The 144,179-nt window shown below is 37.0% G+C and overlaps 6 protein-coding genes and 1 long non-coding RNA gene across 15 annotated transcripts in view; 4 read left to right on the forward strand and 3 right to left on the reverse strand.

The window, feature by feature from the left end:
• Positions 1-4,883: 4,883 nt before the first annotated feature.
• Positions 4,884-19,371, forward strand: hpo (serine/threonine-protein kinase hippo). Its single transcript, XM_090179164.1, has 13 exons — positions 4,884-5,058; positions 6,055-6,316; positions 6,837-6,899; positions 8,669-8,833; positions 9,278-9,445; positions 12,994-13,131; positions 14,191-14,304; positions 15,001-15,202; positions 15,958-16,253; positions 16,313-16,466; positions 18,149-18,217; positions 18,845-18,924; positions 18,984-19,371. The coding sequence occupies exons 1-13, from the start codon at positions 5,045-5,047 to the stop codon at positions 19,140-19,142; spliced, it is 1,884 nt and encodes a 627-aa protein (XP_090035290.1). The 5' UTR covers positions 4,884-5,044; the 3' UTR covers positions 19,143-19,371.
• Positions 19,372-21,735: 2,364 nt separating this feature from the next.
• Tango11 (transport and golgi organization 11) lies at positions 21,736-29,048 on the reverse strand. 2 transcript variants are annotated; one of them, XM_090178658.1, is made up of 4 exons: positions 28,939-29,048; positions 23,972-24,198; positions 22,788-23,001; positions 21,736-22,236 (listed from the first exon to the last, which is right to left on the reverse strand). In XM_090178658.1, exons 2-4 carry the CDS (start codon positions 24,180-24,182, stop codon positions 22,032-22,034), a joined length of 630 nt encoding a protein of 209 aa, XP_090034784.1. In that variant the 5' UTR covers positions 24,183-24,198; positions 28,939-29,048; the 3' UTR covers positions 21,736-22,031. The 2 variants fall into 2 exon arrangements, with proteins under 2 accessions (XP_090034784.1, XP_090034783.1); XM_090178657.1 differs by having other exon boundaries at positions 23,966-24,198.
• Positions 29,049-39,204: 10,156 nt separating this feature from the next.
• LOC149939626 (THAP domain-containing protein 1-like) lies at positions 39,205-40,450 on the forward strand. The gene is made up of 2 exons (XM_090178481.1): positions 39,205-39,327; positions 39,524-40,450. Exons 1-2 carry the CDS (start codon positions 39,256-39,258, stop codon positions 40,022-40,024), a joined length of 573 nt encoding a protein of 190 aa, XP_090034607.1. The 5' UTR covers positions 39,205-39,255; the 3' UTR covers positions 40,025-40,450.
• A 7,150-nt stretch (positions 40,451-47,600) lies between these two features.
• LOC149939627 (ATPase inhibitor mai-2, mitochondrial-like) lies at positions 47,601-53,574 on the reverse strand. Its single transcript, XM_090178826.1, has 5 exons — positions 53,403-53,574; positions 52,314-52,359; positions 52,186-52,211; positions 50,534-50,597; positions 47,601-47,854 (listed from the first exon to the last, which is right to left on the reverse strand). Exons 1-5 carry the CDS (start codon positions 53,477-53,479, stop codon positions 47,717-47,719), a joined length of 351 nt encoding a protein of 116 aa, XP_090034952.1. The 5' UTR covers positions 53,480-53,574; the 3' UTR covers positions 47,601-47,716.
• A 28,014-nt stretch (positions 53,575-81,588) lies between these two features.
• On the forward strand, positions 81,589-113,148 carry Syn2 (Syntrophin-like 2). 6 transcript variants are annotated; one of them, XR_016481225.1, is made up of 17 exons: positions 81,589-81,738; positions 99,340-99,448; positions 100,744-100,896; positions 104,238-104,294; positions 105,283-105,340; positions 105,508-105,551; positions 107,319-107,445; positions 108,259-108,454; positions 108,850-108,979; positions 109,250-109,288; positions 109,375-109,503; positions 109,941-110,012; positions 111,126-111,278; positions 111,767-111,859; positions 112,325-112,435; positions 112,742-112,954; positions 113,008-113,148. XR_016481225.1 is itself a non-coding variant. In XM_090178047.1 (16 exons), the coding sequence occupies exons 2-16, from the start codon at positions 99,440-99,442 to the stop codon at positions 112,844-112,846; spliced, it is 1,476 nt and encodes a 491-aa protein (XP_090034173.1). In that variant the 5' UTR covers positions 81,589-81,738; positions 99,340-99,439; the 3' UTR covers positions 112,847-113,148. The 6 variants fall into 6 exon arrangements, 5 of the variants coding, with proteins under 5 accessions (XP_090034173.1, XP_090034176.1, XP_090034174.1 ...); XM_090178047.1 differs by having other exon boundaries at positions 112,742-113,148; XM_090178050.1 differs by having other exon boundaries at positions 109,387-109,503; positions 112,742-113,148.
• A 2,372-nt stretch (positions 113,149-115,520) lies between these two features.
• LOC149939629 (uncharacterized) lies at positions 115,521-116,138 on the forward strand. Its single transcript, XR_016481387.1, has 3 exons — positions 115,521-115,635; positions 115,699-115,835; positions 115,892-116,138. It is a non-coding gene; the product is annotated as an uncharacterized LOC149939629 (long non-coding RNA).
• Positions 116,139-142,924: 26,786 nt separating this feature from the next.
• LOC149939630 (uncharacterized) overlaps positions 142,925-144,179 on the reverse strand; it is a 1,745-nt gene continuing 490 nt past the window's right edge. The window contains exons 2-3 of one of the 3 annotated variants that reach the window (XM_090178405.1): positions 144,161-144,179; positions 142,925-143,824 (exon numbers count right to left, since the gene is read on the reverse strand). The exon at positions 144,161-144,179 is cut by the window's right edge and continues 14 nt beyond it. In XM_090178405.1, the coding sequence (XP_090034531.1) occupies positions 142,943-143,731 (789 nt within the window). In that variant the 5' untranslated portion in view covers positions 143,732-143,824; positions 144,161-144,179 and the 3' untranslated portion in view covers positions 142,925-142,942. Of the gene's footprint in view, positions 143,825-143,928; positions 144,067-144,160 lie in introns of those variants that run through there. The other 2 variants (XR_016481271.1, XM_090178406.1) reach the window with 2 other exon arrangements.

A 144,179-nucleotide genomic window follows, 5' to 3' on the forward strand; every position in this document is an offset into this window, starting at 1 on the left:
AAAAACATTCTAAATATTTTTTTTTATTTAATGTAAAGAAATTACATCCACTTGAAAGTGAAATAGAAAAAACCGGTGATGCTAACCTCTTACCTTTAAATTTTGACCACGGATCATTTCGTGTAGGTTTAATTAATAATTATGTTATTATAATTTGAGCGGGATCTCCTTTTCTTTTTAGCCAATTTGGTTAAGTTGTTATGAAGAGATATTCCTCTCGCTATAAAAGAAATGTAGTCTAAGAACTAGAAATTTTACCATACCTACAGTTGAAACATCTTTATTACAGAAATGTTATGGTGAAAATGATAATGATGAACGGTTTCAAGTTATCGAGTCCATTCAGGAACCCTCCAAAATAACGGTTTTTCCTGGTAATAGCGGAATTCCTACTTCAGTTGAGCAAAGCTCTACCAATTTAGATGATCCTTTGAAGGTTACTTTTTCGGGTTGTGTGGACTCATCAATAGCTACGGTTCTACATTCGGTTGAACAGAATTCAGTTTCGGTATATATTGTTTAATGTTTTCCAACCAAACAGTCAGAGAAAAAATTGTCACTTCCATTAGGTCACTGTTGAAGATGAATATACTTCAGATATTTCAAATACAGTAGGCGAAATAGAAGATTTTTTAGTAAGTTATTGCCCCTGAAAAAAAAAATGTTTTGTTAGATTCAGTAATTTAAATATTACTTCTTTAGTTGGATCATACATACCACAGTGGTGATCCAGAAATTCTAGTTCAAACATTAAAAAGAAAAGTCCAATGTTTAAAAGAGAAAAACAATAATTTAAAGAAGAAATTCAGGAATGCTACTGAAAAACTGGATAGAAAAGATAAGCAAATTACCAATTTGAAAGACCTACTTAAAGAATTAAAAGACAGAAACTTACTATTGAACGAACACTTAGTAATGCTAAATGAAAACTTTTCTGCAACATCAAAAGCATTGTTCAAAGACCTTGGTGAACTTGGCTACAATAACAAGAAAAAGAAGCCTTATTCAGATGAAATTAAACAATTTTCACTAACTCTACATTTTTACTCACCAAAAGCGTATGAATTTTTGAGGAAACATTTTTGTTTGCCTCATGAGAACACCATAAGGGAGTGGTCAGATAAGATTGGTGGAGAACCTGGATTCACAGGGCAAAGCTTTGAATTTTTGAAACAAGAAGCTCAAAAACAGAACTATCAAATCTTAGCAGCCCTTAACATCGACGAAATGTCAATAAGAAAACATGTGGCATGGTGCGGAGATAAGTTTACAGGATTCGTGAATTATGGGAAGGTTTCTGATAATGCTCAAGAAGAACAAACCGTAGCGTCTTCGGTTCTTGTTTTTATGTTGGTAGCAGTGAACGGTAGCTGGAAAATTCCTTTAGGATATTTTTTTTTGCATGGTACTCCTGGATGGCTGCTGACAAACCTAGTTAAGGAATGTTTTTGTCGCATTCATTTAACTGGAATAAAATGTATCGCATTAATATGCGATGGTTTAAACAGCAATATTACCATGGCAAAAATGCTAGGAGTAAATGTGGATCCAGAAGTACTTAACACAAGCTTCCCCAATCCTGGTAATCCATCAGATCCCAATGACCAAATATTTCTCATTCTGGATGTGTGCCACATGATAAAACTCATGCGCAACCTTTGGTCAGATTTCAAAAGGATAATCAACGGCTTGACAGATGAGGTAAGGGAAATCTCCTTATTTCTTAAACAAATCAATTTATAATTTTAATTCTGTATTACTAACGTAGGAAATTGACTTTGAGTTTGTCAAATCTCTTCAAAATTTTCAATCTAAGGAAGGGTTAACTTTAGGCAACAAACTCACCAAATTCCATATCAATTGGAAAACACAGAAGATGAAAGTCAAGTTGGCTGTTCAAGTTTTAAGTAATTCTGTGGCTAAGTCATTGACATTTTTGGAGGAGACTGGAGCTCCAGCTTTCAAAGGTTGCCTACCAACCGTAGAATTCATCGAGTCAATTGACAGGTACTCCATTAACCAAATATTATGTCTTTAAACCTACAAAGCATTTACTACCTTCAGGTGTTTCGATATTCTTAATTCTCGGTCACCTTTCGCAAAAGGCTACAAATCTCCTATAAGGAAAGAAAATTTTTAAATTAAACAAATGCAGTTGCAAGAAACTAAAGAACTACTCGTAAACCTCAGAGATGTAGAAGGTAACCTTCTTGTTAAGGGGAAACGAAAGACCGGTCCATTGGGTTTGGCAATTTCTATAACCAGTATGTTGGAGATTGCAAAGACATACCTTATGCCAACAAACCCTCAATTAAAGTAATATAATTTTGGCTAATGGAAAAAAAAAACAATTAAAACATAATTCCAGTCTAAGAATATTTATTTCATAGTTACATACTCACCTACAAGTTTTCCCAAGACCACTTGGAATTATTTTTCAATACAATCCGTGGAAAAGGTGGCTGGAATAACAACCCCACCACCAAACAGTTTGAAGGGGCCTACAAAAGATCTCTGGCAACCCGTCTGACTCCAACTTTAACCGGAAATGTTACGCCTCTTGATGAAACTGAAATTCCAAGACTTTGCAGTTTTCAGCGTTATACTGAGTATGATAACAACGAACCTTTAATGACACCAGACCTCCAAGACCAAGAAGATGATGAGATACAGGAATTTTATATTCATCAAGAGAAGTCCTCAATTTTTCGCGAAAATGCAGTTTTCTATATTGCCGGCTTTGTGATTTCCCGTCTAAACAAAGTCATAAAATGTGAAACTTGCCTGCAAGCGCTTGATGAACATCCAAGCGAACACGATTATTTTTTTAATAGGCATTCAAGGTTCACCCAACTTAAAGACAATGGTGGCTTGCATAAACCCTCAAAAAGCGTTCACGATTTATGTCGCATGACGGAGTCATGCATTCGCCAAAACGTTACAATTACCATGAAATGCAAAAACATATCTTTGGCCATTGAACTTGCTGTATTACGAAATATTGTTGGCATGGACATCTTCCCAGATCTCCACGAACATATGTTTGATGCTGAAGTGGGAATCGAACACCATCGCATTAGTTTGATTAAGAAGGTTATTAACTTATATTGCAAGGTCAGACTCCACAAATTAGCGAAGGATAAAAACCTAGAAATTAAGGGTCAAGCCATCAGACATAAATTGTCAAAGCTCATTTTATTTCAAGGACAATAACCTCATACCTTTTCAAGAAACATCCATTTCATCAATATTCGATTTAATTTTATTTACAATTTAGAAACTCATAATTATATAGTCAGAATATTCCCATAACAATTAGCCATAACCACAACACCTGTAAATGAAAGTACATTAAGCCTTTGACAAAATATGACTAGAATTTTTTTATTTTTTATTAAAAGATCATCTGCTGCTTTTTATTTGGGTTTCGAAACAATGAAATGACTTATTTACAAATTATAATGAAAATTTACCTTATTTTAAATTATCACAGCCGAAATATTCGAGAACCACGTCAGATTACCTAAAAGATTACAAACACTATTCTCTATTCCGGAAAACACGTGACAATTTTTTATTTTCTCACTAATCGACAGGTGTCGCTTAAAAGTAGTACCACAGGAATACGGAACAAATACCGGCTGTCTGCTTGGCGTCGCCTCCGTATTAACCGCCCGTAGAATCTTGGGTCTATTTCTTTATTATGTCTATGGACGCTACCGCCTTATTTCCAAAACTGGTTCCTTCTCACCTAAATCGAATTCTTTCTTCTGCTAAAATAATGCCCACCACTGTTGAGGGCATAGAAATAGATTTCGTTGGCGAATAATAAATTCAAATATAATTAAAAACTGTTAATTTTAAAAATAATAATGCTTTTAAAATTTAAAGGGGCTCCAAAGTTCGGTGGCAAAATGTGTGAAGTCAGTTAAGTGCGAAATTTACGGTTGACTCTGCCCGCCTCTGAGTGAGGGCAAAGATAATTTAAACTCGTACCTTAGATTCGAAATCACTCTCTAGCGCGTTGCCGATAACGTTTACCCCATTCCCGCCGGAACTCAGAAAAAATTCGCTCCATGGTTTGCGCCTTACCGTAGCCAATGGAGCCCGATTTTTCTGAGGTCACGTGCCGGAAAAGGGTAAACGCTTCGTAACAAAACCGTCAATGGGAAAGCTCTCAGTATTCGAATCTAGGGTACGAGTTTAAATTATCTTTGGTGAGGGGTTGGGGGTGATGAAAGCATGCTCAATTTTCTAATTTTTGCCACCGAACTTTGGAGCCCCTTTAATTTGTAGTGCCATCTTCACATATTGACTACCGCCTATGATCTAGCGCAGTGGTTCCCCAACTTTTTGAATGGCGGAACCCTTTTTTATCTGAAAAAATCAGCGAAAAACCCTTGGATTTAATTTTTAAAATAGAGTTTAACCATTTAAAAGCGCAATTTAAATTGTGGTTTTATTTATTAAAATAAAACCTTACTAAACAACATACGTTTTACGTGCTACAAATTAAAGACCAATAATTTCCGCGGAACCCCTGCTGCAGACAAATTAAAAAGTCATAACTCATAAGAACGTTTTTTCTCAAATTAACTTATCAAAATATAAGCAAACGATACCAAAATTATATTAAAACTAAAGTATCATTATTTATAAAGTTAAATTTACCAATAACGATGAGGAAAAACTAATAGCGTCTGCTTTAGCCGCTACTTATCTAGGTTTCAATGGCGAACCAAAGGGGGCGTAGCGATAGTTGTCGGTCGCGTATATAGTAAGTTCAGAGTTGCCTATCCTTTTGACTAGATTGGCTTTCAGGCATATTCATCATCCATGGCCCTACAGTAAAATGAATGGGTATGATGCGAGGCTTATAATCTACGTAGAGTTTTACGTTCCTAAATTGTGCCAATGGTTTATGATTATTTGCTAATTATAGCCCTTTTAATTATAAAATTATCATTATAAATATTATTAAAATGAAAAACCGGTGACATAAGTTTTACTTATCAATGTCAAAATTTTTGTAAATTTATCGGTGATGTCTTCTAAAAGGTAAGAAAATGTTTGCCGGTTTACAATTTGTACCCGTCGTTATAAACGTTTTGTTTAATTGAACACCGTAGTTTCACACATAGCATTTGGAATATTGTACACCTTATTTTATTTAACATTAGCAATGTTGTTTTGCGCATTACTTCAAATTTTCTCTCTATGTAAAGCTAATAGCGATTAGTATTAAAGTCACCATTGGACTGTCTGAGGGCATTGTAGGGTGAATAGTGCTGTTGAACATCATAGTACCAGCTTTTGGTATTGCCTGATTGAATATCTGAAAGCAACAGCTCTTGGACAATTATTCAAGCTCTCTTTGTTACTATCAAGGGTTGTCTTCCTATTCTTTGGTTTCTCAATAATTTCATTATAAGATGTATCTTGCTCTAATATTATTGATTAGCTTGAGCGCGGAATATATATTTTTATGCTTAGGGAAAATGAAAATGTTGAGACGAGATTTTGGAATTGAAAACGTCAATTGAATTGGAATGCATCCAATGAGATAGCAGGCTAATTTGATTTTTTTCAAGGGAATGAGCTTACTCTTAAGAGCATGAGGGGGATTGGGAGCCACATTAAAACTTGACCTAACCTAGTCCTTCACCCGAAATAGAAATAAACTCTTACTAAGGCATTATAACAATCAGCTCCAAGGTTTTCATTCATATGTAACAACAGAGTAGTGTAGGAGCTCTATATGTTAGTTTTCGGGCGGACTCAGCTGACTCAACTGTAGGATGTAACAGTGTAAAAGTAGACAAATGCCTGAAATAATTACTTAACCGCAAAATTAAATTCGAATGAAGTATGATTGAATTGTTTAAATACTTTTTCAGTACTTTAAATTATTATTATTGCAATGTATGTATACCGAGGAAATTGAGGGTTTTGTTAAAGCATACTATTATCTGTCTCATATTCTAGCAGAGGGTGTGTGATTGGCCAACAATGTATGTTACATGTTACTTAATATTTTAATATTCTCTTTATTAGTGAACTTAAAAAATTGAGTGAGGAAAGCTTAACAAGGCAACCTGAGGAGGTATTTGATATAATTTGTAAGCTTGGAGAAGGAAGCTATGGAAGCGTTTTCAAATCCCTACATAAAGAGTCTGGACAAGTTCTGGCTATCAAACAAGTGCCTGTTGATACTGACCTTCAAGAAATAATTAAAGAGATTTCCATCATGCAACAGTGTGACAGTCCATACGTTGTTAAATACTATGGCAGTTATTTTAAAGGAACAGACCTATGGGTAAGATATTTATTTTGCATTTAAAAACAATATAGTCATAGTGTTTCTAAAGGGTTGCAATATTCTTTACTCCCTCTTCTGGCTCTCCACATTTTAGGTATCATTCGTAAAGGTTGGGGGTTATATTCCTTTTCCTAATTCTTATTTTTTGGCAAACCTTTATGATCTGTTATAGATCGTATTACATTTTTTATCAGATTAAGACTTAGAATGAGGTGCAAATTAATCGTTACATATTAAGTGTAATTAAAATTTAAGACCATAATAACATTTGCTATAGCTATAGCTTAAATCTTGAACAACTTTGGTCACAATGCCACATTTTATCAATAAAATTAAAACAGCAAATGTATTTGAAAGCATTATAATCCTGTTTGAGTATTACTTTTAATGTAAAAGAAAGAGTTAGCAGCAACCATTAAATAAAGGTATTGTGCACTTAAAATTTAATTTAACTGTGATATTTTTATTAAGGAATATTACAAAATTATTGTATTCTATTTTTTCTATTCCTGCGCAGATTGTTATGGAATATTGTGGTGGTGGCTCGGTTTCTGATATCATGAGGTTACGAAAGAAAACTGTAAGTAATCATGTTGTTCGTGGTTTTGGTAAATGATATGTAAAAGTTTAATAGAATTGGGTCCATAAACTTAAAAATAAATTCAAATTTCAAATGAATTGAATACCAACAGCAAATGTACATTATAACATCATTATTTAATTACAATCAATATAACTTAAAGACATTGGCCACAGTGGCGTAGCTAAGACCCGCGAGGCCCCCCCGCAAAACAATATTCGGAATTTTATCCGGTATCTAGTATATACTTTGATATGAAATTAGGGGGCCCCTAAAGCTCCGCCCCCCCCCCCCGCACTGCGGGGGCCTTATCTACGCCACTGATTGGCCATGCCATAGGCTAGATAAAAAGCCTATGTTGAGTGCCTCTAAAACATAACCCACAAGCAAAGGTCGAACAAATGTGCAAAAACTCCCACTGGGCAAGGCTGAAGGTTTAAAAATGTTTGACTCGTCACTGAGGATGAGGGTCTTCTAAAAGGGCAAACCTTGCCATCAAGGAACAACTACATGGTCAGCTGTGGTGGATGCTGCAGAGGTCACAAATTCCATGGTACACAGAATTTTACTGTGAGAAAGATATTTAAAATATGCCAAGTTTAAAGGAAAATACTTTATGGAAATCCAGAATTATATAAAGTATTGAAATATTCATTTCGTTCAATATGAATGTTGCAGTAATAAAACCTGAAAATATGCTTCGATAGAATCTTCAATCCTTTGGGAGACCACTGTACAAAATATTTTTGCTGTGGTAGATTACAAGATCTTCAAAATAGTGGACTTAATTTATGCAGGTTTTCGCTTAATTTTCAATTTCACACTTTGCCATAATTGTTAAATTAAGCCCGCAAGTGGAAATTAATGTGTTAATCCTAAATTAATTTAACACAAGGATATTTGGCACTTAGATACATTCTTAGAGGGATGGTGGCCTCAAACAGCAATGTTATTATAAGGAGCATATACATGTGCACTCCTGAGTGAAGGTAGGGTAGGCTATTGCAGGTTATATGACATACTTTTGGTTTCACATTGCGGCCACAATTTGAATAAGAGGCTCTTTAAGTCCTTCCGAGGAGCCAAATGAAAAGACATTTTCCAAAATTACTAAAGGCGTAGAATATTCGATGTTGAAGGGATTTCGTTCAAAATTTATCCTTGAGAGAATGTCTATCAAGATGATCCCCTGGCTTTGTAGTAAAATTTTCCCTCTGTGTGAGGGGGATAGGAAAAACGTCACAGGAATTTGCTTCTATTGCGTCGGAAGATGTAGGTTTAAGGAAACCAATGATATATTTGGATGATTGGTTTGAATTTTTATAATTCTAATATTAATAGTTAACGAGATATAAGGTCCTGACTAAAGGGTGGTTTGGGCGCTTACCCAACTTGTTTAGCTCCGGGGGTCCGAATTAAAACGTAATAATTTAATTACTTTTAAATTTAAAATTGTCAAAATTATTTTAAGCACTAAACAAGAGGCTGTTCTACACTTAAATATTAATTTTATAAGTTAAAATACAAAATTAAAAGAGTTCAGCTTGAAATAGCGCGAAAGTAGACAATGGCCACTGTAGTCTTCCCCCTTAAGGAATAGGCATGCAGCTTATAAGATCTTTGGCATGAGGGGATTGGGAGTAATACTAAAACTTGTCTCAGCGTAGTCATTCTATGAAGAAATAAAGACATTTGTGGTACTAACTCCAATGTGTAACACAACTTAAGTAATTTGTTGTAGAACTAATTATTTTACTTTTATTCTTTAGTTAACAGAAGATGAAATTGCTACAATACTTAGTGACACATTAAAGGGTTTGGAGTATTTACATATGAGACGAAAGATACATCGTGATATAAAAGCTGGAAACATTCTTCTTAACACGGAAGGTCATGCCAAATTAGCAGATTTTGGAGTCGCTGGACAATTAACGGTAATAGTTATCAAATAAACATTTCCTTGAAACTGTTTAGATTAAAAGTGGAGGATTTTTTTCTATGAAATGAAAAGTAAAAGTTTCTGATATTAAATGCTATACTAGTAACTGTTATTTGATGTTTACAAATACTTTTCTACTACTAAATATTGAATAAATAGCTTAAAGTTATCAGGTCTTACAAAAACAACAATGACCCATACTCTAATTTTATTTACAATCAATTACACCTTCTGAGAGGATTTTTGGTGCAGTCATAAATTTTTAATAAAATGAAACTTCAATGTCTTCATAAATAATTGACACTTATATTTTCTAATTTAATTTCAATTTCAAATAATTTTTAAATTTTTTGATAAATTGACATTTAATATATAATTTTGGCCTTAACAATGGCCACCTAGGCTGGCTAATATCAAATATTTTTGTCAATGTTTTTAGGATACCATGGCTAAAAGGAACACGGTCATTGGAACTCCGTTTTGGATGGCACCCGAAGTTATTCAAGAAATTGGATACGACTGTGTTGCAGATATTTGGAGTCTAGGTATAACTGCATTAGAAATGGCAGAAGGAAAACCACCATATGGGGATATTCACCCTATGAGGGTAAAAATGTCTTTCATCAATATTGGGTCTTGCAAGCTATCCATACTTATTGAATATTATTGCAGTTATCGTGTATTTTTGCAGTGCAATAGGTCCTACTATTTATTTTATCAATCGCCATTGACCTTAAGTAATATAATTAATATAAGTATGACACTTGTAGCCATGACCATTAATGTTTTCATCTGCCTCCTTTCTTCACTAGTGATGTAAGTCGGGTAAATACCCAGTGGGTAGGGTATTTTTAAATAGGTATTTACCCCATGCCCGGGTTAATACCCAAAACTAGGGTTTTTATGATTGGGGTGTCAGTTAGTATAGGGTCGAGTGGTACTATCTGTTATCCTCCTTGTCTACATCTTTTGCTTTGTTTGGGCTTATTAGGTAGGGCAATTTGGGCATACTACATTTTTTAAATGCAGTTTTATTTTAGTCTATTTTATTTCTAGATAAAATTAAGGTGTTGTATTCAAATATTACTGTTAGGAGTACAAACATTCTAATGTCAACAAAATGACAAAGCATATCAGGAAATGTTTTAATGGCCCAAATGAAATGAATAAAATCCTTATTTGCTCACGTTACTGTTAGTGTTAGGCCTGCTAATAAAAATAGTCATGATGAGGAGTCTGAGGAGACCCAGGGGCAGCAGAGACTGAACTTTCAAGTGACCGTCCAGAAAAGGAATAAATGATATTTAATAGTTATCTCATATGTTATTGTTACTATGTAAAACTTGCAAAAAAAAAGTAAGAAACAATAATTCAATTTTAATATGAGAATAACTTGATGTGTTTGTGGGTTTTTCAATTACCGTACTCTTAATTGAATAAATTAAAAAAAAATAACAAAGAAATTAATGGTGTTTATAAACACCTGGATATTTATGTATTTTGGGTATTTACCCGGGTAAGTACCTAAGGTATTTACCCTGCGTTTTAAATACCCGGGTATTTTACATCACTATTCTTCACCATTGACAAATTTGAATAATTGATAATCCAGAAAGTTAACTTTTTGAGTTTATTGACGATTAATCAGCCAAATTCAAAATCTGAATTATTCAGATACTACTATAAGTCTATTATAAGACTACTACTCTTATGTCTTGCTGCCTGACTCGGAACCATATTACCTGCATTGGATTCTTTGTTTTAAAAGTTTTGGCAGCTATAATTTGAGCATCGTCTTCTGGGATTAGAAGGGCTTTCTGCATTTTTGGTAATGATGGTCACTTTGCAAGATTATTAAGCTTTCTTGTGTTATTAATATTTAGAACCACTTAATCTTTTACAACTGTGCTATATTTAACTTTAAATCAATTGTGACACTTAAATCTTTTCCAAGAAGTTTCTATGAGAGTCTCTGCCTGGTCTCTTTAGTTTGGAAATCGTGGTACCAAAGGGAAGCTGCCAGTGTACGTGACTTGACAAAATGCATTTAGTGTACGTGACTTGACAAAATGCATTTAGTGTACGTGACTTGACAAAATGCATTTAGTGTACGTGACTTGACAAAATGCATTTAGTGTACGTGACTTGACAAAATGCATTTAGTGTACGTGACTTGACAAAATGCATTTAGTGTACGTGACTTGACAAAATGCATTTAGTGTACGTGACTTGACCAAATGCATTTAGTGTACGTGACTTGACCAAATGCATTTAGTGTACGTGACTTGACCAAATGCATTTAGTGTACGTGACTTGACCAAATGCATTTAGTCTTCGTGACTTGACCAAATGCATTTAGTGTACGTGACTTGACAAAATGCATTTAGTGTATGTGACTTGACAAAATGCATTTAGTGTAAGTGACTTGACAAAATGCATTTAGTGTAAGTGACTTGACCAAATGCATTTAGTGTACGTGACTTGACCAAATGCATTTAGTGTGACTTGACAAAATGCATTTAGTGTAAGTGACTTGACAAAATGCATTTAGTGTACGCGACTTGACAACGCATTTAGTGTACGCGACTTGACAACGCATTTAGTGTACGCGACTTGACAACGCATTTAGTGTACACGACTTGACAAAACGAATTTAGTGTACACGACTTGACAAAATGCATTTAGACATCAAATACACTATGTAATACATTTTTATTGTTCTGAAAAGCCACTTTCAGATATTGCTGTATTGATATTTTTTAACGTCACTGTAAAAATTAACCAAAAGTGTTATACCAGAAATACATGAACCGAAATTATCGGCCACCTCCTTTTTATTGGGGGGCATTTTCCCATAGTAAGAGGAGAGGGAGGCAATAAAAACCGAACTGATTTCAGCCCGCCCGCGGGAGAGGAAAAATTCTAGTGCATCATGGGTAGATTACTTCGACATCTAGTGAGAGGAAAGATCAATAGCCAGGTGGCGTACTAGAGTAGCCTTGGTGAAATCGGGAGAGGCGGAATTTCGAGGGGGTTTTTCTCCTCCTTACTAAATAGAGGGGGGAATGGGAACTTGCCTCCCATGTTAGAGGAATAGGACATTGATAATTTCGGTTCATGTATTTCTGGTTATACTTATATTCAATATGTTACTTAACAATTTTTATCCTTCAAGTCACACAATACTAAAACCGTGAACTAGAAAATTTTAAATAGGCAGTGGCGTTTTAAGACCTTCATAGGCCTGGGCAGTAAGACCTTTGTAGGCCTTATTTCTGATAAGAATTTTTTTACTTGAGTTTTTTCATAATCATAAACTTTCATAGGCCTTGGGCTCAGTGCCCATTGTATAAAACGGCCCTGTAAATAGGTAAATTATACTCAGTTATAAATACAAGTAAAATGCATGTAATTTTTTAATTATTTTAAAATGAAATGGTCTAATTCAATCCAAGTTGATTATCATTGGTAGACCCAATATTATTTCTATTCTTTGTGCTATGTAAAAATTCTCCAAAAACCAATTTCAATTTTAAATGTGTATGCAAATTACACAAATTAATAGAAACCTTTAATTTTGTGATAATTTTAATTAAACCTCTAAAGCAAATATTGATAAATAACAATCGTTTCGTGGTGATATCATTAAATAGTTTTAATTTAAAAAAAAATTTCATTGCACTCCAAGTTGCTATAAATTCCTTGCATAAAACAGCTTTCTCCAAATTTACCTTTGAACAAAATGTGATAAAAAAATTAGTTTTCACACACATTTGGTAATATAACACAAAAATAGCATTGATAATAATGTGAGGCATAAACCATAATTCTCAACAATACACTTTAGAACAATGAACTTGATAATGATATGAAGTACTCAATTACGATAGAAAAATCGATATGCTTTGAAAAATTACAAGATAGTGATTCCATCTTTAAGCATTTTATAAAAGCCAGTAGTTAAATTTAATTTAAGGTGTATCGTCTAACACTATCCTGGCTTACAATTAAAAACACATTTTTAAAATATTTGTATATTAGTTAATAACTTTACCCCAAACAAATTGATAATTTTTATTTGTAGGATTGAATGCCCAGAGCAACGCTTTTTGGAATCAATATTGTAATTTTATTTTCATCAATTTCTGTTTCTAGGCAATATTCATGATTCCAACAAAACCTCCACCATCATTTAGAGATCCAAACAGGTGGACATCAGAGTTTATTGATTTTGTGTCAAGGTGCCTTGTAAAAAATCCTGAAGAAAGAGCAACTGCAACAGAACTCTTACAGGTAAAATTATCATTATCTTCTATGTGTAGTAAAAGTCATTCATCAATAAAATAAGGTTCTATTAAAAAGGTGGTGTTTTAATATAGTAGTTAATTTTATTTTAATTACAAGAAATTAAAGAAATAAATACTTTTATAGCTACAACCAAAAATTAGCAGCTTTCTTTCCAATCAATATTTTTACAGCTCTAACAAAAAAATAACAGCTTCCTTTCCAATTAATACTTTTACAGCTCTAACTAAAACTAGTTCAGCTCTATCAATTTCAAATATAAACAAAAATTTGCTTTACCTGAAACCACCACCAAAGGCTAACCTACTATAAGTCTCAGATAGAATTGATTTATAGGTTATTATCATCTCTAAGCCAATCAGAGCATAGTTAATGTGGTTTGTCCATCACTGTGCATAAACTTAGGAGTGGTTGGGATCAGATTTTTGTTTAATAACTTCTGGTATAAGAATGCCTGATAATTTTTTTGAAGGAATATGATTTGTGGTTTTCTAAAATAGCCTTTCTAGTTAGCTTTATATTAATTGAGGAAGTGTGTCATGGTCTTTTAAGATCAAACCCGTTAGATCATTGATAATTTTATAAATATCTAACACAAGTTAAACGCAAAATTTAAGACTAATGATCAAACAATTTGAAAAGTTAAAACGTTCAAATAAAAGCGCCAGACACGACAAAGAGGCTATAAAATACTAGAACAGGAAGTTTGCAATAAGTTTGACTAAAAATTAGGGAGTAAAAGAAACATAAAATGCATGCAAACCAAAAAACCACCTACACTTGAAAGAGACGGAAATAGGACTTATATTCTTGTGAACCATTACATTATGTTGTTTTTAATGATTTCAATATTCAATTGAAATAAACTTAATCCGATATTTAACAGGGTTGTCCATTATAAAACATTTTACTGGGAGATAACCTTTCTACATATTTCTTCGAATTCTTCTAGTATTAATTTTTAAATTCGCAGTGGAGAAATTATAATAGGATTGTTGGCTTAAATGTTGGAACATTTGGAAGTAATGAAAATTTCTATGTGCACAGCATGATTTCATCAGGAATGCCAAACCTGTTTCAATTTTACAACAAATGATCGCTGATGCCAGGGAAATTCAAGACAGTGAAGTGTTTCGGAGGGATAGAAGTAACTTAGATTCTGTAAGTGCTCATTAAACTCCTTTTTTTAATTGTAATTTAGACACCGACAACAAAGGTGAGCCTACCTTGGTTTTCAATCCGAGGGATAAAGAGTAAAAAATGTATGAAACGTTGTTAATGTCAGTAAAGGAATATTCCATCAGTCAATTCCATGAGTTTCTTTATCCCAATGGTGATTGAAAATGTAGAAGATTTTACCAGTATTTAAAATTTTTAGCACTTTTGCCTTGCAGCAAAAGCAGCGTAGTTCAATCTCAGCTTGTGAAATTAAACACGCTGTACATATGTGATAGTGTTAGTTAAGTTCCAGCAGCATAACTAAGGTGTTTAAAAAAATTTTACATTTTGGAAAAGCTTGGAAAATATCAAAGTGAAATGCAAAAGGCAAATTAGTTGATGATTTTTTATTCTTGTATAATTTGTAAATTGTAATAATACCTTAAATTTACTCAAATTTAGGACGTTTTGAAGTGGTTTTAGTTTGAAAAAACTTACTCTTAGTTGTATTGAAATTATTTTTAGGTTAGGTCATGCAAGTGGAAAATTTATTGAAAAATTGGTTTACTTTAAAAAAATATATTTGGGAAATTTTTTAATTTTCACTTGAAGTATGTTTATATACCGATAGAGTTGACCTACTTGGTGTCATAGTGATAACAGAATCCAATTTTTACGTTAATATATCTTATTTTGTAGGATGATGATGAAGTAGATTCTCGCACTATGGTCCAATTCGTCACCGATTCGGGAACTCTAGTACCTGAGAAAATTAACGATGGAACGTTAATTGGTCCTTGTGATACTGGAACTCTAGTTGGACATAGCGATGTAGAATCTGATTTAGGAACTTTAGTTATTAATAGTGATGGAGAAGAAGAGGAAGAATCTACTATGAAACGTGCGTAAGGTTAAGACTAGGTTTAGTTACAAACATGTTATGGATGGGTGGTAAATTGGTTTAGCCTTAATTCTGAGTTATCTGGTGAAAGTAGGTCAAATGCCAATTCTAAAACAAGTCATTATTTTTGGTTTGTGAAGAATCAGTTCCTAGTGGGCAGTGTTCCCTCTAAGCTAAACTCGCACACATAACGTAGAAGGTGTGTGCTCTTAATAAATTTCTTAGGTGTAGCATCTGTTGTTAGTTGCACTTACCCAAAAGGGAATTACTTTGCTACAGCTGGAACATTGCTAGTGGGGTGGATAATAAACAACTATCAAAAATTAGCCAACTTGTAACCCTTATAACTAATGAATCATGCATATTCTCATTTATGGGGAAATGGTAATATGGCTTTGGACTTCTTTAGGTCTAGTAACTTATTAAAGAAAGCACACTTCCAATGTTTTTATCTTGCGAATTAAATTCAATCGACGAAAAACTTAATTAATTCTAGTAGTATTATTTTTAGCTTTGTCCTGTGTAGAGTTGTATTGTAAGCTACTTAAAAGATGGTCCTACTAAATCTATTTATTATTATTTTCTTTGTGGTGGGGGGGGGGGGGTTGAACATTTATTAGTGTAGCTTTATGGTGCACAAACTATTTTAACTTACATGATTTCCAGCAAAGGCATAAACCGACTATCCATACTTTTATAAAGGAGAAATTTTATCATACATTCAACTATGAATTGTATCGTACTTATATTTATAGGACACGATACAGCCCAGGGAGATAAGAAAGAAAACTACCGTCCATACTTTTTGGATCACTTTGATAAGAAAGAACGTGAACAAGCGCAGCAGTATCAAAGCACAAATGGGACTGTTTCAAATACTGGTACACCTCACCCATTTCAAATTCAACAAGCCAGAGGAGCCCTCCAGGAAAAAAAATTATCTAATCAGTTACAAAGACAATTAAATCAAATTAGTAGTGCAGGTCCTGGATTAGCGCTCCTAGAACCTGTTAAATTTCAGCGGTCATTTGCTGATGGAGATTTTGAATTTGTAAGTTTTGAGTTGATTTTTTGGTTCCAGATTTTAAATAAAAATAATTTTTTGTTTAGCTCAAGTACCTAAGCTACGAAGAGCTTAACCAAAGAATGGCTAGTCTAGATTCAGAAATGGAAAGGGAAATTGAAGAGTTACGACGGAGGTACCAAACTAAGCGTCAACCTATTTTAGATGCCATGGATGCCAAAAAGAAAAGACAGCAGAATTTTTAGAAATATATGGGCCGTTAAATGAGGCTAGTTTTTTATTGCAAAGTTTGGCCAAATCCAGAGAACACATCCTGCGAATGCAGAGAATATAGATCTGTTTTGGAAATCTGAGGGCCTTATTTGTGACCCTGACAAATCATATCCTGTAATGTGCCTGGGAGATTCAAAGAAAATGAAGTCTTTATATAATTTGTGATAATAAATTCTTATTTTATCTACAGTTAAAAGAGAATTATTTGGGACATGAGTGCATATTAGTTTATCAATTTCTATATAGTTAAGTAATTTCATTTAAGTACTCTTCGTTTTAATTTTCGTGTATTAAAATTTTAAACCTTTTTAATGTTTGATTGTTCAAATTTGTTTTCCCATTTACCATCTTGCATTTACATTATACTAAAAATATAGAAGTTGAGAGCAATAAAGTATTTAATTCCAAACTTTAGTACCACTGAAGACATGTCCATTTACCAACCTTTATATTTTGTGAGAAGGGTAATTGAAAAAAAGGTGTTGTATAACAAAGACTGTGCCATATGCTAGTACGCCTATTCTCCTCCCTACTAGCCAAAGAATACTAATTATTTTAAACATGTTCCAAATTGGAATTTGATAAAAACAATGTATTTATGATTTAAGAAAGTGAACTTCAAATGGATCTTAAAATAATTTGAAATAAAAAAAATGTATTTGACAACTGGATAACTGAAATGTAACAAATAAATGCAGAAGCATTAAGAATTTTAGAATCGTTTTACCAGAAGTAATGTGTAAGGCTATTTTTAGATTGAACTTGAATTTTATGCTATACCCAGGTTTACTTTCTTACAAATATATGTGGTCTGATGATAAAGTAAATGGGTTAAACACCGGATTTAGGTCACTATCATAGTTAAAAGGTATATAAACTGATTTATCTATAACTTCTAATGTGGTGATAAATGATGGCATCTACAGTAAGGAATTAATTGGTTATGATATGGCAATAGATCTATGGTAATTACTAATCTGGAATTATTAAAAAAAATCATTAATTCAAACTTACAGCACATGGGAAAGAGATTTAACTGACCATCTTACTTAGGATTGAGACTTCTAGTGGTGGGTTTTGTAAGCTTCAAGCGGGCAGGAATTTTGCTGCAATGGTATTGGTTTCCAATCACATTATGGCCTTTTCAAGCAATTTTAAAAATGAACTTAAGGTTATTAAATATAGTTAATAAATTCAAATTAATAGCAGTATGCTTCAAAAAGGTTTGGAAAATAGTTTATCATTTTGGGGTGATGTGAACTACAAATGTTTTGGGAAAATGATGGTAAAAATATTACAGTATTTTAAGGCTCTAGAGGTGGAAAAGCTGCCAGTAACTAAATTCGCTCCCCCTGACATTTTTCAAGCCACCTGGTGCCATGCCTTTTAAAGTAAAAGTACTTCTTGAGAAAACGTTATATTAGTTAAAAAGGTCATTTAAAATTAATTGGAATTTTGTTTTATCTATGTAATAAGAACAAAGTTAAGCATTTATGTTTGAGGATAATTGAGACTAGGCACAACTTTATTACAAATAACTTTTTATCAGGATGTAATTTTCCTCCTTTTACTCTGGTATGGTAGTTCCAATATAGTTTTGACTAAGAGTTTGTTACCAGAATATTAAATTAAATTTATCGGTACAATAGCTGAAAGTTCCAGGCTAGAAACTAAATCCAAAAGTATTTCCTCAGACATTCAGCTAACAGGAATCTCAAGTTTGGTTTATTGACCTGGAAAGAGGCTAAAATTGCCCATCTTCGCAGCAGTATACATGTTGTTAGAAATTTATATACTGGTGCTCCAAGTGATCAAACAGCCTACTACACCGGTGGTCTCTGCAGAATGCCCTACCCCAGCATCCATAAGCCCAGACAGGTGACAAATCCAGCATGGGTAGTAGTACCCTACTATTGATGGTCTCACCCTCGATGCAAACCACTCATCCCAATAAAAGGCACAGCAATGGGGCGACGAGTTTCCACTTCGCGCACAGCAGTGGGATAGAGTGTCTTTGGCTCTTGCATCTTCGCTTAACCAGATAGTGCCATTTTTCTTAGCTTTAAGCCTACAGAGGTGGAAAAATATGCTCCTAAATTCTATTTCTGCATAAATATTTACAACTCTAGCTTTGGGATGATGATGCCCATGAAGTCCTAGAAACGAGGTGCAGCGTAATTGTACTAAACACAATATCCTTGAAACCTATAATTTGAATTATTTTCCTATAATTTCAACAGGTATTCTACACCATTCATGTGGTCACCCTGAAGATGTCATACATGTAAGCTATAATTTAGCAAAGAGAGTATAGATAAGCATTTTTCAAGCAATGTTTAAATAAGGAAACCTTGTTATATCTCATGGTTCAAGGTCATCAACTGTTAAATTTCAGCGGTCATTTGCTGATGGAGATTTTGAATTTGTAAGTTTTGAGTTGATTTTTTGGTTCCAGATTTTAAATAAAAATAATTTTTTGTTTAGCTCAAGTACCTAAGCTACGAAGAGCTTAACCAAAGAATGGCTAGTCTAGATTCAGAAATGGAAAGGGAAATTGAAGAGTTACGACGGAGGTACCAAACTAAGCGTCAACCTATTTTAGATGCCATGGATGCCAAAAAGAAAAGACAGCAGAATTTTTAGAAATATATGGGCCGTTAAATGAGGCTAGTTTTTTATTGCAAAGTTTGGCCAAATCCAGAGAACACATCCTGCGAATGCAGAGAATATAGATCTGTTTTGGAAATCTGAGGGCCTTATTTGTGACCCTGACAAATCATATCCTGTAATGTGCCTGGGAGATTCAAAGAAAATGAAGTCTTTATATAATTTGTGATAATAAATTCTTATTTTATCTACAGTTAAAAGAGAATTATTTGGGACATGAGTGCATATTAGTTTATCAATTTCTATATAGTTAAGTAATTTCATTTAAGTACTCTTCGTTTTAATTTTCGTGTATTAAAATTTTAAACCTTTTTAATGTTTGATTGTTCAAATTTGTTTTCCCATTTACCATCTTGCATTTACATTATACTAAAAATATAGAAGTTGAGAGCAATAAAGTATTTAATTCCAAACTTTAGTACCACTGAAGACATGTCCATTTACCAACCTTTATATTTTGTGAGAAGGGTAATTGAAAAAAAGGTGTTGTATAACAAAGACTGTGCCATATGCTAGTACGCCTATTCTCCTCCCTACTAGCCAAAGAATACTAATTATTTTAAACATGTTCCAAATTGGAATTTGATAAAAACAATGTATTTATGATTTAAGAAAGTGAACTTCAAATGGATCTTAAAATAATTTGAAATAAAAAAAATGTATTTGACAACTGGATAACTGAAATGTAACAAATAAATGCAGAAGCATTAAGAATTTTAGAATCGTTTTACCAGAAGTAATGTGTAAGGCTATTTTTAGATTGAACTTGAATTTTATGCTATACCCAGGTTTACTTTCTTACAAATATATGTGGTCTGATGATAAAGTAAATGGGTTAAACACCGGATTTAGGTCACTATCATAGTTAAAAGGTATATAAACTGATTTATCTATAACTTCTAATGTGGTGATAAATGATGGCATCTACAGTAAGGAATTAATTGGTTATGATATGGCAATAGATCTATGGTAATTACTAATCTGGAATTATTAAAAAAAATCATTAATTCAAACTTACAGCACATGGGAAAGAGATTTAACTGACCATCTTACTTAGGATTGAGACTTCTAGTGGTGGGTTTTGTAAGCTTCAAGCGGGCAGGAATTTTGCTGCAATGGTATTGGTTTCCAATCACATTATGGCCTTTTCAAGCAATTTTAAAAATGAACTTAAGGTTATTAAATATAGTTAATAAATTCAAATTAATAGCAGTATGCTTCAAAAAGGTTTGGAAAATAGTTTATCATTTTGGGGTGATGTGAACTACAAATGTTTTGGGAAAATGATGGTAAAAATATTACAGTATTTTAAGGCTCTAGAGGTGGAAAAGCTGCCAGTAACTAAATTCGCTCCCCCTGACATTTTTCAAGCCACCTGGTGCCATGCCTTTTAAAGTAAAAGTACTTCTTGAGAAAACGTTATATTAGTTAAAAAGGTCATTTAAAATTAATTGGAATTTTGTTTTATCTATGTAATAAGAACAAAGTTAAGCATTTATGTTTGAGGATAATTGAGACTAGGCACAACTTTATTACAAATAACTTTTTATCAGGATGTAATTTTCCTCCTTTTACTCTGGTATGGTAGTTCCAATATAGTTTTGACTAAGAGTTTGTTACCAGAATATTAAATTAAATTTATCGGTACAATAGCTGAAAGTTCCAGGCTAGAAACTAAATCCAAAAGTATTTCCTCAGACATTCAGCTAACAGGAATCTCAAGTTTGGTTTATTGACCTGGAAAGAGGCTAAAATTGCCCATCTTCGCAGCAGTATACATGTTGTTAGAAATTTATATACTGGTGCTCCAAGTGATCAAACAGCCTACTACACCGGTGGTCTCTGCAGAATGCCCTACCCCAGCATCCATAAGCCCAGACAGGTGACAAATCCAGCATGGGTAGTAGTACCCTACTATTGATGGTCTCACCCTCGATGCAAACCACTCATCCCAATAAAAGGCACAGCAATGGGGCGACGAGTTTCCACTTCGCGCACAGCAGTGGGATAGAGTGTCTTTGGCTCTTGCATCTTCGCTTAACCAGATAGTGCCATTTTTCTTAGCTTTAAGCCTACAGAGGTGGAAAAATATGCTCCTAAATTCTATTTCTGCATAAATATTTACAACTCTAGCTTTGGGATGATGATGCCCATGAAGTCCTAGAAACGAGGTGCAGCGTAATTGTACTAAACACAATATCCTTGAAACCTATAATTTGAATTATTTTCCTATAATTTCAACAGGTATTCTACACCATTCATGTGGTCACCCTGAAGATGTCGTACATGTAAGCTATAATTTAGCAAAGAGAGTATAGATAAGCATTTTTCAAGCAATGTTTAAATAAGGAAACCTTGTTATATCTCATGGTTCAAGGTCATCAACTTTTCATAGGTCTTCCCCTACATACTCTATGCTATTTGAAAATTTCAAACTCGTACCTAAAATAAATTGAGATATTCGCTCTGGTTCATTTTTTAGTAGTAAAAGTGTTATAGTTTTCGATGACAAGGAGGGCAATAAAAACTTACATGTGTTTGTTGTTCCCCGATGAAGATTAAGACTAAGTTAACCAAAACATATGTACAATTTTATTTAACTTCTCTTACACAATGAAATTATGTGCACAATGTTAGCACCCCAATATAATTTACTAACATCTAAACAGCAAAACGGTTGGAATGGCTATATATAATTCCTAAATTAACAAATTCAAATGAATTGAAAGGTTGGGATGACAAGAAGCATTTAGTGCGAGTGATATTTACAATTCAAAATATTCTAAAACCATTTTTTAGACACTTGCATTTCAGGAAAGACTTTTAAATCTAATCCTAATGCTATTCATTACTAATAAAGTTACACTACCAATGCCTATGTAACCACATTAATCCTTTTAACACAAAATATATGACTCCCATTGAATAGAGAACAATTTCACGTTGTTGTCTTTGTTGGTTTTCTTGTTCTATGACTAAAACTCTTCTAGAAAGATTTCGCATCTGCCGACGTAAAATTACATCATCCTCAGTCTGTACACCTGGTGGTGTCGTTGGTGCCATTGGATACCTGTAGAAGGTAAATTCATAGAATTTAATAAAATACCGTTAATAAACGCTTATTGTTCATTACATAAATCTAAAAACTCAAACCTGCTTTTTTTAAAGACATTATTAGCCCAAAATAGAGTAAATATAGATGAACTATATAGTTATTGTCACTTCATTTTGCTGGACTTCATTTGACGATATAACATTTTTGGGGGTTTATAATAGAACCCCATTTAGGAATGAAATTAATAAATCCACTGCTGTTTAATAAACATAGTTGCATCTTAGATAGCTAATTCAATATTGTGTTGTTCTGAAAATTCTAATATTGATACTTGGTAAAAACCACTGTTACTGTTGATAAATATTTAACACTGGTGAATCATTTGTGGCATTATGTTGACTGATTTAACTTATGCAAACTTTGATACAAATTTCACAAATCCAAGTTTAGAGATGCTAATTATTGTTAAGGAAAAGAATTTAAAACAAAAATCCATTTGAATAATGAACCAAGATAGTTTATAAAATAAAAATTATTTTAACCACAATATTAAAAATAATACCAACCCATTATGTAGCTGAACTGCAGAGTACATAGGTGCTTTCTCAGTCTTGTTATGGTTATTTCGTTCATCATCAATTGTAGGAAAGTGATGATTGTCTAAAGTTATGACATGTGGTGGTGTCGTTAACTGAATACCTTGACTAGGCTGTCCAAGAACTGAAGACTCGAGTCTGAGTTCAGGAAGCTCATCATTTTCGCCAACATGCATATCACCACCTGAAATGAAAAAAATACTCATTGATTACTATGTTTCAGAAAAATACATAAATGGCACCTTAAATTTCACCATTTCTACATGTGCTAAATCTATACGCATTTGCGATGCTTGAAAAGGAAAAATTATAGTAAAGTTTGAGCAAATCCTTATTTGGGGAGTTTGACTGGTTCATTTTCTTTGTATCAATGTAAATAAGATCGATGACAACTTTTTCCTTTCTCAGGTTGCAGCTGAGTGTCTGATTACAATGTGGGTTTATTGATGTCATTATTTGGGAAGTAAGAAATTATCATGTTTTCCTAAAAATTTCCCATATATTTTTTTTAAAACTGTCATATACACTATGAAAGGGGGTCAATCAGACTAATGCGTGATCTTTACTAACTAAAAATAACCAAATTAAATCTAAAATTTCGCATGTTGTAAAGAGTTGTTGGATTAAAAAAGCCCATTAAAGTTATCTATCATAACTGTAGTAGAGGCCAATCAAATAAAGTATTATCATTAGTTAATTGAGAATCTTCTTATTTTTAAATGTTTTTCTGAAAACATTTTCCTAATACCGGTATCAGCCAATACGAATATTACAAAAATAGGCCAATATATATCGGTGCATCTCTAAAAACCAAATCTTCCGACAAAAGGCATTGGTTAAGGATAAATATAAATAAGTTTATATATCTATACATCCTTTCTTGGATCTTTTTACTTTTCAAGTAGTTTAATATTAAATAAATTAAAGGTGTTTAAATCAAGCAACCGTACCTACCCCTCAGTGGCATAAGTAATGGCTCCCCCATATAATTTTGAAAATAATAATAATAATCAGCTAGGCTAATACCCAAGGCATCACCTTAGGCCCAAGTCATCTAGCGACTTATAATGCCTTAAAGTACTACACCTAAAAAAAATTGGGTCAAAATGGGTATCCAGGATGTGAAATATAGTAAATGAATACTTTACCAGTACCTGTAAGTAGTATCCTATCTGGAACATGCATGTATAATTTTGCCTGATCAAGATCAAACTTTTTTGCCGAATTTAAACCAAGATGGTCTGCAGTTGCGCTAATTCGATCTGGAACTTGCATCTTACTGCTAATTTCAGCAGTAAAATTTGGATCATAATACGAATCGTAACTACCAGAGAAACGGTGCACTGGACTGTTTCCTTTAGACATCTAATTTGTACAAAGACTAAAAAAATGAGGTAATGATTAAGATACCATAGGAACACAATTGAAACCAACATTGCTAATGAAACCTAAGCTTCCCCATATTATTGGCAAATTCCTATGGCTGATTTATGTACAGACTGGCTAGGACAGATCTAGATTTAATGCCACTCAATATAAAGTTTAATAATAATAATAATCATCTAGGCTAATACCCAAAGCACCACCTTAAGCCCAAGTATATCTAGAAACTTATGATGCCTTTAAACCAGATATAAGCCTATTGTTTCTGTTTAATTCGTAAACAACCTATCATAATATTAAGAATACAAATAATATAAATAAAAAATTCCATCTAGGACATAACTAAGAAAAGCAAACTCAAGCATGGTACTTTTCACAATAAAGGGGAAACCTAAATTGAAGTAATCGGTGTCCAAACTATGATGTCAAGTTCTGCTTTGATAAGAAACTGCGCACTTTCCCCTTATTTGGTAGCCAAAAGATTGATAGATTACAAATAATGTAAATAAAAGATTTCATCTAGGACATAAATAAGAAAAGCAACCTCAAGCATGGTACTTTTCACAATAAAGGGGAAGCCTAAATTGAAGTAATCGGTGTCCAAACTATGATTTTCAAGTCGGGGTGGATGCTTGACAGCTCGTCCAACATCGGAAAAACCGCCGAAAGCCGGCCGCTATCACCAAAACCCAGCACCCATCGCAGGGCGCGAAACCCCGGCACCAATCAGTCCTCGGGGTTGCGCCCCCGGCAGCTACCAGTGGACTGCAGTCCGCAGAAGACACTTCAAAAATTTATATTTCACGTCTCCACAAAAACCTGACAGTGAATGACTTCGAAACTTTTCTCCAGGCGGTTGGTGTCGTCCCCTTTGGTCTAAAACTGATCACGCTCTATAAGCAGGACTTCCAGTCAGCCTTTTCCGACCAAGCTCTTGACCCCGCTATTTGGCCGGAAGGGATACTAGTGGCGCGCAGTGAGAAATCCACCGCGCTGCGCCCCCCACCGTGCTGGGGGAAGGGAAATGACTTGGCTTGGGGACACATTGCGGCCAAAGTCACGAAGACTCTCCTTATCTCACGAGCCCACCCCTCAACCACTGAAGCTCAACTGACCAACCATCTCTCGCAAATAGGCTTGCATCCGATAGCGGTCTCTTTAGTTCCTGCCGCTACGCGCCAAAACTCCACTGCTTTCAAGGTCGAGCTTCCGGCCCGAGAAGCTCATCTGGCCTTCCTGCCGGCAAAGGACCAAAGGTATCCTAGTCACCTTCTACAGGCCGCAACCTACGCCGCTTCCCCCTGCTTCAGGCACGCAGGGCCAAACCTGACAAACTCGGTCGCCCATCAACCTAACTCTATTCAACCTAACAAACAAACATTACGCACTTCGGGCTTTCGTGGACGTTCACAATCCGTCCATTATCGCGCTTACAGAGACCCACCTCGACGATTCTCACTACTCCCGGAAGGACAGAAACAAACACGGAGGCGGAGTTTGCTTGGCCATTAACAGTGAGCTCCCGTCCTTCCCTATTGCCCTTGACACGACCGTCGAAGTGGTAGCTGCCCGGATAAACGTTGGGTCCTCCTGCATGCGACTCTGCTGCATCTATCGCCCCCCCGTCTGCAAAGACGGCCTATACTAAGCGCGTCAACGCGCTACTCACCCAAGCCCCAGAACGGAGGTCACGAGCTTTCTTCATACCACTTTGGCAGCAAACATGACGCAATGTGTTAGTGGCAATATTCTCGACCTTGTATTCATGTCGAATCCCCCGCTCCTTAACACTATAACACACCTCCCGGGCCTCGGCAGTCAAACTCCCAAACCGCCCCCCACCGCGATCCATCCCAAACTTTAACCTCGCGGACTTTGATGCCATATCCCGCAGTGTCTCCCCCCTCGATCTTAGCTCCGACGTACCGGTCCAAGCCGCTTGGGCTGCCCTCAAGGATGTCCTCGCCACAGCCATTCGACGTCATGTCCCCTTGAAAAGGATCTCCTCACGCCATAACCTTCCTTGGATAGGTTCGTCCCTCCGGCGTTTAATTCGAAAAACTAAGCGGCGGTACACTCGTAAGCGGTCGTGCCCCACGGCTCCCAACATCCAAAACTTCAAACGGCATCGGGCCATAGTAAAGTACGCGCTTCGGGCAGCACGGACCCACCACCTCGATCATGTCGCGTCAAATCTCACAGACAACCAACGGCAGTTCTACCGATCCGCGGGGATCCCTGATCTGAAGCTAAACGGAAGTATATACTCCGCTGCCTCGGACAAGGCCTCCCTCCTGGTGGAAACATTCCTAAAAACGTTCCCTGCGCACCAATTTGAAACGGTCCCCCTCCTACCGACTCGGTCTCCGAGCATGCCCCCTATCCTTTTCTCGGTCCAAGGTGTGCGAAAACTACTGGCTACCACCAATGCATACAAAGCCCCTGGTCCGGACGGTATCCCGGCTATTGTGCTCCGTAATTGTGCGCTTGCACTGGCTGCGCCCCTAACTCATCTCTTCCAGCAGTCCTACAACCATGGGGTCCTCCCCGATGACTGGAGCACTGCTAATGTCACCCCGGTCAAAAAGGGTGGGGATCCGGCTGAAAATCGGCCCATTGCCCTGCTTTCTCAGGTGTTGAAGGCAGTCGAGCACATAGTGGCATCGGATATTACAGTCCACCTCCAGCGGGCTCGAGAGGGCCGGACGAGTCGACTTTCGCAAGGCGTTCGACTCGGTCCCCCACGAGCTCCTCAACTCAAAGCTACACTCCTACGGCATCAAAGGGCGCACGCTCACCTGGATCTCGGCCTACTTGGCTGACCGAAATTCCGAGTGGTTGTTCCTGGAGCCCAGTCTGAGTGGCATCCAGTTTCGTCGGGCGTTCCTCAGGGGTCTGTACTTGGACCTCTGTTATTTATTATCTACATTAAAGACCTTGGAGACAACATCATCTCTACTCTATATATCTTTGCACTCTCCAATGACCAAGACCAAACCATGCTCCAATTGGACCTATCCTGAATTGAGGAGTGGAGCGCGACATGGAAGCTTCCGCTCAATTTCAAGAAGTGTACAGTCCTTTCCCTTCACAACCGCGGTTGTCCGTCCCACGTTGCCACCTACACCCTGGGTGGGGATCCCCTCAAGCAGGTCACGTCACTCAAATATCTGGGTGTGACCTTAACGCCTACCCTGGAATCGAGCACCCACATTGACCATGTAACGTCTCGGGCGGCACGCTCATTAGGCCTCGTTCGGCGCCACTTGGCGCATTGCTCTTTCACCACGAAGTCCCTGGGTATAAAAACCTATGTCCTGCCCACGCTCGAGTACTGCTCTGCGGTCTGGTCCCCTACCTTGACCAGCGGCACTCACTCCATCGAAACTATTCAGCGGCGGGCAGCTCGGTTCGCCTCTAGTGTTGGGTTCTCCTGGAGCTTCAGTGTCACCCGTGTTCTCACCAACCTCAAATGGACATCCCTCGCCACCAGACGACGCCTCCGCCGTCTCACCCTGGTGAACAGTGTCATCCACAACGCCAGTGGGGCTCTTGCCCCCTCTCCAAAACTGTGTCGTCGTGGTCTCGCGCCCCGCAGGGATACCGAAACGCCACTTTCATCCTACCGGGTTTTCGTCTCGCCACAAGAAAGCATTCTTTCCTTCCGTCCTCTGTTCGCGATTGGAACTCCCTCCCTTAGTACCTGAAGGTCCTCCCGCAGCGTGCTCAGTTTCGGAAAGCTCTCGCGCAATACTTGACTGATTTTATACCCTTGTATACTCTGTACCTTGACGTGATGGGTCTCTGACCTTTTGTTAAGTGTAAATTGAATTAAGAATGAATTAAAGATGTCAAAGTCTGCTTTGAAACATAACTGTGCACTTTCCCCGTATTTGGTAGCCAAAAGATTGATTTTTCCTCTTTTTCAAAAACCATTCAATTTCCTGCAATTTCTGGAACAGCATGAATTTAAAATCTTTAAATTATTTAAAGATAAGAATTATACACTACATGCTGTTCAAAGAAAGCATTATTTTTTGGTCTGTTTTTAAAATTTTAATCAGGGATAGACACATATTGCTCATTTGTATTTCCATGGAACACAAAGGATCTGTGTATTTCTAAAATGTATGTGATAAAATTAAGAAAAATCTTTCAAACATTGTGATACCCTTTAAAATTATAGACACTTTCTGCCAAAAGATTTTGAAGAAAAAGGATAAATCACAGAAGGGGCAGTGCTTCTGGCCATAATAAAGAGTAGATTTTGCTCATCCAGGCTGAACTACCACTTCCTAACAAATAACTAAATCAGTTTTAATGAAATGCCAATTAAAACAAGCTGTTTTCTTCATTGGTCCATACTAACAATTTAAAATATATGTTATCATATTCAACTGGGAAATTTCCATTATCCCTTTCGAGATTAGCAAGACTATGTTTAAATGCACTAGCGTACACTACAGCATTCATATCATAGACTAGATGAAATGTTTTATTGGCACAGGCTTTAAGCTAACTTTAATTACTATTAAAATCACTACAGAAAAGATTGATGTATACGAAGAAAAACAGATTTTTTGATCTAATTGATGAATCAAAACTTGGGGAACTGGAAATAGAAAGTTAAGATTTTAACACCCCTTGCTTTCAAATAGTCTTTTCTTGGTGATTTTATAGAAATACTTAACAAATTTCCGGACCCCAAATAAGTTATATATTTAATTAAAAAGCTTACGTGATTTTACTTTGATTTGAATGTAAACAATAATAGAATGGTTCTCGTAGTACCGATTACTTATTATTTAACAAATTCACAAACCAGACACCATAGCAGATCTTACGTCAATTAAGACCAGAAATAAGGCTATTATTGTAATAGGGGTGTACCAAGTTGACAAGAAAGTCTGTTCCATTGAATTGGGAATAATACTGCTAGAATTACAATTAAGATTTCGGTTGCCATGGTTACGCGGGACCTGTTCTGATAAGACTGTACGAAATTCATCTTTATAATTAGGCGGTAGCGCCATCTATTTTTTGTAAAGTTATATGGCTAAAAATTAATAATTCTTAGCTAACTCACCGTAGCTTGAGTTAAAAGGGATCGTGTTGACAGAATAAAATTATTTTAAACAACTTCAAAGGTTTGTTTGTTACGAGTAACCATACATTTCAATTTCGCATCAGATTCGCGAAAAAATTCAATTGCAATATAGTGGCCACCACTAGAGACAGATGCCGCCACGGTAGAATGATAAATTTGATAAAGTTTTCTTATTGAACGAAATTGGTCCCGCGCCAGCCAGATTTAGTTGTACCTCTATTTATTCCCAACTCAATGGTCTGTTCATTAATTTTGAAGGAGGCAGTTTTGCAAGAAACAAATCTTAAAGCTAGAACACTTCAAAAAGATTGGAATAGTCCTTTAAATAAAAGATCATACATAGCCGACTATAGAGTTTGTGCTGCTGTGACTGGACAAATAACTAGTTTGTCTATGGTTTATCTTTATACTGCCAAAGCTGAGAATTTTCTATGCATTGATCTGGCAGCATTTTTCAACAAGGGGGCAAGACAGTCATAGAGGGATTTATTTAACTGCCTATTCGCGACCGACAACTGTCATTTACGAGATTGGTAGAGTTGAAAACATTGAGTGGAAGCGTGTAAATAAACGTTATTTTAGCATTCGAAGCATTGGGAACTTGGGGCATAAACCGAGAAAAGGGCTACGGTAGCATAAATTTGGTCACAATATCGGTGTTAAACATTAGTTTTGAATAACGCACATTAAGCGACAAAAAGTAGGTCATAGCGTTTTCATTTGACTGCTCTCAAGTTCGCTCCGATCAACTTTTCCAAATCAATAAATGCGTGTTTCAGCTATTGCTCGAAACCAAAATACCGACTTGGACAGATCTCTCTCTCAACAGATCAACGTATTGAGATCGCTCTCAGAGCAAGGTTTTTGCCTGTTTAGCCACACTCGGTCCGCTCGGAGCAAATATTTTCACGTAATCTTTTTCAGTGACATCAATTCGTGAGACAATTCGTAGCGAATCTAGAGGAGTCAAATTTAAACGCTGTAAGTTTACGTGCTCGGATCGCTACACGTACTCAGTTACTGGTCTCAAGTGGTTCGAGATCGCTTGAAAGTTTACCAATCTACCGATTTCGACAGATCAACGGATTCAGGTCTCTCTTAGAGCAAATTTTTTGCATGTTTCACAACACTCGGTCTCGGTCCACTCGTAGGAAAAATTTCCGCATATTCATTTTCAGCTCGGGAACAACGCTAGATTTTTCGAAACATGTTCCATTTCATTCTTGATCGCGGTGAGATCATTGACGTCAGCGAAGATTCGGAGCCAATCTTGAGCAGTCAAATGGAAAACACTTCTAGATCATCCGTTGCTTAATTGTCTAACCCACTCTGTATGAATGCTTGTGTTAGAATGGCTGGCATGTAAAAATGAAAGGTTTAAAGGTTTAAAGGTTTATTCAGTGCCATACATACATAGAAATCTCATAGGTAACTAGAATGCTGCCGCCTACGGCCGAGCTTGTCGCCAGTCCGTTTTGATAATAATCCTCCTTGGAGCCGCTACTATAGCGGGAGATAAATTATGTCATTCTCTCTGGTGACATTAAATTCTTGGCAGAACCACTCTTTGAGCTCTGATTGGCTGAGATCTGGCTATCGTCTGCCACGGCGTTTGGTCAATTTGCCAGTTACACGGCAGCATTCTAGTTAGCTATGAGATTTCTATGCACACATAGGTACACCCCTTTGGAACAGGGCGGCTCCCAACGGAGCGCAGCATAATAGGTTACCTGAGTTCCACAAACATATATCAAAAAAGTTCAATTTTAGAAAAACGACTTTTTGTAGTTTTCAAACTTGCTCCTCAATGTTTTTCAAATATATTATGTTATTTTACACATTTTATAGGTGAGTTTTTTAATGGTTAATTTATTTTCTTTTTATTTCTTAGGTTGAGTAAAAAAAATTATTTATTTGTTTTTGGCAGTGAAATTATTAGTTCCAAAACCACATAAATCTGTTTATTTGGTTTTGAGATATGGTAACACTATCCTTCTTTCATTTCCAAAGTGTAATATATTGATTTAAACCTTATTTTCTAATAGATTTATGTTAAACTAAGTATTTTTAAAGTCAGAACACAAAAATATTTTAATAGAATATAAAATACATGCGTTTTATAAAGACTATAATTGAACATGGAATATATATTAAGTATATAAAAAAGAGTAAACATTATGGCATTTTTGAGAAAAACTTTAATGTTGTTTAACTTAAAGGGCCCCACCGGCGTTTGAATTTCGTCAGTTTCCCGCGCGAATCGCGGACATAGGGAAGGCTGTGGCTATTGACACACAAAGTGGGTGGTAATAGCTCAGTGACTATTGATACAACACTCGAAGTGTGGCAATAGTCTCTTAGCTATTGACACACTTTTTGTGTCAATAGTCAATTGACTACGACGACATAGACCCCGACGCCGCCGAAGTACGCGCCGGAGCGCCGCCGACGCCGATTTTTTTCCAACGCTGCCGCCGATTCTAAATTTTAGAATTAATTAATTAATTAATTAATTCTGTCTAAAATGCTGCCACGCGGTTTTTGGGGTTTTCAGCAGTAGCGAAGCTTGGAAATACTTTGGACAATTGCAACGGTATGAAGACGGAATTATTATATGCTGTTAACATATGTAACATAATTACTCATAAGTATGCCACTAGCTCTATTTCTTCACTAACGGTTTGTTTCACAGATATTGCGTCATCCGTATCTTACGTAATATTTGACGTCATATTTGACGTCATCGAATCTCAAATGCCGATAATGCCGTCGCACAATTAGCTCGACGTTTGATAGACCGACGACCATTATTTTTGTAAACAAACAGGTTTGAACAGCCAAGGCTTAAGAGCTAAAATGAACTACAATATACTGTCAAGTGCTGTTAATGCAATTAATTTGCAAATTAATGAAGTTTTCAGAAACTCAAGTTCTAAAATAAATTTGCATTGGATTAATAAATTAATAAATAAATAAATTAATTAATAATCCAAGGTCAAATAAAAAAAGCAGGTTTACTGGAAAAAATAGTTAAAATTCAGGTTGAGCTTCTCTGGGGCATCTACAAGATTGGGGTCTTTCCAGATTCTTTTGAGCCTAGGCCTAACCTTTCTAGGCTTGGTATGGGTTTTAACCGAGCGGTTTTAACATAAGCCTATCATAAGGTCCCTATAAGCAAACGTCTAGGCCAAATTTTTGACGATCACATACCCGTTATTAAGAGGTAGGTATTCAAAATCTGCATCTCCTAGTGTTTATATTCTCAACTAGGCATTTCCCCAAATGAATTTCGCGCGTTGCATGATGAATGCGCAGAAGGCGTGCGCGAACGTTTTTAAACTTAGAACCATGCTGGAGAAATCTCCGCCGCCAGCCCTTAGCACCGTAGCCAAGGCTAATTCACAATTTTATATCTTTCAAACTGAAAAATAACACATATCGTTGCAAAATGATTCATCAGACCCTAAAAATAGCTTTTAGAAATAAGATAACTTGTTTCTGAAGGTATTTATTTTTCAAATTTGAGATTTGGACGCGTTTTGTGTGGCATTTATCAACCCGAGTACGGCTAAGATAATATTTTAGATGTATGAATTTTTAAACAGAAGATGTCACTACTGTCCTATCGTCGTACGTTAATTTTCTTATCTCCAGGACAACGCTGTTAACATGGGACCCTATGGTAGACCTTTGCTTATGGGGACCTTATGATAGGCTTATGATTTTAATAACGCTGGTGGAATAACCATCCCACTTCGACATCGACTTGTTCCATTTTCGGAAAGCGATCTCTGAACCGTATTGGTCATTTTCCCCAACCTTTTCTTTTTCTAAACTACTCATTATTTAACTTCATCCGCACAAACCGATCGAGTTTATAAATTACAATAAAGCTACATTGGGCTGACTAAAATTCCGACACACAAAATTCCTTCCCAATTTAGAGGTTTTCCATTGGCTTAAATACATATGTTAGGAGCCAATAGTGTGACCGAGGGGCTGATCACTCCGCTTAATCGGTGTACAGAGCCGTACCTTTGACTGTACTAATGGGTTTACGCGTAATCTTTGAAGTCCCTGCCTTTGGCAGTGCTAATCTAAGCGTAATCTGGCGTAATCGGTGTACAAAATTTAAAGAAGTGGTTAGCCCCTCTAGTGTGACTCCCAAAATTACTAGGATGAATAGAAAGGTTAAAAATCTTAAAATCTAACGTAGTCCACCTTTTTACTGGTTCGTGGTGAATCAAACCGTTAGTGAAGATTTTTGAATTGAATAAAGGTACAGTGGCATACTTATAAGTAATTATGTTACATATGCTGTTAATTATTATACTAAACTAGCGTAAATAAAATAAGCCCATACTTGGAATAAATTAAACAAGGATCAGGACCACAAGTAGGTTGATTTCTACTTTCTAGTATAATTTTTTTTTTATAAAGAAACGCCGGTTCACGCCGCCGCCGCCGCCGATGTATTTTAAGTCAACGCTGCCGCCGACAAAAAAACCGCGGCGTCGGGGTCTACTACGACTTTGTGTGTCATTAGGGAAGAAACTATTGACACACGGTGATTAATTCGTATTTTCGTAGTAAAAAACTAATGGATTTATATATTAATTATGCGTCTAAGATTTCAATTAGACGCCAGCTCCAGACCTGATGAAAGGATAGTCATTGTATTTTAATGAAATATTTTAATACGTACTATTTTAATTATTTATCTTAGTAACATTTCTTATTGACACACCAATTGGTTTGTGTATTTCTTATTGACAAACAAACTGGTTCGTATATTTATTCTTGACACACAAATTGGTTTGCACCAATCGGTTTGTGTATTTCTTATTGACAAACCAATCGGTTTGTGTATTTCTTATTGACACACAATTTGTGTATTTTACCCTTACACAAAATTTGTGTATTTTATCCTTGCACACAAATTGTGTATTTTTTCTTGACTCACAGATTGGTTTGTGTATTTCTTATTGACACACAAATTGGTTCGTGTATGTCTTATTGGCACACCAATTGGTTGCTGTATTTCTTATTGGCACACAAATTGGTTCCTGTATTTCTTGTGAACGTTCCTTTAAATCCATTCTATAAAAATTTCCAGTTTCCCATCCCGACCGTTGAACAAAGTTGAGTTTTAATATTTGCAATGCCGGATTAGCCATATAGCAGAAGTAGCAAATGCTACGGGCCCCGCGTTTCTGGAGGCTCCGCGCCTAGAGCCATTACCGTAACTAGGAAGGTGCCACCGGTAAGGCCGCACAGGACCCGGAAACGAGGTTAAAAAATGTAATGTTCTCAGTAGTGACGTAGCTTCAGATTTTGGGCCCGCCAACAACTAGACTCCATGGACCTTTTTTTGGAATTTACCGTTTAGAAAAGTATAGTCATAATTTTGAATGGGCCCCCTAGGCCCATGGGCCCGCCTGCATTGCGGGCTCTGCTCCCCCGTAGCTACGCCACTGCTTCACAGTAGCATTCATTAAAACTTTAGAATACGAAAGTACAGGGATTGTCACACTTTTGGTTTAAGCTTTTTGAACCCCAAACGGCGCCCCTTACCCTCGCGCGCCCTTAGCGAGGGCCAACCCCGCCAATGTCTATTTACGGTACTGGGCAAACTGATTACTATTTCTCATATCAGATAAATTTCCGATAAACAATTTGATTTCTCTGGCTCCCTGTATGCTTTTTTATCTGACCTACGGCTATCTGGTTTCGGTAACCGACGAGGCCACAAATTTTTAAAACATTACTAAATTTGTACTCCCTTGTAAGGGAGCTGTAACGAGTGTCACTGAAAAGTTTTAAACATAATTTTTAACATTTACGTTTTGGGTCAGCCAACTTTGATCAGGCGCTGTTCGCGAGAGATCAAAGTTGGCCGTGGTGAATGTTATTAAATAGAAAAAAAAAATACTATCTGATTGGCAACTTGCATAGAGATAGAAAAGAAATAGAGGGAAGATTACCGCGTTAAAGGGAATATAACCTCAGGTATTTGGTGTGGAACACCAACGCTTGCAGCTCTAGCCGCTCTTGCCTTTGGCTTTAAAAATATTTGGCGCCACTGTACAGGGAAATTTAAAAATTTAAGGGGTCTTCCATAAATATTGCTTTGCAGGTTATATTCCCTTTAAGACACCCCTATTTTTGACCGGGAAAATTCACCCCCCCCCCCGGCCTGTATGAAAGCGGAGATGGGCAGAATTTGCAACGCCATCTATCCTTCCTTTGTATACATCAAATTACAGTAGATTTTCCAAAAGGCATAATGTATTTCATTTCACCGCGCGTCGACGGCGCCACGTAATCTGCCCATCTCATGGCTTACTACATTGGCGAAAAGGGGGTCAACTTCGGCAGATACAATAGTGCCTCTATTTCTTTTCTATCTCTATGGCAACTTGAGTCGTCCACAACGCAGCGTTGCCCGACGTACGATAATTATCGCACAGTGCGATAATTTCATCGAAATTTTTAGGGCGTACTATAATTTTCATGGCGTACGATATCGTACCATTATTTCGATAATTCTGCCTCAAAGTACGATAAATTTTAGATTTTTTTAAAAACCTACGAACGATTTAAATTTTATTATTAATTTATCGTAGTCCTGAGTGTGAGTTTATTACTTCTAGCTGTTACTGCATTTTTTAAACATTTTTAAGTTAAAAAGAACCACCTATGGAAAGCATTTTAAATGATTATATAATTAGCGAATAAGTAGATTAGTCCATTATGAAAAGGGATAATAAAGCTAAACCCTAAACAAATTTGATGAAATTTAAAAACTTACTAATAGCTCGTACCGATAGGTCTTCGAGCGAACAAAAAGACACGAAACTCGGACCAAATAGATCTTCGAGTGAAAAACTAAATTAAATTAAATTAAATAGCCAGAAATTCCAACCATAGAAATCTCATAGGTAACTAGAATGCTGCCGCCTACGGCCGAGCTTGACGCCAGTTCGCCTTGAACCTTCAGCCAATGAGAGGCCGTAGAGTGCTTCCGCCAAGGAGGATAATAATCCTCCTTGGATCCGCTACTATAGCGGGAGATAGGTGACGTCATTCTCTCTGGTGACATTAAATTCTTGGCAGAACCACTCTTTGAGCTCTGATTGGCTGAGATCTGGCTATCGTCTGCCACGGCGTTTGGCCCATTTGCCAGTTACACGGCAGCATTCTAGTTAGCTATGAGATTTCTATGATTCCAACGGTCCCGGCCCCCTGCACGCGTTTGCTCCGCGTGCGCTCTGCTCGCAACGATAGCGGCCCCGGCAATCGCTCTAAAACCGCAACCGTGAAAGGGCGGGATCGCCAGCGCCAAAACTGCGTCGCGGGAAAAATGTAGACTAAACTTTACACTGAAATGTTAGGGGAAAGATTACGAAATTTTGGTATTTCATTACTTATTTAGAAAATATAAAATTTAGAGATAAATTACTTATACCATATTTAAGTTAATTATTTATGAGCAGTTTAAACGCGTTTCGAGATTTTTTTAAGCTAAATATTTCGCGGAATAATTTATTAAAAATTCTGATTAGTGTCATATTTAAAACATGGTTTCTAACGGTGGTCTGTCATTATTCATTAACTTGTTTTCAAAGATGCAATCTACGATGAACTAAGAGTCAAAATGCCTAATGATCTTCAAAACAGTCAGTTTATTGGTATAATATCAACAGTGTCATTGAAGAAAAACATAAATTATACGCCCAAGGAATTAAACAAGAAATACGATGGGCTTGACTATATAAGAATTTACTTCGCTGTGTTTACCGTTATTAAATAAGCCAAACGTATTATGTAATTGTAATAATTTTCTTTTAAGTAGATAGCATGTACCATTTAGCATACGCCAAAAATTAATCGCATTTCAAATTATGTTAATACAATTCGAATGGAATCGAAAGTTGATAAGACTTAATTATGACGAAGAGGAAAATAAAGATTTTATGGAAATAAATTAATGAACAATTTTGGTTTAATTTTCATTTTATTACAATTAATTTCATAACACCTCCGACGTATCTTTTGGGAGTATTCTTGGATGGCAAAGATAAGATGCTGTAACGTCTAGGGTAGTTGTAACCTTTTGGAGAATAAATGTTCCATGTAACGCATTGGCTAACGGAAACTTCATTTCATGTAGGGCTCTTTTTGTTGTAGTTGCAAACTAGGTAATAATAATAATAATAATCAGCTAGGTTTAACAAGAAAATAGCATCAACGTTTCTTTCGTCAGCGCAGTCGTTGAACCTTCTAATAAATAATTCAATGGAGTTTGTGGGAAAATATGAACTTTATTACTTTACCGTTTTATTTATAAATTATTAAGTAAAAAATTAATATATATAATTAATACTTGAACTAGATTTAGATAAAATAACCAAAAATTATGGTTATTTAACAAAACTCAAAGTTTAAAGTACAATTAAAAATAACTCATTATAATGCAAAACCATTGGGAACAATAGTTAGGCTTAGTGATTAACTGATATCATTCAAAATATTGCAATATTTTAGAAAAACGAATGGTGAAATGGTGGAATTTTTCTATTAAAATTCGCAATAATTCTTCTATAACAGTTCAAAATAACTCCAACAAGTTAAATCGACCACCATTGAAAAGCTTTAAAATACCGCTGAAATATTTAAATTTAGGGCGGCCTCGACAGCGCCTCTAGCGTAGATTTCTCACTGTCGCGAAAATACATAGGATGAGAATTCTTTGCCGGGGCCGCTATTGGCGCGAGAGGGAGCGCACGCGGAACGAGCGCATGGAGGCGGCCATAGAAATCTCATAGGTAACTAGAATGCTGCCGTGTAACTGGCAAATGGGCCAAATGCCGTGGCAGACGATAGCCAGATCTCAGCCAATCAGAGCTCAAAGAGTGGTTCTGCCAAGAATTTAATGTCACCAGAGAGAATGACGTTGTCTATCTCCCGCTATAGTAGCGGATCCAAGGAGGATTATTATCCTCCTTGGCGGAACCACTCTACGGCCTCTCATTGGCTGAAGGTTCAAGGCGAACTGGCGTCAAGCTCGGCCGTAGGCGGCAGCATTCTAGTTACCCATGAGATTTCTATGGAGGCGGCCATGCAACGGTAGACCGGTTTCGTCCTATTTGGGACTCGTCAGTACCGTGCGGGAAATCTGGCTCGCGACTATAAAACCGAATAGAGAAACTAAGCCTAAATATTAAAAATTTCAAAAGCAGTTGCATAGCAACGGAAAGCCGAATAAGGGGAGAGTGGTGGAGATTAGTATATACGCAATGTTAAGTTAAAAGGAACCACCTATGGACTGCATTGTAAATGATTATATAATTAGCGAATAAGTAGATTAGTCCATTATGAAAAGGGATAAAAAAGCTAAACCCTAAACAAATATTTAGTCTTAGTTTCTCTATTCGGTGTTATAGTCGCAAGCCAGATTTCCCGCACGGTACTGACGAGTCCCAAATAGGACGAAACCGGTCTACCGTTGGAATTTCTGGCTATTTAATTTAATTTAATTTAGTTTTTCACTTGAAGATCTATTTGATCCGAGTTTCGCGCCTTTTTGTTCGCTCGAAGACCTATCGGTACGTTTTATACATTTTTAAACATATTAAGATCAGTTATTAAGGATAATAAGCATTTTGTTTATTTCCCTAAAATAAAACTCGTGTAGTGCTTTCAAAAAAAGCATCTAAATTGAACGCATTTATGTATGAATTAAAATTTAGCGCCAAAAAGAAATGTGTGATAATTTTCCAGGAAAATCGATAATTTTTTGGCCTAAATACGATAATTTCAGATTTTAGATCCGGCAACGCTGCCGCAACCTCTAAAAAAAGACTAAAATTTCAAACCCTTAGACAAATATCCGAAATTCACGGGTTAAATTAATTAATAATACAGCATATAGCATACGGTTTTGAAATGTCTCGAGTATGCTCAGTAGCACGTTGTAAACAGCGTTGTAATACAAACCAAGATGATAAAGGAAATTTTGTAAGTTGAAAATAGACCGTTTTAACAAAACATGAAAATGATGGGAACGTCTACGTCGGGGAGAGACGTTAATTAGTCCGTGCGTCGACGTTCTCGTTTATGTCATTTTCATGAGTTGCTGAATCTTGTCTAATGAATCAGATTTGACTGACTGGTGGTTTGATAACAATCATAACCAATATTACGTATGTTTCAGGTCAGCTATCACAAATTTCCCAATGAATGTGAAATTTTTTTGAGAGAAAAGTGGATTAAAGCAATTCATCGTAACGCTGTCACATTCAAAATAACAAAATATAGTAGAGTCTGCTCTAGACACTTCAAAGACAGTGATTTCACAATTTTTGATTCTGGGCGTAGAATTTTAAAACAGGGAACAATTCCTTCGGTATTTGATTGGGATACAAGTAGTGATTGGTACGCGGAAAATGATCCGATGCAAATCAATGATCCAGTGCCAATCGCGGAACATACGTGTGAAGATCCTGAACTTTTGAAAAAGTACGAAACTCTCTTTATTACAATTGGAGAACTTAGAAGTGACAATGAAAAGCTTCGCAATGAAAATGAAAAACTTTTATGTGAAAATAGGGCATTGAACCTCAAAACAAACTCTTTACAGAGTGAGCTGGACTTACAAAAGGAAAAACTTAAAACTCTTGAAACTCGTCTTGCACTTTCAGTAGATTCCGTTTAAATAAGATGGACTCTATTACGCAGCGTTGACCAATTGCAAAGCGTTCATGGCACAGTATAATTATATAGATTCAGGTGTTAATGGTGAAACATTGGAATGGATTATCCATCTTGAAAATGAACTCGTAAAATGATACTTCAAGATCATTTTTTAGCGTTTAGTGACACAGTTCCTATGGAATATTTATTGGGATGAAATCCAGTTAGTCTGATACGATTTTGAAAACTTGTAATGTCACAGCTGTAGTGATAATAGTGGCCGACATGACAGTTACCATTTTTTATCAACAGGCAAGTTACATTGGTGATGTCGTGAGTTTCGAATTGAAAGCACTATTGGATCGATGTCAGAATTCATATAGAATATTAATTGGGATGAAGTCCAATATAAATCCAATCGTTAACTTGTTGTATTAGTATCACTATTCCTACGGAATATTTATCAAGATAAATATTCCTACGGAATATTTATCAAGATAAATACAAAAATAAATTTAATATCTAGTGAATTGATGTCTCAAGTTTCTTTTGAACATTTATTGAAATAATCTATTGGTTTTTGGATTTCATTGCTGTTGGATGTTTGTTGAGATAGTCTAATACAAAAAAACTGGTGATCTATAAATCAGTAGCGGCGCTAAGGGTGGGCTGAAGTGGGCTTTAGCCCCACTGCATTTCTGAGAGGGGCCACATATTTATATTAAAAGGGCCACATATTTATAACTAAGAGGCCACATATTTGAATTTACGAATTTTCTTTATCTCTAGAAATTGGTTTTATTTACTCAATAAGATAGTAGACCATAAACAGATGGATTCGGGAGGAAGGGAGCGGAAATTGAGAGAAATTTGAATGGACATTAGAAAGAAAGGGAATTTCGGGAAATACCCCGGGCATGCACGTGTCCCCTCCAGGTTGGATACAAGGTCATAGGGGGTCCAATAAACGCGACGAGAACTGCAACAATAAAACGACCTTGCTCTTCTCGCTTCCTGGAAAATTTATAAGGGGTCACTAAATTTGTAAAATGGAGTGTAGCTACACTTCATGGTTGTAAGGGCCACAAAATTCTTAGGGGCCACAAAATAATTAGCCCACCTGTGAAAAAACCTTAGCGCCGCTACTGCTATAAATCCTATTGAACATTGATCAGGATAAGTTCCAAAATAAATTAAATGGTTGTTAGATTTAGCCATGCATAAATAAATCAACTGAATACATCATAACTGGTTTAATAAAATTATAGAACATTAAAACATAATTTACAAGAGGAATTTTAACCTGCAGCTATGCCATCATGAGTCGTTAGAGAGAGTGAACTCAGCAGTTAGCTGTAATGATCAGAGGTGCAGCCTAGTGGCGGTTACATTAATTAAGTTAGTAAACAATGTATGCCTATGTGATAAAGTTTAAAAATAGACTCCATATTTTCACAATGGTTAAAATTTTTGGCAAAATTGCACTACAGCGGCCTCATGTAATTTCGTGTTTTTTTTTGGTGGAGAATGTAGCACTTGACGCGTAGATTACGAAACTAATTTTTTTGGGGCCGCAAATGATAATTAAATTAATTAACTTAATGTTAAAAATGTACTAATGTTAGGGAATTACCGTGTTTTTGTATTTTTGGGTGGCGGAGAATGTAGCACTTGACGCGTAGATTACGAAACTAATTTTTTTTGGGCCGCAAATGATAATTAAATTAATTAACTTAATGTTAAAAATGTACTAATGTTAGGGAATTACCGTGTTTTTGTATTTTTGGGTGGCGGAGAATGTAGCACTTGACGCGTAGATTACGAAACTAATTTTTTTGGGCCGCAAATGATAATTAAATTAATTAACTTAATGTTAAAAATGTACTAATGTTAGGGAATTACCGTGTTTTTGTATTTTTGGGTGGCGGAGAATGTAGCACTTGACGCGTAGATTACGAAACTAATTTTTTTTGGGCTGCAAATGATAATTAAATTAATTAACTTTATGTTAAAAATGAACTAATTTTAGGGAATTACCGTGGTTTTGTATTTTTGGGTGGCGGAGAATGTAGCACTTGACGCGTTACTAAACTCCCCGTATTGGCGCCTGACGGCGCCGCGCACTAGCTTCGCTCAAGCGCTGGGGGCGCGCAGCGCCTCCCCAACCCCATACTAAAAAAAGCGATGGGCCATCTATAACGCGACCTAGAGGACAGTACCAAGCCTTACGCATCAAGTATGTACTTTTAATCTCAACCATTAACAAAGTGGCCCAATAATAGAAAACACCGAGAAAATTAACAAAAACTGTAAAAGATTTGATAAAGTACGGGAATATCACTTTGTGGCCCAAAAATACAAAACACCGAGAAAATGAACAAAAACTGTAACTGATTTTATACAAAAAGGGAATATCACGTGGAATTCATTAGGACACCGAAACTGTGTTGCCGGCGAACACACGACGGAAATAAGTACAACAAAACACGTGCAAATGCCCAAAAATTAGAAATTTAAAATTACATTAAAAAATTAAATAATCATTTGCGGCCAAAATCTACGTGACAAGGTCTATCAGGCGCAACCAAAATTAATATAAAATTCAATGAAAATGAGAAATTTTTAAAATTAAAAAAATTAAGTTAAACAATTAAATAATCATTTGCGGCCAAAATAAAAATTACCCTCGACATCCACGTGACAATGTCTATCATACGCAACGAAAATTAATATAAAATTCAATGAAAATGAGAAATGTTTTAAATTAAAAAAATTAAATTAAACAATTAAATACTCATTTGCGGTCAAAATAAAAAATACCCTCGGCATCTACGTGATAAGGTCTATCAGGCGCAACCAAAATTAATATTAAATTCAATGAAAATGAGAAATTTTTAAAATTAAAAAAATTAAGTTAAACAATTAAATAATCATTTGCGGCCAAAATAAAAAATACCCTCGACATCTGCGTGACAAGGTCTATCAGGCGCAACCAAAATTAATATCAAATTCGATGAGGCCGCTGTACTACACTTCACCCAAATTGGCAAAGAAAAATAATTTGTGAAATTGTCAAATAGGACACCACAATTACTATATTGGGACTAATTGGAAGGTGATATGGAACACTTCATAAGTAGCATCATAAGTGTATAATATTTAACATAAGTGTGACACTTCCTATTCTTCACATGTAAACGTTTTACTGATAGCTATTCACGAGACAGACTGCATTATGAGTTTAACAGTTTTTCATCCACTTGCTCCCACATCACATGTAGCCTTTGAAAGCGCATATTCCCCGAAGTGACAAACTTATGGAACAATATTATAGACTTATGGTAACTTAATAACAAGTATGACCCTCAACAAAAATTAATACCAAACTCATTTTCAGAGATAATGCACAATCAAGGTTGAGTCCAAGGAATTTAACCTTCTGCAAACTATTATTGGAAATATACAGGGTGTCCATAAAAACGATCCAGGGCGAATATCTCAGAAACCGTTTTCTCTAGGAATTTGAAATTTTTATGTTACGTAGCACGTGCAGGGGGCCAAAGAAGAATGACCTTGAACCATGTCTTCAAGGTCATCCAAAAACTATCTCGAGAACCGTAAGTGTTAGAAAGTTGGTTTCAATTAGAAAAGTGTTCCCCGTCACGTTTTATGCCTACATAGTGTGAACATGATCGGATTTGACCAATAGTAAGTCGAGAAAAATTTTACCAGTAGGCATAAAACGTGACGGGGAACACTTTTCTAATTTATTTATTTATTTATATAATTGCTCAATAAGCCTCAGGTGGGCTTTTGTTTGAGCATCGCTACAGAAAGACTCAAAACCAAAAAAATTAAAAAAAAAAAATTAAATAAAGGGAGAGACGAAAACAAATGAGTAAATTTGGAAATATTGGTTAAAAATCAAGTAACGCGAGAGGTATCTTTAAAATGAAAAAAGGCAGAGACATGGCGGCGAAACGTGTGGCGATTGGGGATAGAAACAATCTCTTGGGGAAGGGAATTCCAATCATTAATCACACTACAGGAAAAATGATGATGATCAACTTTCTAACACTTACGGTTCTCAAGATAGTTTTTGAATGACCTTGAAGACATGGTTCAAGGTCATCGAGGTTATCATTCTTCTTTGCCCCCTGCACGTGCTACGTAACATGAAAAAAATTCCTAGAGAAAACGGTTTCTGAGATATTGGCCCTGGATCGTTTTTTAGTGGACACCCTGTATATGGAAAATTCCATGTAAGATCTCATATTTTTTGGTAGAATTATAATTTTGAGCTCAGGCTGGATCAATTGGAACTTTTGGAATGTGCAAAAGTATATAACCATTGGTTGGTTTTTAGACACACATCGGAATATGTTTAGAGTGGGACTTCTGTTTTACCAAGAGTGTAGTTAGGTGTTTTTGTTGTGGTTATAAATAGCAACACCTCCCATAATTATTGACCGCGAGAAACTTTCAGAGCTGATCTGCTATAATGCTTCTAAGGAACCTGCCAAATCAAGTTTCATTAGTTGAAAGTGATGCTTGGAGGCATTTTTACTGTGTTAAATATGTTTTATTGGTTTATGATCAAAATTGTCCATATACAACTAGCATGGTCATTGTTCATTTTAAATATGCGAGATTTGAAAGTTGGGACACTCACGTTTTAAAAATTAAGGAAGTTATAATTTGATATTTGAATAGTAAAGTTTGGGCTAACAGAATAAAGCATTTTAAATAGTGAAAGAGTATAGTTATTTCGGATCAGCACACCCAGTTATTCTACACTTGGTGGCAGTGGTGTGATTTTGAAAAATACCTCAAAGACCAACTTAACCAGAACATCCCTCCTGTCTTAACTCTTCTCCCAACAAGTATGATGTAGAGCCAGACGCCGCCATTGATACGATGGCGCCCTGGTTTTTATTTTAATTTTTGGCTCTGGAAATAGATTACGCCGCTGCTGCTCATATTTCATCGGTGTCAGACTCCAGTATGATGGTGTTGGTGATTTCAGTACTTGGATGAAGTATTTTTATGTATTCACTATAGCTAATGATTGGAATAATTACCAGAAGCAGCAAATCCTACCTACATTTCATACGAGACAAGCTTGCAACACCTATGATGCTATAACACCGAACCAGAAGTGAATGTTCATTTATCTTTTTAGAGAATTGCAAGACCCTTTCGTTGAATTGGTAGGACAATGGGTCTACATTCTCCCATAGCCTTTATACCGAAATTGCTTTAAAGATAATTTAAACGAAAAGGAAAATTCCTCACCCCTTGGCTATAAGCTCATTTTGATGTTGGGCTGGTCTAAGCTCAAATATACAGGGGGTTTTTTATTTTTGCTCGAAAAAGTGATTTTTTCAAAAACTATGTTTTCAAGAAAGTTTAAATTTGTACTGTACATTATACATGCCCGAGGACACTTTCTACCAAAATTGCATCTAAATCGAAAAATATTTTATCGTTTTTTGAATATTTAAATTTTAACCGCTTGGTGCTATAAGAAAATTGTCAACGAGAAAATTGTAGAGCGTCACCGAAAACGTACAAATAGCGTTGGCGCGAAAACAATAGACGTCTTTTTCACTGAAAAAATATGACTTGAAAAAGTGACAAGTTGGACACTAAAATAACTTTTTCTGAATTCCATTGGGAGAGTAGTGTAACTTTATCAAAGTCAGAAATTTTGGGTAAATATCTAATTTTTTGGTAAACTTCTCAATTTGGGTAAATATCTCAATTTGGGTAAACATCTTAATTTTAGTAAATATCTAAATTTGAGTAAATATCTCAATTTGGGTAAATATCAAAATTTTGGGTAAATATTTTAATTTGGGTAAATATGACTTGAAAAAGTGACAAGTTGGACACTAAAATAACTTTTTCTGAATTCCATTGGGAGAGTAGTGTAACTTTATCAAAGTCAGAAATTTTGGGTAAATATCTAATTTTTTGGTAAACTTCTCAATTTGGGTAAATATCTTAATTTGAGTAAATATCTCAATTTGGGTAAATATCTAAATTTGGGTAAATATCTAAATTTGGGTAAACATCTAATTTTGGTTAAATATGAATTCGGGTAAATATTTGAATTGTGTAAATATCTATATTTTGGTAAACTTCTAAATTTGGGGTCATTCCACGACAAATCGACCAATTTTTTTGCAATTTTTCACCCTACCTTTTTAATTCAAATGGGTAAATTTACCCAATTTACCTATTTGTATTTAGATTTTTACCCAAATTTATTCGCCTTTATCGACCAGAATAACCCTTTAGACTAATTTTTATCCAAATCTAAAAAGGTAGGGTGGAAAATTCCAACAAATTGGTTGATTTGTCGTGGAATGACCCCAAATTTAGAAGTTTACCAAAATTAAGATATTTACACAAATTAAAATATTTACCAAAACTTAAATATTTACCGGAATTAAAATTTTTACCAAAATTTAAATATTTACAAAAATTCAAATATTTATAAAATTTAGATAGTTACCTGAATTAAAAATTTTACCCAAATTTAAGTAATAAACCAAATTATTACTAAAATTTAAATACTTATCCAAATTTAAATACCCAATTTAAAATATTGACTAAAATTTAGACATTTACCCAAAAAATATATTTACCCAAATTTAACCACCTTTGTTTTAAATTTTTTTGAATAATTTCATAAGTCTTCGATTTTGCCATGTTACTTTACATAGAGAAATATAATATTTTAGTTGTCAAAAACGTTTTTGGTTGCCATGGTAAAACTAAAGCCCATCACATTTTTTCCCTTTAAGGTTTTTAAAGTTACATCAAGGTCTACTTAATCCCTGAATTTAAACAAAATCGATGAGTACCTCGGGTAGTCTCCTTGTGAGTATGCCACAGTTAATTGGTTAATTTAATTTAAGGGAAATCACAAGAAGACCCATTTTGCTAGCATTTATTAAATTTGAATATTATTTTATTCTAGACAATGCTTAATGTTAACTAGGCACTGAAGTTAGGCTAGCACATCGCAAGCCAAAATCACCACTGTAAACCATGCCCATTTCTATGAGCATCATCAGAGCCACTATACTTTAACATGTACAAATGAAGTTTGTTTGGTTGAAAACGAAGGATTTTCCACAAAGATGAGTCATGAAAAAAAAATAAGTTGGTTATAGGAAAGGTTCAAATACCTACCTTTTATCGTTTTTGAAATAAAAACCCTTTGAGCAAAATCAGACACCATGTATAGTTTCCTGGTACTATCAATGGCACATGGTTTTTCTTATCAGGCCCAGACTGGAACCTAAAACGGGCCCAGGCATTTTAGAGACATCAGCCCCCTACTTTCCACAAAAACACTACATGTGCCAAAGCATGGTCCTTTGACCAGACTGGCCCATCGGGCATTTGCCCTATGGCTAGTCCGGGCCTGGTTCTTATGTTGTAGCAAGGTGCTACACTATAGCAGCAGCCTCTCTTCCACAGCTAACAGTTGAAAAATTCTTTAACACCACAGCGCAATTGTTTTTAGCTTAATGATGAACTGAAGCATTTCTGAAATGAAAAATCGAAACTACAAGAAACTCAAATTTATACTATTAAATTTATTTCTATTTGCTGGTTGAAAACATGTACAACATTTTCAGAAACGACCATTTCAATTAAATTACAAAGCATAAAAATTAAACATTACTAGGTATAAAACCTAATCACTATTCTTGTGCAATGACTCAATTCGATTCTTGTGTCTTTCAATTTCTTTTTCGTGTTGTTTGATTTGATTTTTGTGATGAGAAATTTCTTCTTCAAGATGGGACTTCAACTTTTTAAGCTGCTCTTTTTGCTACAGGAAAATATTTTATTATCAAAACTTTTTCATATGAGAATATTTTTTTTGTTGTAAATAAATTTAGAAGTTATACAGGGTGTCCACCAAAATGTGGACCAAACACTTTTAGGTACGAATTTGAAATTTTTAGGTCGCATAGTGTTTAGGGGGAAACCTACTTTGAAAATTTTGATAACCTTGAACCATGTCTTCATGGTCATCTAAAAACTATCTCGAGACCGTAAGTGTTAGAAAGTTGATTCCAATTCGAAAGGTGTTCCCCAGTCACATTTTTAGGCCTAAATAGCCAGAACCGGATCGGATTCGACCAATAAGAAGTAGAGAAAATTTTTACCAAAATCACAAAGGTCGCAAAAGGGAAAATTGCAAGAAAATGCTAATAACTCCAAAACAAGTCATGCTACATTATCGAAATTTGCTAGAAAATTTCATCATGGTGGGAGATTTTAATATTCGGAAAATTGTATGACCTTGAACCATGTCTTCAAGGTCATACTAAAGCTATCGAGAACCATTGGGTTTAGAGCAAAAATTCCAATTTGAAAGTTGTTCTTCATCACATTGTATGTATTAATAACTTGAAATAAGTTTTGAAATTGTATTAAAATTGGAATTTTTGTTATAAAAATAATGGTTCTCGAGATAATTTAGACATGGTTCAAGGTCATCAAAATTTTCAGAGTAGGTTTCCCCCTACACACTATGCGACCTAAAAATTTCAAATTTGTACCTAAAACTGTTTTGGAGATATTCGCCCTGGTCCATATTTTAGTGGACACCCTATATTTAATTTATTAAATAACATAGCCATAGGATATTTATACTATGTAGAAATCTTGAATACATGACTTTTAAAACTCTTGACTACCTAAGCCACATATGTAACGAAGAATGTATTTATATGTAGGGGCCCAGGGGGAGAATTACTATGTTGATAATTCACAGCACCATGGTTGAACCAAGCTGACTTAATTTTTTTATAGGGAAGTGGTTTACTCTCCTTCGCGCATGAACGGAAATTGTTAGCAACTCTAAAAATCATCTCAGCATAGTCATTCTCCCTAAGTATAAATAATAATAGCATATACTCCAGTCGTACTATTCTCAATCAAATGTTCTAAACAGATTCTTAACTAAATACCAAATATGGAAAATTAAAGTCAGTATATTTAGTGGTACTAAATCTAAATATTTTTAAGCCAAACTGATGACAGGGTTCATACAGAATTTCCGGAATTAATTTCCCTAACATTTCCATGTTTTTCCTGACCAAATTGCCAATTTTTTCCAGGCCATTTTGTAAAATAAATGAATGGTTTGGGGTAAAATCTTAAAAAATTTATTAATTTTTAATACATCTTTCAAATATTTATTTGCCAAAATGTTTTGGGGTGTTTTTAAATTCCCTTACTCTTTTAAACCGTATTCCTTGACTGACCTTTTGGAATCATTTTCAAATTCCCTGACTTTTCCTTGACCTTCTGGAATAATTTTCCAATTCCCTAACTTTTCCCTGACCTTTTGGAATCATTTTCAAATTCCCTGACTTTTCCAAGTTTTCTTCAGTGCTTCTTGTTATAACTCAAAGACACAGATCCAACCAACCCATTTTTTACCTCATACTACTTTAGCCAAGGTCATACATTTGTTAATGCAATGAGCTCTCCACAATACCATGATGACCCTGATTTAACCGAGGGGCAGATCACTTTTTGACAGGGTGTCCTAATAATAATGATTAGAAATGTAATCATGATTTACTAATTTTTAATCTTTGTACAGCCAAAGCTTCAGATTCAATTTTAATATAATCTAATCATGATTTAATCATACGAGGGTGTCCTAATAATCATTGGAGTGAGCTACCCCTCGGATTTAACTAACATTTTACTTTTTGATTTATGTCGGGGTGGCCCTTGCACCTGCAGCAAGAGGAGCAAGGTTGAATCCCAGCTTGTGGCACTGGGTGAAAACTTTGAACCAGTCCTGCGTACAGTTTGCAAATTCTCTCCCCACTGCTTAAAGGGATTTTCCCCTGAGTTCTTTAGTTTCCCCTTTTCATAAACACTTGTAGAGGTTAACTGTAATAAAAAGTGTAGGATCGAAGCTGTTGGCTTGCGCGGCATGAAGGGCTTGCCACCACCCTCCTAAACAATTTAACCCACCCACCTGAATTAAAGGCGTTAGATGACTTGGGTTAAGGATGTACTATATAACATAAAACCTTTATGGTTACTTTTCATCAGATTTAAATAATTTAATTAAATCAAATGATTTTCATAATGAAATCTTGAATTAAAATTGCTTATTATACTTTCACAAATTACAGAAAATAATTTCTATAGTAATGCAAATTCAGATAAAACTTAATTAATAATAGTAATTAAATTTAATTTAAAGGCCGAGAACAGTTTCCATTTTATCGTGCGCGAATTTAGACCCCCACAAAATTGAGTGACAGCGTCGACAGCTTGACCGACGGCTCTGACTGTTTTTGAATAGAATATATACAATGAGCATCAAAAAAAAGGTAAGCTACAATACATGGAATTGTCCAGGCGGTCACTCAAGCTGTCAGAGACGTCAATCAGTTGTCACTCGTCGAAAAATTAAGTACAGGATAAGAGGGGTGGAAATTAGCTCTGGTCTCGGTCTTTAATGAATACAACAAACCTGTTTTCTGAAGAATTCTTCTTCTCTAGCAGCTTCCATTTTACCAAAAGATCCACCAGCATCTCTTCAGTAATTTAAAAGAAATATGTTAGTGTTAAATTTTTTAAAATTTAAGGAAAGACAAAAAAGGGCTGGTCATATTTTCTAACTAATTTGAGGAAACCAAATTCTTATGGTTGCACTAATTTTGTATGGTGGCATGATTTTAATGAAAATTATAAACCAAAATTTTGGGTAAGTGGTGCATTTGCTATTTCCTTAAAATCATCTAAACAAAAGAAATTACCATGAGATATTCACGTAGTGTTTTTAGATTTCAAATTTGTACAGTTTAGTTCTAAATCAATACCTTATTTGTTAGATGAATGAAATTAAAAATAACTTTATTTACGTAATAAATTTTAAAATATTCAGCAATGACTAGTTTCGCGTCTATTCAGGCAAAACTAGTCGTCGCTAGAAATTTTCATTTTTAAAAATCATTGTGTATTGTTATTAATTTCATTCTTCTTATTTTATATATATATAAGTAAGTAGCCTATACATTTTAGCTTAATAACACCATTTCATACGTAAATGCTTTAATTTTATGAAGTTATTCACATTGTACAAGAGCACCAATGAAAAAAGCCTAAGATAAATAAATAAATGCTTTATTTAGGATATCCCTTTAAGTCATTTTAAAATATTCAGCAATGACTAGTTTCGCGTCTATTCAGGCAAAACTAGTCGTCGCTAGAAATTTATTTTTAAAAATCATTGTGTATTGTTATTAATAAGTAAGTAGCCTATACATTTTAGCTTAATAACACCATTTCATACGTAAATGCTTTAATTTTATGAAGTTATTCACATTGTACAAGAGCACCAATGAAAAAAGCCTAAGATAAATAAATAAATGCTTTATTTAGGATATCCCTTTAAGTCAAAAGTCTTGTTTACAGAGGGGTCCAGAAATTAATTTAAAAAAAGGAAAAATAACATAAAAAGTCTCAAAAAATATTCCTACAGCTTCTGTTCGTCATTTAGATCTTTATATGTTATTGAGTTGTCTCTAATTCCGATCTGCAAATTTCCGCAAGTTTTTAACATCAGCTAGGCTAATACCCTAGGCTAGGCTAGGTTAGGCTAATAATCAGCCAACATCTACCAACAAGCTCGAGTAAAGACCTTTTCACACGAGCCAACTTTTCAAATCAAAATGCTGAGTCAGCAAAAATGGATCAGTGATCCATTTTTTTCTCGCGTACTTCTTTGGTGGATCAACTCATCGAACTTTTATTCACACGAACCAACTAGTTTACTCAACTCAAATTTGACTCATCTAGTTGGATCAAAAAGTTGGCTCGTGTGAATAGACCTTTAGAAGAAATTACGTCACTTCCTGTGAGAAGGACCATCAAAATTGGGAGAAGTGAGAATTCTCATTATCAAGGGAAGAATTCTTAGAATTTTGACGCAGCCCTGTCATAAGTTTGTGACAATATCCATCTTGTTTATTTAAGTTTTGGTTTTTAAGTTTTATAATAGTGTGAATAATTTACACATTTCCAAGTTAGCCAAATCATTTACATGGGATCTTTAGATGTCTCAGTAAATTTTAAGTTTTATTTCCCAGTGGATACGGCAGTTTAAAATGTTATGAAACCTACCTGATTGATCCTCCAGAGCCACCACCCTAAAGAAGAAAAGATATTTGAAAAAAAAAGAGTTGCATAAGGAAGTTAACAGCAGGTTATTGCTAGCAAATAGCTTCTGTTCATTATTTTCTAGTACTCACTTTTCCAGCACCACTTCCCAATTCACCAGCCTGATCAGAACTGAATCTGGTCAGAGGAAATATTTGTTAAATACCATGTAAAATAACTTGTTTTAAAAAATACCCAACCAGTCAAAAAATTTAATTAACCTTTTAAATTTGACTTTCAAACTAATATAGAATTATGCTAAAAGTAAAATATAGAATATGTTGCTCTTACGTCACAAGACACAGCTTTTTCAGAATATTCACCTAACATGAGCTAGATAAACCAAAATTTATCGCGAGTGTAGCACGCGCTCATAGACTTACGGAAGTAAGAGCCCCATTAGGATAAATTTGACTTTATGGGAATGAGTGTAGTAGAACACCCAACGAATGCCAAAGTAGGTTTATTTCAAGGTTAAGTTAGGTTAAATTGAGTTGGGTTAGGAGAAGTAAAATTAAGCCTCACATTAAAACAAGAAGGCCATGTTACATAATAAAAAGAACTACTGATCTCTCATTGTAAAGTCATATGCAATAATAATAAAAACCCATTAATATTCAATGATCAACCATTTTACAATTATAAATTTCAATTAAACAATTAGGAATATGATGAGACCCCAGCTACGCATTTACAATCATTTGGTTTAAATATTGACAATGTATATTCTTAAAATTGTTTAGTGTAGTGACTAAAAACCCCTAGCTAGTTCCATCTAGTAGCAACAAACACAGCACCCCACACAAGGAAAATGCAACCCGTCAAAAGTCGTGAATTTTCTTAAGTACAGTTTTCTTCTGCCGGCGGAAGAAGAAAATTCGGAAATTGTCTTCCTTCCCCCCTGCCTGTAAGACGTTCAGCGAAAAGTCTTGTCCAATGAAATTTGTACACAACACTGCATTAGCGTTCTCCTTGTGTTTGTTGCTCCTAGGTTTCATTATCATTAGTTTGACCATTCATTATAATTATTAACAACTATTAGGGCATTGCAGTGATAAATTTCAGTGATGACAACTAAAACGGCACCAATTTGAAAGATTTTATAAACAGTAAGCTGATTCCTTTTTTAAGCCAGAAATTACCTATGAACAAATTTATCAAATTAAATACTGTGATATTACCTTACGTTATTCATGAAAGCCAAGGGCCTGGAACATCTTACAATTTTAAAGGGTAAAGAGGACAACCTTAACGCCATCGTGAAAATTGCAGAAGACGCAGTATGACCTGACCCCCAATCGGTTTCTAGCTGTGGAAACCAGCGTTGCCAGATATTAAAAATCAAAATATAGTACCAGGGAAAGAAAATAATCGACTTGAATAGCTCTTTATATAAAATACGAGAGGTCACGTGATTATGTTAGATTCATCGTGCAGTTAAAGTTAGAGAGCGCGCGCATATTTGGGTTTTTGTTGAGCTCGCGCGAAAACGCGCGAGACCCTGTTCACGGAAATATTAGGAAGCATGCGCTCCAACAAATATCCCTTTTTATACATGTATGGACCAAGGAGGATAGGAAGGGAGGCGAAGTAGGAGGGATGAACGCGCCAGTATCCTTGTAAGAAGCTTAGCGCGCGCTAAGCTTCTTACAAGGATCCTGGCGCGTTCATCTCTCCTACTTCGCCTCCCTTCCTATCCTCCTTGTATGGACGCTTCAATAAAAGATACTCGGATTTTACCAATGAGGTAGAATAAATAAAGATCCAAATCTGCCTTCCACGACCTACCATTTCGCGGGACAGTATTTGTTGAGTTGGAGAGTTAATGAACTTAATCAAATCGTGTTGGCGTCATCTATCGTGTTATTGGAAAACTAAACCTTAATATTCTTGTACCTTTTCTTGTACCGCGGCTGATGTACACAAACAACTGCTGTCGTTGAACTCTACCCAATCTGCTGGCCCCGATGGGCTACACCCGTTTCTGCTTAAACTCCTAGCCAATGCGCTCGCCTCTCCGTTATGCATCATGTACAATATGAGTTTCACTACAGGGATTGTACCCCAGCAATGGAAGAGTGCCAACATCACTCCGATTCATAAAGCTGGCGCCCGTGACAACCCTGCTAATTACCGCCCTATTGCCAACACCTGTCACGTTGCTCGAATTGGAGAACGCTTAGTTGATAAACCCATCCGTGCCTTCCTGGAGGCCACCAGTTTTCTCCATCCGTCTCAACATGGATTTCGCGTCAAACATTCTTGCACCACTAATCTCTTGTCCGCCACCAACGACTGGACCACCTGGTTGGATGAGGGGAAGCCTGTCGATGTCATTTATCTAGACTTCAGAAAAGCGTTCGACACCATTCCCCATCCTGAATTGATTGCTGCTCTGCAGAAAGCCGGAATTACGGGAGCTGCTCTCACATGGCTCTCCAACTTCGTCATCGGGCGTCGGCATTCTGTTGTCTTTCAAGGGTATGCTTCACCATCACAAACCCCTCTCACAGGGGTTCCCCAGGGGAGTGTGCTTGGTCCGATCCTTTTCACCGTTTTCATCAATTCCATGCCGCAGGTGGTCCAGCACTCTCGACTCTACTTATTTGCCGACGACTCAAAATTAGCAAACCAGGTTTCCACCTCTTTAGATCAACAGCGCCTCAATCAAGACCTCCAGGCTGTGGCGGCCTGGGCTAACGCTCACAAAATGGAATTTAATGTCTCTAAATGTGGAGTGAACCACCTTGGGCGTTCTAATCCCTGTGCTTCGTACTTTTTGGGTGGTTCTACTATCTCGACCAGTGATTCTCCGGTGCGCGATCTCGGAGTTTGGGTGGACTCCTCCCTCAACTTCAGTCACCACTGCACAAAAGCTGTTAAAAGGATTAATTCTATCACCGGCTTGACACGTCGCTCTTTTTATTTTCGCTCCCCACGGCTGATACGTACCCTGTACAACTCCCTTGTCTTGCCCTATATCAACTTTGGATCCGAAGTGTGGAGCCCGCCCCTTCAAGGTGACCGGGACAACCTTACAAAAGCCCACAACCGTTTTACTAAACTCACTAAGGGCCTCGAGTGCCTTCCTCCGGTTGCGCGGAATGAGGCCCTCAAGCTGGACTCCCCGCTTCTCAGACACGCGATTAATGACCTGGTGTGTATCTGGAGCATGTGGTCGGGTCAGTCTGCTCTCCATTTGTCCACTTTCTTCAAATTAGACACTCTTCGCAAGACCAGGGGTCATGCAGCGAAAATATTCAAACCACGGGCCCGGACCAAACAACGTCAATGGCACCTTGCTTTCCGTGCTATCCAAACTTGGAACTCCCTCCCCGCCGATGTACTTTCTGCTCAATCTCGTTGGACTTTCCGCAGCCGCACTCGGGAGTTTCTCCCATAGAAATCTCATAGGTAACTAGAATGCTGCCGTGTAACTGGCAAATGGGCCAAACGCCGTGGCAGACGATAGCCAGATCTCAGCCAATCAGAGCTCAAAGAGTGGTTCTGCCAAGAATTTAATGTCACCAGAGAGAATGACGTCACCTATCTCCCGCTATAGTAGCGGATCCAAGGAGGATTATTATCCTCCTTGGCGGAACCACTCTACGGCCTCTCATTGGCTGAAGGTTCAAGGCGAACTGGCGTCAAGCTCGGCCGTAGGCGGCAGCATTCTAGTTACCTATGAGATTTCTATGGTTTCTCCATTCTACCGTTTAATTTTTTTATTTTTTTTTCTTGCTTTTCCACTTGTGGGTTATATACAAGCTATTCTAGCTTCGTAACTTGTATTTTTCTTAATAATAAATAATAAATAATATTCTTTGCAAAAGTGTCTGCTTATAGAAACAGATGGCACCAACACGATTGGATAAAGTTGAAACTTAAGCCTAATTCTCCTACAAAAATAAAACGTGTCCCGGGAATCCCAGATTTGTGTGGATCTCTATTTATTCTACCTCATTGGTTTTTACTCCCCTCCCCAGTCTCCATATTCATCTGGGAAGGAACTATTTCCGGTCGGTCGGTTAAACGGTTAGAATGGCTCATAGAAATCTTATAACATAGAATGATTCCGTATAAATACAAAATGGGCCAAATAAATTTTCGGAGGTTTCGTCATTATCAGCCAATCACGATTCAAAGAGTGACTACGGCAACGACTCGTTGCCATCTAGTTTGAGTTACTGAAAATAATAATTCGATTTTAGATTACGTCACCTTAAGAACCTGCATTTGATTGGCCCACGTCAATCGTATCACGGCCCCCTGCACGCGCTCACGTGAGCGTGAGCGCGTGCAAGGGGCCGTGATCGAGTTTGAAACATTATTAATCATGGTAGACTGTTTCTTTACTCGTTAAGATTTTTCTCTTATATGCAAACGTTTTAGATAACTATTGCCTTGTTTGTTGTTATGGCTCCTCGATGTTTCATTTCCACATGTAGAAAACGATTTGCGGTGGACGGTAATGTGTCGTTGTACAGGTAAAAGTTTGGGTTTCCTTAAGCCTCGGGGCAATTTGAAATGTTAACAAACGGCGGGCTTTCAAATTGATTATTTGGTAAAAATTACTTCAGGAAGCTCAGTGAGCCTAGTGGAACAACAACTCAGAACTATAATTACTGCAATATCCGTTTTTTAAAAAACACTTTATTTAACATAGTAAATATCGGTCTTCGTTGAGTACTATCTCTTATGTTGTTTAACAGTGGAATGTTGAATTTAAGCAGAGTGCGAGACATTGATCTTGGCTAAGCTTCTAAGAGAAAAATCATATTATTAAATAGAAGGTAAAGTTTTGAAAAATAAGACAATTATCAGTATGATTGTTGCTGTTTAATTCAATGACTGTCATCAATTCGTCATAAGTGTCATTCTTTAGTGCAGCGGTTCCCAAAAGGTGTTCCGTGGAATCCTGGGGTTCTGTAAAAGGGTCACAGGGGTTCCGAGAATTCGCAGCGCGGCAATCTTTGTTTGTGTCAAGAGTTTAAGATGAGTAAAAAAATGAGTTGGTGTTCCGCCAGAATTAGGTGGATAATTTTCCATAGCAAAATAAAATTGGGAACCGCTGCTTTAGTGTAATGTATTTTTTCTGGGATATAATTACTCTTTCATAAGGTTTTTGTTTATCTAAGTTTCTACAAACATTATAATAAATATAATATTACTTACTTTAAATGTGAAATAGCCTTTAAATACAAAGGTTAATACTAAGGACCTTCAGTCACTGCTTCTCTCAAAACTGCCATTGCCATTGCCTGCTTTTTAAAAGTTGGGCCTATGTCAGGCCTAGGCTTAAATATTTTCAAAGCGATCCTAAACGAAATCTAATTTATCTTCCTCACAATGGCATTTAAATAGTCCTTATAATAAGTAAATATGAAAACAAAACTAAAAAAATCTTAACACTATTATTAATTAAAAATCCAAAAACGTTGAAGTGGTTCATGTGAAAAATTCCTGCAAAAACCTATGGGAATTCTGCGAGCTTGGATCGGATGGATCCTGTAAAAATCTCTGAGCTTCTACTATTTTTAACCGCCATGTTATGGCGCTAGCGGCTTGCCGTAGTCAATGAATGGCCGCTAATTGGCTGAAGCTTAAGCAAAGACTAAATAATCATTAGTCGCTGCTACCTAGGAGCAACAAACACAAGGAGAACGCAGCTAGCATTTAAACACGCTAACGAAGGGTTGTGTACGAATTTCATTGGACGAGCGTCACGAGCCTTTACGCTGAACGTTTTACGGGCGGGGGGGGGGGAGACAATTTCCGAATTTTCCCCTTCCGACGGCAGCAGGCGCTAAAGCGTCTACCCAATGAAAAACGTACACAAGAAAATCCACGACTTATGAGGGGTTGCGTTCTCCTTGTGTGGGGTGTTGTGTATGTTGCTCCTAGCTGCTACAAAATGTCTTGGCGTCAGGTTCTCTCGTAGACTGGAGCATTCTAGGTAGGAGTATAAGATTTCTATGGAATGGCTAGCCAAAAAGTCATATTTAGGCCAAAGGAGACGCGTTTTTGCCCTCATGAGAATTTTGCGTCAAATAAGAAATGCGTCGGCTCACGTGTATAAGGAACATACTATACTAATGTTAATTTCCGATAATATATTTTAAGGTAAAATATATAATGTTACTAAAACTAAGTATAAGAAGATAATATTATTATCATAAGTAACATAATTACTCATAAGTATGCCACTGTACCTTTATTCCATTCAAAAATCTTCACTAACGGTTTGTTTCACCACGAACCAGTAAAAAGGTGGACTACGTTAGATTTTAACCTTTTTATTCATCCTAGTAATTTTGGGAGTCACACTATTGGCTTGTAACATATTTATTTAAGCCAATGGAAAACCTCTAAGTTGAGAGGGAATTTTTTGCGTCGGAATTTTAGTCAGCCCAATGTAGCTTTATTGAAATTTATAAACTCGCTCGGTTTGTGCGGATGAAGTTAAATTATGAGTAATTTAGAAAAATAAAAGGTTGGGGAAAATGACCAATAAGTGATCGCTTTCCGGAAATGGAACAAGTCTTCGAAGTGGGATATTCCACCAGCGTTATTAAAACCCATATCAAGCCTAGAAGAGTTAGGCCTAGGCTCAAAAGAATCTGCAAAGACTCCAACCATGGACTTGGAGATGCGCCAGAAAATCTCAAAATGAATTCCAACTATTTTTTCCAATAAACTTGCTTCTTTTATTTGACAATGCAAATTTATTTTAGAATGTGAGTCTCCGAGAATTTCGTTAATTTGCAAATTAATTACCCTAACAGAACTTGACACTATATTGTAGTTCATTTTAGCTCCTAAGCCTTGGTTGTTCAAACCGGTTTTTCAGACGTAGAGCTAATTATACGACGCGACGGCATTATCGGCATTTGAGATTCGATGACGTTAAATATGACGTCAAATATTACGTAGGGTACGGATGACGCAATATCTGTGAAACAAACCGTTAGTGAAGAAATAAAGCTAGTGGCATACTTATGAGTAATTATGTTACATATGTTATTATTATTATCATCCTCTTATGGTATAAATAATTAAAACTATACGGAATATTTTTATATTACCGGGCAATTTTAAGGCTTCTCATGGAGTTAATTCACTTCGTATAAAATTATTTTTCGGAAAAAGATGAAAACTTATTCCTTTAGAACTAAACGTATTACTTTTGCAGTACGGTATGCCACAAATGTTTCCTTTTAACCAGGTAACTTTTTGGTATGTTAAGGCTTAGCAAAAAACCGATGTTATGTTCGAGAAAAGTTTCCAGCTTTCTAATATTTCAACAAGCACTATGGCTGCGTTCAACAACTATCAAAAGAGAAAAACCATTGAGTTATCATTGAGTTCTTTTAAACAACGCTACGTCACAAAAATATAAAAGTTGTTATACGATTTATAGTTCACTGACTGAAGCCTAGTTCCCACTTAGCGAAAAAAACAATTTTCACGCTGAAAATTGACGCTCGCAAATCAAATTCGCGATTTTTTTCCAATTCGCCGCTAAAATCGCGTCTCCGCGGTATCTAGCGAATGTTCTATTTTTTGACGTCCACACTTTTGGCGATAAAAAGCTTCAGCCAATCAGAAAACGCGTTCCCTCGATCTCTTCCGCTCCCGTCCGTCACTTATTAAGCCTAGGTCTTTAGAAAAGCAGCTCAGCCAACTTGACCAAGATACTGAAGTAAAGGTAATTTAAAATATTTCCCTAACCCAAAAACGTCTATCTTTTGGGGACATATACTTATTGTACATTGCATAAACCAATAAGACATTAAGTACAATTAAATTAATTTTATTGAAATTACAACAGGAACATCCATTTGGTTCATTTTGAACTGATGTTTTATGTTAGGCCTAAAACATTACTAAAAACCCGCACGAGTTGTTTTCAGCGTTTTTAAATTTTCGCGCTAAAGTGAGAACCGCTTCTCCAGCGACCGAAAAAACGCGTCTTTTTTCGTTGCACGAAAATTTTATTCGTCTCGAAAATTCGCCAAGTGGGAACTAGCCTTTAAAGGGAATATAACCTCAGGTATTTGGTGTGGAACACCAACGCTTGCAGCTCTGGCCGCTCTTGCCTTTGGCTTTAAAAATGTTTGGCGCCACTGTACAGGGACATTTGAAAAATTGAAGGGGTCTTCCGTAAAGATTGCTTTGCAGGTTATATTCCCTTTAACGAACAAAATATCGTCTGCTACCACTCCTTTAACTTTGTTGAATGACGTCACGACACCGATGAGCAACGGAAAAACCATCTCGCTCAGCCGATGTTTCCGCTGAGTCTCCGATGATCAACATGACGTCAAAACCGAAAGTCAAAAAACCCGTTCAGCAAAAAACCGCTGACCATTGAGCTCAGCGCTGAGCTTTTTTAGAGTTGTTGAACGCAGCCTATATAAATAGTATTTTATGAGTCCTGGCTGTCGGAAATATTACTTTTTGGCAATTTCTGGGAATTTTTTTTATTTAAGCGCCTATTCTAGTACGGGTAAAAGAGGCCCAAAAAGGTCTCTCCAACGGCAAAATTCGTCCCAACTTGCAATGTGGCCTTAAGATTCTATTTTGGTGTCTACTTTGAGGATCCGATGAGCCCACAGCGATGCGGGGTGTACAACCCAGTTTTTTTGGGGGGGGGGGGGGCGTGTTTGGTGTTGTTCCTGATGGTAAATTTCACCCCGAGTCGAATGCGACCAACCGCATGCCCGTAGGATGATGAACCGTTTCCGAGTTATGGCCGAATTTATACTGAATCACGTGGTTTCTCTCTCGTTTCTCTCTAATGTGGAAAAAAAAATCCCCAAACGTTATATTTAGCAATCGGGTCAAGTTGGGTATCGTTTCTGTAGTATATGTGTTCACGCTGAGTCGAATGAGGCCCACCGCGGAGTTATGATTAAAAGTACACTAAAAAAGGGTTTTTTTTCGAAATTTCACTAAAAGTTGAAAATGTATATCAACCATACTTTCGGATCTTACATATTATTTTGTGCCAAATCGAATGAGACCAACCGTAATTCCGATGAAATGGTGCTAATAATTGCTCCCCGGACCACCACAATGTATTCATCGATTACGTACTACTAAGTGCTGAATCGAATGAGACCAACCGCAGCGCCGTGAATTGAATAGATAACGAGTGATGACGGAATTTACATTAGCTAATTGACATTTAATCCTAAAAGAGGTTCTGAAAATGTTTTTTCTTATTTTTTAATTTATGTATTCTTTTACGCGCGTATTTTATGGGAGTCACCATTACCGTGCTACACGCGAGAGAACGGGTTTGGGGGGAAAGAAGTTCAAAGAACTTTCCACGGTAGAGCTACGTGCAGTACGTCTATGGCAGCTGCCTGTGGAACAAATCGTGGGAGGGTCCTTGATGGGGGAAAGACGCGTGTAAAAGAGTGTTAATGACGTCTTGCAACGTCACACATGCTTTGGGTAGCAAACATTAATCGAATACAATGATGTTGAAAAATAAATAAAAAATAAGAAAAAACATTTGGAATCATATTTTATAGCTTTTTCAATATCCTAAACTTCCGAAAAAACTACGAAGAAATATCGTAAAACACCGTCAAAAACTCAAAAAAAAATTGTATAACCGGGGCGTCGTGCGATTCCTCGCTGGCAACTAAAACTGACTTTAATTTGAAATAAATTTCGATTAATCTTAATTTGGTTTTGGTTTTTCTTCAATATTTCCGGAACCACTTGTCCGATTTTGAAATCCAAACCGGTTATGGAAAGGGAACAATTCCGCGCCGGGACTGTTCATATGGGCCTGGCCAGTGTATAAATAGATCTTTCAGCGGAAGTTAAATAATAAATAAGCTAGTTTAAATAATAAATTTGCTAGTTTAAATAATAAATTTGCTAGTTTAAATAAAAAATTTGCTAGTTTAAATAATAAATTAACTGGTTTAAATAACAAAATAAGCTAGTTTAAATAATAAATTAGCTAGTTTAAAAAATAAATTAGATAGTTTAAATAATAAATTAGCTAGTTTAAATAATAAATTAGCTAGTTTAAATAATAAATTTGTTAGTTTAAATAATAAATTTGTTAATATAAATTATAAATTAACTGGTTTAAATAACAAAATAAGCTAGTTTAAAAACATTAGCTAGTTTAAATAATAAATTAGCTTGTTTAAATAATAAATTAGCTAGTTTAAATAATAAATTTGCTAGTTTAAATAATAAATTTGCTAGTTTAAATAATAAATTAGCTAGTTTAAATAATAAATTTGCTAGTTTAAATAATAAATTTGCTAGTTTAAATAATAAATTAGCTAGTTTAAATAAATTATTCACTTTTTCTGTTTACTTAGGAGTCTCTAAGTGGCCAACAAGAGAATCACTGAATTTACGAGTTATCGTGATAAAAATTATATTCCAAAAGATAATATACAAAAACCAGTTCTGAGAACTGAAAAAACGGTGTTTATTCTTTTAAATTCTACTGCTATCAAGGGACAGATATTAAAATTATTATATAGTACTGCTCTCAAGGAACAGATATTAAAATTATTATAGTACTGCTCTCAAGGGACAAATATTAAAATTATTATAGTACTGCTCTCAAGAGACATATATTAAAATTATTATAGTACTGCTCTCAAGGGACAGATATTAAAATTATTATAGTACTGCTCTCAAGGGACAGATATTAAAATTATTATAGTACTGCTATCAGGGAAATATATTAAAACTATTATAGTACTGCTATCAGGGAAATATATTAAAATTATTATAGTACTGCTATCAGGGAAATATTAAAACTATTATAGTACTGCTATCAGGGAAAGATATTAAAATTATTATGTGAGACAACTATCTCAATAAAATAATATGCTTTTTTGATTATTTATGCAGAATTTTTTAATTTACTAGCCATAAATCAAAATGTCACAGAAAAAACTCTTTGAAAATTCGGGCTTACGGATCCAGTGTAGGTCAAAGCCATGCGATCCGTATCAGTTTGCGTTCTTTAAGGCATAGGCCTAAGAATAAACACTAAACCTATCGGTTTACTTTAATATTTAAGGTAACTGTGAAGTATGGATGTAGTACCCGTCTCGTTGTGGTTTCATGCTTTTTGTAGCAGTTTTTTAGCCAATAAAAAAAGTCCTGCAAGAGTAGGATGGAAATCAGCGATGATTATAATTTCTAGGTTTCGTTATAGATTCCTGATCATAATTCCAACGATAAACTATTTCTATCTTTATTACACATTTCTAACCGCTAGGCATATTAACACCTTAAAGGGAATATAACCTCTGGTATTTTTGTCTTCCTCCAAAGGTTTCACCGTTGGCCGCTCCCTCCTATGGCTTTAGAGGTTTCGGTGCTACTTAGTGGTTTACTGGCGAGGTAATCCCAATAATTGTGGGGGTCTTCCATACAGATCTCGCTAGAGGTTGTATTCCCTTTAACAAACCCCCTACAGCAGGCACAAGGCTCAATTAGAGCGGAGGTCATCAATCACCTTAAGCGCAAGTGGTGGTTCTAAGTATCTAGCTTCGTTAAACGATGTCCCTCAAACCAATGACTATTTGTTTTACTTTTTAATTCCATAGATTTCAAACGGTATTTCGGTTCATAACCATAGTGATGGTTTTACGGAGTCCAGAAAAACAACTTTTCTGCTAGATGACGTTCGTAACATAAATAAAACCGTTTTTCGGGGTTGAGTTACATTCTTTTTTTATGAGTAATTGTGACGTGAGTAGAGGATGATCATATTTGAACCGATTTTTCCAAGATGGCCGCCAAAATGGCGTCAAATTTTTTCCAAAAACCGGTTTTGACCTTGGGAAAAGTCGAAAAACATATTTTAATTTTAACCCTAAATTTGACCTTGAAGATGACCCCTGACCACAACCCTTAAGCCTCGGTCTATCACCCCAACAAGTTTGGACACGATCGGACAAGCTCGGACCGAGATATCGGGGGTAATGTCTGACCCCCAATTACTTTTGGTTATAATTTTTTTCATTTTTTGGGCAATTTAAAATGCTAATTAGTTAATTGCGAGATATTGAAACAAATTCGCGAACTTCGCCTTGGCAAGTTTTGGCCCCACCCAAAATATTTTAAAATCTATATTAATATAAATATGTTTTTTCGCAAATATTTTAATAGTTTTATTATTTTTAAAACAATGCTAAACTTGTTGAGTAAAAGTAATCAAACACAATTAGTTATTATATTGTTTAATAAACATTATATTTCAAACAATATAATTTTTTAAATACTAAAACAACAAAGGGAAACACTACAAATAAAACTAAATAATAATCTAACAAATTAAATTAACAAATAAAAAAGAATTAAAGAAAGTGATATAAATAATTTAAAGGCTAAAAAAACACACACAAATGTTAAAAATATTATAAGTGTATAATGAAAAATAATTATAATTACATCAATCCGTAGAAGATACTTTTCCTCTTCGGTACAAAACGACGTGTCTGGTTTGAAATTCGGGCTAGAATTTATAAATATAAATAAATTAATCTATTAAAAACGAATATATCTAAAACAATATTTACCACAAGAATTCTTTAATTTTTTCTTCCTGCTCTACCATTGCACGAACAAAAACACTATTTTTGTTGTTAATTGCCTCTGAAGTATACAGTTTGAGAATGTCTGAATTGATTAAAACAGACCTAACTTTATGTTGGACAGTGCCAACATGTTGAATTTGGTCTAATACGTGAAGTCCAGACTCAAACTGTTTTAAATTTTTATGATTCCACCACGAAATTTGACAAGTATTACAAAATATCTGCATATATTTGCTAGATAATTGAAGAATTTCGTAGCTAAACCAGCCGAATAACATTACCCTACAGTGGAATAATAAACCATCGTACACAATTCCTGGTCTATTACATTTGAAAGTTTTATCGTGCACAGAAAAAGAACAAAATCTTTGCGATTGTTCAATTCGCGAGCCATAGGGCGCGATAAAAAATAAGGGGTTTAATTTAAATACATATTTAAAAAGGGGCATTTAAACTCAATTGAGCCATATGGCTCGATTACGATTTTAGATTCTAGAAATACAGTTTTTAAACAACGCTCTTCGATTTCTGTACAAATATTTTGTTTTTTAAAAAGATTATACGTTCTTACTACTCGAAGAGAGAGAAATTTTAACGATCGCGGCAAAGAAACTACAGGCTTTAGATATAAATCACCAGCCATCATGATTTTAGATTTCTCCTGGTAAAAATTATCTACATTGAGCTTTTATAGCCTAAGCTTGACCTAGATTTTAAAATTTAACAATATTCCCTTTGGGAATAATTATTAATTCTGTAATACAATTAAGGTTAACTAATTATCCCTATCCTTCTTAAACAAGTTTAAAAAAAAAAAAACATTACTAAATAAAAGACAAAAATAATCGATTTTTAAACGATCTAGTACAAAATGTACTTATAAAATTTCAGTTAATCTAATCAACAATTAATAAAATCACCATATATAAGAAAAACCAACATTATAGTTTAAACCCAATAGTAGTATAAAAGTAGCATATAGAAGAAATGAAAAAAAAACCAAAAAGATAAGAATAATAAAAATTATAATAATAAAGAAAAGGTATGCCAGAGGAACTTCGTTTATATCAGTTTTAAACAATAAATTTTCAAGAAGTTTTATTATTAAGCATTGTACTAGAAGTAGAGATGGATGTCAAAAAGATAAGAATAATAAAAAATAAAAAATAAAAGAGATTTATATTAACGAAAAAATTTGCATTCTGATGCGAAATTTTAAAGAAAAGTATAAAATTTAGTACAAACTGTATTAATACAAGAACCATTAAAAGCCCGGCTCCTGCATAGGTTGGATTAATAAAGTTAGTTATATTTAAAAACATCTTTAAAAAACACCTAAAATAAAAAATATAAAACATTTTAAAAATATTATCTTTCACCAAATAAACAATTAAAAAATAAAAACACAAATAAAGTTTTTTAAATAAAAAATGTTCAATCACTGTTTTATAAAGATTAAAAACATAAAAAATATGAGTCCTATTTAAAAAATAAATAGTTTAGTTTTTTAAAATAAATAAATAAAATATTGTAAATACCTTGAGTCGTAGTTGTAAAATTTGTCGACGATCGTTCAAATTTGGATTTGGAGGAGATAATTTGCGACTAAATAAAAATATTTATCGTAATTATTGTAATTATTTTTAAAATAAGTATTCCTTACTCTAAACTTGTTACTATTTTAACTTCCTGACGATCCATATCATTGATAAAAAATATAACTATCAATCCTAACTCCAAACGTATAGTATATCTTGTTAGGCGAAAGTCAGATGTAATTAATAGTTGTTTTTTTCGAAAATATGAAAATTGTTGCAATTGAAAGAGAATTAAAAGGTCGCGTTGAAGGGTCCTACGATTTTTGTACTGTCGAAACCATGGGATCTTATTTAAATTTTGATATATTCGCATATGTTTTCCAATTAAACGTAAAATTTCGTAAGAAAACCAGCCTTCAATGGTGGCTTGTGTGTGGAAAATCAAACCATCAAACTTAAAACCCGCGTGAGGACAGAAAAAATTATTAGAATGAACGTCGAATAAACAAGTATTATTATTAATTCTTTTAGAAAAAACAGAACTAAAAACAGAGGGTGAGAATTTAAAAAAAAAATTATAAAGGGACATGCAAAAATGATTTTTTTAAAAGGTTCTATTAATGCTTGAGATTCGAGAAAGACGGTTTTCATACAATAATTTTCTAGTCTAATTGAAATATTATTATTTTTAAAAATGTTATAATTCCTAACTTTACGTAAAGCTAAATATTTAAGAGAAAAAGGGTTTATAGCGAGCGGATGAGAAATCTTACAAGAAAAAGCCAAAACTTCGCGAGAACCCATGGTTTATAAAAAAAAAATATACGCTGAAGAGAGCCTTTTATAAGAAATGTTTAAAAATATTTAATCTTATACATCCTGTTTTTAACCTGTTTTAAAATCAAGTCAAATAGCAACTTTTATCAAATAGACCCTGCAGAAATATAATTTAGCCGTTCCCTTAAATTTTATACCTGTAGAAATATATTACTCCCCATAGAATTTTAAAACAACTAACCCTGTAATTAACAAGTGTTTATATCCATAATCGATTTTTAAAGCAAAAATATTAATAATCTTAGGGCGTTTTCTTTTTCGTCACGGAAAATATTTTGATTCAATGATAAAAAAAGTGTTTAAATATAAAATCCTTCAAAAAAATAATTAATAATTTTATATTTTCACACATGTCTATATTTAAATTGACATTCACAAGCAATTTTAAATACCATTTACATAGTGATAAATTATAACTAGGCTCTATCCTTGTAGTATTAAATACTTTAATATTCAAGGTTTTAGATTTTGAAAAAAAAATTAACAAAAAATTAATGAAAAATAAATTACTTTGCAGTTGATATAAAAGGCCAAAATTTTAGTATTGAAATATTACAGCCTAAAATGGCTTCCACAATTAGTGATAGTCAAATCTCCGCGAGCCAGGTAGTTTCATTTTTTGATAGACCTGAAGAGGATATGCTTTTAGATTCTGACGGATCGGATATAGAATTTATTCAAGAGGTACGCCGCATGTCAAATATCGAAGAAATTGGTATCGAACAATCAGTAAAAATTAAGAAAAGTGGAATTTCTTACGAAACCAAAACTCCGAGGAATAAAGCGGGAGACAAGGGGATATACTTGGATATTCAAATATATTCATACAAAAATATTAAACAACTCCCACAAGATGAGATTTGGAAAGCTGATTATAAAAGAGTGAAATATTTCGCTAGCAGCCTATCCCTGGATGTCATTAGAATCATAAACTCAACAAACAAGCTAAAAAAATTGATTGAGCAGACGGAAGGAAAAATCGTTATTCCGCCATCGAAAGTAAGTTAAAAAAATTGATTAATTATTCTTAATAGTAATTAGAATAACATTTTTAAACCTGGAAAAGATAGAATATGGAAGACTCCAGTGATTACGATTCGGATAGTGAATTAGACTTTTCCCCTTTGAAAAATTTTAAATATAAAAAGTTTTATAAAATTAAAAAATTAATTCCTAGAAATTCGAAAAAATGGCACTGCAAACAACTTGATATTGAATTAGAACTGATAAATTTAAACGAAATCCCCACTCATTTATTTTTTACAGTATTTGAAAAGATTCTGAGTGAAATTATCGAATACGTAAAAAAAGACGCATCAGGTTTTGATTTCCTCAGATTTGCAATTCAATCGGAAAATTTAGAACATCCAATTTGAAACTTTAAAAGCTCACAAATGTGAAACAGCTTGCAAGTCTTGTAAAATTGAACATTCTCCTAATCAACATTATGTTAAACATTCGACTTTTAAACATAAACCTCGATCATATGTTTATTTCGATATTGAGACTATATTCGAGCAGGATATCCATAAACCCATCTTGTTAGTGGCACAAAGTGAAATCTTAAATCACCCTGTTGAAACCACAGTTTTTGAAGGAGAACATTGTGTAAACAACTTTCTCAATTTTTTTATTTCAAAATGAAACTATTTTACTTAATGATGGTAAAAGGAAACGGAAAACAATTATATCCAAATTTACCAACGTTATTGTAATGGCGCATAATTTGAGGTCTTTTGACGGAATGTTTATTATTTCGAAATAAATAAATCGAGGTTATTTACGATGGAGCCAAAATTCTTACTATATATATTAGGGGGCTCCACACCCGGCGTTCGGAGTCGCGGGGCTCTTGGGGGCGGTCCACACCCGGTTAACTGGGTCACTGGAGTCCTTGGGGTGTCACGTGCTCGGGGCGCTGGGTCACTGGACCTCGGGGGTGTTCCATACTCGGCATTCAATATCCTACTGGGGAGGATAGTTGTGGTGGAAGAAGAAGTCACTCTAGTCCTCAGCTGTGCGAGGGTGGGAATTAGGGCAGCCCATGGTGTCGCCTTTTGTTGGGCCATGATGAGGGCGTTTGTTTGCCATATGTGAGCCTGTCTTTATGGCTGTCTCACTGGCCGAACGTTTGTTTCGCAAAGTGCATTTTTGTCCGGCATGACTCTTTGTCTTGTGTGCCGCCGTAGTGCCCAGCGGAACGGCGGGGTACAAATACATAACCTTATATATATTAAAGGGGTAGACATTCGTTTTGTAGACTCTTTAAATTATATTAATGCACCGCTAAGGCATTTTCCTAAAATGTTTTCTTTGCCCGAATCGAAAGGATATTTTCCCTATGTTTTTTGGACAAAAGAGACTTTAAACTATTCAGGGAAAATTCCGGACGAAACATTTTTTGAGCCCAATAAAATGAAAGAATTGGAATACCGAGAATTTAAAAAATGGTATACACACAAACAGCTTGAGCCGTTATATTGTATTAAATCAGAATCCAGAGCGTATTGTCTTTTAGATTGTAATTTATTACGCTTAGCAATGTAGAAATTTCGCAAGTTATATAAAGACCTAATTGAAATTGATATTACAAACTATGGTGGGATTTCTCTTTCTGGGGCCCTCAACAATGTTTTATCGACATGTTTTTAGAACCGTATACACTATGCACTATCCCAGCTAATGGTTTAGCAAGTAGACAGAATCAAAGTGAGATTGCTTTGAAATATCTAGCTTGGTACGAAAAGGAAAATAATTTAATTTTTCAAACTGTTAGAAGTTCGGGGGAGGGAACAGTCCGTAGGGTCATATTTTGTAGATGGTTTCTGTAAAAATCCCCCTATAGCTATTGATGTAATGGGTGATTTCTGGCACGGCTGCCCAAAACATTTTTCTGGCTCTACATTTAACACAATTTTAGGAAAAACATTTAAAGAAATTCGCGAAAGGGAGCTAGATCGAAAAGAATTTATAGAAGAAAATTTGCCAAACCACACATATATTAAAATTTTTTAATGTGAGATATTGAATTTGTTGAAACAAAATGCTGAGGCGAAGGTATTTTTCAATAAAATTAAAATTATTCCTAAAATTAACCCTAGAGATTCAGTGCCCCCGCCAGCAGTAGGCACAAGTAGGCACGTGCCTATGTTCAAAAATTTTAGGCCTATTTTAGGGGCCTCTAAAAGTTTTAAAAAATTGCCTCTGGGGCCTCCAAATGTAATTTTTAAATTTTATTTATTTTTAAAAATTGGTCATCTAGCCCCCTAAAAAAAGAACTCTCATTCAATTCAATTTCCAAGAGTCCTAAATGGCCCTAACAAAACGTTCCCTTTTGAACCACCTATACTCGAAATCAATATTACTTGAGTACACAAACAAAGGCAGTGAACTCTGTGGTTTCTGCTTTTGGTAGTGTACTCTGTTAACATTGATACAGAGTATATGACAAAAGACTGGCCCGGGACGGGGAAGTCCGTCGTGCAAGGAAAGCAGCAAAAAAAACCACCTGTTCGCCTCAGTGATAACTTAGCTCCAACCAACACAATAAACATAAGCTTAGTTTCTAGGAATTCTACAAAAGGGGGCATAAAGTGAGAAACTGGATTTCTTTAATATGACTTAAACCGTTGCAACGCTTAAACGAAGGGAAATCCCAGCGGACCTGAAGTCGAGCGTCCTGGGGATTAGGGTTTTTTCTTTTTTACTCCTTGTCCCTTTTGCGAAATCACGTGATATCAGTGACCACTGATCGTAGAGAAAGGACCTAGACCTTCGGTGGACGGACTTGTCCCAGATAACGCGCGTTTCTTCATTTCGTTTTCTGCTCCTGAACAAACAGGTAGTTCTCAATTTCGATTCTCTCCCAGTCAAATTTTTTCTAAGTCTCTTCCGAGACTAACTTTGCCAAACAGCCTTTTTAAAGGCTATTTAGCTGTTTTAAGCTAATTTTTAAACAGCCTTTTTCAAGGCTAATTAGCTATTCTAGCTAAATTATTCAAAAAGCCCTTTTCAAGGCTAATTAGCTATTTTAGCTAAATTATTCAAAAAGCCTTTTTCAAGGCTAATTAGCTATTCTAGAAAAAATATTCAAACCGCGTTTTTCAGGGCTTTGATATATCTGGTATTATTAAAAAGTCTGTTTGAAGACTACATAGCTTTAACTAAGCTTTATTTTCTTAAACCTTTTTAAGGTTATTTCGCTATTAGTATATAATAGTAACATTTTCAAATATGAGTACCAGAAAAATTTTATCTGGGTCCCAAAAATGAGAAAAATGGAAAAGGGAAGATAGTTTCGTTAGTAATCAGAAAGGTACAATGGCACGTTTTTTGAAATCGTCGGCGCAAAGCCATAACTATAGTTCTGAGAAAAACCTAGTCAAAGAATTGGGAAAGGGTTTAGAATCCTTGGAGACTGATAACAGTCACTGTTTTAGTTATACTGCTGAAGTTCTTCCAAACGTCAGTACTGATATGGAAATGGAACTGACTCATGAAGGAGAAATTGCAGAAGTAATTGCAAACCCCAACTCTAACCATGCACAAAATACATCAAACAACGTGTCCAATTGAAAAGAAATGGGCTTACACGCGTTGAATAACTTGGATATTAGTCTAGATAAAGATTGCCTTCCAGTTCAGCCTAAACTAAATCCTTTTCCTAAAAGATTAATTGGCGGTAAAAATCGAGGTTTCAATTCTTCTTGGTATGACAAATATCAAATGATTGAATATTCAGTTGCAAAGGATGCAGTTTATTGTTTTTGTTGCCGTCATTTTTTAGGCAGTAGAAACACTGCATTTCTAAAGGGATTTTCGGATTGGAAAAACATGGGGACACAATTCGAAGAACACTTTGTCACCTCGGAGAGGTAAAAAGGAAAGTAAACTCGCTCCAACATTTACAAAAGGGAACGTAATAATAGCTGCTTTTGCAACTAGTTATGGACGTATTCCTTTACATAAATTAATTAATAAGTTCGGAAAGCGAGTGCTTTATTTTGATACAGATGGTGTTCAATTTACACATTTACCAAACGAATGGCTACCCTCTCTCGGTGGTAACTTAGGTGAACTTACATGCGAGACCCCGAATACATACATAACAAAATTCGTCTCCACTGGTGCGAAGTCGTATAGTTTTATTACTGAGGATAAGAAGAGTGTTATAAAATTAAAAGGAATAACGCTAACTAGGGAAAATGCGGAAATTATTCACTTTGATGTTTCAAACAGATGATTTTTGTCCCAAATACAGAGTTTAAAGTAAAAATTCCTTTGAACGTAATAAAAGATAAGTACAATATGCTTTTACGCGTTGGTAACTTAAGTAAAACTTTCAAAAAAACATTTTGTAAACGTGTATTAAAAGAAAATCTTTCTAGCGTACCATACGGTTATTTAGAATATCAAAATGAAGAATTGTAAAAGAAAATTGTCATCTTTTAATCATAAGACTAAAGAAAAAATGTTTGTAACAATAAAACCTACAAAACATGTTTCCTTCAACCATATAGTTGTAATAAATGAAATTTATCCCGAAAATAGAATGTTTTATTCTTTACTCAAAAGTGTTATTGTTGTATGTTTTATTTTGAAAGTTTATATAACTGGTGAAGGAATAATTTTAATTAAATAAAAATATATCATGCTTTAATAAAATAATTTTTTTTAATTAAAAATGTGTTTGTTGATTTTAATTATATTCTATAAAAACAACAATTTACTAACAAAGTACGTAGTATATTGTCTTTGTTTAAACAACAATGTCTTATATAAAACTTCTTTCACCATTTCGAATAATGGTTTCAGGCCTTACCATGTCAGGAAAATCTTCTTGGGTCAACTTGTTAATTCGATGGAGAAATGTATTAATTGATAAACCTCCTATTAAAATTATTTATTGCTACTCGGTTTGGCAACCTGGTTACCAGGTTTTATCTCAACTTTTATCCGATATAGAGTTTATTCAAGGACTACCTCCGATGGAAAGTGATTTTTGGGAATCAAATAGAAATTACCTAATTATCATTGATGATTTAGCGGATGAACTTTCCAAAAATGATCAAATTGCTAAATTAGTCACTGTTGACAGTCATCATTATGAGATTTCGGTCATATTAATATCCCAAACCTTATTTCCTCGAGGCAAACAATCTCGTTTAATCTCTCTTAATATGTCATATTTAAATCTGTTTAAATCTCCTCGAGCTTTAAGTCAAATTTAATATTTAGCTAATCAAATATCTCCCAATAATACAAAATTAATTAAAATGGCCTACGATATGGCTACTAGTGAACCTTACAACTCACTATTTATAGATACATCTGTCACCACTCGATTAAGGTCGTACACATTTGACCAAAACGGACCACAAATGGTAGTTTTTTTCCAATAATAAATAATTTACTATATTATTATCAAGTTCATTAAAGACAATGGCTCCAAAAAAGACAGTACGTAAAAAGCGAGTGCTATTGCAAACCCATCTGCCGAGTTTAAAACACATTATCCATATTTAAATTTATTGTATAAATCTAAAGGGGGAATACGTAAAAATTTATTAGCTAACAGTTCTCCAACGCAATTAAAAGCCTTACAAACCGTTTGCAAAAATTTGAAAGGGGGAGGAATCAAAATCCAAGAAAAAACAACTTTCTAAATATAAAAAAGCGATACGATTTTTGGCCAGTCCGAAAATTTCCCAAAAACGGAAGCGTGCTTTGTTAATTCAGAAGGGGAACGGCTTTTTTATACCGGCGCTCCTAGGATCTATCGTTCCATTAATTGCCAATTTATTCAATAAAAGATAAAATGAAAAAAATGAGTTTAGCTCCCGCATCGAGTGTCGGACAAATATCTCAAGAAAATAAACAACTTATTTCTCCCCAGGAAACATATTATAACTTACTAGATAATGAGATGCAAAATATATTATCTTCTAATTTAAACAGTCGCTCCAAATTACGCGAATTTTTAAAAATACTGAGCGAGGCCAGGGAAATGCGTAAGGCAATACCTGTACCTAAAGTTGAAATTACCAACTATCAAGCACCCGTACCTGTTGCCCCATTAAACACCGGTTTAAACTCCCCGCTCACTTCGCAAATTTATTCACCCTTCAAAATGCCTGAGGGAGTAAACGCTGGGGAAGCCGCAGAGCTGCGTCTAAACACAATGACACGCAAAATGAAAGACTATCTCAGCGAGAGAGAAAATGGGCAGTCTAGGGGAGAGGCCAAATTCCCGGGTCTCTTGAAGACTATAGATTCTCGGGAAAGAAAATCATCTACACTGATTGTTAAGCAACAAAAAACAATTAGTGATGATAAAATGCAAAAACGATTAAATCGAGAAAATGAAATATTTGAAGAATATTTAGAAAATTCCGATATTGGAAGTCAATTAAGCAAGGAAGATGATTGGGATCAAGAGCTATATTCAGAGGACGGTGCTGTAGGAGGAGTTCCAATCTCACCGCAAAAAAAGTTAAAATCACCATCACCTAAAAAGTCTCCCAGACCAAAACGACAAACAAGACCTCCTTCGCGCTGGCAAGAATAATAAAAATACTTATGTGTAACATTAATTATGTATGAAATAAATAACCTTTTTTATTTTAAACAAATCTTTTTTTTAAATCTTTCATCAAATGAATACATATATTCAACAACGCTACACTATCATTTCTTTTTAAATTAAAATTATATAATTCATTAATTATTTTACTGTAAGAGATTCCCATACATCTCGAGGTTAGAAAATAAATTACATGGGGTCCACAGTTTTGACTTTTATTTGATTAAAATTTATGAGTATTGTATCGAATACGTTCACCATATCGTTCTAGCGTAAATCCATAATCACGATGAGATCTTCCCAGAGAACAAAAAAAGTCGAGTGTCGCCCGATTTGTAAGCCGCCGTCCAATGAGACCCTGGAAGCGTATCAGGGTCGGTATTAATTACGAAACAATAGCTTTTTTTTAATTGGAAGTTTCGGTAATCGGTTGGCTGGAAACACTCCGATAAATATATATCTTGATCGTGGGTCACACCGTAATATGGCTTGAATTTGAATAGTATTCATCTTTCACGTTACCGTCAAAATGCATAATTTTTCATATTGATCTTTAGTTAAGTTAATTCCTCTAATAGACGGCTTCAAAGTTCCGTCTTCTTTCTTAAAATGTCGCACGTCGAAAGTCTCGTTACATTTTACGAGATACGTGTCTTTTCCCAGGTCGTAGGCTTTGTCGCAAATACCAATGTCTAGAGTATATTCGGGACTTTGTTTTTTTAATTTCATCGCGGATGACACTATTGTAGCGCCAACGCCGAATATTACGATTGCAAGCCCCAGGAGAACGTGTACTTTATCCATGGTGGACAAAATGTTGAATAAAGATTGTAGCTCTTTACACCTGAATTTTAACCATTTCGTGAGCGTAAAACGACCCTTTAATTATATTGCCTGACAGGTCTCTAACAATATACATACAAGGCTCTCTCGTAATTACTCTATTAATTTCAAATATTTCGGCTGTAAACGTTCCTTTGTATGCTTTATCAAATGTTGATTTTGCAACGGCTAAACGAACCCTATCCCCAATTTGTAAAATTGGTTTGTGAATTATTTTAAGAGTGCCATAATTTTTTTTCCAAATTGCCGATTCATTGTTTTTATTGACATCTTTAGGGGCAATCCCCGTTGTCGAATGTTTTCGAGCGTTATAAGATTTTGCAATAAATGGTAATTTATTAAGATAATGTAAATTACCGGTCTTTGTAATTATTTTAAATATTTTAGATTTTACCGTGCGAACAAGTCTCTCAATCATAGAGGTCTTTTTTCCGAATAAACGAGATAATGGTGTATACTATATTTTTTTAAAAGAGCGCGAAACGGGGGGTTTCTAAATTCTGAACCCGCGTCGGTACATAAATTAACAGGTACTCGTTTTTTGAAAATGTCTCTAAAGGCCTTCACAATCTCGCTCGAGGTTTTATTTTTTAATGGATATATAAAAACGAATTTACTTAAAATATCCTGGACTAAGAGTGTAAAGCGGTAATTATTATTAAACGCTTGTAAAAGAGGCAAGTCTAATAAATCTGCCATAAATGTTTCGTCAATAGTTGTTACGTATAATTTGTTACGTTTAAAATTTAACCGCCTAGCTCTATGCTGGGTGTAGGTTGCTTGTTTTTGGAGAAAAACTTGAATTTCTTTTTCCGTAATTTTGGGAAAAGTTTTTCTTAAAGTGACACTATTAGAATAACTGTATGGGTTTTGAACATCTTAATAAACTTTACTTAATTCTTTGTCGGTTTTTGACACCACCATCTTTAAATGTGTGTATAACAATAATAAAACAGATTATAGTAAAAGTTTTATTTTAGTAAATTAAATTACATTTTCAATTTGAAACATTTTTTACAATATCAAAATATAATTGACTTTCTTCTACTAAGGGGTCAAGACCAAATTCCTTTTGAAATCTTACAACGATATGATCGTAGTTTAATTGTGGAATGGCTAATAATATCATATTTTCAACTCTGTCTTCAAAATTTGTTCCAAACCCGTGTTTGCAAGAGAGATCGTGAGTAATTGCCGATATACAGTGAGAATTATCACAATTCTCAGTAATTTCAAACATTTTGTTAGTAAGCTCATGTATGATTATATCATACATAATATTTTTGGCTGACAAAATTAAATTAATCTCTTGATCAATTGTATGTTTACAATGCTTCAATCTTTTCCACGCTGCTTGGTTCAGAGTAAATCCATAATTTGTTGAATAAAAAAGATGATACAAATTATTTTTTCCTCTTGCGTAAGACCGTACATCTACAAGCTTTTCTTTTTGTCCCTTGAAGCAGTCGATTTTTATCTTTGAACCTTCAAGAGGGAGCCAGGTGTGTAAACTCGCAACTTGATCTTCAAAAAAATCCGTTATTTCTTTTTCGAATGTAAAAAGAGATTGCCAGGCTTCCAATTTCAGTTCAAATTCGGCGCAAGTGTCTAGTCGATAAATTTTAATTGACGGGTTGACATAACCTATTACCGCTACTTCTTGTTTAGGTGAGAGACCGTGAGTTCGAGATATCTTTACAACTACAATTTTACGAGGCAACTAACCAATCTTTGTCCTCGTTGTTTGTTTTTTATTCCGTAATATATGTAACTTGACGCTCTTGGTTAATGACAAATCGGTTCTCATATTCTCCAATAATAATTATGTTTTGAATATTGGTTAAGGGTGAAGAAAACTTCATTACCATTCGTAAACTACCATTCCGTTGAATTGAGAGATTATTAGAATTTGCCGAGGAATCGTAAGTTAAATCAAACGCGAATAATGTATTTCCGTTTTTATAGTTTTCGTAATTAATACAATTACCAGAGTTATTTCCAATTAAATCCATTGCCGAGAATAGTGAATAATACGATCTAGTATAGAGGTTTTTACCAAAATCTGGAGTTAGCGCAGTTTCTGGTATATTCTGGTCGTCTAATGAAAGTTGTAAGAACGAGAGATTATTATGGTTAAATTGAAAGGGATTTTCTTGACTGGAGCCATTGTAAGGAGAATTGTTTACCATTCCTATTATTACTCGATTTGGAATTTAACCTAAAAAAATATTCGATTTCACGAAATCGCTCGAGCCTGCGGAAATGGTTAGAGTTTTCACTATAGTCTGCGTCAAATCGTACAAAGCTCTTTGTTTTTGAAGTATCGCGTTATATGCCAGCTGGAGATCGGGATTTACAAGAATATGCTTAACAGTAAGAATAGCGTCCTCAAAAATTACTTTATATTTATTGTTTACATCTTCAATAATTATAAATTCATCGGAATTTTTTAACAGCCAAATTCTTAAATTTACTTTGTTTAAAAGAAATTTGTCTATTTTACAAAAATCAACATGAAGCCTGCCCATAAATTCACAAACTTTCGATCCTGCAATATCTTTACTTCTTTTTAAAATTCCATTGTTGTCCTTGGATTTGTTATTGTCATCAAAAGCTAGAGTTGGATTACAAAACCCATCTTCGTAATAGCCCTCAGCGGTTTTGTAAGACTGTTTTGCTCCCTTATCAAAATTTAAAAGTGTTGTTAAATATGCTAAGTATGGGTAGCAGTTGTTACTAGACTGTACTAAAGTTTCGTTCATAAATACATCTATTTGACTAAAAATAGAATGTAGTGGTAGATTACATAGGGAAACTTTTTTTTCGGTTGCGGGAATATCGATTAAAGTCCCATTCTGATCTTTTTTGACGCGAATTCGAAGTTTAAGCATCAAGTTCGACAAGTCGATATAATAATCTCCCCGGGGATAGAAAAATCAATCTGTGTAGCATTCGACAAGGGGGCTAAAGGAAAATAATCTACAAATTTATTCTCTTCAATATTCCCATTAACCAAGGGTTCATTAAAAAGTTCTAACTCCGAACACATAGATTCAAATTGAGGCATAATGTTTAGTCAAGAAAATCGGTTTTGGTTCTCTTGCGTTTTCTTTGATTATTGCGTAATTTTGCTTTGCGCTTCTTTACTCTCCGAATTCCAGAGCCTTTCTGTGTGTTTAATATGGTATCACCGAGACTATTTAAAAGATTTGTTCCAGCAATTTTACTATTTTTTTTTAACGATTCCTTGAAATTTTGACCTGCAATAACATCACCAATTACTCTTTTACCCAAATCTAATCCTTGTATACCTAGTGATTTAGCTACGGGGCGAAAAAGTGGCGTTACGAATCTCGCTAAACTTTTGAAAATTGATCCGAAACCACGCCCTGATTGATATTGACTTCCTCGAAACAAGTTATGTCCACGACCCGTTTGGATATAATGATTATAATATCTCTCCATGCTGAGGTTGTTTTAAGTGGACTTTAGACTAGGAATCCACTCTTTTAAATATTAATTTAACAATAGTCTTTCTGGTCTTATATGGCAAAAGTTCACCGTAATCTGACCTTAAAGAAATTTCTATGGTTTGTATTTGATCGTAAAGTACGGAAAAAAAGTCTAAAAAATGAAATCTTTCAACTTGGGCTGGATTTTTATTTTCGTTTAATTTGATAATTCTTAACAATGGGGTGTTAGTGTGACCGGTAATTACAGGTTGTATAATATTTGTATAAACATAAATTCCAGATATTCCGTGGTTAAGATCTGCGGGATACATACCGATTTCGTTAAAAAGAGCTCTCCCAATTTGATTGGGTCCAAATCCTAACATTTTTCCGAGTTTGGGGTTGTCCGTTGGAAAGGTTATAAAACTCTTTCCACCCAAACCTTTAACGGAAACTGTCGAATCTGAATTAAAATTAAACGCGAATTTAGCCCAGTTTTGTTGTGGTAAGGAGAGTTTCATCGCAATTAAAATGTCTTCAATTGTGTGATATACACCGCTTGGAATTCGACAATGGAATTTGTCTACAACATTTAGCTTATTATTTTTACCTTGTTCGTAATCGGGGAGATCGATATCACGTTTTTGTCGTCGAATATTCTCAACTCTGTTTAAATCGTTTCGAAAAATTATAAAATTAACTGTATTATCTAATTCTAATCTAATTTGAAGAGGGTCTAATGCTTTGCTTTTATAAACTGAGGAGATATAATCTATTTTGTACTCAATTTGTAAGAGGTCCGCTAGAGGTCCAAATATTTTAATTTCCAACCCACTCATTAACTCAATTTAAAAATAATATTTTCCATTTTCTTTAAAAATAAAAAATCCGGCCTTAAGAGAGACATGTGAATCAAAATATCTTTGAAGTTCATTTAAAATTTTAAAATGAAGGGATAACGGTTCAAAATTCCCGCTTGAATCCTTATCAGCCTCGTAATAGTTTCGTTCAAACGTATAACTATCATTTTCCCAATTAGGACCTTCAAATAGAAAAGGTTGGATAAATGACACGGAGTAGAAGGCCCAATCTTCTTGCTCAAATTGCGGTGTTTTTGTAGTTTCAATACGTATGTCGATAAAATTGGTACGCGAACTAAATGTAATAATATTTGAATAATTATTTAATGGGCCAAATTTTTGAATACTAGTAACATAAATATCAGGTGGAATTTTAAAAAGATCTGCTAATAGATTTTGAAATTTCATTTCATTTCCTTCCGGTATTTCTAAATTAAAATATAAATTGTCTTCATTATCGGACGATATCGTGGTTTTTAATCCATCAAACTGTCTCGGTTTCTAATAAATCACGCATAATTAAGTGTAATGTGAACGGTTGAATTTCATTATTATATTGTCTTTCTCCCTCGTACCTGCCTGCCTCAAACACAATCGCGTAATTATTCCATTGTATTGGTTTAATAGCAGGTTGAGAAGGTAGATTAATTGCTATTGGAAGAGAACTTGGTAAATTATTTTCTTCGGAAGGTTTTAAAACTTCTGGCTGGTTAACGTCTCCATCAATATTTGGTGAAATGTTGTTTAGATTTTCTTCTTTCGGATTTAGTTTTGGTTTTTCTTCTAAATTTTCTTCTGGTTTCAGTTTTGGTTTTTCTTCTAAACTTAGTTGTGGTTTCTTTTTAATTTTCTGTTTTTTTCCTTCTGTGTTGAAATTCGTCGATTTCTTCTACGGGAATTTGTCGTGATAAATATTTTTCTTGAAATTTATTTACAATTATCAACGCTTTTTTCACTCGCACTTCAATAAAATTTGTTGCGTAAGTTAAAGAAATAATGAAAAGCATGCTCAATTTTCTTTTTTTAAAGGGGCTCCAAAATTCGGTGGCAAAAAAAAAAGAAAATTGAGCATGCTTTTCATTCCCCCCAACCCCTCACTCGGCCTTGGCAGATGCGGGTAGAGTCAAGAGTAAATTTCGCACTTTACTGACTTTACACACATTTTGCCACCGAACTTTGGAGCCCCTTTAAGTTTCAACTTTATTCAATCGTGTTGGCGCCATCTACTTCTATAAGCAGACACTTTTGCAAATTATATTAAGGTTTAGTTTTCCTATAGCACGATAGATGGCGCCAACATGATTTTATTAAGTTCATTTGCTAGGCCTAACTCTCCCACTCAACAAATACTGTCCCGTGAAACGGTATGTCCTGAAAGGCGGATTTGGATCTCTATTTTGTGAAATTCGTGTCAAGGCCACACCTGAGCTATTTCAACGGGAGTATAATTGGGGATAGGGACGGGACACCCATGGCGGAAGTAAGACAACCACCCATTGGCGGATTGGTGGTCATCCTCACACGGCCCTCCACCACCCTCCTACGCATTGTAACCATGAGCTAAAGCTATTTTGGACCAGCAAAAACTCTTATTTCCGAGCCTGTTCCCCGTCTCCCAGATAATTCGTGGTCTGTTAGGCTGTCTGTCAGCTCTGCGGTTTTGAATTTCAGCTATTGCAGTTTGACATTTAAAGTTTTTATTTTAATGTTTTGATGTCGTTCACTTAATGACAAAGGTCTTAAACCTTACAAGTTAAGGTTTGTATTGATATTACGCCAGAAATGTTTTGCGGAGGAACTAACAAAAAGGTCGGTAATTTTTGGTGATACATTGCAATATCTAGGACTGTAATGTATTATTTGTTTTTATATAAAGTTGGTGAAATTTTAATTCCAAATTTAGTACAACCTAATCGGTAAACCTAAAAAAAAGGAGACCTCGGGCATTCACATATCTTCAAATGAATTAAATGCATTTTTTACTCAAAGTACCCGCCCCTCCGAACCTCAGGACAGTGAAAACTCTTTTGAGAGTGTAAACAGTATTGCTAATTCAATAGTTCTCCTACCGGTTGACGAAAAAGAAATGTTATCCTATATTAACGAATTAAAAGATAACTCAGCACCGGGGGCAGACGAAATTACGCCTAGACTACTTAAAAGAATTAAAATGCAACTATTAAAACCTCTTGTATATCTCACTAATCTCACATTTCTTAATGGCTGTTATCCGAATATACTGAAAAAAGCAATACTTATTCCAATTTTTAAACATGGTGATCCGGAAAATCCCGGTAATTATAGACCCATTTCACTACTGTCAATTATTGCGAAATTAATAGATAAATGTTTTATGACTCGTATAACAAACTTCTGTGAAAAGTACGATATCCTAACTCATAACCAGTTTGGCTTTCGTAAAAACAGTGAAGTTGATTTTGCTACTACTAAAGTGTATAAAAAAATTATAGACGGGCTTGACAAAGGTCATTATGTAATCGGAGTCTTTTTAGATATTAGAAAAGCCTTCGATACTGTAAACCATGATAGATTACTACACAAAATTTACCTGTCAGGAATAAGAGGCAAGGCGCATTGTTGGTTAAAATCTTATCTCTCAAATCGAACGGCCCAAACGAAAACTGATAACTTATCAAACGAAAACGTAATAAGCAATGGGGTGCCACAGGGATCTATATTATCACCGTTACTTTTTAATATTTTTATCAATGATATTACATCAACAGTCGATGATGACTCAATTATTTTATATGCTGATGATTCTGCTCTAATAGACAACGATGGAAACTATGAGACACTAATAGATAGAATAAATTATAAATTGCAACAAATTAGTATGTGGCTAGAAAATAATAAATTGAGCTTAAATACAGAAAAAACAGTATATATGATATTTACTAATGTAGGTAAAATTGTCCCCTCGGGGTATAATATTGTCATAAATAATACTAATCTGCAAAAGGTATCAGTGGTAAAATATTTGGGAGTATGGTTCGATGAAAAATTAAATTGGAACATACATGTTTCAAAAGTTGCAAAAAAAGTCTCATATGGTATTTATTTGATATCAAAAAATAGAGCAATTTTCACGGATAAAGTATGCCTACAACTTTACTATTCGTTAGTGTATTCGCACTTGATATACTGTTTACCAATTTGGGGCAATACCTCAGATGGCAATCTTAATAGACTATTTTGTCTACAAAAACGTGCAGTTAGAATTTTAAAAAAAAAGCCATATCTTGCTCACTCGAAACCAATCTCTCAATCACTAAATATCTTAAACATTAAACAACTTTATACATATTGCTCTCTTATTCTTATATATAAATCTATTACTTCCACTCATTGTAATTTTTTTGAACCCTCTAAAAGAAGTAAATATAACATGCGAGTGACGCCTACTTTAAATATTCCATTTGCTAAAACTTCCCGTAAGCAAAACTCAATTTTTTATGTCGGTGTTAAAAACTTTAATAGTATTAATTGGAGGGAAGCAAAAAATATAAGTAATTACAAAAAAATTATCAAAACGTCTAAAATAATAACAATTGTATAACCTCCCAAAAACTATTCTACAAACTTAAAAATTGTGTACTTCCTCTAATAATCTAAATCCACTATTTTTCACCTAAGAAGCAATCATTTTTCAAAATTTAATACTTTGCTAAATATACTCCGTCATGAGTTGTGGCCTAAAAGTCTTTTTAGACTTGGCCCTTTAAGAAAATGTAAATACAAAAGGTGCTATGTCAAATAAAATTATTATTATTATTATTATTATTACATTTTGTTATGTTTCTCTGTATTTCGGCCATTCCAAATATGGGAAAGTAAAGCTAATGTAGTTCGGTTTTAAACCCATATGGTGTTTGCTCAGGCTCATTCATACATGTGCCCATAAAAGATTTCATTTAAGATGTATCTTTTTCCAAGAATAACTATTAATGTTGCAATCTAATATTTGAAATTGCTCAATTTGTATAATTGAGGACCGACCCACGATTTTGAATAGATTTGAAACTCACTAATAGTTTTGATACGGTAAAGCTTGCTATATGGTAAATTAAATCTTTATTTGGCTAATGGTTCAACCATGGTAAGAGCGCCCATAGCTTAGTGTTGAATTGCCTTGTTAGGATGAATTATACCTCATTGGACCAGAGGCAAATAAGAACCTTTATTCGTTTAAAACCTAATTTTTTAAATAATTAATATCTCCAACACTAAAAAAGTTAATCTTTCAGAAATGTTGAAAGCATTACGGGTAATACAATTTTTTTTTCTATATTCGTATCGAAAAGAAGGCCAAGGAGTACCATTAAAATGCCTGTATAAAATAAAACGTTAAGGTCCACCCCGGGTGTCACCCGTTTGGTTGTGATTTGGGGGTGACACCCGACGTGAAAACACAAACTATAGAGACTAGTAAGTAGCCCACCATGATATCCGCCCCGGGTGTCACCCATACTAGCTACGCCACTGACTTAGGGCCCGTTCCAGAGACGAAAAACTCTCGTAAAGTTACGAAAAAGGGGGCGTGTCTAGTAGAAATACGAACCTTTTTCAAAAACGCGTTCCAGAGACGTTTTAATGAGACAAAAAGTCTAGTATCTTCTACGAGAGCTCTCGTAAATGCGTTGGGAAGCGAAAATAATCATTTTTTTTAGGAAATGGCGGTGGAGTTTCTTTGAGCTAACGAGATAAATCAAGGTGTAAACAACAACGAAACAGACATCCCGCTGAAAATAATGTATCGTGAGTGTCCCAATACTCTGAATTAATTAAAAAAAAGGATTTTTGGCACTACCAATGAAACATTTACGTGAAACCGCGTTTATTGTACTACAAATGGGAATGGCCGAGGCCCGAATTGCAGGGTGCTCCATAGATTCTGCTACGCAGGTAAGAATTCCTTTACCACTATTTTTATTTAACAATAAAACGAAACGAAGAAAGAACTATCTTTTCGTTTTAATATATTTAAAATGTCACTTTTGGAGCAATTTTTTTAATAAAATTATCTTATTGCAGATCCTCATTATCATGTGCTGTATTTGTTTTGGAAAGACGGCGAATTATTATCAAGTTGAGTGTTTGTCGAATCGTTCACAGTGTAAACTTCAACAGCCAAATAATTTTTTGTATTACACCTTGATTTTTTTACATATGCTCCACTTATAATAAAAATTATTTTAATTCCTCAAATAGAAGTATTTATTTATAATTGTAGCTATCATTTAAAGAGAAAGGGGACACATCTCCCTTTTGACCTGATACCCAATGATAAAAAACTCCCAAATATACTTAATACAATGTTTATTGAAGCCCAAACTGCTTTTATGGATAAAAAATTACAGGAAGGTGATAACCACCTTTGTAAAATATCCAAATGAAATTCAAATCTACTGCCAAACTGATATTAAGAGAAAAACCAGATGGAGACAGCTCCGTTAAAGAAATCACCAAAACTTTGGTCAGCTGACAATAATAAAGAAATAAGTTTCATTGTTGTGGGAAGTTTTACATCTAAAAACTAGAGAAAAGGTAATCAGTAATATTCATTAAGTTTATTTTAAAGGAGTAAACATACTACTGGTAAATGTAATTATGTTTCAGGGTTATTAATTATTCGTTTATAAAGGCGAGATCACTGAAATTAAATTTTCAATTTCCTTTTCAGTCCGAACAAGAGAGTTGTGTATGGCCAGCAGAATTTTATTGGTATTGTCCAAATGACTCAAAAAGGAGAGAGAAAATTGAACATGTTGAGCTACCATTTCGTTTAGAATCATTTTCTAAAGCCCATTCAATCGTTCTTGATTATTTACTACCTACAGGGTAACGTTGTGTAATGTTTCGGCATTGCTACTAGCAATAGGTTTGGAGGACACAGGTAATGTATGATGTTTCTTATGGCTTCTTTTATCACCTTAAACACTTATACCAAATTATTACTTTATTTGTAAATTATCTGTTTTTCAGGGAATGTAGGAAAAGAGCAACGTTAACAATAACACTTTTGAAATTTTCTCGAACCATTGGCCTAGGCGGATCTAGAAGTGGTCTTTCAGCCCTTGCGTCTATTTAAAAATGTATTATTATTATTATTATTATTATTATTATTATTGAGTGGGGTGGCAAGCCAAACACTTCGACCTAAGGTCCATTGTGCATCCCCAAACTGTTTGACTTAAGTAAGTCCTATTGCCGACATAAAGCTTAAAATCTGCCCGGCCGTGATATTAGAGACGTCATACGTCTCCAACCGATGCATACCCAAATGCTCAAACCTCTGGGCTGCATAGTAATCGCAGCTACAGAGTACATGTGAGGCAGTTTCCTCCTCAGCTAGACAAGATCTGCAAATCGGGTCATCACTGACCCCAATAAGCGTTAAATGTCTGTTAAGATGGCAGTGACCTGTAAGTAGGCCAGTAACAATCCTAATACTGGACCTAGAGAGCGAGAGTAATTCTCTAGCTCTCTCCCTAGATGGGCCAAGAGTGAACTCTTTGGCCTGCCTTTGACCCTCAATTTCAGACCATTGTCTGAGTTGACGATCCGACATAAACTTGGAGATTAAGCCGCGTACAAGTCCTCGGGAGATGGGGAGAGCAGGTTCTGGACCAATGAACCCAGCCCTCGCACCTTCCTTGGCCAAGGCGTCGGCCCTTTCGTTCCCAAGATGCCCCTTATGCCCAGGTACCCAACAAAGTTGAACTTTATTGTGCAACCCAAGAGTGCAGAGGAGATCTAAGCAGCTAAAAACCAGTTTAGAAAGAATACTATACTGGCTGAGAGCTCTAATTTGCAGCACCTTTACACTCATCTTGGTTTAAGGTGAGCTCGGTTGCAGGGCTTAGATGTCTATTCAGACACAGTGGTGGTTGTGTTTGTGGAAACCCCAACACCCCCACCGGTCTGACTTTATTATTATTATTATTGATGAAGGGGTGAAGGGCTTTGGAAATGCCCGTTCGCGCACGTCGACCAGAGGTCCATTGTGCAAAACCCGAACCTTAAGACTTAAAAAGTCCAATATCCGACACAAAACGGAGAATCCTCTTGGCCGGCATATTATAGAAATCAGAAGTTTCCAGTTGATGCATACCAAGATGCTCGAATCTTTGGGCCGCGTAGTAATCGCACCTACAAAGCACATGAGAGGCGGTTTCCTCCTCAGCCTGACATGCCCTACAGATTGGATCATCACTGATTCCAATCAGGTGAAGATGTCTGTTAAGGAGACAGTGACCTGTTAGTAGGCCAATGACCAACCTGATATTAGATTTGGAAAGCGAGAGCAGCTCCTTAGCTCTCTGCCTAGAGGGGCCCGAGATAAACTCTTTAGCCTGCCTTTGGCCATCCATCTCAAGCCAAAGCTTGAGTTGACGGTCAGTCATGGAGTTAGAGATAAGGCCGCGAACTATGCTAGAGGGGATAGGAACGGCAGGTTCAGGACCAAAGAACCCAGCCTCTGCCCCCTTCTTGGCTAAGACATCAGCCCTCTCATTACCATAGTACCCCCGATGGCCAGGAACCCAATAGAGCTGAACTTTATTATTGGTGCCTAGCTCCGAGAGGAGGTTCAAACAGCTGTAAACCAGTTTTGAAGAGACCTGAAACTGGTTGAGAGCCTTGAGGGCTGCTTGACTATCCGAATAAATTTGGATAACCTTGCCATGAAGCTTCTTCTTAAGACAAAAATCAACACAGAAGCAGATAGCGGCAATTTCCGCCTGGAAAACACTAGCATAGACACCAAGGCTTTCAAAGAAGCCGAGATTGCTAGTAAGGCAATACATCCCCGAACCTGAGCCAGAGCGGGTCTTAGACCCATTGGTAAACCAGACGATTTCTCCTCTGGCCCCGAGGGTACTATGATTGGCCCACTCTGTACGGCTCGGAAAATAAGTATTGAAGGACTTACTAAAATGCAGCTTCGTAGTCATCAAATCAGAACCCATGAGATATACAGGTAACTGACATGAAATTTCCCGAAAGATCTTGGTGTGGCTATTATCCCAAGTATTCGCCTTCCACCAACCATTCTGGTTGAGCCTATAGGCTCCCATAGCAGCAGCTTCCTCTATAAAAAGATGAAGATGAAGAGGAAGAATGTTCAGGAGAATTTCTAGAGAAGCACTTGGGGCTGTTCTCATAGCTCCTGTGATGCTGACACAAGCCAGCCTTTGTAGGGTGCGCAGATCGCTCTGCACAGTCTTAATTCGGACTCTTGGCCACCAGACCACTGCAGCATAAGAGAGCAGTGGCCTGATGATCATGGTGTACAGCCAGAAGGCCACTTTAGGGCTAAGCCCCCATGACCTGCTAACTGCACTCCTAGTCCTCCAAAGTAACATCTTGGCCTTCTTAACTACACAGTCAAGGTGAGGCTTCCACGTTAGTTTGTTGTCAAGAATGACACCAAGGTACTTCACCTCCGTGCTTTCCCTCAAAATAGTCCCAAATAAGGAGATATCATTAAAAGAGTTTTGCAGCCTTTTACGAGTAAAAGGAACAAGTACCGTTTTACTAGGATTAACCGTAAGACCAACTTCCCTGCACCATTTTTCCACTGATGCAAGAGCCCTTCTCACTAAATCGCTAGTAGTGTTGGGGAATTTTCCCGTAAAGATGATGGCGATATCGTCGGCATAGCCGAAGCAGCAGCACCCATCCCTGTCTAGCCTCACCAAAAGCTCATCCACAACCAGGCACCACAGCAGAGGTGATAGAACACCACCTTGCGGGCAACCACGGCTGGTGGAGATCATAAGGGATTCACCGAGCAGGGAGGATACCACCACACGATTCGTCAGCATAGCTTTGAGCCAGAGACACAGTGTCATTAATGCCAAAGCGCTTAGCAGCCTTCATGATGACTGCGCTGGACACCTTATCAAAGGCGCCCTCAATATCAAGGAACACAGCTAATGCTATTTCCTTAAAGTTAATAGCCCTTTCAATGCAATTGGTTATGCCATGAAGGGCAGTCTCAGTAGATTTGCCTTTTTGGTAGGCATACTGAGCCGTCGAGAGAGGTGTATGAGAAATAACCTCTCCCCTAATATAGTTGTCTACCAATTTCTCCAAAATCTTTAGAAAAAAAGAAGTCAAACTGATTGGTCTAAAAGCCTTAGCCTCGAGATAGTTAGATTTCCCTGGCTTCGGAATAAAGATCACCCTAGAAAGCTTCCAGGTGCTAGGAATATATCCAAGGGCAATACAAGCCCTATAGATTCTACTCAGCATTGGGCAGACAACGTCAATGCCCTCCTGCAACAGAATGGGAAGTATCCCATCCGGCCCCGGAGACTTATAGGGCTTAAAAGACTTTATAGCCCAAATAAGTCTGGAGTGCGTGACAATTTTATTCGCCACCGCCCAGTCCTCCCTTTTGGTACGTGCAATCCTAATAGGAAGGGGGTCAGAATCAGTACTGTTTGTAATTCTGGAGTCGGGAAAGTGTACATCTAACATATGAGTTAGTCTCCTTACCCGACGAAGAATGACTGCCATCTTTCAACTTGATAGTGTCAAGATGTTTAGTCTTATCGTTGGCCATAATTTTCATTAACTTTGCCGTACTAAGAATATCAGAGATATTCTCACAGAAATTCCTCCACGAGTCCCTCTTGGCCTCGCGGATGGCCTTATGGTACGCAGTGAGGGTTTGCTTGTAGGCAACCCAGTCACCCGACCTCTTAGCTTTGTTAAAGAGCCTCCTAGACTCTTTGCGAAGCCTGCCAATCTCAAGGTTCCACCAAGGAACTAGCCTTGGCTGGTTGGCAGACTTCGCCGGACAGTTACGGTGGTAGGAGTCGATAATGGCATGTTGCATGCGATCAACAGCCAAATCAAAATCCAGCACCGATGACAGCCTAGGCTTATCATCCTTCAGATGAAGATTTAGATCATCCCTAAAACCAGGCCAATTAGTTCGCCTGGGATTACGAACTTCGGTACAAACCTGAACCACTTTCATCCTGACTGTATAGCAAATGTGTCTGTGATCCGACAGTGATGGTTCACTAGACACATGCCAGTCATTAATAAGAGCTGTGACATTTTCTGTGCACAGTGTGAGATCAATGACCTCACTTCTGTTACGAGTAACAAAAGTTGGTTCATTGTTCCTATTAAGAATATGGAGTTTCGTACTAACCACATATTCCATTAGTTTATCACCACGATCGTTGCAGTTACTGCTGCCCCAGATAACATGGTGAGCGTTTGCATCACAACCTATAATGAGTTTCTTTCCCGACCGCTCACAGTGGTTGACCAGATTGGTCACCTCCTGTGATGGTGGGGGCAGAGCATCATCGTAGGGAAAGTAAGCAGAAGCCAGCGTGAGTTCATCATTCCCATCAGCAGAAGGGGAAATGATTTTAACCACAGCAGTGTCCCTAGAGTGATAGATTGAGAGCGGAAGGGCATGAATGTCCTTGCGTACCAAAATACAAGCTCTAGGAGAAACGGAATTATGGTCATAATAGATATTACCTGCACTATTAAGACCAAGGATTTTACCCCTGGCAATCCAAGGCTCCTGAATAAGAGCAACATCAATTTGCTCCTTAGCAAGCCTTCGACAAAGTACAGCGGAGGCTGCCTTGCAGTGATGAAGATTTATCTGCACCACCTTAATGCTCATGGCGACGGGCCTAGATTGGAGGTTGACCAGTGACACCGCCCCCTCCAGTGGGGGGTGTGGAAACCACACCACTCCCGCTGGTTAGGTTAGTACCACCAGTCTCCCCCACCACTGCTCCATCTGGCTGAGCCACCATGCCTTGGACCTCTTCACCGTCCGAGACACTGAGGTTCTTGATGTCCTCTGTCAGCGTATCCCCTTCCGAGTAATCGCTGAGCAGACGCTCTAGGTCCTCTAGTCCTGAAATTACCGAGTCGTTAGACTTGGAATCATTAATAGGTGTAGGATTATCCACACCCTCTACAGCACTTACGACTGAGGTTTGATTTGGTTGACTGAGTATCTTAAAGATACCCCTATCCAAACCTGTCTGAGCGGCAAATCCTGCCGCTTTGATGGCGTTGACCGACTCACCATCCATTAGAAAAATCCAACGGATGGCAGCCGGTTCCTCGGATTTGCCCAGCACCTTCCAGCGGCTGGTGTTCAGCGTTGAAGGCTTGAAGACGCCTGAGGAGCACTTTAGGGTCCTTCGTCCAGACGTCCCTTGTACGGAGAGCGACCTTAAAAGGTTTCGGCAGGTCACTGGCTTTTGTTACCAAAAGCTTCGTTCCCTGGAGAACCTGTTCGTTGCGGTCGAACTCCTGGCTTAACCATTTACCTGTGAAGTCATCCTTACACAGGTAAACCAGGGCACCTCCTTTCAGCTGGAATTGCAGGAATTGAGGAAGAGGGTTACCCGAAGGTATCCCGTCAATCCTCTCCAGAACTCCACGCTGGATGGTGCCCATTTCTGCCTCGGTTAAGCCGTTCGAGGGAAAGCCTTCTTTAATGATGGCCATCCGCATCGAACCCACAGCTTCACTGAAGGTTAGTGGTTTGGACTTCTTGGCAGCCTGTTGTTGAGAGCTAGGAGAGTCTTGATCTGACTCCCTTGTTCTCTTGTTAGAAGAGGAGTTACCCTTTGGAGAGTCGTCTGCCACCTTCTTGTTTGTCTTACGACGCCTGTTCCTCTTGCGAGTACGAGCATTGGAAGCACTTACCTTGCTTCCCTCCGTCGGGGTACTGTCTTTGGTAGACTCCGGCTTCTGATGCTGGGTACTGCCAGAGGCAGACCCTAGCACCATGGGCTCGGTATCCTCCACGACAGACCCACGACCTGAACTTGTGGAAGGGAGGGTAGTATCCTGAGATACACCCTTCCCCTGGCTAGAGCAGGGTGCTGTCAAAGACAGACCCTTGCCCGATGGTTTTTTGTTATTGGAATTCATAAAAGATCCCACGAGAAAAGAGGAAAGTAGAAGGTCACCGCCCTTAATCCTCTGTCCGGGCGGAAGGCTAAAATACAACGGGGTGTCGCCTGGTTCCCCGAGGGGATCGTTCACGATACCGTAATTTCGCTTCCCCGGTACCACTCAGCCCTCAGCACGATACCACCCACCTTAGCTTAAGGAAGAAGCAGAGCCTTAGTTGGCCAGCATGAAGGGTTGCCCCTCCACCTGTTACTCCCTTCCACCACGAAGAGGCACCGGTCTGACTTACATCCCTAGCCTGCCCCCCTGTTGCACCCTCCAGTGGTACAACCTCTTTGATCTCGTCGGTGTCCGACAAAGCAAAGGCCTTTAGCTCCTCCACGAGATTATCTTCCATTGGAATGTCCTCTCCGGAGTCCCCGCCAGCCAGAGCCTCATCTTCCATCCTTGAGATCTCCAAGGCAGAGGGTTCGACTGAACCACCCTCCTTTACAGGATCCACCGGAGCTGTCGGGTCAGGTTCATGAAGTATCTTAAAGATACCACTGTCCAGACCCGTTAAGGCTCGGTGTCCTGCCTCCTTGATAGCCTTAACCGACTCTCCATCCACCTGGAAGATCCAGCGGATGGCAGTCGGCTCATCGGCTTTATTTACGACCTTCCAACATTGCGTATTTAGCGCGTTATTGTAGGTCCTGAGTCTACGAAGGAGGACATTGCCATCCTTGGTGTAGACGTCCTTGGTGCGGAAGGCTACCTTGAAAGGTTTCGGTAGGTCGACGGCCTTCATTACTGAAAGCCGTGACCCCCCGGAGACCAATTCCTTCTGGTTAAATCCTCCCACCAACCAATCCGCTGTAAACGCATCCTTACAGAGGTAGTGAATGGCGCCCCCAACCAGCTGAAAGTTCCCAAAACGAGGTAGAGGGTCTCCCGAAGGTGACCCATCTATCCTCTTCAGGACCTCACGCTGGATGGTGCCCATTTCCTCTGCGGAGATGGTTTTCACAGGATAGCCTTCTTTAACGATGGCCATCTTTGTGGAGCTTAAGGTTTCGCTATAGGTTTGGTCGTGAGACTTCACCTTTTTGGAAACCTGAGACTGGGAATCGGGGGAGTCATTTTCCCTGGAACGTTTTGAAAGTGATGGCGGGGGGTCGTCCTTACCAGAGACCTCCTCCTGCATCAATCTTTCCCTGCGGCGTCGATTCCGCTTTTGAGTTTTACTGAGGGGTTTCTCCCCCTTGAACCCTTGCTTCACCGACTGGGTCTTGCCAGAGGCAGACCCTTGAAGGCTAGGCCGGGTTCTTGTAGGGGAAAGTCCCCCCTCCAGGTTAGAAACAGGGGGGGTAACATCCGAAGATGAACCCGCCCCTTGCTTTGGGTTGGGTCCTTTCGAACCCTCCCCTTGCTTTGGGTTGGGTCCTTCCGAACCCTCCCCTTGCTTAAGGCCGGGTTCTTTCGAACCCTTGCCCGGTTTTTGGTTTTTTTGTGTTTCCATTTTGGTCCCACGAGAAAAGAGGAAAGTAAAAGTCACCGCCCTTAATCCTCTGTCCGGGCGGAAGGCTAAAATACAACGGGGTGTCGCCTGGTGCCCCGAGGGGATCGTTCACGATACCGTATTTACGCTTCCCCGGTACCACCCAGCCCTCAGCATGATACCTCACACCTTAGCTTAAGGAAGAAGCAGAGCCTTAGTTGGCCAGCATGAAGGGTTTCCCCTCCACCTGTTACTCCCTTCCACCACGAAGAGGTACAAGGTTGCAGTTTATGGAAGGGATTTAAAAATGTAACTGAGCTATATCTGCTAGTAAGTAATATACCTAAACCGATTTTTTCTAAATATACCCATTACATTGGCAATATTTTGATTTGTCAATCTTGGTTTTTTTTTTTCATTGTGTTGTCATCAATATGGGAAGCTCAATTAAATTTAAATTAAATATTGATAACCTTTACTTTCTAGAAATATTTTGCCATCTCTTTGAAGCCAAATGAAAGGGAGCACTACCATCCACGCTCGGTGGAGTACTCGTAGGAGTAATGTGAAAACACCCCGCACTTGGCATACCAATAAAAACACCACTTGTTCTGGCTAGTGGTGGACTTTTCTGATCCTTATGATATCTTGGCCTTTCACTATTTTCATTGACCAAACACATTCTAGCCAAGCCACAATTTCTTCAACCTTGGTTAAAATTCTTTGCATTTTGCACTCCTTCTTTGCTTGCCCCATTTTTAAAACAATTTCGCGTAAAACTTCTGAATAATAAATGTAAATGATATATAAAAACAAATGTAAATAAAAACAAAATTTGAAAATATGTATTGCCGCTGTTTACAAGAAATAAATAACAAGTCAAAGCTAAGGCTTAACTGAGCGCTTGAAGTAACCCGCTTCCCACCGATATTTTCCGGCGTTTCTATTGGCTATGGCGGGGGCGGAGCTTATTAAAAAAAAGGCCAAAGATACGAGAGCGGGAGTTTATGAATTCTTGAAAAGTTGTCTCTGGAACGCGTTTAAGATACGAGATTTCGGGTCTCGTAGATTTGCTCTCGTAACTTTTTAACTTACGAGAGTTTTGAAAATGTCTCTGGAACGGGCCCTTAGTCTAATATCTATAACACAATGATTGAAACCCTAACATTTATCTTAGACCCTGCTTTTTCCTATTCATATAAAACTAACTCATTAACAATTCTATTTGGGAAAAACTGTTGTTGATTTGTAGTGGAACAATGTGATTTGAAATTTTTACGACCCAAACCCTGTTATTTTGAAGCACTTCTCATGTCAAATGGAGTAGAAATTGTAAATGAGTTTGAAACATTTAATGAGATTGGTGCATAGGCGTCATTTTACTTAAGACAACATGTTAAGGGGTTAAAGATAGTTGCGGTACCGTGTTGAACATTTTAGTAGCTTGCACTGTACCCGCTCCAATATATCTATTTCTTTAATGAGATGAGAACTCCAAAAGCCAGAACAATAATCTAAAATGTATAATTATCATTATAAATTTCTGATGTCTTAAACGTGTATGTAGATTGTGATATTAAGTAGGGATGCATTGGTATTACTATTCGTGGCCGATAATATCGGCCAATTTATGAACCTATATTAACAAAGTTATCTATCATAACAGTAGTGAATATGATAAAATCATTATAAAAGACGGTACCATTTTTTTCTAATTTTTCATTATAAAAAGTTTTGCAAGAGCATATCTGAATGTTTCTTTTCATTTTACTTGATACATATTTTCTATCACAAATTGAATAGTTAGTTAATCGAGAATTTTCTAATTTTTAGTTTTTTCGTTAGTTCCTGTACTTTGTTTACTTTGAGGGTTGGCATGATTTTGCAAAGGGTGGAAAAAACTAGTTTTTTCCGCGGATTTTCCACCTGTTGTTTTCCAGTTAAAAACCATGTGGAAAAACGTATTTCTATGGTTTTTCCACATCTAGTGACAAAATTCAATAAAAAATAAATAAAAGCAGTATATTTTTCTATTCTATTCTATTCACTCTTCTCCTGGCCTTTCTTCATCTCTCCTATTTGCAATGACCAAATTAGTAACTTAATAGGTATATCAATGATTAATAAGCCTGAAAAGAGTTTTCCCATTTTCCCAGTTTTTACCAGTTTTTCCCACATGTCCTGGCAAAAACAGGTTTTTGCCAAACCTGAGTGGAAAGCTCCCTGAATTGTAAAATGTAACTAGAGCTAACCCTATTATTTTCTGCGGCAGATAAGTTCAGTTCAATGGAAATTTAAGATGACTCCCAACACTCCATCAGCCAGTTATCAGGGAAATCCTCCTGAACAATATAATTTCACGACTCAGGGCGTTGGATTAGCCAGTTTTTACGGCTCGTCAGCATGAGGGGTTAAACGCCAACAAGTAGTACTGAACTGTGGACAGTCTGAATCAAAGAGTGCAAATGTCAAAAAGCTTATAGTTCGAAATTTATATCAAAATTTAATATGAAACACAAATCCGGATCTGATATTTAACATTATCGTGCTGGTCAGGGTGTTTGTAGGAAAGAGTAAAAATATTAACTCTGGAAATATTCAAAGGTGTGGAAATACATGGCACGCCCCTGATAAATGTCCTGACACGTGTCATCATTGTAAACATAAAGGACAAATCTCTACAGGGTGTTACGGATAAGAGTACCGAAACTTTCTATATGCATTCTATGGGTCTCTGAGTAAAAATTGTCTAATAAACATGGGTCCTAAAATGCTTCGTTTCAGAGATATGGGCTCCCAAAAAACTACCCCAAAAACCGTACACAGCCTTAAATCTGGCAAACAATATTCTTCCTTGAACCAAATTGTTTTCATTAAACTATCAATTGTTTTTTATCCGTGAGGCGAGAAACTTTAATAACAAGTGGCAAAAGTTCATTAATGTCCATTTTAATTTTATTGACACGGTTCCAAATAAAATAAAAACATTTTGTCGTTACGAACGATTTTAATTATCAAAATTAAAGAAAATGTTGTTATTAAAGTTTCTCACCTCACGGATAAAAAACAATTGATAGTTTAATGAAAACAAATTGGTTCAATGAAGAATATTGTTTGCCAGATTTAAGGCTGTGTCCGGTTTTTTGGGGTAGTTTTTTGGGAGCCCATATCTCTGAAACGAAGCACTTTAGGACCCATGTTTATTAGACATTTTTTACTCATAGAAACCCATGGAATGCATATAGAAAGTTTCGGTACTCTTATCCGTAACACCCTGTATATGAAGTTATGGAAGAGGTTGATGATGCTTTCATGGGTGAATTTGCCAGTGAAAACATAGTCTAAAGGCTACCTTGGTGAAGGGAAAGATCGCTCGTTTCCAACCTATGCATACCAAGGTACTCAAACCTTAGAGCCGCATAAGAACCACAGACACAAAGGACATGAGAGGAAGTTTCCTCCTCTGCAAGGCATGCCCTGCACAAAGGACTCTCACTGATACCAATCAGTTGCAGATGTCTATTAAGCTGGCAGTGAACTAAAAGTATCCCTGTAGCCACCCTTATACTACTCTTAGAGAGCGAAAGCAACTCAGTTGCTCTATTCATAGAAGGCCCAGGAATAAACTCCTTGGCATGCCTCTGACCTTCAGTCTCAAGCCAAAGCCTGACCTGCCTCTTGGTCATAGCGCCATGCAATGGCTGCTAACCAGGCCGTTGGGTATTGGAATAGCAGGTTCAGCACCAAAGAACCTAGCCTCCACACCCTCCTTGGCCAGAGTGTCGGCCATCTCATTGCCATGATGCCCCTTATGACCAGGCACCCAATAGTTGAACCCTATTATGGGTGCCCAGTTCCGAAAGGAGATCCAAACAGCTAAGAACGAGCTTATAAGTAATACTAAACTGATTAAGAGCCTTAAGGGCAGCCTGACTGTCCGAGAAAATCTGAATACCTTTTTAGTTCTTTTGAACCGAAGAGGAAGATCATAAGAGTCATCTGTGTCAGTGACTTTAGAATCTGGAAAGTGAACCTCCAGCATATGTGTCAGTGTTTCTTTTCCAGAACTGGAGTAACTACCATCCTTCAACTTAATAGTATACAGATGTTTTGTATTGTCATGTGCCATAATTTTCATTAGTTTGGCTGTAGTGGGAATATCGTAGATACTCTCACGGCGCCACCACTGGTGCCCTTGGGAGTTAGGCCTGATAAGATTAGGGGACGACCATTTGGCCTACTAACAATATGGCTGCCACTGACCATGTTAGCTACAGCAGAACTATTTATGAACCATTAGTTACAAACTACAATACCTACTGTGCCAAGTCAATTGGAATCCCGTAGTTCACCTAAGTACGGGGTAAGAAAGGCCGAAGCCATCCCGAAAGTGACGCGAAAAGCACACTATGACAAACGACATGGTACCAGAGACCTTTGAGAACTGACAGAGGGAAAGAAGGTTTGGATTATTGACATTCAAACAGAAAGACAAGTCATTGAGAAAGCTCTGGAACCATGATCTTATATAGTTCAAACTAAAAAAGGGCGATTTTGATGAAATAGGTTTCATTTGATACCTATTCATAATATGTCAGCTGATCAACAAATCTCAAATGCTATCCAACTACAACAGAGTCACTCAACCAGAACAATCTTCTAGGAGACTTCAAAACGTTCCTAATGATATATCTGATGTACTAGCTCCAAGCCCATACCCAACCAACTTTTCACCCAGTTCCAGTGGTCAACGTAGAACGATAGCAATAGACCAACCAGCAGCCTCTAGTTCGCCAACCAAACAGAATGATGTTCCTAACCAAACTGTTGGTAAAATAACAATTTGTTAATAGCTTATTGTGACGTTTGTCACTGACCTTGAGTAAGACTACTCTTTGACCCCTACCAACTAATTTTGAATTCTAGTGTGTCACCCTCTTGTGATGAACTATAGCTAATATTATTTGGTATTATGTTTCTAATCTCATGTTATTCCATAGCAGTGCTTGCTATCACATTGTCCCCCTTGTCTGCTGAGTACTTAATGAGTTCAATTACTTTAACTTTTACCTAATTGTTACTTACTAATATGGATGTGTTTAGTTTAAAATCCTTGATAGTTTAACACAAAAACCAAAATGAGATGTTGTAACGCGAGCTGGAAGACTTGTTCAACCACCTAAAAGATTAGATCTTTAGAGATAAATAAATTAAAATTTAAAACATTCTCCAAGAAAGGGAAGATGTGTTATTAAAGGAGCTCCAAAGTTCGGTGGCAAAATGTGTGTAAAGTCAGTAAAGTGCGAAATTTACGGTTGACTCTGCCCGCCTCTGCCAAGGCCGAGTGAGGGGTTGGGGGGAATGAAAAGCATGCTCAATTATCTTTTTTTTTGCCACCGAACTTTGGAGCCCCTTTAAGTGATTTAAAATATAATATTAATTGTAACTTATTATTAAACTTTAATGTATAGTTGAAATAGTTATCACAATAGCTAGTTGAATGTGATATCGATAGATGGCGATAGTTGATTCACTATTCTTGATTGTTCTGTAGCTAAAGAAAATACAGTTATAAGGCGGAAGTTACGTTGCTCTCATGGAATATAATTGGTTAGTTGATTGAGTTGAATTTATACTAAAAGACTAAAACACAAAATGTAACAGAGATGATTTAAAAACCAAAAATTATTATGACTTGTTACATTTAGAGGTCCAGAGAATAAATCTATTGAATGTTTGGAATAATACCACCAATTTCATTTACTGTTTGAATAAAACAATTATTGTACTTTATTGGATCCAGAATATATTTATTTCTACTTATGGAGAGTGCCTATGTGGACTCTTATTAGCATTGCTCCTAATCCCTCATGCTCTATCACCCTACAAAAAATCAAATCAGCCTGTTATCTCATTGCTTCCTAAGTTTATATAAATACGTTGTTGATTGGATATACTGTTACTAACAATAATTAAAACATTTGTTTTTATAGTTTTCATGGATTAAAGGCAGTTTCTTGTTCGTTGATTTGAACACTTAATTCTTCACTTGAAGTACCCAAACTTAAAGATCTAGTCTTGTACAAAATAATTATGGATCAGGTATGTTTATGATTGTTTAGTAACAGTTTAGTTTTTCATTGAACCATGAATATTCAACTGGAATAACCAAGGTCACTTCTCGCCTATTAAAAATGTTAAACTTTAATTGTTATTGGCTGTTAAGGGATTATGATCCAATCTGCAAGGCCTGTTAGGCTGAGGAGGAAAGGTCCTCTCATGTACTTTGTAGATGAGTAAATTAGGCAGCTCAAAGCTTTGCGCATCTTGCTAGGCCAAATGGATTCCAAGTTTTGTGTTGGAGATTGGACTTTTTAAGTCTTAAGGTCTGGGGTTGTACAACGAACCTCTGGGCAAAGTTTGCGCGATTGGGCTTATCTTTGCCCTTCTCCCCTTTCAATGATAATAATAAGGTATTATGAAAAGCCAGTGGAACCTAATTATAAATTAAAGAGATTAATCTCTTTAATTTATCTCCATAAAATTGCAATGGTAATAGTATTATTATTATTATTATTAATGAAGGGGTGAAGGGCTAAGGACATGCCCGTTCGCGCACGTCGACCAGAGGTCCATTGTGCAAATCTGAACCTTAAGACTTAAAAAGCCCAATATCCGACACAAATCGGAGAATCCTTTTGGCCGGCATATTATAGAAATCAGAAGTTTCCAGCTGATGCATACCAAGATGCTCGAATCTTTGGACCGCGTAGTAATCACACCTACAAAGCACATGAGAGGCGGTTTCCTCCTCAGCCTGACTCGCCCTACAGATTGGATCATCACTAATTCCAATCAGGTAAAGATGTCTGTTAAGGAGACAGTGACCTGTTAGTAGGCCAATGACCAACCTGATATTAGATTTGGAAAGCGAGAGAATCTCCTTAGCTCTCTGCCTAGAGGGGCCCGAGATAAACTCTTTAGCCTGCCTTTGGCCATCCATCTCTGGGCAAAGTTTGTGCGATTGGGCTTAATTTTGCCCTTCTCCCCTTTCAATGATAATAATAAGGTATTATGAAAAGCCAGTGGAACCTAATTATCTTTAATTTATCTCCATAAAAATGCAATGGTAATAGTAAGTATAGGCATCTGTTCGTTTCCATGTCATGGAGGGATTGCAATATAACCTGATTCCCCAGAATAACAACATTACGAGATAGTCCAAGGCCTATATCAGTGCTTTGGGTATTAGACTAGCTGATTATTATTATTATTTTCTTAAAAATGAATTATGAATAAATTACATCGTTTGCTTCTGCCTGTCTCTAATCTTTCCTAGAATTTAAATAACAATTGTAGTACCTTTTTATTGTTTCTCTATTTATTTTAACTGCTAGATTAAAGTTGGTATGGTAATGCTAAGTGATGGGAAAAGTAGACCACAGCCAATGCGGTTGCAGCTCACAGGGACAATGCTTATCTTACAAAAGGAAGAAACTAATATTGAAGTTTTGCATAAAGAAATCTCGCCAACACCGCAAGATACAGGGGTAAGAGTTTGTTAATCTACATGATTTACGAGGTGACTGCCCCTTTTGGAAGGAGGGGCCTAGTTTTTTCAAGGTTACAGAATACAGTGTAACATCTCAGATTATCACTGACAATGGCAGACTGTCTCCATATGGCCACATTAAAACCAACAGTGATAAGTTATAATATTGTTTAAGGGTGAGTCAACCCAAATTCATTAAGAGCGACTATAGCTGATGTGCGCTTTCCTCTCTTTAAAATATATTTAGCACGTTTATTATGTGCAACCTGAAGTATATTAATAGTATAGCCTTAGAAGCATTCATAAAAAGTGTGTTACCATAAACCAGGCTAGAAAAAATTAGGGAGTCGTACAAAATCCTGCAAATAGTCTAAAAAATGGATGAATTAAGTACCCGTTACCTTCTATTTTACTGATTGTATAATCTATGTGGCTTTCAGGACAAATTTTCATCAAAAAAATGTCAAATTACGAATCAACCCTCTTTATTTCCATATGGCCAAGAGTGTCAATATTTTTAACCAAATGTTTGATTTTTTGTTAGGAACAATTAATGAGTCTCGGAGGTATATTCAACAACATGTTTTTCTGTTCAAATGTGATTTTCAAGCGATTCATATCATTTTCTAGCCTTTCAATTAAGATATTAATATTAAAGTTGATATCAACTTTAATATTAATATGTGGATCGAGTCTTAAGATTGCATTTTCATCCACATATTCAAATGAAGTCAAACTATCACTAATATAGCTATTAAGCAATAAAGGACCAAGTATACTCTCCTGAGGGACACCTGAAGTTATAATAACAGGATCAGAATCTACACCCTGAATAGACACCATCTGAGAGTGCTTGTGTAAATAAGATATGTATATAACTTGATGTAAAGTTGTATTTGAAGTAGTGTAGTGATGGCATAGTAGACCAAGTCACTATGGGGTAGTACCTTTAAGCTAGGGGGGCCCTTGGTATTACGGAATTTTACTTTTATTTGCAAAGTTTTGGTTGATGAATTTAGATTTTAACATGCAAATGATTTCGGTTAATTGTAGTAAAATAACTAAAAAGTGCGCAATCTTTTCTTGAATATTGAAAATAGTGTTGAATAATAATAAACAGCTTTTTTGTAATTAAATTTCATAGTTTGTATTTATTGAGTGAGAGCTGCATCCTCCCCTGAAATGTTTACAAATGACTGTTGTCGTACGAATCTCATCTATCATCATGGCAAATGTTCTATGGCTATATTGTTTGTATTTGGCACTCTCTTTGTGAACAGGATTTATTGAAATTATGGAAAGCCAATATACAACTGAGTTGTCTATGGGGAACTAATTCAATTGCAGCTCGATTACCAACCCGCCATAGTGTTCATACCCAACCCCAAAAACCGGGGATCTCAGACTTTTATCCTACAATTTCTACCCTGGTACTAATGATGGAAAATCAAGTCTGGTTGATGAGTGGGGTTAAATCTGAGGAGAAGGGAGAATGTGTCTTCATAATTCTTAAAATTGAAATTATTATTTCTGATACAACTGCGTATTGCAATTTTGATCTAAACTAATGCAAATCCTTTTTTTTTGGTTTGGCAAAAATGTACAAAATCGAAGATTTACATTTCATAAATTGAATTTTGGTAGATGCCAAAAAAGTGAATATTTTATTTTCCCATGGTAACGCTACCTTAAGCCCTATATTATCCTTAAAATGTACAAACCCAAGCCCCTCAAAACATTTCATTATAAGAATTTGAGTATTTATATACCTCAATTTAACACAAAAAAGGACCAGCTTCCGCTGTCTTGTAGTACTCAAAATTAAAAAACCACTGTAATATGAGAACTATATGGTTGTGATAATATTATTTTTTTACTCCTAAAATTGTTTTTGTTTTTTATTTTATTTTATTTAAATGAATTTACTATTTTTTGTTCTATTTTTATTTAGATATCAATAAATAGTGAAATTTATGATTTTTTTGCGGAATGGATAAATAGCAGATGCATGTACTCGTCAAGCTTCTGGGTTTCCTAACTAAGCTTACAATGATTAAAAATTTGTTCAAGTAACTCTTGGGTGGAAAAAGTTCACTTGGCAGAGACAATGGTTTTCTCATTAACACTAGATCAGAGGGCAGGTAAATGTATTTCACCTACTGGTTAGTAACTTTTTCAACACTGAAAGCTTACTATAATTATTTAATTTTAATTTTTGATTATTATTTTTGGTGTTGATAAATGTGACACTAGATATTAGATATTGATGATTCTTAAAGGGCAACTCAAGTCGTGACGCAAATAGGAATCATATCTTATAGGTAAAAACTGCATCTGCACATGCACTTATATTCTCCTCTACCTCCAATCCACCTGTTCTCTTGCTGTCAGTCCTTTCTAGCTTTTCAGTGTTGCCTGGCAGTGTTGCCCTTTAAGTGCTAAATAAAACAAATTCCTTTTTTGAGGCCGTGGTGTAAGTAAGGTCTCTGGGGCCCCCGGCGAAACTTATTTTGGGGACTATTTTTCCAGATCTTTTAGGAGACCGTTATTCTTCAGGGTAGTGTCTGCAACCCACCTTGACTGTTATTTACATGGCAGTTTTAGTAGTATTATAAGTTTAACATTACTCTTAAAATTAATATATTTCGGTTAAGTTCGATGTTTCTAAGATGATAGGGAAGACTCGAGGCAAAAGATTCAATAATAAAATCGGGGATATGCCAACATTTTTAAATATACAGGTACGGAAATTTTATTAATTTCGGATAATATGCTGCAGCTTACAATAAATTAGTTAACGAAAGAAGACATCAGCAGATCACAGAATTTGTTTCTTTGGAGTGACATGGTCACAATATAATAAGCGGCGATAAGCTGTATTTATCCTCCCCCTTACAGAAGTCATGAAATGATGTTAGGGAATGGAATTATACTGCAGGCAATTGTATAACTAGGCTTCATGTATCTGTACTTGATTAACTAACCTCAATTTTTACTAAGAGCTATGAAGAAGGATTTGTAATGTTAACACCTGCCCATTGCTTAAATGTCCAATAATGCCCTCATCGAAATGGCTGATGAAGTTTAGTAAAGTTAAATACAAAATTAAAAAAATCACTAGCCTTATTCACCTACGTAATGTGCATTTCGTTTTCTTACAACTTGACTGGTAATAGTTTAAAAATATGAAAATAGATGTTACAGTAAACTAGTAATGACTAAAAAGTAAATGATTGTTGTTACTATAAAGGTTATAAATTTTATTGCTATGAATGAAATAAAAATTGAAAGTGACAGAAAAGTTACCAAAAGCTTAATTTTGTATTTTTTTAATACTAGGAGCGAACCGTCAAAATTAAAAGACAGAATGTAGGAGGACTGGGACTTAGCATAAAGGTATTCTTTTAACCAGAGATTGGTTTTCCAATTTATTTTTCCTCTAGTTGGTGATTGCTTCAATTTTTTTTACTGACTAGTCTCATTTTTATATGATATTAGAAAATCTTTAGAAAGCCTTTAAAATCATCTATTGAATCTAATTGAACCTACCTACCCTGTAAATTGTATGACATTTGTAGTATTTGCAACATTTTTTATACTGCAATATCTTTATTTAAATAGAAAGTTCAATTCATAAGTTTTACAGCAATTTAGGGCATGCATTACCTATACAGAAATTATTATCATAAATTTTAGGTAAAATTAATCATATTGTCAGTGAAAGAGAAAGGCAGAGGATCTTTGCAGTTGGCAGATACAACAGACTACACTTTGTTCTATACAGAATTTGCCTTGTTAAAGGTCAACAAAAGTGGGGTGGGAAAACCTAAGTGGAAAATTACCAGGTAAATTGCCAGAAATTGGTCAGGGATACCCTGGATAAGTCATGGATTTGAAATCCAAAAATTTTGTACCAACCATAAAAACTGTGCATGATATTTTTCAAAGAAAGTCCACCGATAGCGCTGGTGTACAATGCCAAAGGTGCAGTTTCAGCAGGCTCTGCCACGTAGTTTTCCCCATACCAGTTTTGCTGGCCATTAAACATTAATTTGTGTATCTAGATTGCCAATGAAAGTGTTGTCCGATTTAAATAAGTACACTAACTATTCACACTGTGCTTTTTGCAATAGTAGGGAGAGGTGGCAAGTATTGCAGCAATACTTGCCACCTCTCCCTTTTAGAAATGCCAAATCACTATTTAACCACTTAAAATGCTTACACTATATATCTTGTTATTTTGAAAATGAACTAAAGAATACCATGTGATAGTGTTAGATCCTGTTTTTAAGTGTTTTTAGTTTTATTATTCTAGAAGCTTTAAGATAGAATTTTTTATGGTTTTTCAATGTAACCTTTGACTAATGATGACTATTTTATGCAGGGTGGTGCAGAACATAAACTTCCCATCTTAGTTTCAAGAATATTTAAAGATCAAGCTGGTGGGTATATCACGTACCTTTGGTTTTAATTGAGTGTTGTGTGTATCATAATGTAACTTGAAAATGCCTAAAGTTAAAGGTTACATTTTGCCACGACAACCTAAATGTTTGCAAAAGGTCAACTATAAAATTTCTCAATAACTGATTTTGATTTGGATTTTATTTAGCTGATGAAACAGGACAGCTGTTTGTTGGAGACGTCATTCTGAGAGTACGTTTTTGTCTTAATAATATATTAAAATTTGTCATATTTAATACGTTGCATTAGAATAATAACTGCAGTCTTTGCTTTGGTTCTTTACTTTGAATACTAAATAAGTCTGAGAGAAAAAGTCAAGGAGATATGTTGTATTAAAGATTCAAACATTTTAAATAGGAAGACTTAACATAAAAATATAAAATAAAGAAGACTTAAAAAAAACTTTACATTGATTTTAAGCAATATTGTGGATAGGGAATTTAAAAAAAAACAATCATGGGTTTTGAGTGATCAAAGTTGATAACTTTTAAATTCTTAAAAATTAATTTAAAATAAAAGGGAAAGGCAAAAATTAAAAAAACATTGAATTGATTACCCATCCTTCTAGATACAAAACAAACGAAAAACCTATATCTCTGTCAATTTTCATCAAGAGTTACACTAAATAGGGTAAATTAAAGAAAAAATGTCCTAAATTAACATACTGTGTCTGGGAAGTGGCTAATGTGAACATATAATGCTCAAACTAGTTCTCAAATGATTTGTCATTGTGGAATCAAAATAGATGACAAGTAACAAACCAATAGGGTTTGATGGGTAGTTATGACAGATAATATAATTGCTTGCTAGCTTTCATTATAAACCAGGATGAACAAAGCAGAAAAAAGTTATTGGATACTACTGTAGTAGTATAATGCCTATAGAATTTCAGTCCATGCCTAACATTTTGTCGTCATGTACATTGCGTAAAGGAAATATCACTAGAAGGCCATGTAGAATTCTAGTATTTTCAAAGACTCATGCAAAAAACAGGCTTTTACTAAAAATTAAAAAGCCAGTATGGTTTTAATTGGTCAAAATGAGGATGAACTCACCAGTAAAAAGATCTTATATCAGGCCCTAATATGTATTTCTCCCAATGTTGATGTTTTTAGCAGACGATTCAAATCATAAAGTTTTAATTTAATACTTTCGTTATTGAAGGACTGTTATTAGCGTTATTTAGCTTGTTTCATAGCTTTTGCCCTTTAATTTATAATTTAATTAAAAATTGGTTTGAAATCAGTTAAAACTGGTCTGGCTGTAAGCTCTTGCCAACCGTGTAACTGTGTACTTTGAAGAACCTAACATCAAAACTGTTTTAAACTAGGAGCAACAAACACAAGGAGAACGCAACCCGTCAAAAGTCGTGTATTTTCTTGTGTACATTTTTCATTAGTTAGACGCTTTTGCTCCTGCTGCCGTCGGAAGGGGAAAAGTTTGGAAATTTTCTCCCCCCCCCCCTTAAAACGTTCAGCGTAAAGGTTGGTTTAATGAAATTTGTACACAACACTGGGTTAATTAGCGTATTTAAAGGCTAGCTGCGTTCTCCTTGTGTTTGTTGCTCCTAGGTTTTGCGTTAGCTTGTTTAAAGGCTAGCTGCGTTCTCCTTGTGTTTGTTGCTCCTAGGTTTTGCGTTAGCTTGTTTAAAGGCTAGCTGCGTTCTCCTTGTGTTTGTTGCTCCTAGGTTTTTAATAGATAGTTTTTAAACCCAGTATAAGCAAGTTACAATAACCACACTGCCATATATTGGTTGGCGTTTAAAATAACATTTAGGATTGTTCTTGTTGCAACAAAGGTAAGCCTAAGCAGAGGTCACGCTGAGGTATGATGTCTAAGTACCATCCTCATCTGCTTTTTTGTCCAACTGTGTCGGATATTAATGAAACTCTTTTATTAAAATGTTTTAGTGGTTTTTGGAAAATACCTTTTCTCCTCAATTTGTAATTGTTTTCATAGGTCAATGACACTTCTCTGGAAAATGTGAATCACGATGATGCAGTTAATATCCTAAGATCTGCGGGTGATGAAGTTTATTTAACAGTTAAACATCATCGTGGTGTTTCTCCTTTCCTATCCAAAAGTTGTAAGTTTCAAAGTTTTATCACATTCAAAAATATTCAATTAAGCACACATACTAGGTAGAGAAAAATTAAATATATTGCTTTAGTATATTTTTAACCTAACAAATTAAATGTTAAAATACTTTTTTAAAACCTGTATTTCATTTACACCTAATCCTGTCTTCTTGACTTCTGAGTTATTGTATTGAATAAACGTTTTTTTTTTGTATTTTGAGTTTCCTTAACCCACTATTATTATTCTGGAAATTGAAATAAATTTCGTCGCTTTATGCAACAAAAATACACTAAGAATCTTAGCTTGCAGAAAAAAATCTCATACAATGTAAGATTTAGATGATGAAGAATGTATTTATTTCTGCTTATGGTGAATGACTATGCTGAGACGATTTTTAGTTATGGTTCCAATCCCCTAGAAATTAATCAAACTAGCTTGGTATCTTATTAGTTCCATAAAAATTCAGTCTTTCGAAGCAATTGAAGCACATGCTGGTGATGTTTTTATTATAATAATTTTTTTCAATCACTCTTTAAATCAGACAACCCTGAACCGAAACATGCCTATTGCTACAAATACTCCCTTTCTGATTAATAACAATAGATATTACAAAAGAAACCTAAAAATGTTAGTAGATGGAAAACTTAACTATGTTTCATAATTTCTATTGGGGCTATTAAAACCATAAATGAAATGATGTTAATAGTTGGAGTTAGGAATTTTTAAAATGTTCCATTTTGTGGAATTGTCTTAATAGCTTTAACTAAAACTTTTGGTAAAGTTGATTATCAGCTCTTATTGTGACTGTTTATTATTACAGTGCAAAGGAGCAAAAATAATAAATGTGAAAATATTAATGAACTTGATGAATCCAGCAAGCAGGTAGTGCCAGAGGATGCGCACCCAACAGCTGGCCCTCCAAAAATGAAAATTGAAAGAAAGTGGATTGACATTATGACAATTAATCTATTCATGGCTTATTTAACTCGCTATATGCTGGATACTGATAAACTAAGGTTAACTATGAATACTTTACCTTTCTTAATCCCTCCAGTTTTAGAATTAATAACTAAAGGTTGAAATTCAACTATAAAAACCATTCCTTTAATCAAAGGTTTCCATCACATGCCAGGAGAAACACATGTTTATATAATTGAGAAAGGGCCGGTTGCATTCCAGGATAATTATAACTTATTCTGTCTTTCTCTTTCGTTGGACAAATTCAGGAGTGGGAGGGGATAATTTTAATCCTACCTACAAAGTTAGAATTATATTATTTTGAGAAAGAAAGTACACATGGATCTTTTGGGCATTCCCTAATTCTATAAAGCTAACTCAAAGGCCGATAGTATTAATAATTATGTCAAAAATTATCTAACATTTCAACCTGTTTATATTATTATTTTTTTAGGCCTAATGCATTTGAAATTCGTGCTCAAGATGGCAAACCTTCTGCTGTTATTCACTGTGATGACGCTGCAATGCTTTCTGAATGGATCAAACATATTTCTAATAATATAAATCAGCTTACAAATCAGCAGGTTAATAAAAACTTTTGCTTTTGGGGATATTTACCAATGGGCCATTCAAAAATGATGTTACATTGTTTTCTTACTTTGTCAATATTGTCTAAGAAAATATTTGTTAGAAATCGTGAAACCCCTTTCATTTGTTTATGAAATTAATATTTTTTACAGTAAGTTTTTGATTTTTTTAATACATTTAAGTTGTGACATCATTTATGGACTTACCCTGAACAAGCTGATGATTGGCTTACAAATATTTATTTTCCATTTCGGTTCTTCCTTAAGGTTAAATTGCTCAATAAATCCTTCCCGCCGAGCGAACGCGTAAGCATTTGAATTATATCTATTATTATACTTAAACGTCTCTTGGTTAATCAATTTGGATTCTTTTCAATTTAACAATTATGTAGACATATTTCCAGGTGTTTTACTTAGGATGGCTGACAGAAGGTTGTTCTGCTCCTCAACCATGGTACAAATGGAAGCCTAAATTTATTTCACTTAAAGGCTCTGAAATATACATTTTTGACTCTCCTCCAGTGAGTATTAATGTCATTATAATTTCATGTTTTTGTGTTTTGTAATGCCATTATTTTAGCCAAAACTGATGTTTGTAGTCTTTATGGTAAATCTGTTGGTCCTTAAGTTTGCCTTTGGTGGTTTTCATGGAGCTATAAAAAGTTGGGGAAATATTCAATATATTTTAACACATTCAGCAAGCCATGATCTAAGTTTAGCCAGTGAAAGTGAATTTTCAGAGTAGAAATTTTACACCAATCTCCTCAAATTCCCAAAAACTAACATAGCAACCTTAAAAGGGAAATGTTCCATAGTAACAGACAACCATTTGCGTTTAGAAAAAAACGTGCATAGTGTAATATTGCAATTTAATGTTTTAAACAGTACAGATAATAGATGTAGTATACTATGTATTAGTTAAAACCAGTTTTTCTGATAATTAAATTATTTCTTTCAGAAATCGTCCTTAGAGTTCAACAATTGCCCGAGTGCCTATAGAATTTACCAGTGTATGATGAAATGCTTAAAGGTATTAATTTTATGAAATCAACTAAACCCCATACCTTTGTTTCATTAAAATCAGTTTTTAGAAATCATAAAGAGTTATAACACACGCAAATAAGTAGAATAGTCCATAATGAAAGTGATAAAAAAGCTAAACCCTAAACAAATTTGAAGAAATTAAAAAACTTTTACCAATTGATCTTCAAGCAAACCTAAAGACGCGATGCAATGCAGTCCATAGGTGGTTCTTTTAAACTTAACATTTAAAAATCACAGCCAATTTATTGATTCATATCAAAAACCAAAATATATTATAAAACATGGTTTTATTTATTTTACCCATGAATCTAAAACTGTTGGGTGTCTGGCTTGTAAGATCTCAATGCCCTTAAAGACAGGATTTACTAAGTACTAATACTTGCCTGTAAGAAAATTGGAGAAGGGAGTTGGAAATTTGCTGTCTAATTTTCCATTGCTGCCATCTAGGAGCAACAAACTCAAGGAGAACGCAGCTAGCCTTTAAACACGCTAAGGCAGTGTTGTGTACAAATTTCATTGGACGAGCCTTTACGCTAAACGTTTTACGGGTGGGGGGAAATCAATTTCCGAATTTTCCCCTTCCGACGGCAGCAGGCCCTAAAGCGTCTAACCATTAAAAATTGTACACAAGAAAATCGACGACTTTTGACAGGTTGCATTCTCCTTGTGTGGGGTGCTGTGTTTGTTGCCCCTAGCTGCGATCAACTAATCAGTATAAATAGTGATATTGATACTAAAATGTCATTAATAAATATTATAATTAATATGATCCAAATTTGAATATTTTCAATGTGAAATACCAAAATATGTGTATCATGGTATTTATAATACTTCACAATCTATCTGTAGTGGAGCCTCGAGTAGAAAGATATAGGTTTAATTTAAAGTAGAAATTTAGCTAAAATTTAAAACACAGACATAGCTTAAATTTTTATTCTTTCCCTTATCAAGATATCTTCAATCCTATGAATTCAATATAATTTGAACCACACCCTTTTCTCAATTGCAACAAGGTTGCAGTTGGAGCCTTAGGCATTCCAAGTGAATGCATATTATATTCTCATTCATGTACAATTATTTAAATTTTCAAAAATTTAAGGAGTCTGAATTTGCTGATGACAGACAAAACTGTTTCTTGCTTCAAATTGGAAACAATGATAGCAGATACATGTCGGCTGAATCTCGTGCTGTTCTCTTAAGGTTTGAAGCAGCTTGGCACAGAGCTACGTACCATGCAGTCACTAAACTTGGGGTGAGTTATTTTAACCAAGAACCCTAATGGTTAGGAATGATGGATGCTGTATGCCTTTTCACACGAGCCAACTTTTTGACCCAACTAGATCAGAAAACTTGAGTTGAGTCAACTAGTTGGTTCGTGTGAATAAAAGTTCGATTAGTTGATCCACTAAAAAAATACGCGAGAAAAATGGATCGCTGATCCATTTTTGCTGACTCAGAATTTTGATTTGAAAAGTTGGCTCGTGTGAAAAGGTCTTTAGAACTATTAAAACAATCTTGCATTGTTATTAATTCCAAGAATACATTCTTTAAATTTTATTTGCTTCCTCATTAATTTTGAGTAAAAAATTTATTTCACATTTCAAGAAAAATTGAAGTTTATTTTTTAAATATTGGCAGTTAATTTTACAGTCGTTCTTTCATTAATCAAACAGTTCAAAAAATATTAATAAGAATGTAAAACATTTTAATCTTTGGTTTTCATTAAAATTTCCTTTCTAGAGTAAGACGTTTTCAGTAATACACCTTGGAAAAACCGGTGGCCTTACACTTGATTGGATAATGGGTTTTGCCCTGTATGATACTGAAGGAAAGGTAATAAATTAATGATTGCATTTCATCCATTCTCTAGTCGAATGATGGTCTTGTAGTTTTGATTACTGTCTCAGTGTCTGGCTTCATTACTTAGAGTTCTTGCCACTTCTATCACAAATGCGCATATTAGGTACGAGGGCAACTGCTAGCCACAATAAGTTTGAGTACAAAACCTGATTATGAATCTGGAACTGAATGGTTATATGCATATGTCCCTAGCTTATGATAAAATAATAATTTAAACTCTTATTTTGACAAGACATGATATCTATCACCATGAAAACATTTAAATGTCTATTTATATATTCATGCAATTTAACTTGAAATCCAAATAGTCTTCTGCTATGGCAAATACTAAGCAAGCTGTTTAAAAAAGTATTCTCAGTCCCTTACAGCCTGTTGTTACCAAAGAAAATGTTCCACTTATGAAACTAATGTGTTTATTTGAATTTCATTTTGACCTAGAAGTATGTTTGGAAATATAAATTTTCTCAACTGAAAGGCTCCTCTGATGATGGAAAACGGTTGTTAAAGTTGGTATTCCAAGATACCGAAAACAATCTTGCCGAAATAAAGGTAAATGAATTACGTAATTAATTGTTTTGGGGAAGTCAAAATCTGTTTGGCATTTCTGACATAATTTACCACATTTTTTGTCAAATTTAAATGAAGCTGAATGACTATGAACTACTTTAAGTAACCAATTTTTTTGTATTCACAAAATACATAAATAATAAACGCCGTACTTCCTTGGCTCTAAAATATAACATCAGCATGTGATCTAGGCGAACAATTTTTGGGAATCAGATGTTCTCATTCTTTGGATAAATGTTTTTAATGGCTGAGGTAATTGATCAGTTCTTCTCTAATTTAATTTTGCAGGAACTTGAATGTCCTCATTTGGCCAGCCTTCTCTATTGCATGCATGCATTCCTAACTGCCAAACTAGCCTCAGTGGATCCAGGTTTTTTACGCAAATCTTGCTAAATATCATGGGGCTTCTACGTATCTAAGTACAAATCAAAAATAACAACTAAATTGCCAAATTAAACATTTAAACTTAAATTCTGAAGTTTTATGTACCCCCCAATAAAGGTAATATAACCTGAGACTCATAGCTGGAATTATCTAATGTGTTTTAATTGCAGTCTACATATTTGAGTTGAGTCCAGAAGTAAAGTTTGAGAAAGTGTAAATATTGGTGAACATAGACATTTTAGGTAGGAAAAACCTTAAATAAATAAGGTTAATTTCGCACAGCACAGAAAGTACTATGTATTAAAAAGAACCTTTAGGCCTAAATAGGCAGTGAATAATTTATAAGAATTGTTATTAGTTGTTAATATACAATTTGTTATGTTAATTTCAATAAATTATATTTGTTTACAATCACTCAAAAATGGGTCTTTATTAATATTGTTTTTCATTATTGTACTTGGTTTAAATTTTCCTGAGTGTACAAACTAGAAATTGGCATGGGCTCTGGAAACAGGCTGGAAAAACTCCAAAACGCTATCATGACGTACAGAAGAGAAGCTATTCACCCAAAATTTTTCGAACACTGGTGTCGTCCCTTAAGAATTTTAAATATAATAGTTTTTTTAAGAGAAGAATCAACCATAAACAATAGAAGGATTGAATGGTTTTATTTGGTCTGTGTAATTACACACGCCATTTTACATCCGCTGAGGGGAGCATAATTAGCAATTTAAATACAAAAACATTTATATTACATAAATAAAATAAATATCCTGACATCAAATAAAAATAGTTCAATTCAACCTTTATTTTCTTGCTTCTTCCAATGGCATTTCATTAACTAGTGGTGGAGGGTTCCAATAGATGCATGTTCAACCAGACTAAGGAAGGTTTCACAAGGACGTTTTGCATGTGAACCCCTTCAGCTTTTTCTTGTATAACCGGTAGCTCGTGACCCCCCCCCCCCCCCCCCGACTTCATTTATGGTGCGAATGGCCGCACGCCTAGTGGATTTTTAAGAAAGTGGTGATCACGTGCATATTATTTTCATTTGAATTTCAACAGAATTTCGTCTGCATTGCTCTTCTTCATAGTTTCATTTTGAAAATTGTTATATTTTCTAGAATTATTTAATAATTTAAACGTTGAAAATGCCGAAAAACAAGGGGTGCGTTCACCCAAGATGTAGTAGTGACAGTCGTGATGAGAAGAAGCCAAAAAGACAACGTGAAAAATGTTTACAGTGGATGGCCTGGTTAAAATTAGATCGTCCAGGGTTTTGTGAAGATAATATAAATATTAATACCTATGTTTCAAAGCATTTTTACGGGGAGAATGGACCATCAGAAATGTATCCTGATCCAATTGAAGTTGGTCTTGAAGACAGACCAAGAAGGAAGAAATTGAAATCCTTCAAGTTCAATAAACCTTACGACAATGTGCAACATACCCTATCAACTGACTTGGACGTGGCATTATACATCTCGAGTGATAATAATATCTCTTCAAATGCCTCTACAATATTTTCTGATCACGTCTATTCCCTTGACCCAATTATTGAACCGCCCAATTTATTCAAGTTTCACCTTCCTAAAAATTTGTATTTAACATTTCTGCCAGATGAAACCAGAATACTGAAAATGTTAAACATTAATGGAATGTAAAAACTGTTATCCTGACTTTGATAATTGATAATTATGAATCATACAAAGTTGAAATCTTGGGGAAAATAGGAAATAATCACTCGCTGTTAATGAAACTTCTCACTTCGATTACATCTACAAGGATCATTTTGGAAATCCATTCGTGGAGACCGTATCGCCATCTATCAATTGGCGCTTACATTCAGTCATCCTAAGGGTTCCAGCTCCGGATTAACAATACAAAAACCATCAAAGGTTTATTTAATACAGCATCACATTAAAGATTTTGTTTTTATTTATTAATAACGCACGTAGTAGGGTTTTTTACGCTGCCGCGAGCTACGTCGGGGTGCTTCGTCCTCGTCGTCATTAGACTCGTTATTCGTTTCTCGGGATCCGCTGGTTGGAAGCTCGGCTACCTTGTTGCCAGGAACTTCTCCTTCACCGTCAGAACCTTCGCTAGAAATTTCTTCGCTGTTGTCGACTATTAAAAAGTGCTTGAGTTTGTCAACAGGGGCGGTATTTCGGTAGAACTTCCGTTTCCGTTGGATCTTCAGTAAATCTTCTATGAGATAACGATCGTACTTCAGCTTGTCGGACACGACGTAAGGACCTTTATATTTCGCCGCCGTCTTCAGTGGCTTGCGGCGGCCGTTCGACAACCACTAGGTCACCTGGGGGCCTATTCTTGTCTCGGTTACGACATAACGATTCCGCCTTATCACTTCGCCATACCGACATTCGAGATAACGACATTCGCTTGGAACCTTATTCTTGTCCCCCTGTCGCTATCAGAAATGTCGTAAAAACGAATATACCGCCAGGCGAGTTGTGACGTCAACATCCGGTGACATGCCCCTCTAATCGTCCAATACGAATCGCACTTATTTATTTCTGTCGGCTGCTGTAATATTTTTGCGGTTTACGTTTTCGTAGTTGTCATTTTTGTTCTTCGTTGGTAGTTTTTTTAAAATAACATTGAGTCGCGCCACAAAATTCTGCGGAAATCTAAAGGTTTTAATTTTAGAATACATGGAGGCTAATGAACGTTTCGTTAGCCGTAAGTTTGATGCAAACTGTACAAACAAGGCGTACAGTACACCGCGATGTGCATCTTGTCCAAAGGCTTAATGCCTGTGGTGGACCGTACTGGAGGTACAGTAATTTTTTTGGAATAGAAATACTGTTACTTCTATTACTTATGCATAAATGTTCCAGAGTTTGGCTGACTGGAACTTCCCAAACTAGAACTAAGACAACTGAGGAAGGTCGAGCAAATGCTGGGCAGCTCTCGTTTATTGAGCGGCCTAGGGGGTACATTTGGCCACTACGAAGTACCAGAAGCTGGTTTTGGGGTAAGTATTCTTTCATGAATACATTTCATGCTAACATTTCTTGATTTTAACAACAGATAATTGAAGAAAATGGATGCGGCATTGGCTACTTTAGATCAAAGTCCCGCAGCTTCTTCAACAATGGCTCCTCCATATTCAGTCACTATCGCCCATTCTTCTCCCACTGGCTCCCATTCCCGCAGATCTCCAAGATTTAATCATAGTTTAGCAGTAGTGTCTGAGTTCTAACAATGAATATAAAGCCCCAGGAATGGAAGGTGTAGCTCCGTCTAGTGGAACTTTTGCACCTCTCGTTTTCAAAGAGAGACCTGGTTGCGGTAACCGTTGTAACCGACGAGGCTTACTATTTCTATTAAAATCGAGACCTGAGCCAAGTCTCTTTAATATTATCTAACCTCGGCTACACAAATCGGAATCCCCTGTTTCAATAACCCCAGGTTAAATCCAAGTTCATCCGCGTGTATAATTTAGACATTCACTGAGTACGTTATGGAATGAAATAAAACCAGTTTCGTTCTTTAATACAAAATTAAATTTTTAATAACTTTTCTAATTTAATTACACTAATGTCTCACCAAATGTTCCATTCTTGAACAGAAAAATTAGAAAAACGGGTGACGCTGAAAAACTCGAGCTCCCGCCTTCCTTTCGACTAAGCTCTTGATTTCAACAAAAATTATAACGGAATATGACCTCTTCGTGAAGTCCGAAAACATGTATATATAAAAAACAACGTTCACCCGATTTTACGTCACCCCTCGTGACTTTGTGTTCGTTGATTTTTCCCACTCACATTGACCGCGGTAGTGGCTCCATCTGGTGAGACGTTTTGTAGTTAAGGGCAGCGGATGGCGGCGGATTTAAAAGAAATGCCATCCGTTGCATCCTCCCCTCCCTAGGAAGAGTGAGGTTGGCCATGTTCTTCGGCCCATTGATAAAGTTGTAATTTATTAGTTAAAAGGGATTTTGGCACCGGACAATCCTTGACAAGATGGCCCTTGAATTTACACTTTCTGCAGGTAGACTTGTGTAATCTTTATCTGTAGACGTAGCACTGCCAGCGATAACCAAATCTGGTCGAGAGGGAGGGCGTAGACCGACTAATTCAACGATCCTTTTTAGTCCAGATATTTCAATTTGACTTCCGACCCGGCTGGCCAAGGGTCCATTTGATGGGCTGGGGTTCAGGAAAGCTTCCTCCGTCTTTGTAAGTGGTAGATACTCCCGTACCTCAGGGAGTTGGTCTTGTTTTTCCCATATGATTGTCACTCCTTCGATGGGCAGTGGCTCACTCGCCGCTTCATCTGATAAAACCAAGAGGGTTTCGTCGATGTTCTTCATTGGAACGTCTGGAACGTCTTCAATAGCCGCTTTCTGGTGGTTGTTAATGCTTATTCCAGGCGAATATTTTAAACCATTGTTTCTTATTAAACACACGGCACACGGGCAATAGCTCAAAGCTAATTGGTTCAATTCGGTGGGACCCAACCAGAAACATTCCTTGTCTTCCACGATCACTATTACTTCCTCTAGTATGTATGAGCGCCCTGCTAGTTGTATTTCAACCTTTCGTATTACTCCTTGAAATAGTTCGATGGGGAACGTCGGAAATCTTCCGTAAAACGAACAATATAAATCATAGGGGGTCTCTCCAAATTGGTGACCCAGGGATTCTTTGGTCGCACTGCTGATAAAACTGAATGTCAGGCTTAAGTAGAGCACGGCTGGAATAGTGATGAGGCGTCCATCGGTCGTTCGGACGTCCAGTTTGTGCGTAGAGCACTGTGCCTAAAATTTAAAAAATTTAATTACACTATTTACAAAATTTAAATTTATTACGATTGTTTTAGTTTTCCGGCCGTCCGTAAACGTTCCCAAGGAGGTTTACTTATGGATATTCGGCGGAAGGTAAAATCCTGTATCGTTAAGTTGTCGACCTTATTTCGGGTAAGATATTTCGATACATCGGGAATGGAACGTAGTCTACTCCCAGTCTGCGTAACATCGGGCGGATAATAGTAGATATCTAGTTCCGGCCCTCCGGGACGAACTGTGGAGCGGCGGCATACTTCTCGTATCCATCCGAGTCGTAGTGGTTTTTCCCACGCCTCACGTTCATCGTCCGTTAATGGTTCGGAAGAAAATATTATTTCTTCTCGTTTGGGGTAAGTTGAGTCAGTCTCAACATTTGTAGGAACGGACTCCCCTGCACGATCCTCATAATCGTTCTCCAGAGTAGTGTGATGGGTCGCGGTAGGAGGGGGAACATATTCCTCCCTGGCAGACGTTGAAGGAGCATCCAGGTCCTGGATAGAATCGCTCGCTTCAACGACGTCTGTCAGATCGGCGAACGGAATATCCTCCTGAACCGGTGTTTCATCTTCATTCGCAGGTATTGCAGATTCCTCCACCAATTCGACATGTTGTTGTTCGTTTGGCTGACGAATCTCTTCTACCAAGGCAGGTTCTGAACCAGATCGTTAGGGTTCGGTATGGTTTTCAGATGCTAATTGCATATTCGTAATATATAATTTCAACTGTTAAATATGACGTTGACCCTTTTTTTCACCCGTAACTATATCTTCCAACTCGTAAACGAGTGGAGATATTTTCTGTATAATTTTAAATGGGCCCTCCCATTTTGGGCTGAGTTTCGCCGCGTAATAAGTTGCGCCTTGAGATAATTTATGGGTTTCGGCCCAAACGAGAGTACCGACGTCATATTCGACGTCCTCTCGTTTGCGGTTGTAAAATTTTCGTTGGTGCTCTTGCGCCTTAACCAGATATTCTTTAGATCTTTCTATATCCTCGCGAAGTTGTTGAAAGGAACGATCGCTTTCGTCTATTATCGGTACTTCGTCCGAATCATCCACATTCCAAGGGAGTCTAGGTTCCCGCCCACAGTTTAGGTAAAATGGAGAACGTCCAGTACTTTCCTGTGGAGCGGAATTGATCGCGAATTGTAAGAACGGCAATTGCTGGTCCCACTGTCGGTGATCATTCCCCACGTACATGGACACCATTTCGCCTATTACTCTGTTTATGCGTTCCGTTAGGTTGGATTGTGGATGATATATCGTAGTATGCTTAGTTCGGACTCGTAAAAGACGGCAAGTGTTTTCCCAAAGGGACGAAACAAACTGTTTCCCTTGGTCACTAAAAATCTTTCTTGGAGATCCCCAACGTAAAATAAAATCACGTAAATTATTGCAACATACGTCAGCCGTTATTCGTCGGACTGGGACTAATTCAACGTACTTCGTAAAATAATCAACGAAGACTATTAGAAATCTGTTCTGTTTCGAACTTAGTGGTAGGGGACCCATTATGTCCACTCCGACCATATCGAACGGATCGATAGGGTCCGTACTTTTCATTAATCCAGGTACACGACGATTTCGGGCTTTGTGTTGCTGGCATATCACACAACACTGGACGTATTTTTTAACGTCGGACTGTAAACTATGCCAAAAATAGCGATATCGAACTTTTGCAATAGTTTTGTCTCTACCTCTATGGGCTGAAGTAGGGTGGTCATGCAACAATCTAATAGAATCTTGTCTTAAACAAGAGGGTAAATACAATTTTCGAGGATAATTTCCCCAAGCTTTTCGATATAAAATATCGTTATCGATTTCGAATTTAGTTGTAAATTTCTCAACTTTTAACCCTAACGATTCACGAATCTGAATGCATTCTGGATCATTTTCTTGGGCTTGTTTTACATCGTCTATCGAGAATGTATTGTACATGGAATGAGGGGCCGGGGGTAAAACTGCACGTTGGGATTGCTCAAGGGTTGAGTCTCTTAATTCCATTGCAGCTAACGAAGTAGGGGCTCGCGAGAGAGCGTCTGCTACGACGTTTTCAACGCCCTTTTTATACACTATATCAAACCTAAAAGATTGCAAATACATGGCCCATCTAACTAATCGAGCGTTAGGATCCTTGACGTTAAACAACCACTGTAAGCTCTTGTGATCAGCGAGTACAGTGAACGGTTGATTTTCTAAAAATGGTCGAAATTTTTTAACGGCCCATAAAATAGATAAACACTCTTTCTCCATAGTCGTATACTTTTTCTCAGCGACACTAAGCAATCGACTAGCGTATGCTAGCGGAACTTCAACTCCATTTTGCCTCTGAGACAGCATACAACCGAGTCCCAAGTCACTTGCATCCGTAGTCAGGATACAAGCTTCGGTCGACTTGTACGTGGACAGCGGTCCGGCATTGTACAATGCCTGCTTCAGAAGCTCAAAGGATCGTTGTTGTTCCGCGCCCCATACAAATCGAATATCTTTTCTCTTAAGCCTATGTAGTGGTTCCGCTAAAAGAGAATATTTAGGAATGAACCTTGAGTGCCAACCGGTAAGGCCTAAAAATCGTTGCACTTGTTTAACATTTTTTGGAGGTGGAAATTTCTCGATCGCGTCGAAACGTGATCGGTCTATATGAATACCCGTTTCGTTCACCACGTGACCGAGAATTTTAGCCTCCGATTGTGCAAATTGGCACTTTTCTGCTTTCAACGTTAAACCGGCATTTCTTAACTGAGTGAGGGCATACTCTAGCGCTTTTAAATGATTCTCCCAATTTTCAGAAACGATTAGTATATCGTCGAGATATACACACAAATCAAACTCGTTCCCATCACGGAACAATTCATCAACTAAACGTTGAAAAGTGCTAGGGGCTCCCGTTAGACCAAAAGGTAGAACATTAAATTCGTATTTTCCCGAACTCGTTACAAATGCGGTTTTCGGTATTGAATTTGGATGGACTTCGATCTGCCAATATCCAGATCGTAAGTCCAATGCTGTTATATGTTTCGCTTTTTTCATACGCATTAACATATCGTCGATACGTTGCATTGGATATGGGTCTTTAGCAGTTACCTTGTTTAACTTCCGGTAATCCACGCAAAGACGCATTTTTCCACCTCGGTTCTCCTGATGTACCAGTACTACTGGGGACGCCCAAGGTCTCTTAGATGGTCTTATTAATTTATCACGTAATAATTCTTGAACCTTTTCTTCGATTATTTGACGTTTCTCGTCACCGACTCTATAAGGAGCGCTTCTTATCGCGGTTGCATCACCAGTGTTTATTTCGTGATATATTAAATTAGTTCGACCTTCTTTAGGCTCAAAACATTCGGGGTATCTTATAAATAGTGATTTTAATTCATGCTGTAGTTTAATAGGTAGGTTTGTATTTTTTATTGTCTTATTGATAATTTCAATAACAATAGGACTAGGGGGACTTTGTTTACTTTCATTTTCGAAGGGAATCTGCAGATTTCCAATACGACAGGTTCCTGTCTGGAAATCTAATACTGCTGGAGAGTTTTGTAAAAAATCTCTACCTAAAATGAAGTCACATAATAGTGAAGGGACGATTAGAAATTCCTGATTAAATTTTCTATTTCCTATACAAAATTTAATTTTCTCGGAGCCCTTTGTAAAGGTATAACGTCCGTCACCTAATACTATACACTCGACTTCTCCCTCTGGTTGAAAAATATCTCGTTCACCTTTTCCATGGATTCGTCGATACTGAGCCAGACTCATAAACGAAGCATCCGCTCCTGAGTCAAGCCTAGTATCAAAGACGCCATGGGGATATTGTATTTTTATTGCTACAGGTGGACTTTTAGACAAACGTTTAATTACTCCTAGTTTTCGTTTCGGGAACCGGCAGCTCCTGCCTCCCCTCCGGAAGCGCGCGATCCCGAAGCGCGGCTCCCGTTTTCGTTTCCCTGACGGGGAGAAGGGCAATCTCGTGAAAAATGTCCCGTACAATTGCAGTTATAGCAGCGATTTCTTTGACCTTGGTTTCGGGGGGATTGAAAATTTCCGCGGGAGTTTCTAAATCCGAGCGCTGATGAGTTCATACTATTCGTGGTCAAAGGTTTGTAATCAGAGGTATTATTTGATTTATAAAACCTTGAAGAAGCATTAATCATTGGTGGTCTACCTTGCCCGTTGGTTCGAAAAAATGGACGATTCGGGGAAGAGCGGTAATAAACGCTTCCTCTATTTTGGGACTTTGCGTTATTGCTAGGGTTATGACTGGCTACATTCGTTGGTTTCTCGACATTACTAGTTTTTCGAATTTCTTTTAGAGATGTTTCTAAGGAGTCACAACGAGTCTGTAAGTCAGCCAGATTTGTCGTAGGATATGAAATTAAATGTACGCGTAATTCTGGTTTTACATTTCGCCTAATAATCGAAGCTAAGACTGAGTCGCTCTCGGGATGAATGAGGCAATTATTTAATTTCATAACTCGAGCAATATATTCAGCAACCGTTTCATTTTCTTTTTGAGAAGCTTGCCTAAGTCGTTTATCATTTGTTCCTCAACTTCGGTTGGTAAAAAATAAATTCTTAAACTATCGATAAATTCTTCAACTGTGATTTGAGCTCTTATAGGGTAAATGGTCTGTCTGTACCACGATAACGCTCTGTCTTTTAACATGGTCGGAATTAAATCTAGAAGTACATTATCAGCTAATTGATGTAAAGTCTTAAAGTCGTCTAGGGCTGTTAAAAATCCACGAAGGTTTTCATGAGGCTTACCGCTAAACGATAACTCTTTAGGCGGTCTTGGTATTGGCTGTGCGGCACGGAAAGCCTGCGCCAATAATTGAGCGAGGGCGGCTAGATCCGCCATATTGAATCACCCGAGACTCACACGTTGCTAAGCCTAATCAGAGGTTTTCTTCAAACCATCAAAGCACTCAGTGATTGTTCATAAAATATTAAATTCGATCGTTAATTTATATCCTGGTCACGGCACCATTTATGTAACCGACGAGGCTTACTATTTCTATTAAAATCGAGACCTGAGCCAAGTCTCTTTAATATTATCTAACCTCGGCTACACAAATCGGAATCCCCTTTGTTTCAATAACCCCAGGTTAAATCCAAGTTCATCCGCGTGTATAATTTAGACATTCACTGAGTACGTTATGGAATGAAATAAAACCAGTTTCGTTCTTTAATACAAATTTAAATTTTTAATAACTTTTCTAATTTAATTACACTAATGTCTCACCAAATGTTCCATTCTTGAACAGAAAAATTAGAAAAACGGGTGACGCTGAAAAACTCGAGCTCCCGCCTTCCTTTCGACTAAGCTCTTGATTTCAACAAAAATTATAACGGAATATGACCTCTTCGTGAAGTCCGAAAACATATATATATATAAAACAACGTTCACCCGATTTTACGTCACCCCTCGTGACTTTGTGTTCGTTGATTTGTCCCACTCACATTGACCGCGGTAGTGGCTCCATCTGGTGAGACGTTTTGTAGTTAAGGGCAGCGGATGGCGGCGGATTTAAAAGAAATGCCATCCGTTGCACCGTTTCCAGTTACTCTGATTTGCTTTGCCGGAAGTTTCTAGCTCGGCCAAAACACGCGGCCAATAATATCAATCCTTCCATTCCTGGGGCTTTATATTCTTTGGTTCTAATCACTCCCAAGGTAAAAATATTTCTCCAGCTGCACGAGGTAAGTAGAAAATCATTTACTTTAAAAATATTTAAAATTTTGAAAAGATAATTTGGCTTAAACCGTTTAAAGGTCGCAACCAACAAAGGCAACAGGGCCATATGCAAGGGCTCAACAATTTCTTGAGAAAATAAATTCAAATCTTGATAAGCAAACTAAGATAATGGAAGATCAGTTGGAAACTTGGTGCCATATAGCTAGTTCTCAAAGGGGAATTTGTATTGTAAAAACTATTTGAGTTTCATATGCTTAGTTTTAAAACAAAGTAAGTGAAAAATTCAAATTTTTTATTTTGAAGAATCTTTTACAATTTCACTAATAAAGTTTTGAAAAGAAAAATAGTTGTTTTTCTGTTACCTATACACCCTCATACTTACCTTTATATTGAGAAGTTAATACTCAAAACTTACCTTAGGAATGATCTCTAGAGTTCTTGGTTGCTAGGTAACTTTTTTCAAAGATATCTTGAAACCATTGATGCCTTGTATATGTGGGCATCATGAGTACGCCCAGGAAACTTGGCTTTGACATTCAAAATTACCATATCACAATCGCAAACCTATAAAAACTATGTAAATTTTTGAATGTACATGTATATTATTTATATATATTGTAACGACTGGATTGTGGAGCAACTCGTTCCCGGAGGTTCGCGTTGTCCCCCGAGACAACGCTCTCCCCCCATCCCCCCGAGGCAGCGCTCACCCCCCATCCCCCCGAGGCAGCGCTCACCCCCCATCCCCCAGAGGTGGATTGTGGGACGACCGCTTCTCTGGGAGCCGCGCTCCGCCTACAAATGCCGGGGCAGCAGCCGACGAAGGACAGACCAGCTGCAGCGACAGACCAGACCCTCGCCCAGCTCTCGTTCCTGATCCACTGACCGTTCCTGACTCGACCCCGCCGCTACCACTAGATCCAGCCCCGCCGATCACTGACGCATCAAGTCCTCGGTATTCTCTCCGTCCACGCACCCATAAACCAAACTACTGCTGTAAATAGTTACTGAAATAAAGGTTTTTATCATCAAACCCAAACTTGTCGTCGCATTGGTGGAGGCGCCGCTTCGAACCCAGCGTTACCATGCCGCTCACTCTACCGCCTTTCACCGGAGCTCCTTCCGACGACGTCACCGTATGGCTCAGGCGTTTTTCCCGAATCGCCACGCTCTCTAAATGGCCAGCCGCCGATTGGAATACGTACCTGGCTCTCAACTTGGAAGGTACTGCATCAACGTATTGGGAGAATATCCTCGAAATCTCTCCTCCGCCCGATTGGGACGCCGCCACCGCTCTTCTTAAAGCCACGTTTGGAAAAGAAATCGACATCGCCGAGATCGAACACCGCTTATTCACTCGCCGCCAAGGCCCTGCCGAGCCTTTCGAGATATACTGCGCCGATATTCTACACCTCTGCAAGCAGTTGGGCCGCACGGTGGAAGAGGCAGAAAAGGTTCGATGTCTTTTGCGTGGCCTTCGCTCCGATCTCGTTCAAGACGCGGTGCAGTCTGAACCCACGTCTGTGGTTGACCTCGCCGCTACGATATCATTGCTGACAACCGCGAGAGACGCCGCGACCCGTAGCCGGACCGTAGAAAGGCAGATTCAGCTGCCGCAACCTCGTCCCGACGCCGCCCGGCTGATCCAGTACCAGCCTCGCTCATTTTCGCAGACGCCTGCTCTACCAGCTATTTCTCCTCGACAAGCAGTTACGCCAATTCCCGGGCAGTTCGCTCTGCCGCCCCCGCCCGCTCCGCAGCAGCCGCAACGTCCGCTTCGCCGTGCCGATCAGATGCGTACTCCGGAGGGTCGTCCGATCTGTTTTCTGTGCCAAGGCGTGGGCCACGTCGCCAAGCATTGCGACTCCCGTTCCGTCCATTCCGTTCACTCTGCGGTACAGGGAAACCGACAGCAGCGGTCATAAAGACAGAGGGTCCGATCGCAGCCTTGTCACAAATTCCCTCTGCCAACGACGCTTTAATCCGCCGATTATGCCGTGTTCACGGTCATCCCGCTCACGCACTCATCGACCCCGGCGCTGCTGTTTCAGCCATCAGTCAAGATTTCGTCTCCGCACATCAACTTTCAATCCAGCCCTGCGAGGTGCCGATCAAGTCCGCCAGTGGTCATATCATTTTTTCCCGGGGCCGTGTTCCAGTCAAACTAAGCATTGGAGGGTCGAAAACAACTTTCTCCGCGCTTGTACTGCCAAATCTACCCGCCGACGTTCTGCTGGGGATCGACTGGTGCCGTGATACGAAACTCGTCCTCAATTTCGGCTCCACAGACGTTCTACAACTGCCGAATACACCGTCCAGTCCTGACCACCCTGACGCAACGATGCTTGAAGATCTTCCCGGAAACCAGCCGTACCCCGAGGAGGCCCCGATCATCGCCTTTCTCGATATTGAGACTCCGATGACCCTTAAACCTTGGACGGAAACACTCCTCCCAATCAAGCTCTCCCGCTCTCCAGATTTCACGGACGCTCTCCTCACACCCAGCAGAGAATTACGTCGAAAGTCGGGCCTCGCCGCGCCGTTCGCTATTCTCCCGATAAAAACCGACCTCGCCGCCGCTGTTGGCAATCTTTCCTTCGACGATAAGATTTTGCAACCTGGAATGCAGATCGGTACCATCGAAAACCTGGCAATATCCACAACTACCGTTGCCACCGTCAATCACATGACAGTTCCTGACCCTCACGCGTGGCAACGCTCCACGATCGGCGCTGATTTATCCGATGCTGAACGCCGCAGAGTAGAATCCATTTTGGCCGAATTTGGCTACTGTTTCAAAAAGGCCGAAGATCCTCTCCGCCGCTCCAAGCTGCCGCCGCATACTATCAACACCCAGGGACATTTGCCCGTTCACCTACCGCCACGCCGCACGTCATTCGCCGAACGAGACATTATCTGCGAAGAGGTCCGTAAGATGATGCGAGACAAGATAATCCGTCCATCCACTAGCCCATGGGCTTCACGCGTACGACTCGTCGCCAAAAAAGACGGCACACCCCGCTTTTGCATTGATTTCCGCCGTCTCAACGATCTGACAAAGCGAGACGTTTACCCGTTGCCAAGAGTTGACGACGCTCTGGATCGACTCCACGGTGCAAAATATTTTAGCACAATGGACTTAGCTAAAGGATACTGGCAGATTCCGCTCGCCGCCGACGATAGAGAAAAGACCGCCTTCTGTACACCGGACGGCCTCTTCGAATTCAACGTCCTACCCATGGGGCTGAGCAACGCCGCTGCCACTTTCCAGCGGACAATGGATGTCGTCCTTGCCGGCCTCAAGTGGAATACCTGTCTAGTCTACCTTGACGACATAGTAGTCTTCTCCGAAACATTCGAGGCCCACATTACTCGTTTAAAGCAAGTACTGGGGAGAATCAGCGAAGCCGGTCTTTCCCTCAACGCCGAAAAATGTCATTTTGCAGACAGCTCCATGTCGTATCTAGGCCACATCATATCAGAGAAAGGGGTTTCACCAGATCCAGCTAAAACACAAGCAGTTGACGCTTTTCCGGCTCCCACCACTCGAAAAGACCTGCAGTCATTCCTAGGGCTCTGCTCATACTATCGCAGATTCGTAAAGAATTTTTCAACAATCGCCCGGCCTTTGACCGAGCTCACAAGTCCGCAAGCCATATTTCAATGGGGTCAGGCACAAGCACGAGCTTTCCAGACGCTGAAAGCCAAACTGACGCAGCCACCGATCCTGTGCCACTTCGATCCTGAGCTCCCTACGGAGATTCACCCTGACGCCTCAAACAAGGGCGTGGGAGCAGTTCTCTCGCAGCGCAAGGATGGCAACGAACACGTCATAGCATATGCCAGCCGCTCCCTGTCGGACCCAGAAGTCAATTATAGCACCACGGAAAAGGAGTGTTTGGCTCTCGTATGGGCTCTGAAGCAGTTTCGTCCCTATATCTACGGCCGTCACGTCCGCATCATTACTGACCATCACGCCCTGTGCTGGCTGCAGACCCTTAAAGATCCCCACGGTCGTCTCGCCCGATGGTCGTTACAAGTGCAAGACCAGGACCTCGAGATTGTACATCGCAGTGGGCGTCGCCATTCCAACGCCGATTGCTTAAGCCGCCTTATTGCCGATGAAATCACCGGAGCTCCCACAGAGGCTGGCCCGATCAACGCCTTAATCGACCTACCAGATATAGCGACGTTACAACTCGCCGATCTAGTCTTTGGCCCCATCATACATCACCTCCACGATCCATCGATCCCAGTTTCTAGAGCCTTGCAACGCCGAGCCACTAAGTACCTCCTGACGAATGACGTTCTTTACCGCAAAGCCCAGAAGCGGCCTTTACTGGCGGTTCCAAGCTCTTTACGCTCTGATGTACTTCTAGCCGCTCACGATCCACCGTCCGCTGGCCACATGGGGTTTTTCAAAACATTTCGGCGCATTTCCGAGCGCTATTATTGGCCTAAACTGCAGAAATCAGTTGAACAATACATTCGCACCTGTTCCTTGTGCCAGACCCGCAAAACGCCGACGACCGGCCCAGTTGGACGACTTCAATCCTTGCCTTGCCCCGAACAACCATTTCAACGAGTCGGGATGGACTTTCTCGGGCCATTTCCCAAGTCGCGGCAAGGAAACACGTTCATTTTGGTATGCACCGACTACTTGACAAAGTGGGCTGAAATCAGAGCGGTACCCGAAGCTACCGCAGCCGAAGCTGCCGCCTTTTTCGTGGACCAAGTGGTATTTCGCCACGGCGCCCCGAAGGAACTATTGACGGACCGAGGATCACAGTTCATGGCCAAGCTGACGACGGAAGTCTTGATGCAGATTGGAACCCGCCATCTCCGTACCACCGCCTATCATCCGCAGACCAACGGCCTCACAGAGCGACTCAATAAAACTTTGGCCGACATGCTCTCGATGTATGTCGACGAAGACCACCGCAACTGGGACGACGCTATACCCGGCGTCACTTTCGCATATAATACCGCGGTACAAGAATCAACCCGAGCCAGTCCATTTTCTCTGGTGTATGGAAGAGACCCGTTCACGCCTCTCGATCGCACCCTACCAGTCGCCGACAGCATAGCCGAGGACTCTCTCACAGTTGCGGAAACCCGAGACTGTGCTCGAGCGAACATCGAGACCGCGCAGGCACGACAAGCCTCCCATTATGACGAACGCCGCCATGATGACAGCTTCACCCCCGGCCAGTGGGTGTACATCCAAAAGCCAACGAGAAAGCGGGGACGAGCGGAGAAACTTCTCCATCAATTCCATGGACCATTTCAGATCATCCAACGCACCGGTCCAGTTACCTTCACCGTCAAAACGAACCCGGGCCGCCGCCGCCACACCGAGGTCGTCAACGTTACTCGGATGAAGCCCGCCTATCTACGAGACCACGACCACCAACCCGACCATGACGACCACCAACCCGACCATGACGACCACCAACCCGACCATGACGACCACCAACCCGACCATGACGACCACCAACCCGACCATGACGACCACCAACCCGACCATGACGACCACCAACCCGACCATGACGACCACCAACCCGACCATGACGACCACCAACCCGACCATGACGACCACCAACCCGACCATGACGACCACCAACCCGACCATGACGACCACCAACCCGACCATGACGACCACCAACCCGACCATGACGACCACCAACCCGACCATGACGACCACCAACCCGACCATGACGACCACCAACCCGACCATGACGACCACCAACCCGACCATGACGACCACCGACCCAACCATGACGACCACCAGCCCGACCACGAAGCAGTTAGACCCGAGGCGGGTCTTCCGGAGGGAGGGGGCATTGTAACGACTGGATTGTGGAGCAACTCGTTCCCGGAGGTTCGCGTTGTCCCCCGAGACAACGCTCTCCCCCCATCCCCCCGAGGCAGCGCTCACCCCCCATCCCCCAGAGGTGGATTGTGGGACGACCGCTTCTCTGGGAGCCGCGCTCCGCCTACAAATGCCGGGGCAGCAGCCGACGAAGGACAGACCAGCTGCAGCGACAGACCAGACCCTCGCCCAGCTCTCGTTCCTGATCCACTGACCGTTCCTGACTCGACCCCGCCGCTACCACTAGATCCAGCCCCGCCGATCACTGACGCATCAAGTCCTCGGTATTCTCTCCGTCCACGCACCCATAAACCAAACTACTGCTGTAAATAGTTACTGAAATAAAGGTTTTTATCATCAAACCCAAACTTGTCGTCGCAATATAAATAAAGCTTACCAATTGCACGTTTAAGGAATGGTATCCTTTCCTGTTAATGTACAAATGTTCACGATAATTTGAATCTCGTGAATTTGGAGCAACATTTGCAGCAATGTGCGTACAATCTATTGCAGCAATGGCCCCCAGGAAATCTGGGCTTCTCCATAAATCTATACGCATTGTTAAATTAATATTTATCTGCTATGAGAAGATTTGATAATTACCTCAACTTTGTGGCTTCCCTTTACTCAGTGGAAATTTTATCCATTTTGGCATTAAAATGCTATTTATTGCATCAGTTTCTTGATGCAGACAGCGACTGACCGTGGCCTGACTGACATCAAGAAACAAATCTTTGCCAACTAGCTGCTTTCTGGTAAGCACAAAATCGAACAGCCACTAACGCCTAATGAACCATATAATTATTAAAACGCTAATAATTACGAAATTTAATTCTTAAATTCATGGCTCACCTTTGAATCTACAGGGAGATCCGTAACTCTTACGTTAGACGCGTTTGACTCTAACGTCGCTTTTAGATGCTCACAAATCTCTATTACTAAATACTTATCTAGGTAAAATAAACTTCTAAACTAATTTTCCAAAAGTTCAAAAGCTTTTGATCTATCTCTTAGAACTCTCTCCCACCCCAAACTCTTCGTTTCTTCCATTTCTGACAGACGCCAAAACTCAAAACATGCGAGCTGTAAAGCAGCCATTTTGAAAATACCGCGATTCGAAGCGAAAAATGACGTCATAACGACAAAGAAACGCGATTCCGACATCCCCAGCCCTGTCGTTATAATTCGCTGGCGATACGGCGATGTCGAAGTGAGTTTTGGAGACAAGAATACGGTTTTCGCCGGTCGATGTCGTTATGGCGATATTTTATCGATTCCGCCATAACGACATGCGTATCGCCAAGACAAGAATAGGCCCCCTGGCTCGAAGGTGGGCGCCTTCGCTCGCCTAGCGTTGTAACGGATACTTCAGTGGCGCCGCCAGGGGGTAGGCTGAGTAGGCTATAGCCTACGTGTAAATTTCATGAGAGCCCCCAATTTATCTAAATTAATAGGGCCCCATCCTTTTGTCCAGCACTAGTATTTTACTTTTTTATTCATTTCGCTTATAACGAACCGATTTTACTTGATATGAACATGAACATGGGGTCGGGTTTTCCAGCTATTTATTTGTTAAAGTCCGCTTGAGGTCAATTTCGCAAGGCCATCTTATCGTAGATTTATTGTCTACTCTCACCCCCGAAAGCAAGCCGTTCTAGAACTGGGCCAGTAGCATTGTGGAAGGTAAAGCCATTGATGATGCAGTTCCTAGAAGTGAGAAGGGGGGAATGGAGCGCTTCCCAATTCTAGGAAACTCAGTCAGAGGTCGCGCATCTCGAGTACATTGTAAAATACCAAACCAAATTCCATGACGTTATGGTTAATCCGTAAACGCGCGACTCGGACTGAGCCTGACTTTCTTCATTATTTGCAATATGACCGGCAAACGTTACTTGTCTGGAGCACAAAAGCGTCTCAAGTGAAAAACAATTAAACTAGTCAATGATGGACAAGAAGGTACAATAGAAGCTTTCGTTACAAGTCAGCGAATAAAATCGGCTCGTCAATTAGTACAGGAGGAACCGAATAAATTTACGGATGCAGGATTGGACTCCGGAGGAACAAAACAACAAAGTAATTTTTATTCAAGCAGTTCAAATAATTGTTCCAATGAAGAAAACCGGGATGTACCAGAAACGGAAGCAATTTTTAATGTTCGAGAACCGGATGGCAACGAAAAAAATAATTCTTCAGATTATGAGCTAAAGTCTCTGCCAGAAAAGCAAAAAGAACTTTTAATATCTAATTTATCAGCGCAAAAACAAAAACAAAACCCAAGTGAGGAGCAATCAAACCAGGAGCCGAAGGACAATATACCGAGTAAGAATTAAGCACCATGGCGACCATGCCATGCGATTTAAGTTTCGACAAAGATAGTCTCCCAGTACAACCAAACCATTATTGGTAATCAAAATCGCAGTTTCAACCAGTCGTGGTACAAAAAATATCCTATGATTGAATATTCAGTGTAAAAAGGAGCAGGCATTTTTCGACCTTTAAACTTAGTACCGGTTTTTGTGACTGGAAATATTGTTATAAAAAATTTCAAGAACATTTTAATTCCGAGAAATCTTCTCATCAAATAGCGTACGCAAAATATACGTCGTATTTAGAAAATAAATCGAAAGGATCAATTGTTTGCCAGATTAGCCAACAGCAAAAAATATATATTTTAAGAAATAGAGCCGTTTTATCAACTCATGTATTATTAAGTGCTCAACAAGATATTGCATATCGAAGTCATAGACAAAATAGCGAAATGTTGAACAGAGGAAATTTTGGAACTTATTAAGAGAAAATGTCCCAATTTTAAAGGAATTTCTGAAAAAATGCCCAATAATGGAAAATACATCCATAGTACTGTACAAAACGAATTGATTGACATTGCTGAAAACTTAGTTCGAAAAATGATTGCGAACGAGATAAATGAATCTGGTGGATATTATAGCATTAGAGCTGACGATTGTAATATTCAAGAAAGGTTTCTTGGCTTTGCAGACTTGCATACCTTTGATTTGATTTCAATTTCATCAGCTATAATTAAACTTATAAGTGATAGTGGTCTAGTCATATCCAATTGTGTTGCGCAAAGTTACGATGGCGCAAGCGTAATGTCTGGTGATATCTCAGGGGTTCACGTTCGAATACAATCCGCTGTCGGGGGAAATTGCCCTTATGTTCACTGTTACGCGCACCGACTTAATTTAGTGCTAGTTGATAGCTGTACCAAAATTTCTGAAATAAGAGAATTGAATGGACTTCTTCAAGCTGTATATAACTTTCAAAGTAATTCAGTACTTCGATGCGAATATTTTCTTGAAGCTCAGAAAGAATTAGGCTAGAAAAATGTTTTAAAAATGCCTCAAAGCTGTCAGACCAGATGGTCTAGTAAAAAAAGGGGATAGAAGTAGAGTCGATGCGGGACTTTTGGCACTTGAAAATGTTGTTGAAAATGGGAAAGCTGAAGAAGCGGCAGAGTGTAAGGGATACATTTATCAATTTAAACATTTTGGAAATATATTAATGTTAGTCGTCTTAAACGAAGTTCTTGAAATGACTAATTCACTCTCAGAGGTTCTGCAAAATCCACAGCTTTTTTATTCTAGAGCTAATGAATTATGTCAAGGAACTATAAAATCTTTAAAGGATGCGAGAAATGAAGATAAATTTAACGAAATGTGGGCTGAGGCGTCTAAAGTGGCAAATATGATAGAAATCAAAGTAGCTGATCCCGACGCTTTAGCCAAAACACAAGGAAAAAGAATAAAAACTCAGAACAAAAAATTTAAAAATATTTTTGTTTATGATACAATTGGTAGTAGAGCAACTGATGAAAGAGTTACCAAACCATAGGTCAAAAGCACCGCATAACTTTCTATTCCATACTGGATGCAAACGCGATTTACGTACAACAATAGGTTACTAAAACGGATAACAGCAGCTGAACCTCAAAACGAAAACTTTTTAAATCCTGAAAAAGTTCATTTTTGTAAATAATTTGAAAGATTTTCTTTTAATATTGACGCGCTAAAATGTCAAACTAAAATTGCTAAAAACCTTTTAATTGATGGAAATTGTAAAACCGTTGAAGATTGTTTCAAACATCTTATTCCAATTAAGGAATCTCCTAAAATATTTGAATCTTGTCAATTGTATACCAGTTTCAAGCGCAACTGGCGAAAGAAGTTTTAGCTCGTTAAAGAGAATAAAGTCATTTACGCGAACAACTATGGGAGAAAATAGGTGGTCGAATCTCTCCATTTTATCAATAAATCGCGACTTGTCTAACATTCTTAGAGATAACCCTATGCGCGTTGTGGATGAATTTGGAAATGCTAAAAATAGGAGAATGTCTTTCATTGTTTGAAAAAATATTTTCTTATCATTTTGAAATATCTTTAAATTGACAATAAACATTTCTCTTAAAGGTTTCATTGTGTTATTTCGTCTACAAATGTCTCTAGCTTTGATAATTTTTTAGGGGCCCTCTCAAATGTTTAGCCTACGTGCAAAAAAATCCTGGCGGCGCCACTGGGATACTTTGCTTTTCTTGATCCGCGCGGATGGATCCAATTGCCGATTCTCGTCGTTTCAGAACTTCTTCATCGAAAACCCCTTGTACGGCGTCTTCCAACGCGCTCCCGGTCGGATTACGCGAAGTATAATTAAAGAGGAGAGAAAACGGCGTTTCTTTCGTGGCCTTGTGAAAAGTGTTATTAACTCCCCACTGAAGCTGATGTACACGAACGTCCCAGTCTTTGTCGTCGTCGCGTGCGCACATACTAGCAAGAGCTGGTGTCAAAAGTCGATTTAGGCGTTAGACCTGTCCGTTTCCGCGCGGCGTCGCGGTGGCGTTGACTACGTGAGTAATGCGCGATAGTTCGCATAGGTTTTTAAAAGACTTTCCGGTGTACGAGGTACCTTGATCCGTGATCAAGCGAGTCGGGGCGCCAAAGAGTCCGATTAACTCTTCAACAAACCTCGTCACAAGATTCATACCCCCATTCAGTACGGTACGTTAAATGGTATATTTTGTAAATGCGTCGATCGCGACAATCAAGAACGCGTTTCCGCGGGTACTTTAACGAACGGACCTAAATGGTCCAGGTGCATCGTATGAAAAGGAACGCCGATCTTTTCGATGGAGTGCAACTCACCGGGTTGCTTTCCCGCGGGGCATTTATGGAATAGACATTCCAATCACGACGATATATACCGTCGGACAGTGCCCCCGCCAGCAGTAGGCACATAAGTAGGCACGTGCCTATGTTAAAAAAATTTAGGCCTATTTTAGGGGCCTCTAAAAGTTTAAAAAAATTGCCTCCGGGGCCTCCAAATGTGATTTTTAAATTTTATTTATTTTTAAAAATTGGTCATCTAGCCCCCTAAAAAAAGAACTCCCATTCAATTCCAATTTCCAAGAGTCCTAAATGGCCCTAACAAAACGTTCTCTTTTGAACCGCCTATACTCGAAATCAATATTACTTGAGTACATAACCAAAGGCAGCGAACTCTGTGGTTTCTGCTTTTGGTAGTGTACTCTGTTAACATTGATATAGGGTATATGACAAACAACCTGTTCGCCTCAGTGATAACTTAGCTCCAACCAACACAATAAACATAAGCTAAGTTTCTAGGAATTCTACAAAAGGGGGCACAAAGTGAGAAACTGGATTTCTTTAATACGACTTAAGCCGTTGCAACGCTTAAACGAAGGGAAATCCCCGCGGAGCTGAAGTCGAAGCGTAAAGCATCGTACCAGTCACTACTTTGAATAGAGAGCGTCCTGGGGATTAGGGTTTTTTCTTTTTTACACTTTGTTCCTTTTGCAAAACCACGTGATATCAGTGACCACTGATCGTAGAGAAAGGACCTAGACCTTCGGTGGTCGGACTTGTCCCAGATAACGCGCGTTTCTTCATTTCGTTTTCTGCTCCTGAACAAACAAGTAGTTCTCAATTTCGATTCTCTTCCAGTAAAATTTTTTCCAGTACTGATATGGAAATGGAAGTAACTCATGAAGGAGAAATTGCAGAAGTAATTGCAAACCCCAACTCTAACCATGCACAAAATACATCAAACAACGTGTCCAATTCAAAAGAAATGGGCTTACACGCGTTGAATAATTTGGATATTAGTCTAGATAAAGATTGCCTTCCAGTTCAGCCTAAACTAAATCCTTTTCCTAAAAGATTAATTGGCGGTAAAAATCGAGGTTTCAATTCTTCTTGGTATGACAAATATCAAATGATTTAATATTCAGTTGCAAAGGATGCAGTGTATTGTTTTTGTTGCCGCCATTTTTTAGGCAGTAGAAACACTGCATTTCTAAATTGATTTTCGGATTGGAAAAAACATGGGGAGACAATTCGAAGAGCACTTCACTTCCAACAAATCTTCTCACCAACTAGCCTACTCCCGTTGATCAATAGTTTGCCAGGTTAACGACCACCATAGACTAGACGTTATTAGAAACAGAGAGGTCCTATCTACACACGTGGAAGTGATTATTTTATGTGCCCAACAAGATTTAGCACTTCAGGGGAACACTTACACATCCGCCGACAATATTGGGAATACGGGAAACTTTATTGCAATATTAGATCTTTTAAAAAGAAAATGTCCTGATTTAAAAGCCAAGTGCGATAATATGCCGAATAATGCCAAATATTTGCACAGCACCATACAAAACGAAATAATTGGCATTTGTGCAAGTTTAATGAGAAAAATTATTGTTCAAGAGGTCAACGAATCCGGTGGATTCTACTCTGTAATAGCTGACGAAACACGAGACAACGCGGGAGTAGAGCAGTTAAGTCCGTGTATTCGATATACTAAAGCAGAAATAGGTGTCGTAGAACGATTTATAGGGTTCACAGATTTACACAAGTTTGATTCTGAGAGTATCAGCTTGGCAATTATAAATCTTTTAACAGAGGGTGGTTTCAAACTGGAGAATTGTGTTGCACAGACTTATGATGGAGCTAGTGTAATGATTGGACACGTAAAAGGAGTAAGGGTTAAAGTAAAAGAAGCAGTAGGTGGCCATTGTCCGTACGTTCATTGCTACGCCCACCGCTTAAATTTAGTTTTAGTTGACTGTTGCTCCAAAATATCGACAGTTAGGGAATTACTTGGTTTGGTTCAAGCCATTTACAACTTTCAAAGCAATTCGGTTATTAGAAGTGAATATTTTGAAAACTCTCAAAAAGATCTAGGGTAAGACATACTGAAAATGCCAAAAAGCTGCGACACTCGATGGTGGAGCAAAAAAAAAGGGATTCACTATTTTAGAAATAGACTCGATTCCGTAGTTTTAACTTTAGAGAATGTGATTGAAAACGGAAAACCCGACGAGGCTGCTGAGTGTCGTGGGTATATATCCCAATTAAATAACTTTAACAACTTAATATTAGTCGTTGCATTAGACGAAGTATTACAAATTCCCTTTCGGAATATTTACAAAGTTCCAAAGTTATTTTTACGGAAGCCGTTGCCATTTGCCAAGCTACTGTAAAGACCTTAGAAGATTGTACAAACTCTGAACGCTTTGATTCTATTTGGGAAGAAGCTACTAAAATCGCGGAATCGGCTTTTATTGCAGTACCTGACCGTAACAGCGAACCATTAGCTTTACGTAAACGTAAAATTATCCCTAACAGGAGATTAAAACATAGTGTGGTAACAATGACAACGGGTACCAGGGAAACTGAATCAAAAACCCTAATAGACCAGATGAGGTCCACCTATTACGAATTAATAGACCAATTTATTTCTGAAATGAAAATCCGGCTATTAGAAAACTCTGGTCTATATAATGGTATCATGGCGTCTGACCCTAACTCTGAGAACTTCCTAAACAAAATCGATATCCTAACACATTATACCACATACGATAGGTTTCATTTCGACCTTGATTCCTTAAAAAGTCAAATTAAAATTGCGATAAATCTAATTATCCCCAAAAAATTTAACAGCGTTAACGACTACTTCCACTATTTAATGCCCATGGAAGATGGCTTCCCTGACCTTGTTAAGTACTACAAGGTTGTTCAATGCATTCCTGTCGCAAACACCATCTCAGAAAGAAGTTTCAGTTCCCTGAAAAGAATAGAAACACGTCTTCGAACAACTATGGGAGAATTTAGACTTTCAAATCTGGCTACGTTGTCCATTAATCGGGATTTGTCGAATTGTTTAAAAGAAAACCCTAATTTAGTGGTTGACGATTTTGGTAAAAGCTCTAATCGAAGAGTATCATTCTTTGATTAAATTGCGAGGGCAGAAAATTTTATCTTTCCTAAGAAAACTTTTAAATTAACATATTAGTGTCATAATTTTAAAATTTTAACTATAGTCAAGAAAATTCTTTAAAATCGGACATTTCAAAATTAAAATATATAGATAGGGGGGGGGGTCTTTAAATCAGACCGGTCTGTGTGTTAAAAATTCCTGGCGGGGGTACTGGCTGGGGGTTTCATGTTCTATCATGAGGCTCAATCGCATTTCTCCTTTGATGACTGCATGCGCAGCCACTGGTCCAGCACTTCGGGCATACCGACTCACCTCGTTGAGCGTTAGTCAAGATAGTACATGACTCTATTTGGACCGTCTAAGACTTCATTAGCGTAGGTTAACACTGGTACCGTCTCCCATAGCGTTCTTGCAACTGAATATGAGTTATACGATTTTTCTGCTAAGTTCCGAACCATCTATCGAAGCTTATTTCCTTTCGCTAACAACAACGTTTCCCATTTTTCAAGATAGCTCTTCCCAAGTACACGAACGATTCTACAATTTACGCTTCATTCTGTTGAAGGTACGTAAAGTCGCAATTTAAATCTTAAGCTAATGATATGAGTGGCACTACATTCGACTTTTCAATACCGAAGGATAAACCTTTCATCTCAGAAAAAATTCGTCCAAAAGAAGCTGCCAATCACCTCTAGTAATTACCAACAGAACAACATCATCAGCGTACATTAAACAAGGTATGATGGTGACTTCACCCTTCACTGGGTTTCCCATATCGTCATATTTTGGAATTCAAGTGCCCACGCCTAGGGATCGTTCCCGCCGAAAACGGGTAGCCATGTAGCGCCCTCCTGTGGCCAGAGATCCCCCTGAAAACCACCCCGTGGTTTTCAGGGTTTTCGGACCTAGGAGCATCGAAGTTAACTGGAGAGGAAAATAGCCCCCGCGAGTCTGAAACAATTGAACATCATACAGTACAGCCATCTATCGGTGAAAACTTGAAATTTTGGGAAAACGTTTCGTCTGCTAGTTTTTCTTGCTAAGTTTTTGGGTTTAGGAATTTAGTAGGGATTCGGGAACGTGGGATCGGGATTGTTTGTAGGGTATGTTTTTTGGGTTCTCTTCGAAAAATGATGAATATAGCTCTATCTAGGAAGGTTCTACAAGAACATAACATTGCTAATCCAGATCATTATTTGTAATATATAGGAAGATAGCCATTTTGCAAGCAATAACTAAGGTTCCTGAGCGTCTATGTCAAGTGCAAGTACTAAATTATCTTTCCCAACACAATTTATTGTACCGTTTACAATCAGGATTTCGCCCACGTCACTCTACCATAACCTGTGTATTCAATCTTCTAGAAGACATCGTGGACGCGCTTTCTCGGGGCTTTTATGTAGGTGTTGTTTTTCTTGATATTGCGAAAGCGTTTCACTCCGTCGATCATAAATTACTGCTGAACAATCTTGAGAGTCTGGGTTTTTCACAAGAAAGTCTCTTGTGGTTCAACTCTTATCTCTCTGGTCGTACCCAATTTGTGGCAGTGGAGGGTTGCATCTCTGATCATGGTATTTCGGAGATTGGTGTTCCGCAAGGCAGTGTTCTAGGTCCACTATTATTTTCTCTTCACATCAATCGGATTGCTGATTCCCTAAAACATAGTACAGCCCACCTATTTGCTGATGACGCCGCTTCATTATCCAATGCAAGGTCCCCTAGCGAATTGATTGAAATGATGGACTCTGTCGTCCTAAATATTGAACACGGGTTTAACCAACTACACCTTTAGCTCCAAAAACGAAAGTCGACATTTATGGTCTTTGGAACTCCAAACAAGCTTGCTGAGCTTCGAGACGTTAAAGAGCTACCTTTAAGTTGTGTTGGCAGGGTCAAATCCATGAAGTATCTTGGAGTAATAATTGAAGAAAATTTATCTTTCGCTGACCCATGGAAGAAAAAGTAAGGGAATCGAATTCTTTTACAAAACTCTACCCTGGTGTTGATGCCGAACTCCCACAAACGGGAGGATGGGGTGGGGTGAAAACAGAGGGGCCGCATCCTGGTAAATTTTATCACGTGACCTGCTAGCTACTTTGCGCCATCTATGTAATCCAATATCTCGAAAAAAAATATTTTCTCTTCCCTAGATAAAAGTCCAAGGCTTGTGTATGGTTGAATTTGTGACAGTCTTGTGTTATTCGCGTTAGAAAATTTGTCACTTTATATAACATTTATAAATATGGGCAAGTACTGTGTCTATAAAACTTGTAAAAGTTACAGTAATTCTAATGAATCGGGTGCTCAAGGTATAAAATACTATCCAATACCAAAACCCCTAAAAAATCTTGAGAAGTGTTTAGTATGGGTTTCTGCTATCAATAGATTAGATATAGTAACGCATTATGATGTAAAACCACATCATTATGTGTGCTCAAAACATTTCATTGGCGGAAAAGGACCTTCTAATGACCATCCCAACCCTATGAAAGAGTCTGAACAGGTAAAAATTGAATAGATATATTAATTCATTGTAGCAGCTACTTAACTCGTACCATTTTTATAAAGAATACTCTCTATTTGGAGCATTCCTACCCAATGCAAGTCACAACCAAAAGAGTTGAAACTTGTGCATTGAACATTGAATATACCAAAGAACTTCAATCTTCAGTTTCATCAACCATCACGACTGAAAACTATGAAGAACCTCAAAATGCAGCTTCACCAACCATCACGACTGAAAACTATCAAGAACCTCAAAATGCAGCTTCACCAACCATCACGACTGAAAATAAGGAAGAACAAGAACCACAAGTTTGTGCCTCAATGGGAATCACCACTCGAGTTTCAGCTTTACCACCTGCCATAATGGAATCTATTGAAACATCCGTAGTTTCTACTTCATCACCAATTGTTATTGAAAGTATGGAAAGCTCCCAAAACCACTTAAGTTTTCAAAGTAGCAGCTTCGTACCTCCTCTAAAAACATTAGCCCAGGAATTTTTTGAACATTGCAAATATCATTTAGACACTTGTGATTGGTCTATTGAAATCATGAAAGAATGCACGCCTCATGAACGTATTATAAAAGGCCTAAGATTTAAAAAATGTGGAGACAATTATTTTCAAATTGAAATATCTCAGTTTTTAAAACCAAAGATATATTTTTGCAATTTACCACTTTCCTCGCACCACGAAATATTTTTATCAAATTCAGTGGATATGAACCGCTCAATTTCATCTATCAACGATTTGGTTAATTTATTATTTGAAATTGAAAATTGGCAAGCTTGTGTTGGTGTTCAAGGTGATTTGTTTTCATATTTCAAAGATAAATATTTGAAATGTGCATACGTCTGTGTAGTGAGTCAATCAATTCGCTCTGAACAGTGTAAAAAATTATTCCTTGGGCAATCTAGACTTTGCCAATCATGCCACGTAAAGAAAAAAAATTTACAAAACCGCAAAAGAAGGGAAAAGGTATGTGTGGAAAAAACTACAAATCTACGCTACTTAACCCAAGAACAGGTCAGAGAAAAATTGGTCATTAGCAATAAAAAAAATAAGGCCTTAAACAAGAAAATAAAGGTATTAGAATATAAAATTAAAAGAAGCTTCAAAAACAACGGCGTTTTCATGTCCGAAGAAGAAAGCAGGGACTTCGAAGAAATAATTGCCAAAAATCCTTTCGAGAGTAAGTCTATATTTTCAAAACTCTTGATGCAAGAACAGCTGAAATTGATAATCAAAAACAAATCAAGACCCAGAAAATGGCATCCTGCGATCATACAATGGTGTATTTCAATTAAGGCAAGATCTTCCAGTACATATGAAGCCATGCGTCAAGCTCTAGTATTACCTTCCCAAAGAACATTGTTTAACTACTCTGTTGATCTTATTACCAAAAGTGGATTTAATGATGAAGCTCTTCTAGAAATGAAAGAGAAAATTGATGTTGAAAATTTAGAAGAACACCAAAAATATTTCTGCTTAATAATAGATGAAATTCAAATAAAACAGGATCTAGTGTATAAAAGTAGTACAGGAGAATTAATTGGTGCAACAAATCTAAATTCGTTTAGAAATAAAGTGGTGGAACTGGAAAATCTCAATAATGGCGCAAATGATGATCAAGATATTAACTTAGCCAATCATGTTTTACAACTGATGGTAAGGGGAATAACAACGAATTTTAGATATCCGTATGCGTATTTCCCATGTGGCAATTTACATGCCGAAGATATATATTCAATTGTATGGGAGGCCATAGAGAACTTACAAGCTGCTGGGTTTAAAATACTCGCACTTGTTTGTGATAAAGCTACTTCTAATCAGAAGCTGATTAAAATCTGTACAGAAACTGATTATAAACTTAACAAACGTAGAACTGGACATGTCACCACCAATCCCTTCAGTAATGAAGAGCCCCTGTTTTTGGTTTCTGACATATGCCACAACATGAAAACCGCAAAGAATGCATTAAACAATAGCGGGAAAATGAAGAAACAAAAGGATAATTCCCTAAAACCAGTTAAACTATTAAAGAAAAATGGAAAACTTCTCTTGTGGAAACACATAAGCACGGCTTATGAAATAGATTCAGCTGCAGTGCTGCGGCTAGCTCCAAAGTTAACCTATAATCATATTTTCCCAAATGCATACAGTTGCATGAAGGTAAAACTAGCCACGCAAATACTGAGCAGCAGCACGGCTAATTTAGTGGAGGAGTTAATAGGAGATGAAGCTTCAGAAACTGTCAAATTTATGAGATATTTCGATACGTTTTTTGATATTCTTAATGTATCAAATACAAATTCATTTATTACTAAAAGAAAACCAGCTTTGGCACCCTTTAGGACGTTAGATGATTGGAGATTTAAGGTATGTAGTAAAATTAATTGTAATAATTAACTGTTTATGTTTCATTAAATAATTTCAAAATTTCAGTGGCTCACAGATGAATTCCTGGGGTATTTAAATGAGTGGGAGGAAGAAGTCAGCCAATTGGAAGTTGAAGATGGATTTGATAAAACAAAAATGTTACTGAGTAGGGAAACGCTTGAGGGAATTAGAATAACAGGTATAAATACAAAAAAAATGTTCATACATTCAAAAAATATAACCTTATATATAATGTCTTTTCAGTATATTCTTCGATTGAAATTGTGAAATTTTTACTAAATAAGGGAGCACCATTTGTCTTAACGGCAAAATTAAATCAAGATTTACTAGAAAATTATTTCAGTCGGCAAAGAGGATCTTGTGGTTCGGGTGAAAACCCAACGGTCAACCAATATGGACAATCTACAAAGCGGCTAAAATTAATGAAATCTTTAATGACTAAGGTAAAAAATGGAAATTGTACTAAAGAAAAAAGAGCCAAAAGGAGGAAAAATGTTCGTGATCAACTAAATGCATCTTAAACATATTTTTTAATTATTTTATTCTCAATCCTTATAATAAACATATTTTAAGTTGTCTTTTTCTGAGTTAAAACTTTAAGTTCTTTTCTAATTCCACTGCTTGTTAAACTGTCTCTCTTGGCAATTTGGAATTCATTTTTCAATTGTCTAGTCAAACCTTTTAAATGGCAATTAATAAGAATTGTAAAACATTTAATTTTGGCACAATGGGAATTTTCTTTTTCACACCCCCATAAGTTATCCCAAATTTCATTTATCACACAATTTTTTTCTAAAGTTTCAATAATTAATGAGTTTCTTGTTTCATTAACTTTTAAAGGAACATCACACTTAGCAAATGGTGATATCACACCGCATACCTTCTCAAAAAAGGCAAATGCTTGTTTCGAGAGGAAAAGAGATCCACCCCTATCTTGTTTTGTTGTCCATTTGTGGAAATCTTCATTCGCTTGATTTTTTTTAACTAGACAATTTTCTGAGAAAGTAGGACACTCGTATAGCCCAATTAGTTTGTTAATAACATAACCAGCAATTTGGTGAATAGTTTTCAATTCCTTTTTTTTGGTATCTTCTGGACTTAGATTGCTTGCTGATGTTTTAGATTTTTTTAAAATCTTGGGTGCAGTTTCACTAGTTTTTTTAATTTCATTTTCCAAATAATTTTTATGGATTTCATTAAAAAGCCGCTGACTAAAAATTGCGGTTACTAAGTCCTGTCTATTTTCATTTAGTTCTTTGAATGGCTTAATGACCGTTAATGATTTCTTAACTTCCTCTTTAAAGTCTCTATTGATGAAGAGTTTGTGTCTATTTGCAGTGAAATTCTTTTTATCCATTAGTCCGGATGTGTCGGTGAAAATAGATAAATAATCTAATGCGTCATCTGATATTTTGCTTATTTTTTTTTCCTTTATTGCTTCTAATGCATCCTGTTTAAATTAATGCGGAAAATCAATATTATAAGAAGGAAATGAACCGCAGTTTCACTATCACCACCTACCGCCTCACGGGGAAAACCGTGAAGCACTGTTCGTACGTTACCCATTATTAGGCTTAATTTACTTTTCAATTGATAATATTGAAATAATGCCTGTATTTCAAAACACGCACTCATGGTTTTAACTGCTGTTCATTTACTTCTGATATTAGCCCTTAAAAACTTCAAAAAATCCTAATAAAACAAATTAGCTTTTAAAATAGCAGAACATATGAGACAAGAACTGGAGATTCTTGATGTCCACCTATGTATTTATCTAAATACTTACAATTACTGATTTTGGCCTT

This window comes from Leiobunum rupestre, chromosome 6 (assembly GCF_980474605.1).
Source record: "Leiobunum rupestre chromosome 6, qqLeiRupe1.1.hap1, whole genome shotgun sequence".
Taxonomy (NCBI): Eukaryota; Metazoa; Arthropoda; class Arachnida; order Opiliones; family Sclerosomatidae; genus Leiobunum; species Leiobunum rupestre.

Coding starts and splice junctions, on each gene's coding strand:
- Syn2 (XM_090178047.1), top strand. Junction 100,897..104,237: donor CAACACCGCAAGATACAGGG/GTAAGAGTTTGT, acceptor TTTTAATACTAG/GAGCGAACCGTCAAAATTAA. Junction 109,289..109,374: donor CCTTCCCGCCGAGCGAACGC/GTAAGCATTTGA, acceptor ACAATTATGTAG/ACATATTTCCAGGTGTTTTA.
- LOC149939627 (XM_090178826.1), bottom strand. CDS start 53,479: ATGGCGTTAAGGTTGTCCTCTTTACCCTTTAAAATTGTAAGATGTTCC. Junction 52,212..52,313: donor TGGGAAGTGGTGCTGGAAAA/GTGAGTACTAGA, acceptor TTTCTTCTTTAG/GGTGGTGGCTCTGGAGGATC. Junction 47,855..50,533: donor AAGAATTCTTCAGAAAACAG/GTTTGTTGTATT, acceptor ATTTTCCTGTAG/CAAAAAGAGCAGCTTAAAAA.
- Tango11 (XM_090178657.1), bottom strand. CDS start 24,182: ATGTCTAAAGGAAACAGTCCAGTGCACCGTTTCTCTGGTAGTTACGAT. Junction 23,002..23,965: donor GATACTACTTACAGGTACTG/GTAAAGTATTCA, acceptor TTTTCATTTCAG/GTGGTGATATGCATGTTGGC. Junction 22,237..22,787: donor GCAGTTCAGCTACATAATGG/GTTGGTATTATT, acceptor TACCTTCTACAG/GTATCCAATGGCACCAACGA.
- LOC149939626 (XM_090178481.1), top strand. CDS start 39,256: ATGTCTCGAGTATGCTCAGTAGCACGTTGTAAACAGCGTTGTAATACA. Junction 39,328..39,523: donor AAGATGATAAAGGAAATTTT/GTAAGTTGAAAA, acceptor CGTATGTTTCAG/GTCAGCTATCACAAATTTCC.
- hpo (XM_090179164.1), top strand. Junction 9,446..12,993: donor GGGATATTCACCCTATGAGG/GTAAAAATGTCT, acceptor TTCTGTTTCTAG/GCAATATTCATGATTCCAAC. Junction 15,203..15,957: donor GGAAGAATCTACTATGAAAC/GTGCGTAAGGTT, acceptor TTATATTTATAG/GACACGATACAGCCCAGGGA.